This window comes from Castanea sativa, chromosome 1 (assembly GCF_040712315.1).
Source record: "Castanea sativa cultivar Marrone di Chiusa Pesio chromosome 1, ASM4071231v1".
NCBI classification, from domain to species: Eukaryota; Viridiplantae; Streptophyta; class Magnoliopsida; order Fagales; family Fagaceae; genus Castanea; species Castanea sativa.
The window spans coordinates 79,312,233-79,456,411 of record NC_134013.1 but is presented as its reverse complement, the minus strand read 5'-3'; the positions used below and the strand labels follow the sequence as shown (position 1 = coordinate 79,456,411).

The window sequence follows — 144,179 nt, the reverse complement described above, 5'->3', positions numbered from 1 at the left end:
TGGCCGTGCGCGCCCCTTTATGGCTCCCCGATATGTCTATGGATGACGAGGCCATTACCGTGGATGCATCCATTAGAAATTCCGATGAAGGGATACCGCATGCGTCGCGGATGCTTTGGAGCGTGCGCCGTTACTCCCCGAGGATATCGAGCCGAGAAAGAAAAGGGACCATACCGTCTTCATGACTTTGAAGAAGGAGCTTGCAATGGTAAGTTTTCTTCTCTAAAATCTTGGCCTTTGTTTTTATTTCCTATATATATATGTCTGATTTTTATATGTTTTTGTTCGTAGGCCGTTCAATCCGCCCATAGGCGAGAGATTGCCATCAACTCCTATAAATCTTCGAGGGCCGAGGAACTGTGCGTGAAACCGCACAAAAGATCTCGGACCTTCATAAGAAGAAACTGCAGGAGGTCACAGCAAAGTTGGCCAAGGCAGAGTGATAAGGCGTGCTTGGAGGCTGATCTCGAAGACCACGACTAATCAAGCCGAGGATCGCCGCCTAAAGCTCCGTGAAGCCGACAACAACCTCCTGCGCACGCAAGCTCCGCAGGATCTCGAAGAGAGATCCGGACGAGTGTGCGAAGGCCAAAGAGGAAGCCATTAAGGGGCAAAGAGGAAGCCATTGAGGAGAAGAAAAAGGCCGAGAAAGCAAAAGAAGAGGCCGAGATCTCAAGGGACCAAGCCGAACAAGACTGCTATGACATAGGCGTGAAGGAGGTCACCGAAACCTTCAAGGCTCGTGTTCCCGAGGTATGTAGGCATTATCGCCTCCAAGTGTGGAATGAGGCACCTCCCAAGCCGGGGTTGATGCCTCTTCCACTCTTTGGAAAGCAGAGTGTCTACTATCCTCCCGCAATCGCGCTTCTTCCATTCCCGAAGCTGCCCAAGAAGCCGCCGTGATCATCCGAGGATAAGGGGGCTGATTTGGCCGAGGATTCAACTTTTCCCGAAGATGCTTCTAAGCAAGTCGATCCAGTACAAGAAAAGGCGCTTGAAGACATACAACCCTCAAGTGACCTTCAGGTATCTTCGAAGGATGAGTTGGGTGATCAAGCTAATCCAATACCCTTGATAGATGATCCCAAAGGCAAAGGAATTGCCATTGAGTCCTTGGTCCAACTTCCATCTCCTAAAGACCCCAAAGGCCCTCTGAAGATCAAGCTGAAACAATAAATGCCTGCTGTCTTCCTTCCTCCTTTTTTTTTTTTTTATTTTGTTTTATCTCTAAGTGTAATTTCTAAAATGTGATTGAAAAAAAGTACTTACTTTGAATTTAATATAAGCACGAATGTTTGTTTTACTTGTTTGGATGATTCTTACTTTTTACTCTGTTCTGAGCATATCATTCCATAAATATCATCTCTTTATCTTCTACCAAAGTTATTAACAACAGCTTGAATTGAAATTGATACTCCTAGGAAGGCTTAATTATGCCGAGAACTGCATTAAGTGATGCAATTTGAGCATTTGTTTCTTCGTTTTGGATCTCTAGTTTGAACTATGTAAAGATAAGGCATAGGGTCTATGCAAATATCTAATGTATTGATTTTTCTCAAGTAAATGATTCGAGGATCCAACAATACCAAGCTTCTGCTTGATACTTAGACGAATAAATTTAAAAATGTTAATTTTCCCAAAGTAGGTGATCCGAGGACCAGACGTAACTTAGGTTCTGTTTAACACTTTGTAAAGAATATCAATTTAGACGAGGTAATGTGGTCCGAGGATCCAGGCATACCAAGTTTCAAACCTTGATACTTAGGCGAATAAATTTAAAATGTTAATTTTCCCAAAGTAGGTGATCCGAGGACCAGACGTAACTTAGGTCTCCGTTTTAACACTTTGTAAAGAATATCAATTTAGACGAGGCATGTGGTCCGAGGATCCGTGCATACCAAGTTTCACTTGATACTTAGGTGAATAAATTTAAAATGTTAATTTTCCCAAAGTAGGTGATCCGAGGACCGACGTAACTTAGGTTCTCCGTTTTAACAATTTGTAAAGAATATCAATTTAGACGAGGTACGTGGTCCGAGGATCCGTGCATACCAAGTTTCACTTGATACTTAGGCGAATAAATTTAAAATGTTAATTTTCCCAAAGTAGGTGATCCGAGGACCGTACGTAACTTAGGTTCTCGTTTAACACTTTGTAAAGAATATCAATTTAGACGAGGTACGTGGTCCGAGGATCCGTGCATACCAAGTTTCAGCCTTGATAATTAGTTGAATAAATTTAAAATGTTAATTTTCCCAAAGTAGGTGATCCGAGGACCGACGTAACTTAGGTTATGTTTAACACTTTGTAAAGAATATCAATTTAAACGAGGTACGTGGTCCGAGGGTCCTGCATACCAAGTTTCAAATTGATACTTAGGTGAATAAATTTAAAATGTTAATTTTCCCAAAGTAGGTGATCCGAGGACCGACGTAACTTAGGTTCCCGTTTAACACTTTGTAAAGAATATCAATTTAGACGAGGTATGTGGTCCGAGGATCCGTGCATACCAAGTTTCAAACTTGATACTTAGGTGAATAAATTTAAAATGTTAATTTTCCCAAAGTAGGTGATCCGAGGACCGTACGTAACTTAGGTTCCGTTTAACACTTTGTAAAGAATATCAATTTAGACGAGGTACGTGGTCCGAGGATCCAGCATACCAAGTTTCAGCCTTGATATTTCGACGAATGAAGATAACGAATATAATGTAGTTTACAACAAAGAACGACCGAAGTGCCTTTTATTTAGTAATAGTACCTTCATAGATTATTTACATTCCAGGGACGTTGTACAACATTTTCGTCCAAATCCTCCGCATTGTAGGCCCCTATTCCCGCTACCGAAGTAATACGATAAGGTCCTTCCCGCTGGGTCCCAATTTTCCCCACGTTGTGGTTCTTCATCGTGCCCAAAACTTTCCTTAGTACTAAGTCACTCGGTCCAAGAGGTCGAAGTTTCATACGAGAATCATACCCCGGCTTGAGCTTATGTTGATAATAAGCTAGTTGAACCATGGCGCTTTCTCGCCGTTCCTCAACTAAGTCTAAGTTTCTCATTAACATCATCATTGCTATCCGGAATAAAGGAGTTTTTCTTCGGTGGTCGGGAACCCGCTCTAAGTGGATTACCGCCTCGGCCCCATAAGTCATGGCGAAGGGTGTTTCTCCCCGTGGATCTTCGTGGTGTAGTTCTATACGTCCACAAGACATGTGCGCTTCTTCCACCCACCTCCCCTTGGCGTCACCCAACCTCTTTTGAGTCCGCTTACTATTACTTTGTTCACAAACTCGGCTTGCCCATTTCCTCGGGGATAAGCCGGAGTGGAATATCTATTCGTAATGCCAAGATCACAGCCAGATTTCCGAAAGGCTTTGCTATCAAATTGTAAACCGTTATCCGAAATGAGAGTACGAGGAATGCCGAACCCGGTAACGATATTCTTCCATACAAACTTTTTGCTTCCGTGTCTCCGATGTTTGATAATGGCTCGCCTTCAACCCATTTGGTGAAGTAATCCGTTCCCACGAGAAGCCACCGTCTCGTTTCCTTTGCTTTGGGGAAGGGTCCAACAATGTCCAAGCCCCATCGGGCAAAAGGCCATGGGCTAGATGAGGATTCAGACTCCACCCGGTTGATGTATATTTGGAGCGAACCTTTGACATTGGTCACATTTCTTTGCATAATTTTGCGCTTCTCTCGCATATTTGGCCACCAATAGCCCCGAGTAAGGGCCCCGTGAGCTAAAGACCTTCCTCCCGTGTGACTTCCACAAATCCCTTCGTGTAACTCTTCCAAAAGTAGCTCCGTTGCCTCCTGGGTGTATGCATAGCAAGTATGGTCCCGAAAAGGAACGTTTGTACAATTTTCGGTCCTCTGATAACTGCAAACGAAAGTGGCTTTCCCGCGAACTTTATCCGCTTCCGGCCTTTTCTCCAGCAGATGTCATTCCCGAGAAATGTTACTATTTGATCCATCCAACTAGGCCCCGTCCTAATTTGAAGAATTCCGAGTGGAGTTACTATCCGTCCTGGGTTTCAACGCATCTTCAACGAGGATAACTCGTGGTAGACTTTGTGCCGAGGACGTCGCGAGCGTGGCTAATGAGCTCCGCATGGGTGTTGCCACATCCGGATACATGCAATAGTAGAAATGACTCAAATTTAGATTGCATATACCTAACTCCGGGTTAGGTATTCTCGCATTCCGGAATCCCTTGCTTCTAGCTTGCCTTCTACTTGGCCTACCACCAATAGTGAATCCGAGAACATCCGCACCGTCTTTCCTCCCATTTTATGAACCATGTTCATCCCCGCGAGGATCGGCTTCATACTCGCTTCGTTGTCAGGCCGAGAATCCCAATCTCAAAGATTTCTCAAAAGTAATTCCCTCCGGGGATATCAAAACTAGTCCGATACCCGATCCCCTTCCGATTTGCCGCTCCATCAACATGGACTTTCCATAATGGAGGCCCTTCACACGAAATCATGCCTACCGATTTTTTACCCATGCCTTCTTGATAGTCTTCCAACGAAGGCTCAAAGAATTCCGCCACAAGGTCCGCGATGACCGTCCCCTTTATAGAGGTGCGGGGCATATACTTGATATCGAAAGCTCCTAGGACAGCTTCCCCATTTGGCAATTCTTCCAATATAATCTGCACTACGCAGAATGGATTTAAGAGGGAGCTGTGTAAGAATAACAACCGTATGAGACTGGAAGTAATGGGGAAGTCTTCGTGTAGCATGTACCACCGCCAAGATAGCTATCTCCAAAGGGCAAATAACTCGCCCGGCCTCATGCAGAGATTTGCTTACATAATAAACCGGTCTCTCGGATGTTATTGTCATCTCGGATAAGAACCAAACTAACAAGGCATGGCTAGCCACCGCAATATATGCAAACGTAAAATCTCATCAACCTCCGGTCGAGACATAACGGTGGTCGCGAGAGATATTCTTTTAGCCGTTGGAAAGCTATCCGCGCACTCCTCGGTCCATTCAAAACCCTTCCATTTATTTAATAATTGAAAGAAAGGCTCGCATCCGTCCGCGGACCGAGATATAAATCTATTGAGAGCAAGATATACTCGTTAGCCTTTGCACTTCTTTAGGATTCCGAGGTGGGTGTAAGCCGTTTATCGCCTTAACCCGAGCAGATTCACTTCAATTCCCCGAGTCACCATATATCCTAGAAACTTGCCCGACCCCACACCGAAAGAGCATTTAGAGGCATCGAGCCGCAATTTATACTCTCTTAGCTTCGAAAAGTGTTGCTCGATCTTCCGCATGTGCGTAAACTTCTTTACTCTTTACCACCATATCGTCCACGTATACCTCAATATTTTTTCCTAGCCGTGCCTCAAACATCCTCGTCATCATCCTTTGGTAGGTAGCCCCCGCGTTTTTCAAACCAAAAGGCATTACCTTATAGTGATAATTTCCCGCAGGAAAGTGACAAATGCGCCTTCTCCCCGGTCCTCAACGGCTAAAGGTATCCGGTGATAACCTTGGAAAGCATCAAGAAAACTCATCCGAGGATGTCCAACAAGAGCGTCAACCAATTGATCAATTCGAGGCATCGGAATGAGTCCTTTGGGCAAGCTTTGTTTAAATCCGTGAAGTCTACACAAACTCTCCACTTCCCATTCTTCTTTTTCACCACCACCGTACGGGCTAACCATTCAAAGATAGAACACTTCTTTGATAGCCCCCGCCGCTTCGAGTTCGAGCACTTCCTCCTTTACGGCTTCGGAATGTTCTTTTCGAGGACCTCCGAGGAGGTTGCCTCTGCACTACAGTTGGATTGACCCCTTAAATGATGGCATATGAAGTTCGGATCAACCCCCGGGGCCTCATACGCGTTCCAAGCGAACACATCCATATTTTTCTTTAAAAATAAAATCGGCTCGCCTTCTCTTCCCCGTGGCAATTGAACTCCAACCCGGAAGAACTTTTCAGGATCATTGTCTATGATAATTTTCTCCAATTCTTCACATATCGCCTCATCTACCTCGGCCATGGGAAGAGACTTTGATTGCTATGCTTCATCGATAGTCGAGGACGGGGAGTCCGGTTCTCGGTCGACGCAATTGCGCCCGTGACACACCGTCGAGCCACGACCGACTCCCAAGTAACTCCACCACCCGGTCTCCCGAAATGAAATTTGATTTTGACATGCAAGGTCGAGGAAACAAACCCTAACGCATGCAGCCAAGGTCTTGCCACAATAGCCGTATAGGGAGAATAAGCATCGACCACGATGAAATCTACGTCTACCACCTCCGACTCCGATTGCACAGCCTAATCCGTCCTTTGGAACGACAGCCTCTCCCTTCGAAGCTTATCAAGGGTGAGTCATATGGCATAAGATCTTCAACTCTTAACTTCAAGCCTCTAAATAGGTCGTGTACATGATATCTCGCACCACTACCTTGATCAACCATTACCCTCTTTACATCATAGTTCCCTATTCCGAGGGTTACCACTAAGGCATCATCATGAGGTCGGATGGTCCCCATCTTGTCCTCTTCGCAGAAACTTAGGATCCGTGTGATACTTGCCTTAATCCTCTTCGGCCGATCCCGTGACTCCTCGCAAATGTTCGAGCAACCGACATTACCCCGAAAGGAGCCGAGCCCCCTACTGTGTGCTGCAAAAATGACATTGATAGTACCTAGAGGAGGTCCGGATGAAGGACCATCGTGGTTTGCCACTCCCGATTGGTTTCCTCGCCCGTTGGGTTGGTACAGAACCGCCGCCTTTCCCTCTTTAACCAATTGTTCCAGATGATTCCACAAAGTGCGACAAGCCTCGGTGGTATGACTCTCTCCCCGGTGATAATGGCGTGGAGATTTTGGTTGCGTCTCAAAGTGGTCTCCCGCCATTTTATTCGGACATTTGAAAAAAGGCTCATGCCTTATTTTCTCCAACAAAATGACCGGCCCGAAGATCGTGTTGACCACTGGTGCATGTGACCGCCCGCCCGGAAAAATCCCGCGTAGGCCTCCGTTGTTGTTGTATCGGTCCGACCCGAAATCCCTCATTTCTTGTGGATAACCTTTGCCTTGCCTTTTCCCCGCTCGCCGATCTTCCTCAACCCTTTTGTACTCGTCGATGCGATCCATCGCCGACGTACGCTTCTTACAGCTTCTTCGTCAAGGATTTCCTCAAGTCATGCTCCGTTGGTAGGCCGACCTTGAAGGTCCTTATGGCTACATCGTCAAAGTCTTCGTCGATTTCTTTGAACATTTCCCAATATCGGTCCGAATACGTTTTCGTGGTTTCCCCTTCCCTCATGGCCATGGATAGTAAGGAATCCAATGGACGAGGAACTCTCATCGCACGTGATGAAGCGAGAACCGAATGCTCTAGTAAGCTCTTTGAAAGAATCAATGGAGCTCGCCCTTAAGCCGTCAAACCATCTCATGGCTACGGGCCCTAGGCTAGAAGGAAAAATCTTGCATAACAAAGTTTCATTCCCGGAATGCACCGCCATTCTCTCGGCGTCGAAATGACTTACGTGCTCCACAGATCCGTCCGACCATTGTAAAGAGTGAAGGCCGGTTCGTGTGAAGCGCCGAGGTAACCTCCCTTCCTCCACCGCGCGCGAAGGGTGATCTCGGAGATTTGGTGTAACGCTCTTCCCATCGTGTCATTTCCCAAGCCCCTGAGGGGTAGTCTCCGCCACGCCTTCCATGCAGGTTGTCTTCCTCGGAAGAGACATATTCACCGGGGGAGTTCTCGGATCTCCGCTCGTAATTGTCATCCTCGGATCCCTCCAAAGAGGGCTCGAGGAGACCTGAGGAGTTCTCCTTCTCCTCTCGTGACGCAGCCTTCCTCTTAGGCCGTCAATCTCTTCTCGCATGGCCCCGGCATTCCTCTCATAAGGAACTCTACTTCCTCCTTGCGAATGACTAGCACTTCCGATGGTGTGTGTAGTATGTACACTTCCTTCTGCCTTCGCATGATCAGAAGACGTAAGGAGTGATCCTCACGCCGGGAGCCAACGGACTCGCACCGCGTGGTGGTTCCGATCCTACCATGATGCCCAAAACTTCCTTAAAAACTAAATCCCACAGACGGCGCCAATTGTAAGGACACAATTCAAATTCTCAAACCACGACTAGGAGGAAAATGGGCTTGAAAGGCCTTTCTTCACAATGAATTTGTAGAGGATGGGTTTCTAATTTAGATTTTATGGCGCTTTAGACAATCACAAAAAGAACGGGCTTTGGGCCCAATGGAACAAAACAAAGAATCGTTTGCAAAGAGTAATATTGAGAATTCCTCCTCGGACTGTTTTCGAGGACAGTTTCTAATAGTATTTCTCAAGTGTGGATACAAATAATGTTTATCATACACTTTTTCTTTCTCAAAAGGCCTCTTTCTCTTCGTATGCCTTCCCTCCTATTTATACTCCTCCTCCTCTCTTCATCATCTTCCACTTTCTGGCCGCGACCCTTATTTTTTGGATACTTGTCCCATCCATTCTTCCCTAAAGCCCGCTGGGACTTGGGACCAAGTTCCAAGCTCTATGCTCAGGTCCCAACCTACCATCTCTATTGTCGCCGTATCAATTACAAGGGTCTTTAATATATGGGCGGTGGTAGCAGCTTTACTTTAGACATTCCACCGCTCTTTCTGATGTCCTCCACGTATACTGTGTATCCTCGGCTTAACATTCCGAGGACAAATCTACTCCTCGGACGGTATGGGACACTTAAACACTCCACGATCATTTTGATGTTTTCGGATTTGGGTTTCTAGCCCAAAAGACCTTGTTGGGCCGTCCATTATAAATTACTGGGCCCAATACCCCTACACATATAATTTTGAAAATCATTATACTAAATATACAATATCAATTCACAATTATTGTACGTGAAATTCTACTAAATATAACACAAAATAAAAAAGAATAAATTAGTCCAATATTATCTCTTAAATTGACTGGGATAAGTGCATGAGATTATTCAGCTCAATTACAATTTTTTAGGTTCCAAATCTTCACATACAAAATATCTGAATAAAAATAATATAAAAAATATGCTCATTAGTTTAGAGAAAATATAATAGCAAAAATCTAAACAATTTAATTTTTATAGAAAGCTAATAAAAGCAAAATCCAATTTTGATTCTAATTAAATTTTCTTTAACCTTTAGTTTTATATATATATAGACACACACATTATTTAATTAGTAATGGACCGTACATAGTCATGGTATATTACATAAATAACTTATGGTACATTTGGTATACAGTAATAGGCACTATAATATAATAGTGATTCTTATTGTTTAACTATTCAGTAGTTGATTATATTTTTATTCAATAGAATAGTCATTCCTTATGTCATCTCTAAAAGGATTGTAATAACTATTCCTTAATATGTGTATAAATTTTTAAAATTAATATATTTTCAAATAAACAAACTTTTCATATGCACATAACAATTATGAAAATAAAAAACCATAAAAAAATAACTAATCTCTCTTTCAAATTTGAAAAAAAAAATTAGGAAATATAATTATATGAGTAAGATATTTTCTAAAATATATCTTAAGTTTGATTTAAAATACTTTCATTTCATTTTCTTTAAGGTTCTATTATTGTGTTGTCACTAAATAAATGAATAGTAATAAATATTACATTACAACATTTTGTATTCCTTGTAATACCCACTCCTAATCCTATGTAATTACTGTTACAGTCTACCAAACTTACCCTTATAAATTTGAATTACTTTTAGTTACACAAAAAATGGCCCATAAATATAAAAAAATCATCTAAACTCTTTTTTCCTCTAATTTTATATAAAGGGTTAAATATATGATTAAGTTTTTTTATGATTTAGTATTTATATTGGATTCCTCGTTTTCTATATTGAATTAACTCACTTGGTACAAAAATTTAAAAACTTAGATTAGTTGGGACACGTGGAGCAAAATTAAACTCTAATTGAAATCCAATTTTTACATCGAATTAACTTCCTTGGCACAAAAATTTAAAAGCTTAGATTAGATAGGATACATAGCGCAAAATTAGACTCTAATCCAATTTAAAATCTAATTGGATTTTCTCTCAGCTTTACTTATTAACATATACTAGTTTGTAACCTTATGCATATGCATGAATACACTTAAAAAGATATAATAAGATGCATAATATAATTCCTATATATATAATTTAAATAATATTGATAGTCTTTTTTATATTTTGTTAATTCTTTAAAAAAAAATTGTAAGGATATTATTAGGTATAAAAGGTAAATTGTTCAATTTTTTTTTTTTGTTACTTATTGTGAAGCACTTTTTTTTTTTTACGATTTATTTATTCTAGACTCTTTGATATTTGTACTTAATAACTCACTTTAATGAATATTTATGATGTGGTCCTATATTTGATTCTAAAATTAAGAAATAAAACTCTTTAAGAATAAATAATTTAGGACACATAGCACAAAATTGGAACTCTAATTTGGAATTTTAATTTAAGTTTCTCTTAGCTTCACCTATTTTGTAGTTTAAAATTATGCATAAAATATAAGTTTATAGATCACATAGTATATAATATCCGACTAATATAAAATTTGACATGTGTATTAAGAGCGTAAAAAACATGTAATCCAATAGTTAGATTTTTAAAATATGTAGTAATATTAATGTTATTAAGTAAAGTTGTAACCTTAGGTTACAACCAATTTTGTAACTAAATTTTGTCCATTTATATTTTCCTCTTCATACTGTGTACCTTGTTTAGCCTTCTTTACCCTGCAAATTTTTTTTTTACCAAAACCTATATGCAATGATAGCCACTTTGGATGCATTTACCACACAAAATTTTGAATATATAAAATCATGATACATGAAAGTGTACAAGGAAAATTGGCATTAAAAGTGAATCGGAGACCAAAGGAGATGATAACTCCAGAAAGAAGGGGCAAAAGCCTCATTACGGTAGGATGGTAGCAAACAAGATTTCAAATCTCACTCTATGCTTGATACACCAACTCACTACATCAAGAAAAGAGAATATTATTCTTTAATTTTTTTTTTAAATGAGGAAAATTGGTATTTTTGTTAAGGAATGTGTCTCTGTTGTTACTTAACGTTGTTAAATGGAGAACCAAAGGGATATATTATCCTACAAGGGGATTGAGATAAGGTAACTCTCTCTCCTTTACCTTTCTCTTCTTTGTGCAGAGGGGACTACACGCATTTGCATCAAGTGAGGATTGAAAAAAGTTTGCATGCAGTGGTCATTTGCATTAGAGCTCCAAAAATTACTCACACTTTCTTTGTGTATAACAAGTCTTTAGCTGAACATCCATGAATGAGGGCATAAAAATCCAAGATATCATTAGACATTATGAAGACACCTCATGTCAAAAATTAAGCCGTAAGAAAAAAAAAAAAATTTCTTTAGTGAAAATATATTAGTTGAGGGATCGAATTTGGCTACAAACTTGGTTGTAGCCTAATGCTATAATTAACAATATGAAGATGACATGTGTTCACTTACTAAAACACACTGAAGTGATTGTATACAATTATTTTAAGTGAGTCATGTGTATTGTACATGAAAAAGACACAGGTCATTTTCCTATTATTTGGTTGTTGCAGGCTACAACCATATTTGTATCCAAACTTTGTTCTTAATTGAGAGGCAAGAGGAAATCAAAATCTTGCTAGAAGTTCCAACAATGAAGTGGTATGAAAAATACCTTGATTTTTCCTTTAGAATTTGACGATAAAAAAACAAGCATTTATTGAAATAAGAGAAAGGGTATGGTCATCTGAAGAAGCTTCAAAAGTGGAAAAAGAAGCTGCTATCTCAAGTGAAATTCTAATCAATGTAGTGGCCTAAGCCATTTCTACATTCGCTATTAGTTGTTTTAAACTCTAAAAGGGACTAGTCGCGGACTTGCGCGTTTTGCGTGATTATTATTATTATTATTATTATTATTATTATTATTATTATTATTATTATTATTATTATTATTATTATTATTATTATTTCGTAATTTGAACTAATTTAATGAAAAGTAATGCATTTCATAATCATATTTATCACAAAATAAATTTTTATTATTGTAGAATTGTTTTATTTAAAATTTGAAACCTTAATTCTACCATAGCCGGTTGACTAATTTTTACATCTCTAAGTCAATTAAACATGTTTTGCATGCTACATGTAAACCTTCTTTTCCATAAGGGCTGAAATAATGTGGGTAATATTTCTTTCTACAGAAGTTAAAAAAATTAAAATTCACCTTGTCTTGATGTTTTCTAAAAAATAAATTCGGCGATTCTCTTTCAATAATTGTGAAAATTCCAAGCAATAATTCAGAAGGTAATACATGTTCATGCTTTGATTGTGCAATTGTATGATTTTTTTTTTTTAAAAGAAGTTCAACCTATGGCATCCATTCCTAATGATAGTTCTTTATCATCAGACCAAGACACTAATCAATTTTTGGTATAGACGGGAATTGAACCTCAGATCTCTTATACAACTATCAGAGACTTTACCAGTTGAGTTAACTGGTGGTGTATATCCAAAATGGTCTAACTTTATTGTTTAGGATATTGAATATAGTGTTGTGTGTGATTTATAGAGTAGCAAATGGTTGTAATAATTGAAAATTGGTTTTTCATTGTCTTTTGAGTTAATAAAAACCTTACATATACTTTTTTTTTTTTCAAAAAAACCTTTACATATTTTTTTAACATGAATCTTTACATATACCTTAATAAGTAAACTCTCTACATTTCATTTTCTTAGATGCATAAAAAAAGACATCTATTCTGTAATAATAGTGACTATATAGTTTTTTCATGTCCTCATTTATAACGTTTCTTACAATTATCATATTTTACTATCTTTTGATTTTTATAATAGAGGCATTAAATGAGAGTTAAATTCTTAAAACCGTTCATTAGATTTTAAAAGTCATGGTGTGTGAAGAATATAAGCATTTAAGTACTTTTTTATATTTTATTATTTATAAATAATTATTTATAAATAATGTTAAATGAAATGTCAAAAAAAGGATTTTGAAAATTTTCATCTTTATTTCTTATATATTTCTATTATTATTGAAGAACGTCTTCTTTTAGTTTTGATAATAAATATGATTTTCTAGATTAGAGTCTGATTAGTTTCAAGTTTAAATTTTGTATGATTTTATTTTATTGTTGATTATATGATTTAATTAAGTAAATTTTATAGTATGGAATAAGAGAGGGAATGACAATTTTATAGTATGAGGATAAGAATAAGAAGAGTCAAAAATTAAGGAAGATAGTGGGTCCTGATTAGCTCAACTGGTAACGTCTCTGATGGTTGAATAAGAGATCTAGGTTCAATCCCTACCTACACCAAAAACTGATCGGTGTCTTGGTCTAATGATAAAGGGCTACTATAATAGTAAATAGTAATTATCTCAAAAACGATCTCAAAAAAAAAATAAAGGAAGATAAAAAGATAGAATAATAGTAATTAAGATACAGAGTCGTGGGGATATGAAAAGTTAAAATGGAATTGAAAATTTAATAATAAGTAAGAATAGTTAAAAATAAGATAAATTAAATATGATATTTTGATTGTAATATAATAGAGTTTTTAATTCACTTTAAATGTAAAAAAATTGGGTCTCATTGATAGTAGTCATGGTCCTTTAGGTTGTGTTTGGATACTTGAATTTGAATTTTAAAGTGATGGATTTGAAATGCCTTGATTCCATATTTATAAATATTTAAGTATGTCATATGGATTTTTAAAATTCTATTAATTGGTTTAGGACATATTTCAAATTCAAGAATTTTAAGGTTTAAAATCCTTGGTGGATTTTTTCAATCTAAATCCTTGACCCTTTGAAACTATCCAAACAAGGTATTTTGATTTCAATCACCCAAATATAAATCCATGTGCTCAAATCCTGCCATCCAGACACACAATTAGAGCATTCACATCATCTCGTGCAAAATTTATGTTTATTTTAGTATAAGAATCTACTTTTTCTATTTTATATACTCGTTTTTTTTAAAACACCCCACATTAGATTATTTATTTTACATCATTCTAAAAAAAAAAAAAAGATTATCTATTTTACATTACATTTCATTAAAATATCATTTTTTCTTAATTTTTTTAATTATTTCTCTTTTTACACACAACAATCATCCTTCACTCTCTTCCTTCATTCTCGATATACGTAAAGAAAGAATAAACAACTGAATGTAAATAAATAGTATCAATGTAAATTTACACAATTACTGTAGCAAACTTGTAAATTTACACAATTATACACAAATTAAAGTGAGTCATTTTTAGACAAAAATGTGTAATTACACATTCTTCTATTATACACACAAAGTTATGTGAATACTCATTTAAGGAACCACGCATGTAATTGCAAAGAGGACCAAGCTCACCTAGCCCCAATCATTGGTGCTCTTATAAACTTGAAGTCAAGGTCCTATCATTGTCAAATAAAATATTGCGCCTCCTATTTGCTCTCTGTTCCCTTTGCGATATATGAGACGTATCAATCTTCTTCCTTCGTGCTGCCTGCATTCTGGTCTTTCCGACTATTTTGACCATTGAAAAAGTTCAAATTAGGCTCCTAAACTCAATCATGTTTTCTATGGCTACACAAAGTTCGTCATAATAAGACCACCATTTACCACTTACGTAATAGCTCTATCTTTTTCCAATGGCTTCAGCAATTGCTCTTTTTTACTATCATTTGCTTGTCTTTGTCATCACCCTCCTGGTTCCTGCAATAGCTCAAGTTAATAACAACGTAAGTGTGGGTTCAGCTCTCTTTGCCACTGATGATAACTCCATGTGGACTTCACCATCTGGTGATTTTTCATTTGGATTCCGTCGCTTTCCAGGTCAACAAGATCAGTTCCTTCTTGCTATCTGGTTCGCTAAGATACCAGATGAAACTATAGTTTGGTCTGCAAACGGAGATTACCCAGCAGAGAGAGAATCAAAAGTAGAGCTTAACACAGCTGGACAACTTGTACTCAAAGCTCCTGGTGGATGGGAGTTGTGGAGGTCCAGCAACAATGAGAATCCTCGAGTATCAAATGGGGCTATGCTAGACACTGGGAATTTTGTTACAACAAGCACAAACTCAAGCATCTTATGGAATAGCTTTGATGAACCAACCAATACCATGTTACCAACCCAAGTATTGGGTTTTGGGAGCAACCTTTTCTCTAGCATGTCCACAGAAAACTATGGAGTGGGTAAATTTCAGCTCCGTTTCAATGTCCCACAGCAAATTATATCAAATTCCTCATACATTCTGATGCTAAATCAAATAGATGTCTACACCCAAAATCCTTATGGAGCTTATTATGCTAAACAAGATGTTTCAGAGCTAAGCTTGGATAAGTCGGGCTACCTTCAAGTCAAGAACTCACTGGGAGACATATCCAACCTTTCATCAAAGGATGAGGTCTTGAGGGCAGAGTCAGACTCCTACTATAGGGCAACACTTGACTTTGATGGTGTTTTCAGACTCTATACTCATCCAAAGAATTTTATCGGAAACCAAACCTGGTCTGCAACTTGGTATGTTCCTGAAAACATCTGCCTGGATATTTTTGACACTTTTGGAAGTGGTCCTTGTGGTTATAATAGCATATGTTTACTGACAGCTTATGGTAAGCCAGAGTGCCAATGCGCCCCAGGCTTCTCTCTCTTGGATGTAAATAACAAATATAGTGGCTGCAAACAAGATGATGTAAGCTACATGAATGAATGTAATGAGATGGGTACTGTGATTTCGGAAGATCAATTTGAAATCTTGGAGATGGAGAATGCTGATTGGCCTTTAACTGCCTATGAACTACTTCAACCCACAACAGAATTTGAATGCAAGAAATCTTGTCTGCACGATTGTTATTGTGCAGTTGCCATTTTCCAGGATCCGAAATATAATAATGGCACAGGAAGATGTTGGAAGAAGAGATTACCGCTTTCTAATGGGAGGTACAACCGCAATGCCGTTGATAGAAAAGCTCTATTCAAAATATTGAAATTGAATAGCCCTTCACAAAATCCTACAAATCCAGATCCAGGCCAAGGAAAGCAGGATCAAGCAATATCGATCCTTGCAGTCCTCCTAGGTACTTCTGTATTTTTTAACTTCTTTTCTGTTGCTGCAATTTCTCTTCTTGTCTTTTGCTTGTGGCAAAGAAAACTACCAAATTTCTATAGAATCTTACATACAAAAGACCTTGATATGAATCTGCGTTCATTTACATACAAAGACCTTGAAGAAGCTACTAGTGGGTTCAAAGAAGAATTGGGTAGGGGTTCTTTTGGCACTGTTTATAAAGGGGTAATAGTATCAAGTTATAGCAAAGATGTTGCTGTCAAGAAGGTAGACAAACTGATAAAGGAAGGTGAGAGGGCATTCAAAACTGAAGTAACAATGATTGGCCAAACTCACCATAAGAATTTGGTACAGTTACTTGGCTATTGTGATGAAGGTGAACACCGAATTTTGGTGTATGAGTTTATGTACAATGGTTCATTGTCGAATTTCCTCTTTGGAGCAATAAGACCAAGTTGGAAACAGAGAACTCAGATTGCATTAGGAATTGCCAGAGGACTAATGTACTTGCATGAAGAATGCAGCATGCAAATCATTCATTGTGACATAAAGCCTCAAAACATACTCTTGGATGATTTTTTTACAGCCAAAATTTCTGATTTTGGATTGGCAAAGCTTTTGATGAACCACCAAACCCGTACTCTCACTGGCATCAAGGGGACTAAAGGTTATGTTGCACCTGAATGGTTCAAGAACACACCAGTCACAGTAAAGGTGGATGTATATAGTTTTGGTGTCATGTTGTTGGAGATCATTTGCTGCAGGAGATGTGTGGAAGTTGAGATGGAGAGAGCAACAATACTTACAGAATGGGCTTATGATTGCTATAGTAGAGGGAAAGTTGAAAGATTGGTGGAAAATGATGAAGAGGCTATTAGTGATATGAATTGGGTGAAGAAGCTAGTAATGGTGGCAATTTGGTGTGTACAGGCTGTGCCATTATTCAGGCCTTCCATGAGAGAAGTCACTCATATGCTAGAAGGCATTCTTGAGATTTCTGCACCCCCATGTCCTTTTCTCTACAGTTCAACTTTTGAAGTTGAAAAGTCATCCATGGGTTTTTCAAATAATAGTATGAAGAAATGAACCTCCCAATATTGGGAGGCTCATTACTTCAACTAGTCTCTGTGTAGTGTCTAAGTGAAGTGGTGTCATAACAAGCCAAATAAGCTTTTCCATGATATCCTTTGAAAGTTTAGTCATTTGGAAAGATTGTCTTAATCAATAGTTCTTGTCATGAATTTAAGCCTAGTACTACTAGTTAAATGGATTAAAATGCTATGCTAATGTGGCTCTATGGGGTTGTTGGTGTATATAGTCCATATATAGTGTGGAGACGTATGAATTTTTTTTTTTTTTTTTTTTTTTTGAGATAAGGAGATTTATGAATTTAAACTACTATAAGTCTTTCATATTGATTATATTGAATGGTATCAGTGTGTCTGAAAATGAATCCCTTTCATCTATGTCATGGTTGAGCATAGCTTCCACTTTTCAATCTCCTTCTGCTTCAAAACTTAATAATCATGCACTTCCTCCCTAATCTAATTATTATCTGAATAATACTCTACAGTTTCCATAATGATGATTTTTATAATAATTTTAAAGACAGAAAAGAAGCAGTTTCTATCAAATAATGAAGATAAAGAATTGATTATTTTATTACTAATCAATTATATAGGAATTTGACAATCATTTTGGGTGAGCATTTGCTTGCCTTACACATGATTGGGAGCAACGCTTTGTCATCCACAGTTATGATGAAAAAAATGCAATGTAAATCATCAAAAATTATGATCCTATGCTAACTGGTTTTGAAGTTTCGTATTGATAATGTCAGCCTTTAAAGCAGATTTCTTAATTAACCAAGAAACTCTAGTAATATTAGGAATTTCAGTGCTTCATTTTTTTAGATAGATTCTGGGTTTCTTTTCATTTGCAACAAGAAAAAATGACCAAGGAATCCGGGTAAAAAGGACATTCGTATCTCTACAATAAATATTCGTATCTTCACAAAAAGAAAACGTTTGACATAGATCATACTTAACCAAGCATCTAAGGAAATCAATATCAGCAAATAATACCAAAATGCCATAAGAAGAGAGTTTAACACTAATCCGGTAAAAAGAATAAACTAATACAGACTTATGAGCAGTTCAGTCAGAGTGAGCTGTGGCAAAATACATTGCATCTTAAGTTGCTCCGTGAAGGAAGCACAACTGTAATCAAGAAGGCAGGCTATCCAAATCTTGGGAAATCCTCAAATTCTAATCACTTTTTAATTATTGATGAACAAGACAATTGTTAATCAGAAAAAAAAAAAAAAAAAAAAAAAAAAAAAAAAAAAGGTCTTAGGTTGCCGTGAGCAAGTGCAAGCATTTGAAGTCTTTTTTATAATTCAAAAGGTAGAAAAAGAGAAAACACATAATGAATATCAACTCCTAAAGGGAAGAATATCCATGACTGAACAATTCTCTTTCAAATAAAATTCTTACTTTACAAAAACAAATATCCAAGTATTAACCACCGTTTCCAAGAACCCACTTAGATAAGAGACCCGTGCGATGCGTGGAAAAAATTGATATAATTATTTTTTATTGGATAATTATTGAATTAATATATTAGATTGTATATTTTTTTAAATTCAATGTGTTATTTGAAATTATGTTTTAAATTAGAAGTTTTTTGTAGTGTAACAAAATATATTTTGTAGTCAGGTGTTATATAGAGAGAGAATGTATGAAAACACAATGCAACAATGAGAAAATCTAAGTAGTTTCAATATTGCAACAAAGAGATTTGTATAATATTACACCTAAGTTGAGCTTTATAATACTAATATAATCAAGGAACTTTCAGTCCCATTTCATTATAAAATAACAAAAAGTCAAGGAACTTATAGCAAAAAGGTTTTATACAAAATTCTAGTAGATGGGAGACTAATAGGCTCTCCACTTTTTTTAAGACATGGAGAATTATGAAAGATCATGCATCCTTTGTCTACCCTGTTCTCTTTCTCAAATTCACATTACCAAATAAGTATATGAAGCTAAAAACATTGTAAATAAATCTCTATTTAATGGAAGTTCATTGGTAGGCACATTCAAATTTGTAGCCATGTATATTTTGTTTTGATATAAACTCAAATTTCTATTTTAAAAAAAAATTATGTATTAACTCAAACTAAAATTCAACCAAAGCTATAAGACTGATTTGTGATGGGAAAATTTTAAGAATACAACAAAAAATTAAATAAAAAACCATAACCTAAATTAGTTATAAAAAAAGAACAAAAATCAAGAGAGAGAGAGAGAGAGAGAGAGAGAGAGAGAGAGAGAGAGTACTCACAAATTTGTATGGAAAAAATATGAATTGAACGGAATAAATTATATCAAATTTATACAAAATAAGATGGAGAGAAGGAGAGTCAAAATATAACAAAGATGAAATGATTAAGGAAGTTTAATGGTAAAGTAAAGAGTAGTAGGGAGATAAAGAGGCAAAGAGAGGGGAAAGGTTGGAGGAAGAGAAGAAGAGTTTTTTTTTAGAATAAGAAGACGACAAGTTTAAATATTTAATTTTAACTATTACTTGAAATTAGAAAGAAGAAAATGAAAAGTTGAAATTAATTTGGGTAGATGAATATAGTCAAACATTTGTATCTAATAAATAGAAATGTTTGTAATGAAAAGTCAAACATGTGCATATATCCACTAAAAAGATAATGAATTATTCAATTTTAACAATTACTTGAAATTAGAAAGAAGAAAATGAAAAGTTGAAATCAATTTGGGTAACTGAATAGTTAAATATTTGCATTTAAAACAAATGAATAGTAACATGTTGAATAATAATGGAGTGTATTAACAAGTTTGTCCATGAATTATATTTAATTATTTTATATAAAATAAAATAGAAAAATAATAAAGGAATTTTTTTATAATAAAAAAAAGTGTGATGTGGCTGATAAGGTGGCTCAACAAGAGTATAGCAACATTAAATTCTACGTCTCAGTTTTTAGATATATATAAATATAGATATAGATAGGTAGCTTGGCTATAATTTTTGTAGAAATTTAGAAATAAGTATTATTAATAATAATAATAATTCATTTTTACAAAAGTGGCATAATCTACTCAACAAAACCCATATACTCTCTCTCATATCGGACAGCCATGTCCACACCTACAGTAATAGAAAAGGCTGGTAAATGGGCTACTAAACTGATACAAGAAGTTTCTCAAAAGAAAAAGAAAAAAAACTGATACAAGACTTTGATTGAGCAAAAGATTGTAACCAAAGAGAGCACTCCTGTATAAGTCCAGTGGCCAAAAAACAGAATGTCTTTTCTTGTTCATTAAATCCTGTTAAGTGATGAAGATGTCATACCAAGTGCAATTGAGCTAAAACTCATTTCCTTAGCAAATCTTAGAGTTCACACCAAGGCACAAATTATGGTATGCTGCTTAGTTAAAAACCAACCACCCATTTGTGTTGCAGTTGCAGCAATTCTTCATTGTGAATCCAAAATTAGAATTCCAATACCCACATCCTTCCCATTAGCACAAACACCACATCCCATAGTAGCAAAAATTTAAAATTTCCAGGACCTAATGATAGAATGAGGCACCAAAGTCGAATCTTGCATTTTTGCGAACGCCTAATAGGCTAATACACCCACTCAAATCACGTTGTCAGAGTGTAAAAGACTACTAATTTTATGGCCCATGTACCATCAACACAATCAGTTAATCACTTCGAATGAACACAAATCCCAATAATTATAAGAAAAAATGTCTAAAAATCTCATTCAACCATGGCTGGAACTTATATGATAGAAACTCAACAACAAAAATAAGTGAAAACGGCAAAAATGATTTACTTTGAAAATCATTCTGATCCAAAATGTCCATTCAAAACATAAAGGCCATTTAGAAAAAATTTCCCCCTGACATGGTCTGCAAATACCCAATTAGAACAAATCTTGCATGTGCAAGAAAGCTAAACCATTTCATCATACAAGTTTCATAAATAAAGAATCAACACCAAAATAAAGAAAAGAAATACAATCATCTACGTAATCAAACATAATTGCAAGGCAGGAGACTTACCTTTTGAGTACCTGTGGGGAAGTAAAGAATTTCAGGGTTTATAATGTAGACTTACCATTCAAGCGAATATCTAGTTTTGAAATCTGAAGTGTATGGGATAAAGAGAGACCAGATGGCTAGGATCACTGTAAATAATGATTTGGGTTGGTCATGCTTGAAACCTGAAGAAGGCAATCTCGACCTGGTGCCCTTGAAAGAAAATTTTGTGTTTTACCAAATTTATCAAAGTATGCTTATTTTGACAGGATTTGAAGCCAGAATTTGTGACCCACAAATCCCATGATAAATCCCCCCCCCCCCTTCCCCCCCCTTAATTTGCAATATTTTAGCTCATCAAGCCAAACGAAGGAATTTTTAAAATTTCATTCCCCAAAGTCCAGCAACAAATTATCTAGCCAAACACACGTTCAAGGAAGCATTAAATACCCACTTGTAGGGGGAGTAGGAAAAAAGCTGACAATTGCAAGGTATGTCTCAAGATAGCATGGAGGAAAATCAAAACCATTTTGTTATAAGATCAAATTTTCCTTTATGACAAACTGACAATCTTTTTTCACCTTCCCTTTCCACTAATTTCACCTTTTCATCTCTCTCTCAACCTTCCACTTGGATACATTAAACTTGTCTTTCTGCTAGCGATACCTCGTTGCCTTAAATATCCTTACTATTGATAATAGTATCAGGAAGCTTCTTAACTTTATGATTTTCTCCCATATTAGATCAGTCCATACTTCTTATGAAACAATCTGTCCTGCAGCAACCCAATGACAGATTTTTCCTAAAATTGGAAAATTAAGCATGATACTTGCTCTAAACCTTCACACTACCGTCACAGAAGACCAATAAGAATCACACTTTTTAAGCTAAATGGAAAATTTTAAGCTAGCTATTAAGTCACCAAGTTTGTGCAATATCAAAATCTTTTCCCTTTTTTTGTGTCAAATAATGAAGGGCAAGTACTGTATAAGACATCTTCAAATTTGTGTATCCAAGCTCCACGTGTATTAATGCACACAAACATCTTATACGCATGGCATGTGCTTAATATGCTGTTCATTGTTAATGAATGAATTTCAACAATTAAGGTAAACATTAACACCGGCATAATGTGTGTATGCATCATGCATACCCAAAAACCCAGTTCAATTAAAGCAGATCATGTCTAGATTCCATTCAATTTCCAAGTCATCCAATTTCACTCAAAATCCAACATACATTGTTAGTTAGTATTTACAAAAAGGCATAGCAATTACAAGCATAACCAAAGCATTCATCTTCTCAGGCTTACCCGGCTCAAATGAGAGGCAAGCACATCCCTGATCCTTTGTGCACTCTCATCCAACTCTCCCTCAGGAACAGGAAGCTCCCTCTCCCTTAAGCACCTCACATTTTCATCCGGCATTGGCTCACTACACTTGATCAGAAAATTATGCAGCAGACACCCCGTAACAATAACAAACGGCATAAACTCAACACACTCCTCCTTCCATTGCTTCCCTAAAAGCTGCCACCGAGCCCGAAGCCTCCCAAATGCTATGCCAACCAACCCCATAGCGCGACTATGCACAGAATTAAATTCCCGTTCCGATGAACCAAAACTATCCTCCTCATTTGCTCTAATATAAGGAGTCAAAAGCCATGGCAATAAAGGGAAGCAAGATTCACCCAATATGTATTGAGGAACCGAATTTCCATCACTAAGCTCATACCTTGGCCCATTCAACAACTCCCTCGATTCCTCTACTCCCAAATACAGCTTACTCTGTTGCAAAATGGTATCGGCCTTCATCGAGCTTGGCCACCCCGCTGAGACATCCAAGAACCTCCCTTCAGAGTCCACCAATGCCTGAACCAAAACTGACTCATTTTCCCCTAACACTTCACCTTCAACACCAAACCTCCCAAACCCCAAAACCCCACAACAATTCGGCAAAGAAATCCACCCAAACCCTACTATAATTCTATCTATATCAGCTTTAAACACAAACAAATCACCTAGTTTCTCATTCACAGCCTTACACACAGTGTAAAAGGCCCGGCAGGCCTCTGCGGAACCAGAACTGAACCCGAACCGGCGTGCCACCGCCTTGTAAGGCGCAGCGTGAGCCATGCGGTAAAGCGTGGCAGCAAGAGCGTAACTGGGAGAGATGGAAGGAAGAGAGGCGGAGAGAAGAGGGGAGAGAAGGGAAAGGAGGAGAGAGAAAGAGGGTTTGGAGATGTGGAAGAAGTGGGACCAACGAGGGTCGTAGTCGGTGGAGGAAGTAGCGGAGAGGAAGCGGTGGAACCAGCATTGTTGTTGTTGTTGTTGTTGTTGAGGTGGTGGAGGTGGTAATGAAGAAGAAGGAAGAGAGAGAGGCTTGGAGGGTTGGAGGAGAGAGAGGAGGGAAGAGAGGGAAAGGGAAGAAGAGGAAAGGAGAGATTCGAGAGCGAGGGATTGGGAAGGGAGGAGGAGGAGGTCGTGGTGGGAGAGGAAGGAGTGAGTGGCGGAGGTGGCGGTGGAAATGAGAGCTAGGAGGTCCTGTTGGTTGAGGCTCTTGTTTTGGGGTTTCTGGGTTTTACGTTTTGTGGTGGCGGTGGCGATTTTGGTGGTGGACTTTCTAGCTCCGCCCCCTCCACTGCCTCCGGCAGCCATGGGTCTCTGTCTTGATTGGGGATTTGGAGTTCGCTGATGTACGTTGCTGTTGGTTCCTAGTACTTGCTATTCTAGTAGTGTGTGCGTGTGTGTGTTGACTGTTGAGAGTGAAATTTTGTTGTCTTTTTTTTTTTTAATTTGGATAAGTATGGGTTTTTCTTTTTTCCTTCTTCCAAGTAATTAAAGGAAACATAGATAAGGTTATTGAATTTAGTATAATCATGGCAAAGTGTACTCTAAATATGGTTTTTCTTTTCTTCTCAAAAAAATAAATAAATATGGTTTTTTTTTTTTTAGAATCGTGTAAATGACCCTTTTTTTTATCAATTGTGTTTGTGCCATAATTGATCAAGCAATTGTACAATGTGGTATTTTTGCAATGACTACACAAAATAATACAATAATAAATCTAATTTTACATTTTATAGCCCTTACTTGTCTTCTGGAAATTGAACTCTTTTTTTTTTATTAATCGTGATTGTATATTTATCTAATGGTGTGGGGTAAATAGTTTTTTTTTTTTTTTTTGGGGTAAAGATTCTAAAGAAACATTATTTTTTATGTCCAACTAAAATGAAATTAAAGAAAAGTTATTAAAATGAACCAAAAGAAGAATTTGTCACACTTTGTTGTTCAACTAGTTTGCAAGGATCCCCTCAAAAAAAAAAAAAAAACTAGTTCGCAAGGCACTTTTTTTTTTTTTTTTTTGAGAAAAGTTTGCAAGGCACTTGAATGTTATAGTTTGTCACACTTTTTTTTTTTTGAGTTAATTGCACTTCCCTAAATTATTGGGTCTATATTAATAGCCCCTAAACTTCCAAATCAAGCAATGCCCCATAATTGATTGATGATATGCAAATTACCGCATAACCTTAAATTATTACATTAAATTCACATTTACTAACAGCATTTCACAATTTGCATTCAAGACTCACATGCACCATGAAAATATCCAATTTATCAAAGTGTAATCTCCCTGAGGTCTCCCATAAGGCATTGTGACACCGGAGTAAAGTGGCAGCTACAAACATGGTGGCATGTGGAGTATCAATATAAACCTACAACTCAATCCAATCAGTTTCTTAAGCCCAATCATGTTGATTTTCAAGTCCAGCAAATAAATTTATTATTTGCCCAACAATTCATATGATATTTGAAGTCATTTTCTCTAGGAAGTCAAAGAGTATTTGATGTTGATTTCTTAGGAAATATTCAACCATTATGTTTTATTCCTCCTGACAACGGAGTGTCTCAAGTTCCATCCGGAGTATCCCAAGATTCAACAAGTCCAATCTGATGTTAGTCGGGCCTAAAAGTTTTCCTTAAAAATTAGAATAACAACCCATTATTTTGAACATTTTTTGTTATTAATAAAGTCAAATAATTACAAAATTTATTCATTGGGACAATCTATCAAACAATTGGAATGCAAAAGGAACAAATTTAAGTTGTGAACTCAATTGACTATGGAATCCTAAAGACCCAATACAAAAGTCAATTAATCTACATCGATAACCATCAAAATCTAAACATAATCATCATAGAAATCCACATGGGTGTCAAGGATACAAAAATATAAATAAATAAAAAGTGACTCACCCCCATTCATTACTTGAAATGATTTGTGATTATTTGGTTGTTGAAGCAAAACTTGATCATCCTTTGTTGAAGGAACAACATACTTCTTAATATTTGTCTTGGTAGTATCAATGAGAATATGAGGTTGGCTTTCAAAGAACATTGAACCTATTTCCAAATAATTAGAGTTGAATTTCAAGAGCATCAGGAGGTCATACCTCTTGATCTCTCTTTTTATTTGTCTTTATCTCCTCCACCCCCTATTCTATTTAATCTTTCCTCTCTAGTAAAACACACAATTGTTAATGTGTATTTGTATTTTTCCCCTAAAGACTAACTTTAACATTTAGTTTGGCTGACAACAATTTGGATTCCCCCTCAAAAAACAACAACAACAACAATTAGGATTCAATTGTTGGCTTTTAAATGAGGTGGCATATTCCAAGCCCTTAATTTCTTTCATTTAAATCCTAGTCTTTAAATGGACCATCTCCATTTCAAAGTGATATGGAGAAGATATGGATTTTGAGATAAAATGTTAAATAAAGAAAAAAAAATTAAGGAAATGCAATTTTAATCTACAACGGTAAATGATCATGAATATGATGCAAACAAAATGGATTCATTGGTTTATTACCTCATGGCTAGATCCAAAATAAACATGTATATAATCACTTCATGAATTATTCCTAAACTTATTTATCACGTAAGACCATAGTATGACATTCAAAATGACATGCTTCTTATTTAAACACACACACACACACACACACACACACACACACACACACAGAGAGAGAGAGAGAGAGAGAGAGAGAGAGAGAGAGAGAGAGAGAGAGAGAGAGAGAGAGAGAGAGAGAGAGAGAGAGACTTAAGTATCGAATAAGTTTAGACGGGCACCACATTAGTGTCACTTCGTCTTAGAGTTCTTGCATTTGCAAGTCTTCCAAAACTTAGTTTGGAAAAGTAGCCCCTTTTGCATCATCAACCTCTAAGTTAACATTTCATAAAAGCACATTTCATAAAAACAAAACAAAACCTCTAAGTTAATATTGTCAATGTCCCACTCGGGCCTCGGCTCAAGGTTTAATATGTTGCAAGTTTGAAAATTTTAGACTTTAAATTGTTACTTTTAAAATTAAGGTTTAATTTAAATTTTCACTAAAAGGTTAAAACTATAAAGTTAAAAAAAAATGTAATTTTCATAAAAGTAAACAGTTATTCAAAAGAGATTATTATGAAATATTATAATTCAAAAAATAATTAGAATGACCATTTTTGTTACAATAAAATTTATATAAATTAATATAATTAATAAGATTAGTGAAAATATTATTTAAATTATTTTTAATCAATAAAAATTGCCAACACAAAAATAATATGTTGCACAATAAAATTACTTTTTTTGTTTGTAATTCATCTAATTTATAAATATTTGTAGACCTTTGATTATGATATATATGGCTTTTTGTGCCTTTTTTTTTTTTTTTTGGTTGTCTTGGAGGACGGACAAAGCAAAAGGAAAACAGAAGCAAAATTGATTCTTACTTTCTTGGCGGCTAATGACTGGTGCGTTGTGACACATCACAAACACTGTATAAACTAGTAAAAAGCAAAACCATAGTTTTCCAAATGCACAGCTATCAACTTAACTTAATCCCCAAGCAAATTCCTTTTAGCTTTGTTCTCTCAACGACTCACATATAAGGCTAAGGCCTATCCAAACACACACTAAATCCTCGTTAACTGTATGTCTTTCTCGATGGCGAAACTGAAGATTGCAGGCACATGGGCAGGCATTCTAGAGGTTGAATTGGAGGAATGGACTGTACCCATGTTAAGAGAAGAGGTGGCAAAGCGATCAAGCTGTGGGGCTGCGTCGATCAATCTCATATGCGCAGGCAAGGTCTTGAAAGATGGCGATGGGACTGAGAAGTTGACCCAGTTGGGTGTCAAGAACAACTCTAAGATACTTGCCAGTCGGGTCAGTGTTGAGGAGGGAAAGTCGTTGGGGGTGGAGTTGATGGCTGAGGAGGAACGCTCTAACAGACTCAGCCGAGTCAAGTGAGTATTTTCCAAGCTATTGTGATTGCTTTTTTTTGATCATGGGTTTTCTTAATTTTGACGAGAATGTGTGTTGTTTGAGTTTTTGTGGGTGCTTGGCTTGCGTTTGGGTTGCGTTTTGTGATCATGGGTTTTGTTGATTTTGATGAAAAGGGAGATGTTCTTATGCTTTTGTGTTTGTAGGAAATGATTTTGATTTTGACGAGAATGTATGTTGTTTTGATTGTTTTGTGGTTGCTTCGCAATGCGTTTAGATTGTGCTTTGTGATCATGAATTTGTTGATTTTGATGCAAATAGAATGTTTTTCTGCTTTTGTGTTTTTGTAGGTAATGTGTTCTGGTTATTGCATCTGATAGAGAGAGAGTAAATGTTTATAAATATTTTATATTGGTGATTAACTCACACTCTCTATCTTTAATTTGTTTTCTTGGTATAATGGATTTCTGGTTTTTCAATGAGCAAGTGTTCCTTGTTTAGGATTTAGCTGGCAACTTAAGTTCTAATTCGGGTTTTATCTATTTGTTGGGTTTATAGGGGTTGCAGTGTTTCTCTCCACTATTTGTTTTGTTGTCTTTCGGATTGTTAGTTTCAATGGATTAATGAGTTTTAAATTACTCTGTAACTTGGGAATTGAATTGCTTAAAGAAAATTGAGTTATAGTGCATAACTGTTTTATGGTTGTTCTCAATTTAAGGACTAAAATTTCTGAACAAACATTGTAAAATTTCAGTGAACTTGGAGATTTTGTATTGGTATTTTCATAATTGTCGGGTGCTGTAGAATTTGTTGAAAATAAGTATAGTTTTGAATGTTCTTTTTTATGTTGTTTTGGTATAAAAGCATAAGAATCTTTTCATTACTGGGCCTAATTGTTTTATTATGCACAGTTGAGTGAAAGTTGTCATTTATACTGTTTAATTTGTAAAATAATGAAAATCTTATTTTTCCCTCACCTTTGCTTTGGAGCCAAACTCAAAGGTGCTACTTTTATGCTCTAAATTTAACATCATATGCTCCTGTTAATATGGTTTACAAAGCGTTACCTTAGGTGGATAGGTAGGTTGTTATGTATCTTGATATACCTGGTCGTTGGACCTAGTACAATAGTTCAATTTTTTAATTTGCCTTCGATTAAACCTAATGCAATAGTATGTATTCCATGAACCTGTTAATTGCCATCGTAGTAACTGGAAAATATTTTTTAAGACTTGATAATTTGTGCAAATGCTTTGGAAAACATCAGAGAAAGCTGGTTGGTTGACCACTCTAGTGCACTATTACCTTATATATTTCTCCCTGACTTGCCAAGCATGGCCCAATATTTTTAATCAATTGCCACATGTGTAAGTTTCTTCATAGGGTACTCTTCATCTGCAGCATTGCCTCGTGCCTTAAATTAACGACATACTCTTGACTAAAGGACCAAAAATAGGACACATAGACATAATGGGCCTTTCCATTCCTTGCTTTCCCCCCTCCCCCCCTTCCTTGATATGATTTTAATCCTCTTATTTACTGCATTTTCTCTCTATTGAGGAAAACTTTTGCTTCCCTGTCTTAGATTTTAGGGATTAGGAAGTGAACATAAATATAGAGTATGGAGAATGATGAAAAAAGTAGCAAAGATCCTGGACACTGTTGTTTGTCCAATCTTCTTACTTGGGTGCTTTTTACATATGATGCAAATTGGTTGAGGGAGAAGAAAATATTTTAGTATTCTATGTTGTTTTCTCTTTCTAATGGAATTAGGATTTAATAATGATTCAGATTGGTTGAGGGAGAAGAAAATATTTTCTTCTCCCTCAACCAATCTGCATCAGCATATCTCTCAATGAGATAGCAATTCATTTACAGACTTGTATTATCTAAAAGATTGTGTACCGCGCAAAAGTCTCCTGCTTCTGTAAGTGTCTAGGAGAGGTGATCAGTAAACATTCTTTCCTCCAATTTTGGAAAGGCCGATACTTGGCTCAAACCCACAACACATGGCTTGGACAGAGGGCACATTCCATTGCAACAAGGTCCAACTATAATTGGATTGCATTATCTGTAACATGATAGTAACACCTAATCTTTTAGGTTTATATTGGTGGGCATACATAATTTGATTTTTCCTTGTTGATGGCCAAAGGAAATGATGATGCACACTGAACAAGCAAAAATAAGAATTTAAATAAATAACTGTAGACTTCATTTCACTACCTGAGGGTGCTTGGAATCGCCACCAAGCTATAGAGAAACATCTCTGAACAGAAATACTGTTCAAAATTCACTACTCAAACCTATTCCTGGAGCCTCTTTTTAAAAACCTTCAAGAGTTCATTGAGTCAAAATTACATTCCATAAAATCCTCAACAACATGAAGGTCCAATTTCAAATTTTCAAATATGACATCAGGTATCTCAAATAAGTAACATTTGAGACAATAAAATTTGAACTAATTCTGGCTTCTTTCTCTGCATCATTCTCCCCTTATTGAAGAAAACTTTACCTTGAATTTTGATGTGTTTAAGAATTTGAACTTTTGCACTTGAAACTTGCACCAACTATTGAAGAACTTCTAGTTGTGGTAAGAACAAAAAAGCTTTCTGTTCCACCATATTAAATTTAAATGGATTGATAAAATCAATGGATGGAACATATGATACAGCCTTATCTTGATCTATTGAAAGCATCATCATATTAGGCTATTTGACTCCATGCAAGTCAAAAATTTAAATATGAGATCAGGTATCTCAAATAAGTAAAAATCTGAGATAATAAAATTTGAGATAATTTTCGCTGCTCTCCCTGCATCATAGAGATCCATCTGTTGTTTATTTTATTGCTTTGTGTGCAACTTTTCTTCTTTCTAACTTGTTGGCGGCTCCTTTTTATTTACATATTTTTTGGTTGGTGTCTCTATCACAACAGGGCAGCTGCCACAGCACTAGCCAAAAGGCATGCAGATGGTTCATTACCAATTGAAGACTTCAATATAGAACTTGAAGATCAAAGTGGAAAGACAGTACATTTGGGATCTGAAACCGATCAGCGGTATGATAAATAATTAGATTTGGCTTGTAATATTTTGAAAGTGCTGCTAGATCTGATCAAGTAATTCCTTTGTTGAGGTATTTAAAGGGTCTATGATCCCATTCTCGATGCTGAAGATTTGGGCTATTATGTTACAGGGCAGTCATGATGGGCCTGATGCTTCACACAAATGCAAAGCAACTAATTAGGAGGGAGAATTACAAAGACGCATTAGAAGTGCTTAACATGGGAGAGGTCAGTTGCGGTTGTATTTTTGTAAATGGTTAATGCGTTTGAATTAGTTGCATAGTAGATTTTTTAACATGGTAGAATCTTGTAAGGAATAATAAAAAGAATCTGACATGCTTTCCATGATTTTGAATTTACGATTTTTAAAACCTGAAAAGGGTTACCTCTCTCTCTCTCTCTTTCTTAAAGGGACTAAAAAATGCAATGCTGTATATTCTTTGACTACCTAAGACTACCCCCAACAGTTGTCAATTTGATGCATCTCTTTAGATCTATGTCAAAAGGAACTAATCAAATGCAATTTTTTGTAAGTACTTCAGTTTATGACCATGGGGGACATGTATTGGCTCTAAAGTTTAAACCCTTTCTAAGGTTTTCGCCCCTTATCAGTTGTTTGTGATTTTTTTCAGTAATCATATATTATCATGCATACCTATCTTCATCATTGACAATCCCCTCTCTTTCCTTTTTTTTTTTTCCCCTGAATCTTGATTAAATGATAAATTTTAATCTTACACTAACCACTTTTTGTCCTGTTTGCGTGGGAAGTTGGTTATGGCAATGTTCAGTAAAGTATTTTCTTGTGAATAATCCCAGTTGGCTAAATTCTTTCTTGTAGGAGGCTTTCTCTCTGTGCAATTCAAAGGTCATTGAGGCGAGTGAGCTGTTCTTTCTTCTATATTAATAAGGTCTATTAATAGAATTAAAATTATTGATGACAAATGACTTGGTGAGCCATTTGTGGTGCGGTGTCTTTTGTCATTTAGTTATAAGAGCTGAAAGTTGCTCTGAGTTACTGCATTTTAAAGGAAACCATTTGGTTGAGCTGCTTGCAGAACACGCATTTTTGTATATAAATTGCTTGTGACCATCAGAGTCAAAGTTGAGTTTTTGAAAATTCAAGGAAATGTGTTTGCTTGGGTATTTAAGCAAGCAAAAATAAATGTATTTCTTCTTATTTGTCTTTACATTTGATTATGCACCAGTTGTAAATGGCTGAATGCCTAAGCTTTCATGAGCTAATTCTCAAATTTCACTCAACAAGACCTAAGTTACTTTGTGCATCTTAGAATTTGAAAATACTTAAAGCTACCCTAAGTAAATTATGGCATGTTGAATTCTTTGTAGAGTCTGTAAATGTAACATCGTCAATTTCATGTTGTTGACATTCAAAACTGTTGAGAAAATTTCAGTTTCTTTGTTGTTATAGAATATCCTCTGTTTTATGTTGATGTCTTGTTTGCTGTTCAGCTGATTGACAATGTCCCAATACTGCAAATAGACATGGTGTGGTGCTATTTCATGCTTCGAGACATCAGATGGCTCTCGGTGGCAGGAGCACGCCTGGAAAAGGCTAGAGAAGGAATTGAACGTGCTCATGGGAAGGACTCCTCTCGTGTCACACTCCTCCAAGCTGGTCGCCATCCAGAGCTTGCAATGTGAGTATTCATATGTATGCTTTTACTTTTTAGGGTAAATTACAGTGACCTACCCTGAGGTTAGGGGTAATACCAATCACATCCAAAGGTTAAAAAATGACCAATTTGGTCCTTAAACACTAACACTATGTAATGCCGTTTGTTAACTCTCTCCCAAACAATTTTCTAGTTCATTTATATTCTTCATTTCTTCATTTTCTCTCTTCTTTTTCCAGAACATAAACACCTCTCTCTCCCTCACTCTCAAGCTCAAATCAGTATCCCAAAGTTATACATGGCCATGTATTTCAGAAACATTCAAAAAAAAAATCTCACTAAACTTGTACTCATTTTCCAAAACCATACATAGTCTCATTTGGGAAAAAATTTATAGAGCATTCAAAAAAAAAAAAATTCTCACTACAATGATCAAACCAAGATCAACCCAATTAGATCCAGCATCACATAAGCCAATCAAACATAGATCAACTCAACCAATCAATCATCCAACATCCCCAAACAAACCAAAATCAAAAAAATTTCAAAACAAAACCCAGACCCACAATGGCGAGCATCATGTGACCCAACAACCACCGTCCACCATGGCACCACCTATCACTACCCATTTATCCTCCTCAAACCCAACCATCCAATATCACATGATTCATATCTATCAAAAATAAAAATCACATGATTCATAGCTCAAACCCAAATCATATCTTATTAAAAAAATAAAAAATAAAAACCATACCCACGATGGCGAGCTCCAAATTGTGATCCTGCAACCGCCACCCACCACTCATCTCAACCCATCAACCACCACCCACCACTCATCTTGACCTAGAAACCGCCGTCCACCATCCTCCTAGATTGCAACCCAGCCACCATACTCGTAGATCGGAACCCAACTGCCCAACTTTAAATGGCAGTGTATGGCATGAGTTTTTTGGGTAAACTAGATCTGAAACCGTTCCAGTGGCAGAGTTGTTGGTCCTTTACTGAGTCTGAAACCCTTATGGCTTGAGCTTGCGAGAGAGAGAGAGATTTTCTGGAGTGAAGACTGAAGAGAAAGAGAGAAGAAAAGGAAAAACAAAAAATAAATAAAATGGTTTAATAGACGGTGCACAAATGGCGTTAGTGTTTAAAGACCAAATTGGTCATTTTTAAAAACCTTTGGATGTGCTTGGTATTACCCCAAACCTCAGGATAGTTTATTGTAATTTACTTTACTTTTTAATCTGTGAGATTCTTGAATATGCAGTGTGAGCTAATTTATTTTAATTTTCTGTTTATAGACATTTAAGACTGGAGTTGCTGGAAGGGGTGGTGGCATATCACAGTGGTCAGTTTGATAAATCAAGGAAGGCATTGACCTCGGCACAAGCAAAATTCTCCCAGGTTAGTTGAATGCTTAAATAGTGCTTTTGGATTTGTAATAAATCATTTTGAAATGTTCACTGCATTTACAACATCCATATGCATAATACTTATGATTTTTATACAAAAATTTGGTCACTTACCATATTTGTTAAAATTTTGTGTATAACTAACTATAGATATTGCTTTAGCTGTATCTGGATCATTATTAAATTACTTTTTGGTTATTGCCTAAGCTGATCATTTTCCATGCTCCCAATGTTTGATCTCTAGCAGACCACTCAATAAGATTCAAACCTAGATGAAGCAGCCCACTCCCCTCAAATCTAACCTCCTCACCTTTTCAGATTCTGATATTTACCTTCTTTTTATGTTTCTCCCATCTCAATTCCAGTCTTCTGTTGTTGATTTCAGTTACAGGTGCCTGATGAAGCCTTATCACTTGTTATGAGCATGGGGTTTAAAGAACGTGATTCAAAAAGAGCGCTGAGAATGAGCAATCAAGATATTGGAAGTGCTGTTGATTTTCTGGTTGAGGAAAAGGCAAAGAGAGCACGAAAACGAGAGGAGGATTTGAAGCGACAAAACGATTTAAAGTGGGTGTGACTTGTTAAAATCTAACTCTGGTCTTCTTCTTTTTTCCTGTCAGTATTTTTTATTAGAGCTCAAAAGTTTTGCAGGGAGCAAAAAAAGTATGGAATGACACCCTCAAAGAAAGCTGTGGATCTCAAGATATTGAATGAATTGGTTTCCATTGGGTAAGATGCCAGCCAGAATTACTTTTAGAGTTCAGGGTTTAGGTATAGGAATGTTACACTATTTTATTTTTTAATTTTTTTACTATCAAAAAATAATAGTGTAAAATAAGGATAGCTTGTTGCTGTTTGATTTTAAGGGAACTTTATTAAACTGCAGCTTCAGTGTGATGCCTACTGTCCATAACCAAATAGGTGCATAGCAGGAACACCCTTATAGTCACTAGTCAAGCTAACAATCGCTTGATTTGGCAGGTTTGAGAAGGAGCTTGCTGCTGAAGCCCTTCGAAGAAATGAAAATGACTTTCAGCAGGCACTGGATAATTTGACAAATCCAGAAACTAATTCTGCCATGCAGGTCACCTTGCAGTTTCCACGAAATAATTTTGGTTTCAAGTTATCTCATTCGTTTATCAGTGCTAACATTCTTCCCTGCCAGGTGGATATTGAATCAAGGAAAAGGAAAAGGCAGCAACGAGCATCAGAAGCTGCAATTGAACAGCTTGTACTTATGGGCTTTGAAAGATCAAGAGGTAACTTATTGAAGAGCTACGTATTGCAGTACCACTTACAGTAGTATTTTTAACGTTTATTTTCCCTAGGTCATTGATTGTACCCCTGTTTTTAGAAGACCTGTTACTTTTGGAAGTAAAGTCACACTGCCTTCATTAAATTCCCTCTTACTGATTCTTCTAGCCCTATACAAGATAATACCATAAATTTTACTGTTGATTTTAATCCCCCAAAATTTAATATATTTGTGGAATTGAAACAAGTGGAAAACTCCTGCAATTTCCACCAAATTGATTGATTCCTTTAACGCTGGGTGAGAATTAATTCTCTGCATTGAAACAAATGTTATCGAAAGCTTTAGTTAATTTCCTGCATTGAAACCACTCCCACAGGGTTAATGGTTAGCCATTCTTTTGGGCAAGCAGCAAACTGATATTGTTTCTTGTGTGCAGTGGTTGCAGCTGTTCAGGTTGGTGGCACTATGGAGCAAGCAATGCATCTACTTCTCTCACAATCTGAGTCGAACCCCTCAGTTGCTGCAAACAGCAATCTAGAATCTGAGCCAAACCCAACGATTTCTGCTGATAACAATGCGAATTCTTCCATTCCAATAATTCCTGATGCTGGAGGTCCTTCAATTGTCAGTGAAGTAGAAGAGCGGGATGTAGAGATGGAAGATGAACTTGCTGATGAATTAGCAAAAGGAGATGCTTTAACAGACTATGACATTGAAGTCACTAAAGAAGGTGAGGCCATATCTGAGTACTTGGCTATTCTGGAGTCAGCAGGCAATAGTGAGAAGGCACCATGCTGCTAATGAGAAGATAACTCTAGGCAATTCTGCGTACTAGTGTCTACGTGTATAGTGGGATGGTAGATATCGAATCTGCTTAGATGTCTAAAGTTGTAGTCATGGTACATTAGAATTCTACTAACATCAAAGTTCAAATTGTCATGACATGATCATTTTTCTGTCAATGCATTATATTTTTTCCTGATGTGATGGTGCCCTGTTATTTTCTTTTTCCTTTTATTTTTAGGTGTGAGTAGTGGTTTTATATTTTATCTGATAAGCTTATATGGTCCAAGGCATCCTTACTTAAAAGCAATGAGTTCTTCAATAATAAAAATTTGTTATTTTTATTTATTACATCCAATGGAGGCTGCAAGGATTGTAAGTCTTCTGCTTGAACTGAAAAACTACCCTTGTAAAGCTGTATTTACAACTTAAATAGCTCGAAGTCATCAGTTTTCTATCTATTCACATGATACTTGAGGGGAGTGGGCAATCATACTTCGCCCTTTGAACCTTTTAAGTTGTAAAATGAACTAAATGAAAAAAAACAGGACAGGCTTCCATCACAAACAAGAGCACAAGAAGGGGCTTGTTCTGCAAGTATTTTCTCTGTTGAGATTCAATATCCCAGGAATAATCTTTATTTAATGGCACACTGCTCGTGCTCATAAAGCAAGCATCATGAGCTGGGTGATTATAGTTGCTTCTGCTTAAAAATCAAGCTTCAGGAGTCTGGGTTTTGAGGGTGCAATATTGAGACTTAGCTTTCCCTGTAACCGTAATATAGCCTGCAACTGCAGATCACAGATTAGTTTCTTTCAGAATTTTGAGCAGGTCACAAACTAGCTAATACAAAGTTTCTTCCTCTGTAATAACATCAGGCAGATAGCTAAGAACTCAGCCATGCTTGTCTCATAAACAATCTCAGTAAGCACTTTTTTTTTTTTTGGATGAATAAGCAGCTTTATTCAAACCAATAGAACAAACACCCTAAGCAGGAGATACATTCAGTTACAAAACAAGACTCATCCACCTAAACTACTTATCTCAGGATAATTGTAGGAAGTGAAGGTTTAGTTGTAGAGCATTAGTGGTGAAGAGCTTTAAAGCTTTTTTAGCGCATTCCTGATGCAATGCCAGACATGCCTTCAATTGACCTACATTTTGACCTCTTCCTGCTCATGACAGCATAAGCATTTCATACTATACAAAGCTAAGAAACTACTTCGTAGAATCAAACATCAATCGAATCCCATGACCATTTATGCATAAAAATTATGCCCTTTCATATCTTCCTAGGCGTATAACAAATGCTATTTGGCTGCAAAGGAAATACACCGTTCTAAGGTCAGAACACAGAATTGAACCAAAGTATACTTGTTTGAAGAAAATTGTATTGTATTATGCATTATTAGTTCCAGCTGGTTTCCAATTCTTAGAAAATTGAGGGGGGGAGAGAGAGAGAGAGAGAGGAGAATCTTCTTGGAGAGCTATCCACAAGTATGATGAACTTTTTTTTAATTGGAAAGTATGATGAACTTAAACAAAAACCAGGAAGGATCGATTATCTTCTAAAAAAGAAAAAAACCTATCTATCTACTGCATTTATATGCAAAAGAAAGCAGAGAGCCATACAACAGTCATTCTTTTGACTCATTTAATTTGTATCGACAAAGCTCTATGTATCAATGTCTGTCACTCTTTTGAATCATAATTAGAAGGAGCTTCATCATCTGTGACCATAAGAATCTGCTTTTCTTTGGCTTCTTCCCCCACTTTTGTATCCTTGTAGTCTTTAGGGAGCACATTACAGTGAATGGTGTGCCACACTGGTCTCTCTTCTTGGAACAATCTGCCAGGTCAAAGGTGATCATCAGACCATGTAGAACACCGGGCAATTTTTAGCACCATAAAATGATATGCTTCCATCAGAAAAGAAAACACTCCTATTTTTCTCTCATTTAATTTGCACATTATATGGAGAGAGAGAGAGAGAGAGACACTTACGGGTGCTTGCAAAGCGTTGGGCATTGAACCGTAAGCGCATACTTGCAAGTGGACAGCTCTGTAATAGAACTAATCATAGCTCTGGTCTCTGCACATACAAATCTCACCTGCAAATGAAAAGAAGAAAAGATTGAGCAAAAGTGAGATGGGAAGGAAAATTGAAAGTCACTTGATTTTCAATTACTTCATACCTCAGTCTCTCGTGGCTGATTGGTAAGATCACACATGGTTCCATTTGTATACTGATGAGCATGATACCTACATGAACCAATTAATACAATAATCAGTATCATCTCTTCCTCCTCTTTTAGTTTTCTAGGCCAAAGCCCCTTTCTAATTAAAAACAAGCTTTCCCTTGAACCTAACCTATCAATTATCATATTAATAAAATCATACCTTTGGGATGCATCTTTTGAGTGGGGATCTTTCAATTCAGAAATATCAGAGAGATTCTGGTTGAAAGCAGCTGTGGCCTCCGCATCGTACTGACCTAAGACAAACTCCTGAACCTCCTGTAATGAAATAAAAACTTATCTGATTAGCACATGATTCTAAGAATTTTCAGGTCTTCAACACTCAAATAATTTCAATAGATGAATCATGATAACTGAAATTTACAACCAGCTAGTGCCATTGCTACTACAACTGCTGCTGCTAAGAATGATACTGCTACTACAACAATTATCACTACAAGGATGGTGGTTACAAAATGAAATCTTGAACAGATCTGGACAGATACGAATCCAATCTATTTGAAGCTTTAGCAATTAATTCATTAAGTGGGATCCACCAAAACTACAGTCATAGCCCAAAAACCACCAACCAAAAGTTTATTAAGATACAGTTTATTTGATTCATCATATGCATATTACTGTATTAGAGCACTTCCTCCCATAAAACCATCATGCTCTGATTTAATAACATATTACCAAAAACACATCAGTGACAAAAGCAACTAACAAATAATGGCCTAGTATAACAGAAGAGAATCTATTTTTTGGCTAAGTAATTAAGGAGGAGGAGAGAAGTAGATGAACGCCTTATAGGCGTAAGCCCCAAGCCCACCACAGAAGGAGTACTCTAGGAGAAGAGAACCTTAGAGCCACTTTTGGAATACCTTTTCATCCTCCAAATGAACTTGACGTAACTTTTTCTGATAGCAAAATTCATATGACCACCAGCCTTCTTGCTGCATAAAGGATTTGGTAACATTAGAGGATAATTCAGGTAGATGCGGGATTATTAAAGCAGGCATAATTCACAGAAACAAGTATTGCAACTTAATGCGAGCTACATAATTCCCACAAAGAAACAAGTATTTTTAATTTAGGTAACTTTAAAAAGTATCAGTCAACCAAGGCACACAATCAAGATAGTTTTTGGGTTACAGATACTAACTCTGATCAAGCATCGGTCCTTCAGTGCTTCAAGCAGCTCATCTGGTGTCTTTAATTTAATTCGTTTTTCGCTTTCCACTATCATGTTGCTTGTGTTGTGCTGAGTAACTGGCTTTCCACTCTTGGCTTTCTCCACCTTAGGCAAAAAACATAAAAAATTCTCCCCATTTTTATTGGGCATAACGACAGACTCCTGATCATCATCCTGGCAAATAAAACGGGCCCAATTATTAGATCAAACTTTCTCAGTTTGTACTTTCTCTTCTTCAATTAACATAGAAACAATAAATTTTGGGCACAAAGAACTTGGAAGGAAACCAAATATGGATTAAAAAGTAATCAGTGGACCAAAAATGTGATCCCAAGGTCATCTGCTAACACCATCTTTATGAGAAACTGACCAAGGCAATCTCATATAGCAAAACTTGACAAAATCACTGACTAATAAAAAGCCAAGCCAGTAATAACTGCGGAGGGAAAGCACTTTTACCATGTTCAATAAGGTTGAGCACCTTATGGCCTGTTTGGATGTTTAAAAAAGGAGGGGGAGTAGAGTAGAGGGAAGGGGAGTAATTCAATTACCTTGTTTGGGAGTTTTTTAAGGAAGGAGAGGGAGGGGTTTGGAGGGGTTTGAAGGGGTTTCAACTACTTCCAACCCCTCATTTTTAATTCCCCCAAATTGGAGAGATTTGGAGGGAGAGTAGAGCACATAAAATTATTGATAAAGTAAATTACCTAATTTACCCTTATTATATTTATAAAATTACAATGTTAAAAACAAAGGGAAGGGCTAATTACTCCCTTCCCCCTTACTAATTAAAAAAAAACATCCAAACAAGGTGGAGGGTAATCATTCTCCTCTACTCTCCTCCCCACTACTCCCCTCCCCTCTACTCCCCTCTACTCTCCTCCTTCTCTAAACTCCCAAACAGGCCATTAAAGAGTAACAATGGCTCTCTGTTCAAACTTACTATTGCAAGAAAAGAACAAAGCCACCTCACTTTCATGTCTCACAAATATTTCTGCTTTCATGATAAAAATTATTGTCCTAAGGTTTATCGTAGCAGAAAAGAGCACTAATTGGGCTTCTGTTAATAAGATATTTTCTATTGCAATAAATTAGAAGAAAAAACAAGCAGTACACGTCAATTAAATTAAGCATTGTCCAAAATCAACTTTAACTACTCAAAAAGGTGACAAAAATGCCTCGTATTTTCTACTGGAATAAATTCAAAGAAAATACAAGAAGTACATGTCAATTAGATCAAGCATCATGCACAATCAACTTAATTCCTCAAAAAGTGACATCCAAGTAACAAAAAATGCTTCTTAGATTAAGTTTAAACAGTCAAAGAAAAAGGGGAATCTCCAAAGGCAGACCACAAACCCAAAATGGCTTCTTCTTCTTTTTTTTAAAATGTATCTGGAGCATCCATCTAGCTAGGACCAAACAACAAATAAATTTAAAAGGCTTTTAAACTACTTACAGGATGAAAAGGTGAATCTTCTGGATGGAATTCAATCTTATACTTTGGTTCACGGAAGCTGCGACCAAATGTGCCACCTGCTGATCAAAAGTTATGGTTGTAGAGATAAGAACATTAACTTGGAGTGCTAGAAAGAAATTACAAGAAACCAGACTTTCTAATTATAGCCAATAACAGAGACAAGAAAAAGTCGTTGGAGACAAAACTTCCACATGAAGACCTGGCTTGTACACCAAGTAGGAAAGAAACACATATAACAATCTAACTGATACATCCACATGAATCATTAGGCCCTTGAAGCCATTGGGACTGTAACTGCCACTTCAATACATAGTCAGCACCTACCACAGCCTTTCTACGGCTGAAACACTCCATAATGTTCCCAAAAGTCCTTTTTACAGCTCAAAAATATTGATCCTAGATAGTTTATTCCACTCGTTAACACCTTGTCATCATAGTTGCACTATCTATGATTTTACTGGTCTTGGATTAAATAAGCATGCATAAGCAGAAGCAGCTAGCCATGTCTTAACATTTGGGGCTTCTATATGGATCAAAATATGATCCATCATTCTATTCCAGCTCTCAGATTGATGCAAAATTCCTACTGAGCCGATTGGTGTCTTGTGAGGGATCATCAATAAAACTTGGCCCTATTTAGTAGACCATTTAAACACTAAACAAGATTGTAAACCCCTTGGAACTGTAAAACACCATACTTTGAACCACTAGGTCAATATTATAAACAATAAGTGCCAAATATAGTTAAGTTAAAGCCCTAGAATCGATTAAGCCTTCAAACAAGGCCCTCCAAAGCACAAATCATTCTCTAATCAGCACGACACCTATTATAATTAAATTCTGAAACGCTCTAAATACCCATTAGTTACTATGAAAGATTTTCTCTCTAGTCTACATCCCTTGCTCACAAGCCATATGACTCCTTCAGCGAGTCAAATAATAGATGAACTGTCCTACTCTCTTCTTTTTTATTAAGGACAAAACATAAGTACTGTTCCTTAGATGCAGTACATTAGGTTTCCCAATTAAATTCAAACACGCAATTGGATTGAAATTAATTCTCTTCGGGAAAGATAATACTGTTTGTGCTGTATTGATCAATGCAGATAAGTGTGTGAATTTAATTGGGGAACCTAATATAATGTACCTAAGTTTTTCCCTTTGAAGCCAATAGGATTATTTTGAAGCAAAGCAAAGGAACTTGTTTTGCAATCATTAATCACCACAAATATCCCTATCAACCCTCTAAATGAGAAAATAGTATGTGCCTCACTTACTTTAACCCAAATACACAACACCCTATGAGACTTTCCATAGACCCAGAAACGCATTAACCCATAAAAGCCTGAATTAGCATTTACATAATCTTGTTGAACCCAATTCCTCTTAACTTGAATTTCTACCAAAGCAATTAAAAAAAAAAAAAACCACCCATCAAACTAAATTAAATAAAAAGACAGTCTTTGTAGCTAATCGATGAAAAGTGAACCAAAAAATTTAGAATTTTTATAGAACAAGTTAAAACAGAAACGAAATCAAATTCAGGATTTACCAACTTGGGCTGGGAAGATCTGTTCGGCTAACACATGGTGGCACAGAGTGTATGAAAGTAGGATCACCCACAACACCTTCATCTTCTTTTCTCTCTCTCTCTCTCTCTCTCTCTCTCTTTTTTATTTGTGATGTTTTGGATTTTCTTTTTCTGTAATGTTAAAAACCCAGAAGAAGTACTAGGAAGAAGAGGAAGGCCTTTGCACTTGAAGATGATCTGGTTGAAGGTGCAATTTTAACTCCACGCAGACAAACCAATCATAACCCGACACGTCAGAAACTTTTATGAGTCGTACTAAGTACTAAGTCACGTGTTGTCTCTGTTTTAATACAACTCTTCTTCTTGAATACTAGTTTTTTTGAATTCATTGGGCTTGTTGGAGACCCAATGTCATGTAGTACGGTCCATTAATGTAACTGGACTTGGGCTTAATTGAATAAATAACAATAACATGGCCTTTTTTTTGAGTTTTAAATAACAATAACATGTCAAGTAAATAGTGTTGCTCACTACTCACACGTGCTATAAAGGATGCAAAAACACCCCCACCCCACATAATCTGCTCTGCCCCGCTTCTCCCCGCCACAAAATGGTTACGGGGCAAGGACAGGTTTTGTTCACCCTGCCTCGTCTTTGCCACGATCCATATGAAAATTTATATATACATATAATTTATAATATACTTTTCTCTATACATATGTTAGTTATAATTTATCTCTATATATTAAGAGGATTCAAAAATTTAGTTATGATTAAAAAGTCAATAATACCTCCAGTCTAATTAGATATTCCTTATTTTAAAAAAATAAAAATTGGGGTTAAAATTGTAATTCAACAAAAAAAAAAATTTTAAAAACTTCTAGAGAATTTTTTTTCCTAAAAATTAGCACACTTTCTATTTAAATATATCTTATGCACTTTTGATACATTTTTTCCAAAAAAAATAGCACACTAAACCCAGCAGTTTACTTCATTTGAAATCCTAAATTATAGTTTCTAAAAAATTTCTTTCTATGTAACCTCACTAATAATAGATAAATTCAAATTGAAAAATTACATTTAACTTAAAATATAAAATAAAAAAAAGCCTCATTGCACGTGTAAAGTATGTGTGATGAGGCTAGTTTATTTTATACATACTCTACTACTATTTTCAAAATATTTGTCATTCCTTCTCTTTTAGTTTTTTTTTTTTTTTTAAAGAAGGATTTTTAGTATTTTCATGGTTGTATTTTTCCTTATGTTTTATCTTGATTTCATCACTCTCATTAGGTTAGTAAAACATTTCCAACCCACCCTAAAAAGGGGATAGAGCGTGGACGGGGCAATCATGATCCAGCCTTATCTCGCCTTATTGCCATCCTTTTACGTGCATGTTTAGAAGCTCTTATTATTTAAATATAAAAATATATAACATTTTTAGTTGTAACTGTAAGTAGTAGGTATAATTAAATTATACAATGTGTGTTATAATTTTATGGAACTTATGTTTTAAATTTCTAAAATTTGCTTTTATAGCCTTAATTTTTCTTGTCATTAAATCATCTTCACTTAGATATAAAGGTTATTTTTAAATATATAAAAAGTGAAATAAATGTTCTATTCTAATTATATACAAACAAAGGTTCATGCTTATCTTTATCATATATTTGTTGTGCATATTAACCATTTAAATTTTAAAATGGTTTGAGTAACGAAGGGATACCTCCAATTGCAAAATTTTAGATAAATTGTAAATGATGGGCATAAATACAAGATCGTTAGCCTATATTGGGTATGTGTGGATCAGGTTGGGTTTAGGGTGTTTTTGATTCAAAACAGCTACTCCACCGCATTCTTGCTTAATATTATTGTTGGGTTGGATTTTTATTCAAAACAGCCAGTCCACTAAACTCTTGCTTTATATTATTGTTCGTGTTGTTTCGTTATGCTCATTACATTTCACTCCACTTCACGATGCTCAATCAATAAGGTTTTTTGACTAGTGGCCTAATAACAAATAAAAGCCAACTCCAACAAAAATCTTGGGCCATATGTATCCATTTTCATGATTCTATTGAAGTAAACCTGTTGCAATTGAATAAGCTATGCATATAGTTGCTAAGGAAAACTACCGCTCATCACAGGGATGACCCATTATATTTTGAGGCCTAAGGTAAAAAAAATTTAATGGTTTTTTTAATATTTAAATTTAAATTAAATATTAGTAGTTATTCAACTTTATATATATATATGTGTGTGTGTGTGTGTTCTACAACCATTCTTGTTTTCTTGAGATGTAAAATTGTTAATTAAGTTATTATATTTAGGATTTATTAGCATCTCTTTTACAAGCTGTCAAGATAATTAATGGTCATTCATTATGCACACTCATTACATTTTTCTTGTCTAGAGAAATAATTTATAGTTTTAATTATGTTGGACTTCAATTGACTCAATATTAAGGGGGCCCTCTTGGAGGTGGAGGAAAAATGCAAAACTCATCTATAATTTTTTTTTTTTTTTTAAAAAAACTTCAATTATCAATTCACAATTTTAAGGGCCTTTTGTTTATGCAATGGGAGACTTGAGACTTTGTTTTGAAAAATTGGGACAAGTGGGGCCTTAGACACCCTTGAGCCAACCATGACTCGTCCTTGTGGAGGGAGATGCCAAATTATGGTTTGTTGCGACTTGAATAGAGCCAAAATACTTGTTGTTTGAATAATTCAACTTTGCTTAGAACTTAAATATTTTATATTTGTTTGTTAGTTGTTTTTGTTGGGTTAAGAGAGAGTTAAACTCTGCAGCGATGTAGCCCATGTCATGGCTAAGAGTACAGAATTTGTAATAAAGGTTCCCTTCCTTCTTCAATTTGAGATGCTTGGAAGTTGATGTTGCATCCTTCTTCTTTTCTTTTTCTTTTTTTCTTTTTTAAAAATTAAAGAAAGTCATGTTCTTTTTTTTGCTGAATAGAAAGTCATGTTCTTTTTTTTTTGCCTCCAAGACTTTTCATCTTTTCACATTCCACATAAACTTATGACCGTCCGATTGAGCTGAATGGAAAAGCCCACGATTTGGTCAGATAAAATCTGGCTACTGTATTAGCTTACCAAGTAGGTTGTTTATGCAATACTTTTAGCTTAACCATCTGTTAATAAAATCTAAAAAAAAACACTTTTTAGGTGTTCGTTTGAGATCCGCTTATTTTGCTGAAATTAAAATTTTTTTACTTAAAGTACTATAGATAAAGGATAAAATTAACTGAAATAGTACAGTGGGATCTATGAATAGTACTAAAAAGTATAGTGAGGCCCAAAATAATAGCAAAAATAAGCTAAATAATAAAATAAGTTGGCAAAAATAATCCATACTAAACACACAATATATAGAAAATGGCAATATTTAAGTTATATTTCTTAGGTTTTTCTCTTAAGATTTAGCATATGACATTTTTGTTATATGATGAAAGTACATTTTTAGTTAAGTACGTACTTAGCTAAGTTTTAGAAGTAGAATTTAAGAAATGGAATCTAAGTACTGTATTAAGTTTTGATCATAAAAAAAAAAAATCATGCTAACGAGTGTCTTTAGGGCAATGGCTAACAATCAATTTTAAGAAAGTTTTGATAGCACTTTTATGATAAATGAAAAAAATTGTCAAAAAATTAATTATTTTTTTCTCCTTCCATACAAATTTTCTTTCAATGGACCGTTGATCATTTCTTAAATACATCTCTCAGCATTTCCTTAAAAAATACATGAAACAAGAGATTCAACTTAAAACGTAAGCAAGAGGGCAACTATTTGATGGCCTTGAAGGCTTTTCATCTTTCCAAACCCAGAACCGTAGATTGAGCTGAACAAAAAGTCAAAGATTTGACAGATAAAAATCTAGCTGTTGTTTTTGCTTGTCTACTTGTCTATAAAATGCAAATACAATTCAAGGGCTGTGGCCGGCGTCTGCGGTTAACTTGTGAAGTATGCAATTAAGCTGCTTGTAAATTTGTGATTTGCAGTTGAAGTGAAGAGGGCCCCACCATAGGAGTTCGTTACTATACTTTAACCTTTTCTTCACATGGCTTGTGGACATGTCAGTGGCAGACAAATGAGAGTGGGTCCCATGATCTTCCAATGTATTTTACTTGTACCGCTAAATTGGTCATAGAAAGAAAACAGAAACAATGGCTGTCCACATAAAATAATAAGTAATTTTAAAAATAAATAAATAAAAGAAAAGAAAAAAGGATGACATGTAATTAACGAGGCACGTGGATACTGTAAAAGCAACTTGGTAAGAATTATTATTTTATTCTATTCGTGATCACCACTCCCACTTGTACTTCTTTAATGATTTTTTTGTATTAACGAAAGTGGCTGGCTGTGTGACCAAGACTCTTTCCAACCTGTGTTCCCATCTTGGACTACTTCTCCACGGAATAGTTAAGGCAAGATTCTTACGTTGTTTCCTTCTTCTTGAACTTAATACAATAATAAATAAAACATGAATTAGTAAAATAATATTTTTTTTCTTAAAATTTAAGGGTCTCATGGGTTTTATCCCACGTTATTAAGAATAATAAAATGATCGTTTTATAAATGTTTAAGCAATGTTTAAGTTAGTTTGAGAAAGTACATTTGAGGTAAATTTGAAACTTACAGTTAAAAGACACTTGTTTACTTCTCTCATTATGCTTACTTATTACTAAGAAAATTACTATATTCTTCATTGTTATTTGCTTTTAGACTAATTATCTCAATTTACTTTATTTACTTTTGTAATGATTGTGTTTTCCATTAACTTACTTGAAGAACATATATCCCAAAACCCAAATTCCATTATTTCAATTGAAGAAAATTTAGCATATATGTGATGTGTGAATGTTAAAAGTTAATGCTATAATTGGTAACTAGATATGGTTAAGGAAGCATCAAATAGATATGATGAGCAATAAAAATGGTTAAAGAATCTAACATGACTAGGTTAATAAATAATTGTTGACCACTTGATTGATCTACTTACTCATATTATGCTAATCTTAATCATTACTATGGGAAAACTGATTCTTATTTATAATGACAATTATATGTCTCATGATCATGATCAATGATATTTAATATTTTTGTTTGTATGATTTTTTTTTCAATACTTCAACGTTGGGAAGTTTTTAATTTGTTATGATTTGATTTTTTTGGGGACAAAGTTTCTTAATTCTTTATTATCAAACTAAAACACCAACCGATTTTTGGTGTAGACAAGAATTGAACCTAAAATCTTTTATTCAATTATAAAAAAATTTTACCAATTAAGCTAATTGTAACTCATAAAAAAATTTTGAATGTTAAAAACTAGAATTTAAGTAATAGTTAAGTGATAATGATATTACAAATCCCATATCTATGGTTCAACTCTCACCTCTCTCTCCTCACCATCTATCTATCTTAAAAAAAAATTATAAAAACTTATTTCATTGTATGATACCACGGGCAGGAAAAAAAATTTGATAATAGATATTGTAACCATAAATTTTTTTTTTTTTTTGGGGATGAATTGTGCCCATAAATTAGTACATGTAAGAAAAGTGCAATGACACAATTAATGTACATTAACTCTTATATAAACTAGTCACATGTTTGGTGTGATATTTTTCACAAAGATCATTTGGATATCATTAATATTCATTAATAAACAGTTTAAGTGCATTAATAAACAGTTTAAGTTGAATTGAATCTAGCTGAAGACAAATAAATTCAAGTAAACAATCCAATGAAAAAAACAAAAGAAAAAGTGGTAACATAATAATTAGATATAAGCAGACAAATGGCTGTGGCAATAGTAATTTGATAAAATGTCTTTTGCTTTTCATCAAAACCTCCCCCAGGAACTTGGAATCAACGGAAACGTGGGGCCCACACAATATTATTTCCTTGTCCAAAAATTATACCATAGTAATATTAAAACTAGAAAACCATAATATTATCAAACTAAAAAAAGTCAGAAAATTTTAGAGTAATCAGATATTTCAGTGCTTTTTGTGGCGTTTACGTCAAGCTGTGAAAATCTTACACATTTGTACATTACAGAACACCAAGCCAACGAACATTGGTCGGTCTTTCCTTCCATTCCTCACATCCCATTTTCCCACAAACTTTCTCTGCAGTTTCTTGCCTCTGAGTTTTTTTTTTTCCCGGAAAGTTTCAAGCTTCAGAAGAATTTTCATTTTCCCAGATAAGTTTCCTCTCCATATTCTCTGATTCTTTCTGAACAGATAAGAAAAGAACATCAAGAATTTCTGTTTTGGAAAAAAAGGGGTATCTGTTAGCTGTGTTGAAGTGGTGCTTTTTTTTTTTTTTTTTTTTTTTTTAAATCTTTATCTGAATTGGGGTTTGTTAATTCATAAATAAGTAGTAGCAAATCCTGGTTTGGAGTGGAATGCTGGCTTTGTTTGTGTTTTGAGCTTACGGTGTATTACATTCATTTCTGAGATTAAACAAAAGGAAAAACCAAAAAAAAAAAAAAAAAAACATTTGAGTTTGAAGAGAAGAACTTAGGATTTTGAAGTTCTTTTGTAGCAATTGACACCCAATTGAAGGTTTTGTGTGGAATTGGTTTCTGGGATTTGGTGGGTACTTTTGAATAAGAGCTTGGTTTTTGACATTCTTATGTGTTTAGGATTTGTAATGTGTATTTTATTATAGAATTATACTCTAAGGATCTGATTTTGGAGTAAAATTGGAAGTTCTTCCCAAAATACTTTGTTACTTTGTTGGAAGTTCCATTTACAATTGGTGGTTGGGTTTGGATTGGTTATTGATTTCTGTGAACTTAAGCTTGTTGGATTCAAATGGGGAGGCAAAGTGGAAAGAAAAAGAAACAGGCAGGAGAAACATCATCTGATGCTAGTCCAAAGCAAAGCAAAATTGGGGATAAAAGCCCAAAGGGGTATGATAAAGATACAGCAGTTTTCATTTCTATGTCTCAAGCATTGAAGGAGGAGGGGAACAAATTGTTTCAAAAGAGAGACCATGAAGGAGCTATGTTGAAATATGAGAAAGCCCTCAAATTGCTTCCTAGAAATCATATAGATGTGTCCTATCTTCGGAGTAACATGGCTGCTTGCTATATGCAGATGGGGCTCAGTGAGTACCCCAGGGCAGTCCATGAGTGCAATTTGGCTCTTGAAGTCACACCGAGGTACAGTAAAGCACTGTTGAAGAGGGCAAGGTGTTATGAAGCTTTGAACAGGCTGGATCTGGCTCTGAGAGATGTCAGTACAGTATTGGACATAGAGCCAAATAATCTCATGGCATTAGAGATTGCAGAAAGGGTGAAGCAGGCACTTGAGAAGAAAGGTTTAAAGGTGAATGATGCAGTAATTGAATTACCTCTGAATTATGTTGAACAACAATATTCTTTACCTCCACCAAAGGTAATGAAAGTGAAGGCACGAAAGAAGAAGATCAACAAAATAGAGGAGAAGAAGGCTGTGGAAGTAACTGAGGAGAAGGCTGTGGAAGTAACTGAGGAGAAGGCTGAGGAAGTAACTGAGGAGAAGGTGGCTGAGGAAAACATTGAGGACAAGAAGGCTGACGTTAAGGTGGTTGTGGAGGAGAAAATTAGTAGCAAAGAGGAAGAAGTGCCTAAGAAAACTGTGAAATTGGTTTTAGGGGAGGACATAAGGTGGGCTCAGTTGCCAGTTGATTGCAGCCTCTTGCAACTAAGGGAGGTTGTCCAAGACCGGTTTCCAAGCTCGAGAGCAGTTCTTATCAAATACAGGGACCAAGAAGATGATTTGGTCACAATCACTACTGATGAAGAACTGAGGTGGGCTGAAGCATCAGCAGAATCACAGGGTTCTGTAAGGCTGTACATAGTAGAAGTTAGTCCTGAGAAGGATCCATTCTTTGAGAGGCTGAATGGGAAGGCGGTGCAGAATCATAGTATAAAATGTAATAATATAGCTACAAATGGTGATGTGGTAAAGTGCAAGAAATTAGAAGTGACATCTTGCATTGAGGACTGGATAATCCAATTTGCTCAGCTGTTCAAGAACCATGCTGGATTTGAATCTGACACATGCTTGGATCTTCATGAACTTGGGATGAAGCTCTATTCTGAGGTCATGGAGGAAGCAGTTACAAGTGAGGAAGCACAAGACCTTTTCGACATAGCAGGGGATAAGTTCCAAGAGATGGCAGCTTTAGCATTGTTCAACTGGGGAAATGTTCACATGTCAAGGGCAAGGAAGAGGGTGTATTTTACAGAAGATGCTTCAAAAGAATCTATACTTACACAGATCAAAACTGCCTATGATTGGGCACAAAAAGAATATATAACGGCAGGAAAGAGATATGAAGAAGCACTGAAAATTAAACCAGATTTCTATGAAGGCTTTCTTGCTCTAGGGCAGCAGCAGTTTGAGCTTGCAAAACTTTCTTGGTATTATGCAATTGGAAACAATGATGATTTGCAAACATGGCCTTCGACAGATGTTCTACAACTATTTAACAATGCCGAGGACAACATGGAGAAAGGTATGCAAATTTGGGAGGAATTAGAAGAGCAACGCCGAAGTGAACTTTCTAAACCTAAGAATATTGAAACGCTGTTGCAGAAGATGGGATTGGATGGGCTATTTAAAGATATATCACTGCATGAAGCTATGGAGCAGGCTACAAACATGAGGTCTCAGATAAACATCTTATGGGGCACCATGCTTTATGAGCGATCAATTGTGGAATTCAAATTAGATATACCAGTATGGAATGAGTGTTTGGAAGTTGCAGTTGAGAAGTTTGAACTTGCTGGAGCTTCTCCAACAGATATAGCCGTTATGGTGAAGAACCACTGTTCAAATGATAATGCATCGGAAGGTAGCATATATATACTAATTCAAATTTTTGCGTTAGAAATTGTTATTATTTTTTAAATTGGTTTTAAGTTTCTTAGAAATAATCTGCTCTTTACAGGTCTAGGGTTCAAAATTGATGAGATAGTACAGGCATGGAATGAGATGTGTGAAGCTAAAAAGTGGCAGAGTGAAATTCCATCATTTCGGCTGGAACCATTGTTTCGGCGGCGAGTTTCAAAAATATATCATGCCTTGGAGCATGCATGAGTTCCATTTGTTACATAGGTTGTTGAGTATTAACAGTGAAATGACTCACTTTTACTGCTCCATTGCCTGGAAGATATAGTCTAGCATACTGAGGTATGTGATGCTCATACTTACAACATTGTTTTAACTTAAATCTCAATGTGGAATATTATGAGATCCCTGCCCACTGTATGATGCAACAATTTGCATAATTTGATATCTTGCTTGCTACCTACAATTATGTAAAAGTAGAACCCCTGAATTATGTCATGCGCAAAATTCTAATAGCATGGTAAAACTGATAGAAAAAATTTCCTCCTAGTATTTTCTTTGCCACATGCAGCCTCATGCAGATGTCTCACCAGTAAATTATAACTAATCGTAGCATTTACTTGGTCAATATTGATCATTCAATTCCTGTGTGAGTCCAAATGAAATATGTGAGAGTCTGAAAGCACCAGAAGTTTTCTTGCTATCCTTTCATCTTCATATATGAAGTTCTATATTATTTGTTTATCTACCTCCCTTAAATAATACCAGAGCATCCATTGTAGCTCTAACCTTTGCAGTGAATGCTTTCAGATTAATGAACCACTAGAAACTGCTCATTTCCTGAGTCCTTGGATGTGGTTGCTTAAATCCACAACTTTGCCTTCCACCTTGTTATTGAAGGGCTAGGAGGTATATTTTGAGACGCCTAAACACTTGCCCCCTTGCTATTTATTCGAGTACTAGTATTGGCTGTTCAACTAAATATCATAGTCTGCTGAACTGATAGAGGATATCTTATTTGTCCACATTAAAGAAAAAAAAATGAGTGTATAAATATATATCTTATATTTGTTGATTTTTTTTCCCAACTTCCTTTTGTCATGTCACGATATGAAATTCAATATGATGTCTTTATAGCATCAATTGCTTGGCTGTAACCTTTTGGTTGATTTATTCTGCAGGTTCCAGCTACTTATTTAAGGTTCAGCATCAGCCTTGTTCTTTTTTTTAGAAACAAAAAAGGAGAGTTCCAAGTATAGAAGAATTGTATTGCATGTAGTTTTTCTAAGAAGACGAGTTCCAACATCTTTACACATTGGGGATGAGATGGAGTTGCAGGAAGTTGCATTTTAGTTAGTTTCTGCATTCAACGTCATTGCTCCCCATTTACAGTAGTTTCTGACAGTGAGTAAAATATTTGTATTTGTAATTTAAACAGCTGCAATTCTTATTATTTGTATGCCCCACAAGTCTGAAATTTATGGTTTTTGCAATTTTTGAGTCTGTTTCTCATTTGTAGTTGTTAGTTATGTTTTCTTAGAATTTTCAGGTTTCTTATCCTTGTATTGATTTAATGGACCTGTTGGTTATTATTAAGACCATCATTGGAAAGAAACTTTTTAAGTTTAATTGCAAACTCATATAGCTAGTTACTTCATAATTTTAGCCTGGTTTTATTAAGTGCAGACTTGTTTAATGGTACTGACATTCTGATAAAACACCGTTTAATGCTTTGCCCTGCAAGTCCTCATGGTTTATAAAAGTTTAACTAGAAGAGGAAGAAAGACCATATGCTTACATGGACGAGTACAGTTAAAGGATGGCTGCACTACCAAGTTGTCGATGTTGGTGAGCACTGATATATATGCATTAAGCCTCCGGATTATACAGTGCTCATTGTAAGCTTGGTACTCTCTTTATTATTCATCAGGCAAAAGGCCAGTGGCATTTGGGTCCAGCAAGGGATGAAGTATCAAATGATTCGAATGGATGCAACATCAAACTCACAGCATGTTGATCTATGAAACCCATGTGTTGTGAGCGTGATGCTACATGCATCCGAAACACAAGATAGTGAAGATACCACCTCCTCACAAGGGGGTCTCAAGTAAGACCACAACTTCCAGGAAGTTAAATGAGAAGAAATAAATTTTTAACATGAGGAAATGATATTGGTTATGATAAATGGGGTAAGGTGTGTATGAAGCATGAATACCATAAATTGTAAAGTGCAACAAGGACAGATATCGCCAATGTCAACAACTTACAAGAAAAATCAATCCAAACCAATCGGTTTAAGTCCTAATGGAAGGAAACAAATAATTACTTAGTTGTAGCATGAGGAAATGATATTGGTTAGGGGTGTATGAAGCATATATACCATAAGATGCAAAGAACAACAAGGACATTTCACAAATGTCTACAACTTATGAGAAAAATCAATCCATCACAAATGTTTACAACTTATGAGAAAAATCAATCCAAGAATAGTCTTCTTTAATCCATTTAAAAATATTTTCAATACAGATACTTCTAATATTGCAAATGTTAAGCCAAGTAAGTGCACGGAGTTGCTATGGAACATCTGATTGAGAACTTATTGTTTTGAAATTGTTTGAATCCATGTGACAACAAGCTCCTACCAACTCATTATCATATTTGAGAATGACTTCATTCTCAGCATAAATAAATAAATAATAACCTGCTGAAATTGTAAACGCGTTGCTAATATAGTCAAGAAATTGCACCATAAGTTAAAGACTGTTAATCGTATCTTAAAGTATAGACATACTATTATGTTCATGATTTTATAATCACAAGAATCACAAATTAACTATGTGATATTTAATTGGTTGAATATTGTAATTTGTGATGCTGGTGTTAGGCACTCTTATACCCCTATACTTGGAAGCTTTTTGCATTAATAAAGATTATTACCAATAAAAAAAAACTATGTGATATTTAAACAGGTTGGAAAAGTAGTAATAATAAGTAACCTAAATAACCCCTTGTAATAACAAGTTGTTGCACTCTTATACCCCTATACTTGGAAGTTTTTGCATTAATAAAGATTATTACCAATAAAAAAAAACTATGTGATATTTAAACAGGTTGGAAAAGTAGTAATAATAAGTAACCTAAATAACCCCTAGTAATAACAAGTTGTTGCACTCTTTTATACCCCTATACTTGGAAGTTTTTGCATTAATAAAGATTATTACCAATAAAAAAAAACTATGTGATATTTAAACAGGTTGGAAAAGTAGTAATAATAAGTAACCTAATAGATATCTAGAGTACAAATAGTACCTTGGAGCGTTGCCATGTTTGCTTGTTGCAAAAATTAAATAAAAGAAAATTAATAAATTATAAAAATGTAAATAAAAACAGTAGGCTTACAAGTTTATTTTTTGTTGGGAATAAAAACTTTGAGACTATTTATTAAGATAACTTAGCTAAATCAGACATTCTAGCATAATTATAGAATGTCTGACCAAATTATGAGCTAACCTATTCCCACCCCTTTTAGTATGAGAAAAATTCAACCATCTAAAATAATTAGAGAACGAAATTGCATCCCTAATATAGTTTCCAACGCCAGCCAAGCATAAGGTTTCATCATCAAGAGCCTGAATAACAAGCATAGAGTTCCCTTTTAGAACAACTTGATTAATTCCAACTTCTAGGGCAAACTCCAAAGCTCTGGCAGCAGCTACAGCTTCAATTTCGACAGCAGTGAGGAGTTGAGGAATTTGTTGAGACATTGAAGCGATGACTTAACCATGAGAATCCTGAATTACTACATCAATCCCAATTTACAAGTAGGTCATATAAATTTCAGCCCTTTGTCTACCCATGAAAGCTTTATAGCCAATAAGTGCAAGAGAATTCAAAATCTAACGAAGTTTGATTAATAAGAAAGGAGTCCTACTCTATTAATTTTGCAAATCAAGGGAAAAAAGACTGCCTCACAACCAAATATACTTAAGATTGCAATGACAACTTATAGGGTCCTAGAGTAATAGATGGCGTGAGGCCAAATATTTGGAAGCCTGCAGCCATTGTCAAAAGAAGATTGATGAACAATAAATATGTGTGTGTGTATATATATATATATATATATATATATATATATATATATATATATATATATATATAAGAATAAAAGACAACCAAGTATACTAGAAATATACCACAGTGGCAAAAATGAGCAAAACATTTCTTCTTATAAGAAGCATACAAGGAACATAACAAAATGCATACTTATACCAACATAATGCATAATATTATAGGTAACCCTATTTTAAGAGGATCTCTACTCTTTATTTGATGTGAAAAAAATTCTTCAGATCATTTCCATGTGGCTGGTGAAACTCTAATTGGATCTCAACAAATGAAATTTCATTAGTAGATGTACAGACCATATTACATCAAAGATTATATGTTTGGATCAGAGATGGATTTTTTTTTTTTATCACCATCCTTAATAAAAAAGTGAAACAATTCTTGAGGAGGGGGCGTGTTAATGAATCATCTGAGGTTTACACCAAATCATTTCCAAAAATACAGAACATTCTATAAATATCTCATGTGTAGCAATCTAATTAGAAAATCGTATAAAAACATGTTTCATGCACTTTCTCAAGATTGCAAATTCTAAATGTATAAACGCCGTAAGATTCTTGTTAACAGCTAGCTTTTTGTCATTTTTTTAGTAGCCGTATAAGCTATGGGGGCAGTTTCATAGGGAGAAAGAAATATTAACATAGGTTGGGGGCTAGTTTTATGTATTTTTCTTCCATTTATCCAATTTTTTTTATTAAGTGAGACCCACATTAGTCTAACTTTAACAAGTATCGCATGGTGCTTGTTAACATTTGCTTATAAAAATAAAGCGGTAAGAAAGTTAATTCTAGTTTTAGAAAGAATTATTTTTAAAAAATCCGAAAAGAAGAGTATTGACACTTATTGCCCGTTTGGATCCAGATTATTAGAGCTGCCTTTTTGCATTTTGCATTTTGTGTTTTCTCTTTTTTTTTTTTTTTTTTTCATTTCTGCTGCGGGGACAAAATGCGCAGTGCACGCACTATGCGCATACTGTGCTTGTACTGTTCACGTACTTTTTCAGTAATTTTTTTATTAAAAATGAGTTTCGTAATACTATTCACACATTTAAAAATTATTTTGTTACAATATTGTTAGTTTTCAGTTGTCAGCAATAAGTTCTATCTAAACAGACCCTTAGTATAATTTTTGTTTCCTCAGATCACCAATTTCAAATTTTCAAAACTAAAAATTAAAGTAAGTAAATTTCAATCTTGAAACTTTTCAATCAGGCGTAAGAGGCCATGCTCATGAACATCTCTATGTCTCGCTCATTTCTCTTTCTCTTCTCTCTTTGTTCTTTCTCACTCTCTGCGGTTGTCTCGTCTTTTTTCTCTTGAGAGTAAAAAAGATGAGTTTTGATGATAAAGAAACTAATACCAGACGGTGCGTATTGCTCACCACCTAACTAAAATCAAAGTACTATTTTAGGAAGTTAATTATGACTTCAAAAAATGTCAAAAATACTTCTAATTTAATTAGATAATTCTTATTCTTAAAAAATAAAAATTGGATTAAAATTGTAATTCAACAAAATTCAAAAAGAAAAAACTACTTGAGAAATCTTTTTCTTAAAAATTAGCACACTCTCTATTTATCTCACACACCTTTAATACATTTTTTCCTAAAAATTAGCACACATAAAACCCAATAGTTTACTCATTTTCAAAATTCAAAATTTTAGTTTCTTAAAAATCTCTTCGTGTGTAATGTCATTAACAATAGACTTAGTACCCGTTTAGGTACTGATGAAATGGGATGCATCTGCGTTTTTTTTTTTTTTTTTTTTTTTTAGCGTTTTGTGGCTGTGGTGGCATTTCCAATGGATTCCGTGCACTGTTCACGAGACCTACAAACTTCTTTTTTCAACAAAACATTCATTAAAAATGGGTCACACGGCACTATTCACACAATTTAAATTTATTTTACTACGGTGTTTTCAGTTTAGATATACATGAGTTCTAAGAGAATTGTACGAACTGGGGTTCAACAAGGAAAACCGGACTAACCGTAGGCCGGTTCAACCGATCATGGAATAAGGGAAAATTAAAGAAAAATGCAACTGCCAAGATCAAAGTACTACTTTAGGAAGTTAATTATGACTTCAAAAAATGTCAAAAATACTTCTAATCTAATTAAATCATTCTTATTCTTAAAAAATAAAAATTGAGTTAAAATTGTAATTCAACAAAAATAAAAAACAAAAAACTACTTGAGAAATTTTTTCCTAAAAATTAGCACACTCTCTATTTATCTCACACACCTTTAATACATTTTTTTTCTAAAAGTTAGCACACATAAAACCCAACGGTTTACTCCTTTTCAAAATTCTAAAATTTCGCTTCTTAAAAATCTCTTTGTGTGTAATGTCATTAACAATAGACTTAGTTTACTTTTTTTTTTAAGCGTTTTGTGGCTATGGTATCCTTTTCTCTCACACCTTGTAAGTAAGGTTGAAGCCATGACCAACGGACCAAGTGCTTTTCTTAGGAGCTAATATGCAATATTATTAAATTTATATTAAATTTACGTGATTTATAGTTTCTAAACTTCTATATCATCTTTCTCAACATATTAAATATTACTAAATTAAATTTTTATTTAAGAATAATACCTATGCAATTTATGAATTTATTTTAAAAGTCGTTTTTAGTTAATTGAAAATTTGAAATGATTTTTCTTTTTATGAATATTTATGTTTGTACTATTTTTTTTAACCTTATAATGTACTGTAAGGACCAAAAGCTCGTATAACCAACTTCAAAACGTTACCGCTGCTTTATTCACTTAAGAGTCCTTATACAATACATTTGGTAGAGAGGGTTCAACAACAAAAAGCCCCCTCTTCGTAGTTTCTTCATTCCTATTTATATTATTCTCTGTTTTCATCGTAGCCTTACACCTTGCAATCTGCGGTCTTTTCCCCGTGACACTTGTCCGTCGGCAATGGAACAAGATTCCCCTTTGCATCCCGCACTGTTCAGGTCATGTCCACATTAATGCGACGGATAGAGGAAATGCTTGCTAATTAATGCGGCCAGAATGGTTGTTGCCAAGCATTTAATGCAACCTTCCAAACCAGCCTATTATAACCAGATATTTGTAACATGCCCTTTATGTAATTATCGTCCACGCCACCTCATCTTCGGGCATACCCGGAGAGATCTCATCTTTCACTTTAAATGTTGGCCTTCCTTTCTTCGGGTCCTCGGGTTCTTAGGTCCTCGGGCCCTCACAACAGCCCCTTTAATACTTGAGTTATGAATCATGTATTAATAACTAAGTTTTAACTTCTTATACACGCTTCTTACCCTTTTTATGCTTTCACACGTACAGACGTCTCTTCACTGCCCCATGATCCGCACCTGGCGCCTCGTATCCCACGATGAGGCATTTATGGCGCCTGACGCTTCCTTTCCCGCGCACGTTCTACGGTTGGATGAGAAATATACGGTTCAGATTTTGCTCTTAATTATGAGCGGGAAAGTTACCGCTCTTATTCTTTTACCCCATTACTTCCACTTCCCCCACCCCTATAAAAGCAACTTTTTACGCTGGATAAAGCTCATTTTGCCATTTCGAAGGATTGAAAGAAAAGTGAGCTCCCGAGGACCATCCTTAAGCGATCTTCAGAGGTGTGTTCATTTTCCTTTCATTTTTTCTCTTCTTGCTTGCTTTTCTCCTCTTGCAGCGGGGGTTAATGGGTAGATACGCTAAGTTAGTGAATACAGATGAGGCGAAGGCCGCTTTTAAGGACCGATATCGGATCCCCAATGACGTAGATATTACGTATTGTGAGGAAGAAGATATTCCACTGGTGTCTCGGCCACCTGAATCCATTTTGATTCCTATGATTGCATTTATTGAGGGGGGTATGGAAATTCCTATGGGTAGAGTAACTAGAGATTTTCTAATAAATTATAGGCTTACCCCTTCGCAATGCTCCCCAAATGTCCTTAGAATTTTAGGATGCGCGGATGCCCTTAATCGAAAACTGGGAACCAACTTGACCTGGCAGGATGTAAATTGGGTATATAATTGCCAAAAAGGGGACAGGACTAAATACTACATGAAGTGTAGAATCCCTTCTGTTAGGCTGATTTCCTGTTTACCCGATTCAAGCAAAGGGATGGATGAAGATTATCTCGTCATCTCGGGCAATTGGCATGACGGATTGCATTGCCCTACCCGAGAAGGGGTACCAGGTAGGGTTCCCGAGGACTAACCTAGCACTTAGGACTAACCATATTCTTTTCTGTGCTATACCCCACACCACGTATTTGTTTAAATGCCTTCACTTTTTATTGCAGACGACTACCATACTGCCCCGAATTTGTCTGCTGTGAACCGTGCTGATTTGAACAGGATTCTTCAATCGGAGATATTCGTACATAGGGACGGACAGCTCCGAGCAGCCCACCTCATCCTCGGATACACCCCTTCTACTAAACGCTTCCAAAGCCCGAAGAACGTGATAAGAGCAAGAGATTTAAGGCTAGCTCAAATTGACGTTGCCGCCCCGGGATTCTTATTAGCCGCACCTCCCCCTGCAGGAATTCAGGACGCACAACTCCCTGCCCCACTCGCCGCCCAACTGATCTATCCTCCTTTGGAACAAGCTGCTAATCCTGCCGTTGAGGAAAGAGCTGCCACGCCCGAGCTCCCTTCTCTCGAGGCGACAGAGAAAGACTTTGAGGTGTTCTACCGCTCAGACGCTCCCTCCAGTTCCCAACCGTCCAGCAGTCAAATGGGTTTCCAAGAAAAAGAGCCCGACCTGTTGGCCCTACTACAGGCACATGCAGGCAGTTCTTCACCAGCCGTGTCGATTCCTCCTCGTCCCGTTACTCCAGCTGTTACTCAGGCACCCCCCTCGGAGGCGACAGATAAAAAGCGCAAAAGGGGTCAGAGTAGCAAACAAGTTATAGACATCGAAGAAGGGGAAAACCTTGACCCCTCTGTTAAAGATACCAGGGCTGCAAAGGCCCTTTCCAAGAAAGTTGCTCCCACTGGTTCTTCGAAAGACCCCAGTGGTGAATCTACAAGGAAAGCATCGACCTGGCGGCCCAACTTCACTCTCAGCTCGGGCAGCCCTGTTTTGGATGACGCCAACCTGCGGGATCCGAAGAAGGGAAGCTCGAGCCTGGTGGCCGAGTGTCTAGAGAAGGCTCTATGCCTTCCCGAAGATATGGCAGAATTGCGGTCCTTCCGCAAGAGTGAGGTTTTCTTATCTTTGAAGCAGGACTTAGCCAAGGTACTTTCGAAGTTTTTGTGCATTCTAAGTATGAGTTTAATTATTTATTATGACTAACCTTATTAACTCAAATATGTCATAGGCGGTCCAGGCTTCATTCATGGCTGAGGAGTGGGTAGATCATTCCCTAGATCTTGCCCGAAAAGCTGATCAAAATGCCGAGGCGGCAACGAATGCATAAAAAGAAGCTGAGCTGAACTTAAAAGAGACCCTCACTCGCCTGTCTGAGGTAGAAAAAGCTCACAAGAATGCTGAGTCGGCCCTGAAAAGCTATGAGTCGCAAGCCAATCTTGCTCTTGAGGCCCAGAAGCAGGCTCAAAGCAGGCTCGCCCTCACTGTTGTCGAGCTCAAACAAACGAAAGAACTGCTGGCCAAGAAGGAGCAAGAGCAGGCTGTTGCCGAGCAAGCGGCGTATGACGCTGGGATGAAAAAAGCTTCTGACAGCTTAACTGCCCAACTTAGAGGAGTTGCCAGAGCGTTCTGCTCGGAAGTGTGGGGCCGCGCTTTGGACGCTGCGGGAGTGGATGCTGACGCAGTACTTCGTATTCCCGACAACATCTATTATCCCCCTGCGTTACGCTTAGCCCCTACTTCCCCAGCGCCGACAACTGATCTTGTAGTGCCTACCCCTGCCTCTGCTCCTTCTGATGCCCCAATCTCAAAGGACCCTTCTCCCCCGGCTCAGCCCGTGGACGAAGTAGCTGAGGGTGAATTGGCTGAAGAGCCAAAAAAGAAGAAAAAAGAAAAAGACCCAGAGAAAAGAAAAGACAAGCAACCTGTTGCGTAGTCCTTTCGTAGTTTTTGCCTTATTTTTGCTTTATTGTTTTTTGTTTTTACGGATGTAAGGGGCCATATGATTGCCCCGGTTTTGTAACAGACATTTGCTGAGAAATGAATACTTAGCTCTTTTCTTCTATTTCATATACACGTCTTACTATAATATGCTGTCATTTATTTGTCATTTTGTATGTGTCCAGATAAAAGCTTACTTGAAATAACAATCATGATTCCACTACGAAGTAATTCATTATACTTGTGATTTTAAGAAACACAAAAAGTTTGACCTGAGCACCATAATTTCACCACTTGACCTTCTTTGACGTTTGAAACGGCAAGTTTGAGGTTCAATATGCTATTGAACAACAAGGCTTAATGATTTGTTTTATGTTAGCGCTTTACATATTTGAGATTTCTTTAGCCGTGATCTTGTTGGACTTACAATTCCTGTGTGATGGTTTGCAAGTGATTAATTTTTCTTAGACTTGTGGCCCGAGAAGCCGAACAAGCACTAAGGTCAGTTTAACACTTATGCTTTTGCAAGTGATTAATTTCTCTTAGACTTGTGGCCCGAGGAGCCGAACAAGCACTAAGGTCAGTTTAACACTTATGCTTTTGCAAGTGATTAATTTCTCTTAGACTTGTGGCCCGAGGAGCCGAACAAGCACTAAGGTCAGTTTAACACTTATGCTTTTGCAAGCGATTAATTTCTCTTAGACTTGTGGCCCGAGGAGCCGAACAAGCACTAAGGTCAGTTTAACACTTATGCTTTTTTGCCGATACAGGATTGAAACGAACAGAAGCCTCACACAAAAGAAGATTCTTTTCTTAATAATAATATCGTCGTAAGTTATTTACATTCCACGGGCGAGGAATCACCCTTCCATCCAGATCCTCTAGACGATAAGCCCCTACTCCTGCCATTGAGGTAATTCTATATGGCCCCTCCCAGTTAGGACCCAATTTTCCCCAGGCGGGATTCTTTGCAACCCCCACTACCTTTCTTAGTACCAAATCTCCTAGTACCAAGGGCCTGGCCCTAACTCCCTTGTCATATGTCTGCTTGAGCTTCTGCTGATAGTTGCCCATCTTCACATTGGCTATTTCTCTACTTTCCTCAATAGTATTCAAACAATCATTCATCAGATCATGATTGCTCGCTTCGTCATACTGGTCGGACTTCAGGGTGGGAAAACCTGACTCTAGTGGTATTATAGCTTCCATCCCATACGTCATTGAAAAGGGAGTCTCGCCTGTTGATCTTCGGGGTGTAGTGCGATAAGCCCATAATACATGAGGTAATTCTTCTACCCAGCCTCCTTTAGCGTCATCCAATCGTCTCTTCAAACCTGCCAAGATGACTTTATTTGTTGCTTCGGCCTGTCCATTCCCTTGGGGATAGTACGGTGTGGAATATCCATTTCTTATTCCCATTTCTGCGCAGTACCGCCGGAAAACCTTGCTATCAAATTGAAGACCATTATCAGATATCAAGGTGTGTGGGACCCCGAAGCGAGTTATGATATTTTTCCAGATGAATCTTTTTGCATCCACATCTCTAATGTTGGCTAATGGCTCGGCCTCCACCCATTTCGTGAAGTAATCCGTGCCGACGATGAGCCATCTCCTATTACCCGTTGCCCGAGGAAACGGCCCGACGATATCTAAACCCCACTTAGCAAAGGGCCATGGGCTGGACAACGGATTTAAGTTACCTCCTGGTTGATGCAAATTGGGCGCAAACCTTTGACATTGATCACACTTCTTGGCATACTCTTGAGAGGTTCTCTGCATGCTTGGCCACCAATACCCTTGGGTCATGGCTCTATGAGCTAATGATCTTCCTCCAGTGTGGCTCCCACACACACCCTCATGCAATTCTTCCAGCAAAGGTTCCACGGCTTCAGGATGTACGCAAAGGAGGTAAGGACCTGCATAGGAACGCCTATAGAGTTTTTTCTCCTCCGATAGCCAGTAACGGGGTGCGCTTCTTCGTATCGTCTCGGCCATTTTCCTATCTTCAGGTAATATTCCGTGCTGCAAGAAAGCTATAATCGGGTCCATCCAGCTTGGGCCTACATGAATGCTGTGAACCCGTACTGCCGGGATGCTAGTCAAGCTCGAGGACAACAAATCTTCCACAATAACCATACGCGGTAACTTCGATCCTAGCGATGTGGCTAACATTGCTAATGAATCAGCATGAGAGTTATGTCCCCTTGGGACTTGCTGTACCTTGAAACTGTCAAACAAACCCAACACCCCTTGGACTCGTTTCAGATAGCTTTTCATACGCTCATCTTTTGCCTCAAACTCCCCATTAACTTGCCCAACCACCAATCGGGAATCACAGAACACCCTCACTACTTTTCCTCCCAAATGTTTAACCATCTGGGAGCCCACTAAGAGAGCCTCGTACTCCGCCTCATTATTAGTTGCTGGGAATCCCAATCTCAAAGACTTTTCAATGACTAGTTTCTCGGGGGATATTAACACAACTCCAACCCCGGCTCCCTTTCGATTTGATGCCCCATCCGTGTAGACTTCCCATGGAGTAAAGTTTTCCGTTCCAATGGACATTACTGTCATCACGGCATCTTCGGGGTAAGCCTGACCGTCCGTGAACTCGGCCACGAAGTCGGCAAGGATTTGCCCTTTGATAGCCGTCCGAGGCATGTACTTGATATCATAAGCTCCCAGCTTAGTTCCCCACTTTGCTACACGACCCGTATAATCCGATTTCCGCGTGATAGCTTGTAGAGGCAACTGAGTGAGTATTACCACGGTGTGAGCTTGGAAATAATGAGGCAATTTCCTTGTTGCATGCACCACGGCTAGAAGCGCTTTTTCCAGCAGTAGGTATCGCTGTTCGACTTCTTGCAAGGACTTGCTGACATAGTATATTGGTTTCTGGACCCCGTCATCATTCCGTATTAAGACAAGACTTACGGAGTGATTTGTGACCGCTAGATAAGCATATAGCACTTCTTCCTTCTCGGGCGTTGATAGAATCGGCGGTCTAGATAGGTATTGCTTTAAATCCTCAAAAGCCAAACTGCATTCATTAGACCACTTGAAATCTTTCCACCTGTGCAAAAGGCGATAAAATGGGCGGCACCTGTCTGCGGACCGCGAAATGAACCTGTTCAAGGCTGCAATCATGCCAGCTAACCTCTGCACCTCTTTCGGGTTCCGAGGAGGATGCAATCCTAAGACAGCCTTAATTTGGTCAGGATTAACTTCAATGCCCCGATGGGTAATCATGTACCCCAAAAATTTTCCCGAGCCCACTCCGAAAGAACACTTTGATGCATTCAAGCGTAACTTATACTTTCTTAACACCGTGAAGGTCTCCTGCAAATCTGTCAAATGGTCTTCTGTCTTCTTACTTTTGATTACCATATCATCGATATAAGCTTCCATGTTACGTCCCAACTGCGCATCGAACATTCTGGTCACCATTCGTTGATAAGTGGACCCTGCATTCTTTAGACCAAAGGGCATTACTCGGTAATGGTAATTACCATTCGGGGCACGAAAAGCCGTCTTCTCCTGATCATTCAGTGACAACGGGATTTGGTGATACCCTTGGAACGCATCCAAGAAGCTCATTCGGGGGTGCCCCACAGTTGCATCCACCAATTGGTCAATTCTAGGAATAGGGAAAGGATCCTTGGGACATGCCCTATTCAGATCTGTAAAGTCAATACAGACTCTCCATTTCCCATTCTTCTTTTTTACTACGACAGTATTGGCCAGCCACTCAGGATAGAAGATCTCCTTGATCGCACCGGCTTGCTTTAGCTTCCCAACTTCCTCTTTAACTGCCTCGGCGTGCTCTTGAGATGCTCGCCGAGGAGGCTGCTGTCTAGGCGTCGCATGAGGGTTAACATTCAAATGGTGACAGATAACCTCTGGATTAATTCCTGGCACATCATAAGTCGTCCATGCAAAAACATCAATGTTATCTCGCAGGAATTGAATCAACTCTTCTCTTTCCTGTGTCGGCAGCTTGGATCCGACTTGAAAAAACTTCTCTTTATCTTCCCCAATAATTACCTTGGTTAACTTCTCGGCAGACCCTTCATCTTCAACTGGGCAGACTTCCTGAGCAGCCCTCTTTAATTGCTATGATGTCTCAGGAACTTCCCCTTCGAACGAACCTCGGCCTGTACGAATAGTGGCAGACATTAGACATTGCCTAACCACCGTTTGACTGCCATGTAAAACTCCCACGCTTCCCCCTGTGGGGTACTTCACCATCACATGTAAAGTTGATGAAACTGCCTCCATTGCATGCAACCACGGTCTGGCCAAAATGGCCGTGTATGGAGAATATGCCATAACAACTATGAAGTTTACCTGTACCTCGGAACCCTCCACCTGCATGGGCAGCCTAATCATTCCTCGTGGGATCACCTGGTTTCCATCAAAACCGACCAAGGGATGGTCGTATTTTTCTAAGTCCTCCTCTTTCAACTTTAATCCATTGAATAGGTCCGGATACATAATCTCGGCACCACTTCCATCATCCACCAAGACTCGTCTTACATCATATCCCCCGATACGGACTGTGACGACCAAGGCATCGTCGTGGGGTTGAAACGTTCCCTCTTTATCCTTATCAGAAAAACCCAAAGTAAGCGTCACCGAGGATCTGAGTCTTTTATTTGTTTGGTGATTCTCTTCCACGTCCTCAGTCCCACACTTGTTTTGAATGGACATGACCCGAGAAGGGTTCCCAAATTCTCCTCTCGGCTGGGTCAAGATGACGTTAATAGTGCCTAAAGATGGTTGAGGGGCCTGACCCCAAAATTTCCGAGTATCCAGTTGTTCCTGATTCCCATTTGGCTTGGCCAATAAGTGGTTGATCTACCCGGCCCTAATCAATTGATTTAAATGGTCGCGCAACGTCCTACACTTCTCCGTGGTATGCCCCTTATCCTGGTGGTAATGACAGTGGAGGTTTTGGTTCCTCAGGGATGCATCTCCACTCATTTTGTTTGGTGGCCTAAAGTATGGCTCATGCCGAATTTTCTCCAGGATGTGATGCACAGGCTCCTTAAACAGTGAGTTAACTAGAGGAGACTCGGCGGTCCTCGGATGGCTTGTAAAGTCTCGTTTGGGCCGAATACCTTGAAACCCCCCTTCCCGAAGATCCTTCCTCTCTAGATACCCTTTCATTTTGCCTTTGCTGTGCATCTGATCCTCCTCTACCCGTTTATATTTATCTATTCGGTCCATAAGCTGACGCATATCTATCGCGGCCTTCATTGCCAAAGACTTCCTTAACCCATGCTCCGTGGGAAGACCCACCTTGAAAGTTCTCACGGCTACATTCTCCACATCCCCATCAATTTCATTATACGTTTCCCAGTATCGGTCAGAATAGGTTTTGAGTGTTTCACCTTCCCTCATGGACATAGACAGTAGAGCATCCAAAGGTTTTGGAATCCTTGTACAAGTTATGAACCTTGCTCCAAATGCCCTAGTCAATTCCTCAAAAGACCTCAGGGAACCTTCGGCCAAAGCATCAAACCACCTCATAGCCACGGGCCCCAAACTGGAGGGAAAAACTCTACACATCAATGCCTCATTATTCGAATAAACAGCCATCTTCTGACTAAAATGACTAACATGCTCTACAGGGTCAGTCCTCCCATTATACACAGTAAAGATGGGTTGAGAAAACCTACGAGGTAGCTTTGCCCTGTTTATCCTTGCCACAAAAGGGGATTTGGCAATTTGTCTCAGGGCTTTACCCATTGCATCACTCCCGTCCTCGCGATATATTCCATCAGTATCGGGCATCTTCGTCACTTTCAGCTGCTTTGCCCTAACGCCCGAAGACACACTAGCACGGGTCATACTTCGAGTAGGCTCAAACACTGGGGGATGAATTCCTCCTGGGTTCGCTTCCGAACTATCACTGGAAGAGCTAGCATTATCCTTACGTCTCCGCTTCTTACTATCCACGCGCTTGCGTAAGTACGCTATCTCAAATTGCATCTGTCGCAACAAATCGTCGCGAGACATATGCCCCTCAGTTAATGATCGTTGTTCAGCCCTATGATCGCCATCATATGCCTTCACCACCCCCGAAGCATGCCCTTTCCCCTTATCACGCTGGAGACTTACAGCTACGTCCCTGCTTCGTGAGCTTACTGATTCTTCCCCTTCCAAATACACCTCCGCCATACACTTCTAAATGGAATATGCTACGCTGTTGTTGTTCCCACAGACGGCGCCAATTGTAAGGACCAAAAGCTCGTATAACCAACTTCAAAACGTTACCGCTGCTTTATTCACTTAAGAGTCCTTATACAATACATTTGGTAGAGAGGGTTCAACAACAAAAAGCCCCCTCTTCGTAGTTTCTTCATTCCTATTTATACTATTCTCTGTTTTCATCGTAGCCTTACACCTTGCAATCTGCGGTCTTTTCCCCGTGACACTTGTCCGTCGGCAATGGAACAAGATTCCCCTTTGCATCCCGCACTGTTCAGGTCATGTCCACATTAATGCGACGGATAGAGGAAATGCTTGCTAATTAATGCGGCCAGAATGGTTGTTGCCAAGCATTTAATGCAACCTTCCAAACCAGCCTATTATAACCAGATATTTGTAACATGCCCTTTATGTAATTATTGTCCACGCCACCTCATCTTCGGGCATACCCGGAGAGATCTCATCTTTCACTTTAAATGTTGGCCTTCCTTTCTTCGGGTCCTCGGGTTCTTAGGTCCTCGGGCCCTCACATGTACTATTTTATGTATTTTTGTTTCAATTTTTAAGATATTTTTAGTAAATTTTGCTAATATTTACAAATTTAATATATTTATTTATATATAAATAATTATTAAATTAATTATGACGTCATTACAGTTTGATTCTGATTCAACTTCAGTTCGACCTAAAAAAATCTTGAACCTTTTCCCTTTTACAGTTCAATGAATAATCCAAACACACCCTTCATCAAATTTAAAATTATGACATTATACTCAAAATAAAAAGGGCGATTCATCCCATGTGTATAGCGGTGTAATGAGTTTCGGCACGTGCAATGAAGCAAGAATGTAGTCGGTAGAAATTAACATATACTCCACTCCGTATATAAATTTGAAAACTTATAGAAGCCCAAATATTTCCCCCCCTCGCCTGCAGCTGCTTCCAAGTTCCAACTTTTCCACACTTCCCTCCCCACTCCCCAGCTTCAACCTCTTAAAAATAAGAATTCCTTTTTGGGGTTTCAGTTTTCAATTCAACCCAGGAGTTTCAACAGGTTCAGATCTCTCTCTCTCTCACACATTTTGGATTTATCAGATTGGTTGTGTTTGGGTAGGCGAGGGTTTACTTTGTATCGAACTCTGATCTGAGCAAATCTGGTTGGGTTTCTTTTGTAGAAAAACCTTTGTTCGGTTAGAATGAAAATCGATTTATTTTTCTAGGGTTTCTTTTGGTTTCTTTCAACTTTTTTCCTTACTAGGGTGCTCTAATTTGATCCTTTGTTTGCCTAAAACCCCAGATTCTTGTTGAGTGAAAAAAGAAGAAGAAGAAGTTTGTGAGTTGAGTTATTCTTATTGTTTATTAAATAAAATTAATGTAGGGCTAGTGATATAAGCAAAAAAAAAAAAAAATGGTTTGAATTTTTCTTTTTTGATAAGTAAAAATTGCTTTGAACTTAATGAAACTAAGCAAATAGTTTTTGTAGAATTGGATTGTGATTTGCTTTATCTTTCACCTTTCTTATCGCCCCCTCTAACCTTGTCTCTGCCTCTTAATTTATATGTATGTGTTGCTGTTAAAGAATGGATCAAAGCACATGTCCAGAAAAATCAACTGCTGTGTCTCCTGCTCCTGTGCAAAAGCTAGGAATTATTCCAAACCAGAATTTGGAACTTAAGCCAGCATGTCAGACGCCAGAGAAGACTAATGAGCTTTCACACAAAATCAAGGAGGGAGAAGTAAAACTTCCAGACAAGTGGGCACCTCAAATTCAATGGATGCATGTCTTTATTTTCTTCTATTATTGTTTTAATGATTTTTTTTTTTTTTTGGGTTCTAATATTAGGCATCTTTCCTCTATTTTCAGATATAAGAACATATCGGAGTTCTTTGATCGAATGGTTTGTTCATTTAGGTTGCTCACTCTGTGTAAAAAATTGCCTACTTTTCAAAATATCTCTGCCCAGGTGGAAGTTCTTACTAAAAGGTAATTAATTTACAACCTTATCACGTTGATATGTAAGTTTTGGGCCCCAGAGGATGGGGATGGGGATTTGAACTAGTGACTTCTGCTTCATGAGGTGTGGTAATCTAAACCACAATGGATTGATGACGTCTTACATGGGTGAGATAGAGTAAAGCTATAAATGAGATGATTGGTCTTGTGTGTGGAGTCTTACAGGAGTTTTATTAGTAGCATTTCAATTTTAGATTTCACTGAATCGCTTCATTCTTGTGCGTAATTATTTTGTAATTCTTTTAGGTTACGTTGTGTTCATCATTGTGAACATAAAGTAGTATTTTCTCCTAATAAAACATATTTACTTATATATCAAGAAAAAAAAAATTCACATGCATTTTTGTTGTGTCATATTGAAGATAGATAATCAACATTTTTCTCAATTTATTCTTCTAGAATTAGTTATATGTTGGATCTGAATGTGGTTAGAGCTATTTAAGTCATATATATGCGTACATGGTCCCCCTTATGATAGTGTAATGAGATTAGGCCCTGAAGGGTGGAATGTATTTTGGATTTTCTTTAAGTAAAATGATTCACATTTATGTTCCTGTAGTATCTGATTCCTTATTTTTATTACAGAAAATTAGAGGGAAGATTCATTACTTAACGGATCATTTAACTTATTGGGCCAGATCATTTTCTGTTGTCTGCCAACTTTAGTGTAAAGAGTGAGTCCCTAATGGGCCAAGAGGGTTTATTATACATTTTACCTACATTAAAGTAGTTAATATTTCTGGTTTCTAGCTTAAAGGAACATTTTATGGTTACCTATATTTTTATGTAAAAAAGGAGTACTTGAAAGGATCATGGTGGCATGGCCACTTGTTCCTATGTCTCAAGATGATGAGGGAAAATTCTTAAAAATTGTGAATGTTTAAGATTATTTAACAGAAAATATCCTAACTGTAGTAGAGTCAAATTCATTATTTGATTCATTTGTCCATGTTTATGTATTTGCATTTATTGCCTAATGCAAACAGATGAAGGCAGAAGGCACTGCAATCTCATGTCCATTGAGCACTAAAAATGAGGTTTATATTAAATGGATAAAAGACAAAATGAAGCTCCCTCACTTATTAGAAGAAAATGCTTTTTAATTATAAAGTGTGAAATATAAGTTTTTTTATTATGAAATATTAAATATATCATTTATCCATCCACATGTTTGGAACCCCATTTAAGGGCTATTTTCACAAAGGAGGATGTTATGCTTGCCTAGTAAACAGTTTCGTCATCTTGACTAGCCAATAAAGATGTATTATTCCAAGCTTATAAGAATATATCAGGTCACTCTGAAAGTTTCTTGTATGTCACCGGAACCAATAATATGTTATTGCTGTATTTTTTTTGTCATTTAGAATAGGCATGTGGTTTTAAACTTGGGAGTGTAGTTTATGCTGTTCCTAAGCACAGATAACCCTCAGAGTTTCACTTTTTACAAGGAAATCTGTGTAGCACTTAGTTTCCTGATCTCATTTAGATGAATAAAACTTTTACTGTTTCCTTTTCAGAAAATTCACATACAGCCATCTTGCTCAGATAAAATATATACTTCCTGAAGCCATTCAGATAGAAAAGATTCTTGTGCATGACAAGAAAACCTTATGCATGAAGCCTGACATGAAGATCTCTTTGCTATTTGATGTTATAGAAGGTCACTGTGAACAATCTGATTTTTTTGCCCTGCATCAACTCTTTGCTTCTAGGCTTATTAGTTTCTTTACCAAGCAACCTAAGGTATTGCTCTGACTCTATATTCTAGATTAGTATTGATGTTTGTCATGCTGATAATACTAGAGGTTTGAAATGAGAATCTAAGAACAAGTTGACAAATTGCTGCTACTTCTTTTTTGGGACTAATATAATTTCTGGAGAATTAAGTTAGTTGATATGACTTTTATGGCGGATGGTAATTGGATTGTACAAAATGGAAGATGTGGAAGTGCACTAATATATAGGCGACAGGCAGGCTGAAAAATTAAGTTCACTACATATAAACGTATCTTTTATGGTTGAGTAATTATTAAATGACTGTGCTGTTGTATCTAGTTTTTGAAATCAACCCTATTGTGGATTTGTTTAAGGGTTTCAGGATCAACTTGTCCAAGATATATGATTTTGTAGAGTGTGTAGTAATTTAAGTGATATATACACTACATATGAGCATATCTTTCATGGCTGAGTAATGATTAAATGATTGTGTTATATAACAAATGTTTGAAATTGGTTTAATTAAGTTGTCCTTAGTATTGTGGTTCTGTTCAATGCGTCAAGATTAACTCTCTGCATGTTTGTTTTTGCTAGCTTATCAATACACGTTTGAGACTTTGAGTTCCATGTTTGTTTTTGATTATTTTATCCAATTTATATTAAAATATACATAATAGAGTGTGTAGCAGTTCATATCGCATTTAAACGTTCAAAGAAATGAGCTGACTTTTTTTTTGGTGGGGGGAGGGGGGGAAGGCTTGTGATGTTCCAGAGGCCATGTTGCCAGAACCTTTTAGCGAAAGAAAACAGACCTTAAGTCCAGAGCAATTGATTGCAGATTCTGTAATAGAATCTCTATCAACTTCCATTGAATGTGAGCCGTTGTCAGAAAACTTTGATGCATATCCATCTTTAAGCAGACACTTCTCTCAGAAGGCTGTTTGTGCTGAAACCGAAAAAACTCAGCTCTTAGAATCTCCAATAGCTCTGTTGCCTGCCAGATCTGATAATTTGATTAACCAAGATAGTACAAGTGTGCAGCAGATGGAAAATTCTGGATTATGTTCCAAATCTGATGGTGTAACTAACCCAAATATCAAAGGTGGGCAGCATGAGGAATCTCCTAGTACCAGCTCCATATCAACCATTTTCAACTCCCCTGCACAACAGACGAACCCTTTAAGTACTCCTCTTGTCAAACTTGCCTCATCTGATGATCCCTTGATTCTAGAAACACCTGCACAGTTGACACCAAAGATATCAATGCCTAGTTGTGAGGACAATCTTAAGACCAGTACCAGCCAAAAGTTGACATCATGTAATAAGCCTGCAAAAAGGGTTCTAGACTTCTCGCACTCGGAAGGTGAAAGGACTGCATTTGATTCCATTGTGGATGAGTCAGGCTGCAACAATGTTGTAATTGATAACATTCATCATACTACAGAAGTAACATTCAAGGGTGCGAATGCCACTGGTTCTCCGCCACTACTGCAAGAGGTATGCTTCTCTCCAACCCTGAAACTTGTTCTTTATGATCTGCTTGAATCTTCTATTTCATAATCTGTGAGCCATATTGTTTGTCTCATATCTCAATGGTGGAATGTGGTATCTTTGACTCATTCAATCTGTTATCTCTTGATAGAAAATAACTGGTTCTAGGTTAATAATAAATGGACTGAGATATAGTGTGACAAAACTAAGTGTGGGGATATGGTGAGTGACAAAACTAAGTGAGTGACAAAACTAAGTGTTTTGGTTGGGATAGTTAATGGTATGCTTCCCCAATGTAATGGCTACTTCTGGACATGGCAAATCATGATTTTTGTACGGTATATAATTTTGTAGAATAATCACTAGTTTACTTGAAAAAAACTTATCAATTGGGTGCAACTTAAAATATTCTGGGCAGTTAGGGTTTAATGTGGTCATAGTCTTAGTAATAACTATAAATATCTAATCAATTTTATTTAATTAGATGGTCTAAAGCTAAGAGGCACTGCAGATCTGTGTGGAGTTGATTTTGAACTTCTATAACCTAATTTTATGATTTTAGAAAAAGATGGGTTTATCTAAATAATATATATAATCCTTTTTGTATAAGCCTAAAGCCTCTGGATAGACTTAAGAATTTTTGGTAAGAATAACTTCTTGTCTTATGCTGTCAATTAAACTTAAGGTCCTAAAAAACACATGAATTAGGAACAAAGGTGATAGAACAATGTAAGGCTTCAGTCAATTAGTTAACAGAAAACAAACTAAAGGGAAAATCAGGGACATAAAGAGTACTATTGTCAATTTTGATCCCACTATTTTGTTAAGAGTACTGTAGTAATCAGGCAATTATTTCCAAACTGTTTGTCCATCTGGCAAGTTTGCTTTTTGTCTCACATTTTTCCAAATAAACAACAAAACTAGCTTTTTTATTTGATAATAAGCTAACTTTTATCTTTTTGTCTCACTTTTAGCAAGTAAGCTACCTAAAGCTACAAGATGCCGTACTCACCTTAGCTGTGAAACTTTTCTCGTAAATCTCATAAACTTGTGAAACATTACTCTGTTGCAAAAATGATTCTACAACAGACTTCCAAATCTTCTTATCAGTCATAAAATTCAACTGTAGTGGTGATGTGGGGTTTTATACTATGCTATAACCATCTTATATTTCAATTACATGTCCGTTTGAGAACAACTTATGTAGCGAAATTGAAAATTTTTTGCTGAAAATATTATAGATAAAGGTAAAAGTTAACTGAATAGTACAGTAGGATCTATGAATAGTACTATAAAATGCAATGGGACTCATGAATAGTAGCAAAAATAAGCTGAAATTTTCAGCTTGTCCCAAATGCACACTAATTTTTCCCATGCAGAAGAAGTGAAGAACTTTCATAGCATGTGCCCAAGCTAAATAATTTAAACCGTTCAAGTTCTTCAAGGTAATCGATTTAGGCATATTATTTAATCAAAGATTTTTTGTCCTCAGCCAGGACACATATTTCTCTTCAGTCATATGGAACTCAAACAACTAAAAATATGACAGTAACCCAAGTCACGTTTAGTAATACACGCGATCAAACCAAAACAATAATCAGATTCAACCAATGAACCACCGACAGCATACTTCTATCATCTTACAGTGATCTCTAGATTGTGTTAGTGCGTTTTATGGTTGGATTGGGGTGCTCTAATACTAAGGTGGTGTAAAATATGAAAGATTAAGGTTAAGAGAGAAGAATGATACAGAGAGAGACATAAAGAGTAGAAAAAAAGGTGTAGGGTTTGATCAATTAGTCCCTCACCTTTGCACGTATCTATATTGGAGTTATAAGACAAGATTACCAGAATGCCTAGATGCTAATATAAGATAACAAGTTAATATAAACTTGAACAAGAGTAACTCTTATAATAATGAATAATCCTCTCTCTTCTACTATTTTTTTTATCCTGTACTTTCAACTAAAGCGTTTTCCTATTATAGGTCAAGAGCCTTGGATTTCTTGATGAGGTTTGCGAGAAGAGTATGGCAGGTGTAACAGCGGTCCAGCAGTTGTCTTCTTCCTTGCCTGACCTAGTTGCTCTGATTTACCAAATATTCAAGTCAGTCAACTGCTGTGCAATAACAAAAGAGGAGCTTGTGCATAAGATAATAATGAATAGTTTTGATATTGTTGAGAGAGGTATGAACAATGGTGCTCCATTAGTAGAGGATTTTATTTCAAAAATTGATTATTGATGAAATTTCTTGTCTTCTTTTCAGGAGAAGTTGAAGAACAGATTGCGCTTCTTGAAAATCTGGTTCCAGATTGGATCTGCAGGAAGTTAACACCTGGTGGAGATATCATGTACAAGTGGGTTAGCATATTTATCTTTTATGACATGTTTTTGTGATGAGAACGTAGTACCTGAATATTGGTGTGACATAGGTCTTAGGACATGAAAGATAAATGAGTATTTTTCATTGGATTGACATAGCCAACTTAAGAGATCCATAACTTAATGTAGGGCTGTAACTGGTGTAAAGAAGTTCCAATTCTTATTAGTAAATTACAATTTGATTGTTCTATAAACTAGGCTCTCCAATGTAATTTCCTTCCCATTAAGTTTGATTATAATCAGATCAAACTTGAACTTAAGCAGATTCATTTGCAAAAGATGAGTCTAATTACAATGATCACTCATATATAAAATATGTGTTTTACTTTATATATCTTTTGTTAATTTAACAGGCCATATATCTTAAATTATAAACCTGACATAATGCCTTATTGGTGTTCTTGATTGAACTTGGATTGACTCTGGGACTTATACTTGATTTTGTAATTTAATTTGTTCATTTGGATTTGGGAGACTTGGATCAAAAACTAAAATCTTCTCACAAAAGGTATAATGATTGGTTGGTAATTCTCTACAAAAGTATTAAGGGCAAGTACATGAGGAAAAACCTTTTTCTGGCTTTGTGGAAAAGTCATTCAGGTAGTGTTGGTGGAAGCCTTTTTCTTGCAGCAAATGTGGTGCAAGGAGCCTTTGGCAAGCCTTTTTCCAGATTTGTTTTCTATACATGAGATAAGAGCACATTGTTAGTGAGTAATATGGTTTTATTTGGGAGGCATGAAGCATTGGAACCTGATATACATGAAATTTATTTAAGATTGGAAGTTGGAACTCTAGATGCTATCTTTTGTTTTTAATATTATGTGTTTGAGTGCGACTTTGTGGATGATGTGATTTGTTAGACACAAAGTAGGATTTTGCAGTCTAGGATGAACTCAAAGTACAAGGTGTTTTGGGTTCTGGAGAGGGTGGATTTCCTTGTAAGAGCATATATGGTGTTGCTATTACTATGGAGGTCTGTTTGAGGCAAAAGTTGAGGGTATGTGGTCAAAAGAGTGCTAAAAGGATACCATTTGTTTTGGAAAAAGAAGATAATTTCTTTGGAGTCTCGTATTAATTGTAGAAGGATTTGTCTTTTGGAAGGTTATATGGATAATAACCTTTTCCATTGTAATGGCAAAGTTCTGTAGGAGCGAATTTTGTTGGAAGTCTGATGATTAATTCAACTATGGAAGGGAGGGATTGTTTTGTTAATAAGAAGTTATAGTTAAAAGAAGTTGTCAGATCTTATGTGAAGATATCGTCCGTAGATGTGGAGATTATGGGTGGTTAGGCTGTTCTAGGAAGAAGTTTTTTGGGCTCTTAGAGATATGGATGGGGATAAAAGTTCATGTGTGAATAGAATTACTAAGTTTTTCTTTTAATGTTGCTGAAGAGGCCAAAGGAAGATGTTATTAGGATTTTGCGTGAATTTCATGAAGGTGGTTGCTGTGTACAACAGTACAAGTTATTGGTATATTGGCTAAGGTGTTGGCTAAGTAGGTAGTAAGGCTGGTAGGTTAAAGGTGGTCTCTGGCCAAGAGTCTTTTAGCTCAATTGGTGGGCATCTCCTGGTGTTTCCAAAGGAGACATCTACGTTCAAATCACCTCACTCTTAACTATTGAATTATATATTTAAAAAAAAGGTCAAAGGTGGTCTCCCTCAAAGGTAGACTAAGACATCTTACCTGTCAAAAAAAAAAAAAAAGTAGACTTAGACATCTTGAGTTTAGTAACATAGCTAGCGAGCATTTGATAGTAGGTCAAAATTCACCTTTTCAAGTTACACATAGTGGACAGAGGAGGCTGTGATTCAGGATAGAAACCAAAAGGATGCTGGATTACTTCTTCAATTCAGGAAGACTAAGAGATTAAAAATACCTTAGGTTTATTTGCTTTGTGTCTAAGTTAAAATTTTATTTCCTTGATTGCTAGTCTATGTTGGAGTTCTGTGGATTCTTTATTCTTTATCTTCTATTCTACCACAACGAGGCTTTGGCACATAAGTCATTTGGAATCCTTTACATTGTGACATGTTTCCTAACACTATGTTTGGAAGGAGTGGAGAGTACAAGGAAAGGAGGGGATGGAGAGGAGAGTAAATGAGACTAGAGGGGAATGGTTACTCCTTCACCTTGTTTGGATGTTCTAAAAATTAAGTAGGGAGAGAGAGTAAATGAGATTGGAGAGGAATGGTTACCCCTTTCACCTTGTTTAGATGTTTAAAAATTCAGTAGGGGGAATGGGGATAGATATCCCTCACTTTTGTTTAGATTTTTTAAAAATTAAGTAGGGAGAGGAGAGGGGAGGGGAATTTCATATAAATTGACAATTATGATTTTATCTTATTAATTTTAAAGGAATAAATATAATTTGATAAATTAAGGGCAAAATTAACATTTTAAATTTTTTAATCCCCTCCACTCCTCCTTTCTTCCCCTCTACTACTCCATCCAAGCAAACTGTAAAACTGGCACTTGTGCTGGATGTTAAAATTTTTTAACTTGTTTTGCACTAGCAATGTGAATTGTTCTCCTCTTATTCCTTGTAATTGAATAGAAGGCTCTTTAATATTTTCATGAAAGGAAAAGATGACCCTTCTCCTTTCTTCCCCCTCTACTACTCTCAGGGCTCCCTCCATCCAAGCAAACTGTAAAACTGGCACTTGTGCTGCATGTTAAAAATTTTTAACTTGTTTTGCACTAGCAATGTGAATTGTTCTTCTCTTATTCCTTGTAATTGAATAGAAGGCTCTTTAATATTTTCATGAATGGAGAAGATGACCTTTGATTTTGCTGTTTTAACATCATTGTGTTCTTACAGCATCAAGAAAGTGCCAGATTTGGATTCAGTTCGGGCAAGGATTATTAGCATATGAAATGTCAGAGGTACACATTCCAATACACATTCCTTACTTTTCTTTATTCCAGTGGTAATAGGATTTATTTATTTATTTATATATATATATTAATTGATAGCTAAGTAGATGGTTGTAACATTATGAAATTTCAATGAACTTTGACAGCTAATGAGATTATTCCCTGAAGGGTGGAATTTATTTTAGATTTTCTATTAAGTAAAATGATTCACATTTCTGTTCCTATAGTATCTGATTCCTTATTTTTATTGCAGAAAATTAGAGGGAAGATTCATTGCTTAACGGATCATTTAACTTATTGGGCCAGACCATTTTCTGTTGTCTGCCAACTTTAGTGTAAAGAGTGAGACCCTAATGGGCCAAGAGGGTCTATTATACATTTCCCCTACATTATAATAGTTAATATTTCTGGCTTCTAGCATCTTGAAGGATCATTTTTTGGTTTCCTATATTTTTATGTTAAAAAGGAGTACTTTAAAGGATCATGGCCAGTATAGACTATAGAGGACCACCCACCTGGACCTGGGCATGTATCAAAGGAAAATTAAACTAGTGAGACCCACATGCTTGGATAATGTTGCCCACGAATGACTGTCATGTCGTCCTAAAAGATAAACTAGTTCTGATATATATTAAAAAAAAAAAAAAAAAACCAAGCTCACAGGATTGCTATACGTCTTTCAATTCATAAACATAACAATTCGTCTGCCTAAATTTGTATCTACATTCTAGCTAATATTTTGTTTGGAGGGGGCGTAAAAAAATTTATTGATATTGTTTGTTATAATTTAAATTCTACAATACAAACCAGCACTCTTCAAATCCGTCGTTTATAAAAAAATAATAATATTAATGAGAGAGAGAGAGAGAGAGAGTTCTATTTTAAGTACTCTACCTTCTTTTTCAAATTTAAAATATAATTTCTGCTATTTAACTAAAAAAAGTTAAAAGATAATAATCAATAGAAGTAGACTTGGATAAAAATAAAAATGTAATGAATTGAAAAGATAGTGATCAAAATATATCCATAAAATAATACTAATGAATCGGAAAAAAAAAAAAAAACCTTATTGACAAACCGCATCTACATTTTTTTAAAAATAAATTATAAAAAATTTGTTTCACTGTTAAAAACTTTTTTTAGTACACGAATAAAGGCTTATTATAAGATATTCTAATTTTATGAATGAAAAATTAAATTGATTTAGAAATTGTGTTAAACACAAATTTGTGTCCGTTTGGTTGGAAAGATAGAAAAGTGTAAAGATAGAAAATAGAGAGAGAGCATGGAAAATAGAGAAGATATAAAAAATTTTAGTTTATCTCATTTGTGTTTAGTTGGGAGATGAAAAAGTGGAAAAATGAAAAATATAGTTTATATAAATTTACTTACAAGCTCCTATTAGATAAAGAAAGTAATAAACTACAGACTATATTTTTATTAAAAAGTTGTATATAGAGTTATGGATGGATATTCCAGTAATATATATAAAAAGAACCCAAAACAGATAAAGTAAAAAAAAAAAAACATTAAAAAAATTGAGGGAAACAGGGAAAAAAAAAAAAATCGGAAGTCAAGTTGGTTGGGAAAGAACCTTGCGCAGTTCCTAACAAAAATAGAACTTTGCACAGTAATAAAAAACAAAGAAGAAAAAAACAAAAATAAAAAGTAAGAAGAAGAAGTGAAGAAGGTTGTAGGGACATTTTTGTCCAAATAACTGGTCCATTTTTTTATTTAGTTTTTTATTTATTTTGAGGAGAAAACTTTGTATTAGGCTGAGGTGAAAACACCTGACCCTATCATCTTTTTTTTCTCTCCCCTCTCAACCAATCACTCTCCAAAAAGTTTTCTCTTCTTATAATCTCTAATTTTTTCTATCCTTCTTAAAATTCACTCTACCAAACACATTCAGGAGAGTAAAGGAAAGAATAGGATATGAATTACAAAATTGAGTTTTAGTTATATTAAAAGTCTCATTAAGGTGTAAGACTTGTAGTGCAATTGAATTTGTGTTCTATACTCTTATATAAAGAGCCATATATATATATATATATATATATATATAATTCACTGATTTTCATGTTCACTCCTCATCAAAATAGAAAAGTAGACTCTTTATTGAAGGTTTAGTTTAGAGAATGATGAACAAATGATTAATTGTTACCACCACACACCTTCGATGGTGTGGTCACTACACAAGTATAAATGTTTATGGGGTGTGGGGGCAAGGGTTGAGGTTCAAGTCTCCAGGAGGGAGCTCACACACATACACACTTAGATTATGGTAGAATAAAAATTTTATCTTATATAATAAAAAATGAGAATTAGTTGTTGCTTTATTATTTCTTGTTTGCTTTATTATTATTATCATTATTATTATATGTACCGGCTTGGTTCTCTAGTTCAAATGTGCTTCTAACATTGCAACTGGATCCCAAATTCAAAGATTTCAGATCTATTATTCAACCAACAGAGACTTTACCAATTCAGCTAACTGGAACCCACTTCTCCTAGTCACCTAATTTTAATTCTTTTTAAGCTATCTTTTCATTGTGTTCAATCTTTTTCAGTTAAATTTTTCATGAGAGAGAGAGAGAGAGGAGTATAACTTAAAAAAAATATCTTGCCAAAAGTAAGATTATAAAAATACTTTATGATTTTAAACTTGGAACTGTATTGCTAATTCTCAAATTGGGTACCTCTATGATTTTCTTTTCCCCTTTCATTAGGATTTTTGGGTAGTGCATTTTTCTTGGAGAATTGATAGTGAGAGTGATTTCTGAGAAGGTATTTATGGAGCTTGATTTGTTCACACAAGGCTCACAGACCCTAGCCCGTGAAGAAGGGGTGAGAAAGAAACAAAGGATCAGACCCAGCCTAGATACTGACAATGTGGGCTGACCAAACATTGTAAGGGAAGAACGTCAAGTTCACTCAAGGTCAAGTCCAATCCAACCATGCCCATGGCAGCATACTAGTATCTAGTTAATGGGACACCAACCTTCGTATACTCAAAGAAGAGTCACCTCCGTATTAAATAGATGTTACACCTACATTAAATAGATGCCCTACCTAATGAAGATTACATTTATTATTGAATGACTGATAATGACAAAATACAAAACCGCATGGTAGGAAATAGAGTTGGGTAGTACTAGTCAGCACCCATCAGGCATGTATCAATGGAAGATTAACAGTGAGACCAACAGGCTTGAATAATGTTGCCCACAAATGACTGTCATCCTAAAAGATAAACTAGTTCTCATATAATTTTTTTTTCTTTTTTAAATAACCCAGCTCTCTGGTTTTGCTATGCGTGTGTTTCAATCCAAAAACATAACAATTCGTTTTCCTAAATTTGTATCCACATCCTAGATAATATTTTGTTTGGAAAGGGCGTAAAAAAAATTATATATATTGTTTGTTATAATTAGAAGTCTGATAAGGATAATTAATACAATACAATCCAACATTCTTTCTAATCTGTCGTGTAAAAAAACAAGAGAGAAACAATTCTATTTCAAGCACTCTACCTTCTTTTTCAAATTTAAAAGATAATTTCTGCTATTCAACTAAAAAAAAGTTAAAAGATAATAATCAATAGAAGATATGGATAAAAATAATAATGAATTGAAAAGAAACAAAAACTTATTGACAAACCGAATCATGGTTAAACACTGAAACAGTCTACTATATAATTTTTTTTTATAAAAAAATTTCTTTTCACGGTTAAAGACTTTTTATTTATTTTAGTACACAGTTAAAGACTTATAACCCATTATCATTATCAATACAATACCTACTTTCATCATCGTCTTTAGAACCATTGTCATCACCACTATCAGCACCAGAACAATCTTTGAGAGAATTATAATGTCATAGTAGTAGTTATTACTTATTAGTGGAGTAGAATATCTTAGTTGTTATATGTGTTCATATTTCAATTGTTTCTTATAGCTATATTTCTCTTGGTCACCTAATTTCAATGTATTTAATATCTTTTCATTGTGTTCAATCTTTTTTCAATTAAATTTCTTCATATTATATATATATATATATATATATATATATGTGTGTGTGTGTGTGTGTGTGTATGTACGGGTTTACCCTCCTTTAAGCCCTTTTGTCTATAAAGGCCCGTTGCACCGACGCCATGTGTAGAACCTTACACTGATCAGACGCACTGGCTCATTCCAGGCAAATTTTGATGCTCATCTAAAGCTTGAAGCCTAGGGGTGGAATCATTCACGGCATGACTAACAAAGGTGAAGTCTCACCACCTCCGATGAATGTCCCCCGAGCAAGTAGAACTCGGAGTGCACGGCATCATCTAAGGAATACCTTTGTCGGGCATCAAATCTATTGGTAGAGCTAGTTTCAATGCCACCGTTACCTTCTCCTACTCACCACCAAAAATCCACTTAAGAGTAATGATATTAGACCTCCCTTTCGTTGCATAGGGAATGCCTCTGCCGGGCAGCAGATCTAACGGTGGAGCTAGTTCTAATGCCATTGTCACCTTCTCCCACTCACAATTAAGCACCCACTTAGAAGAAACAACATTGGACCTTTCCTTCCACTGACCAGGAAAATGATCATGTTAATCCCACTAACTTTGACTATAAATAAGAATGGGAGATTCAGTTATGGGGGTTGGCAATTCTGAAGAGTAGATACTAAGGAAAGGAAGTGATCATCTTGGGAGAAAAGGGGGAGAGTGATCTTGAGAACATAGGGGACTTGGGTATATAGGCTGCCGAGTATAGAACCATCCTTTGTAGGAAATCCGAAAGCTCACAATACAAGTAGACTGTGAGCCTAAATAGATTTTAGGCCCAATAGCCACATTTGAGTGTGCACAATATATATATATATATATATATATATATATATATATATAGAGAGAGAGAGAGAGAGAGAGAGAGAGAGAGAGAGAGAGAGAGAGAGAGAGAGAGAGAGATGTAATGTAATGTAATGTAATGTTGATTCGTCTTAACTTATGAGATAATATTGCCCTTTTCATTGTTGTAACTTAAAAAAAAAATGCCAAAGAGTGAGATTATAAAAATTGGTAATTATCAAATTTTGAGTTTATATTGTTCAATTGTTAAACTATTTTTTTTTGAGAAATAATTACAATATGTTGCTAATTCTGCAGCTCGAACTTTTCCCCCCTAGACCCCCAAACACTTTGTACATGTGGATATGCCAATTCAGCTACATGGCCTTTGGCAATTGTTAAACTATTAGAATATGGTAAATTTAATTATTTAACCACAAAATTCTAACACTTACTCTCACACGTAAAAATTTAAATGGAAAAATTTAAGTCCTTTAGTTTAAGAAAGATTGGTTCTATTTCTTTTTGTTACTATTTCTTAAAAAAAAAAACTTGGGAACAGTATATTCTCAAAGTGTGTACCTCTATGATTTTTATTTTTTTCCCCTTTCATTAGGATTTTTGGATAGTGTGAATTTCTTGGAGAATTGGTAGTTGGAGTGGGATTTCTGAGAAGGTCTTTGTAGAGCCTTGATTTGTTCACACAAGGCTCACAGACCCTTAGCCCATGAAGTAGGGGTGAAAGAAACAAAGGATCAGGCCCCGCCAAGATAATGACAATGTGGGCTGACCAAACATTGTAAAGGAAGAAGGTCAAGTCCACTCAGGGACCTTGGCCTCCAAGGCTCCAACCCAACCATGCCCTTCACTGTCCACTCAGGGACCATGGACTCCAACCCGACCATGCCCTTTGCTGCATACTAGTATCTAGCTGATGGGACACCAATCTCGGCATACCAAGATCTAAAACAAACAAAGGAATCAAAGAAGAACGATGAACCACAGAGGATAGCGCCTAAATCCAACAACTCGCCTATATTTAGCAACATTCACCTTTGCATTATATAGTATCCCGATCTAATAGGGGTTACATTTATTATTGAATGTTGAATGACCGGCCTTAATAAATGACATGGTGCAAAAATGAAGGTGGGTATATAGTCGGCACCCACCTGGGCATGTATCAATGGGAGATTAAACCAGTGAGATCCACATGCTTGGATAATGTTGCCCACGAATGACTGTCATGCATCCTAAAAGATAAACCAGTTCTCATATAAAATTTAAAAAAAAAAAAAAAAAAAAAAAACCAGCTCACAGGTTTATTATGCGTGTTTCAATCCAAAAACATAGCAATTCGTTTTCCTAAATTTGTATCCACATTCTAGCTATTATTTTTTTTATGGAAAGGGTGTAAAAACAATTATTGATATTGTTTGTTATAATTAGAACTCTGATAAGGATAATTAATACAATACAAACTAACACTCATTCTAATCTGTGATTTAAAAAAAAAAAAAAAATTCTACTCTCTACCTTATTTTTCAAATTAATTTAAAAGATAATTTCTGTTATTTAACTAAAAAAAGTTAAAAGATACTGTAATAATCAATAGAAGATATATATGGATAAAAATAATAATGGATTGAAAAAAATAAAAAACTTATTGACAGACCGCATCATGGTTAAACACTAAAACGGGCTACTATACATTTTTTTTAATAAAAAAAATTTTGTTTCACGGTTAATGACTTATAAATTACTATAAAATACTCTATTTTTATGAATGAAAAAATAAATTGATTTCGAAATTGTGTTAAACACAAATTAGTGAATCTTAAAGTCGGGGGAGTAAAGGAGAATCGGATACGAATTAAAAAATTGAGTTTTAGTTATATTAAAAGTCTCATTAAGGTGTACTACTTGTAGTGCAATTGGATTTGGATTTGGATTTGTCTTCTATACTCTATATAAATAGCCATATATATATATATATATATATATATATATATATATATATATATATACATCATTACAATTCACCGATTTTCATATTCACTCATCATCAGAAGAGAAAAAGTAGACTCTCCTTTTTTTTTTTTATAGGGAAAAAGTAGAGTCTTGATTGAAAGTTTATACCTTTGTTTAGACCTAAACCATGATGAACAACAAAGGATTAGTTGTTGCTTTATTTCTTGTTTGCTTAGCCACATGTTTCACATACACACACAGCAAGGCAAGGTGTGTTAAAAGTAGTGATGATCATGAAGACCAACAACAATGGACACCACAACGATCTTACCCATGTTTACATCCTCGGTTCCCTCGATCTCATGTGCACCCTATGGCATTGCAACCATTGGAACCCAAAGTGAAGAAATGCTTTCCAGCTTTTGATGGTGAAGGAAGAACATGCATGCATGAGATATACCATGCTTTTTGGACCCGAAAACATTCTTTCATTTCTTTGAAGCCAGATTATTGTCAAGCTATTCAAGAGTTCGATAAATGTTATGCCTCAACTATGTTTGCGCGCTTCGAAGACCCGTACATCATATGTTGAAGAAATATTGTGCTCGAATACCTCGGCCAAAATGGGCAAATAAAAAAAAAACAGCATTATACCCTATTTCCCAAACTAATTAAGGAAATGCCCCTCTTTTGAAACTCGATTTTCTCAAAATAGAGTTAAGTCCTATAGTGATGTTTTAAGGAGCCTATAGTGATGTTTTTAAGGACCTATAGCGGCGTTTTGTAAGAAACTTGTAAATGGAGCTCGAGTTACAAAACGTTGCTATAGGTCCTTAAAACGTCACTATAGATTCTTTAAAACGTCGCTATAGGGCTTTAGAATTTTTTTTTTTGAAACTCGATTTTGAGAAAATCGAATTTTAAAAGAGGGGTATTTCCCTAATTAGTTTAGGAAATGGGGTATTTGCCCTTTTTTTTTGCGCAAAATAGGCATTTGCCCATTTTCGCCCAAATACCTCGATCTCACACTTGCTTTCATCATCAGCTTTAGAGTCATCACCATTATCACCACCAGAATCATGTTTAGGAGAATTCTAATGTCCCCCTTATTCAGATAGTGGTAGTGGTAGTTATTAGCGGAGTAGAATATCTTTAGTTGCTATATATTTTGTCCCTTGTCTTTCTCCTGCTTACCTAATTGCATTATATTTAAGTTTTTTTTTTTTTTCATTGTGTTCAATCTTTTTCAATTATTTTTTTCATTATATATATATATATAGAGAGAGAGAGAGAGAGAGAGAGAGAGAGAGAGAGAGAGAGAGAGAACATTACACTTTAATTGTAATCCAAGTGTGTTGTAAATAAGATGAAACAAAAACATTGGTATTATTTCTTTAAAAAAAAAAAATTTGGAAACGTATTTCTAATTCTCAAATTGAGTCCCTTTATGTTTTTTCCCCTTTTATTAGGATTTATGGGCATCCAAGATTGAACTCTTGCATTAATTATAACTTCCTTGTTCATAAACAAAACAAATTTGGAATTGTCTTTCATTCCAAGGCAAAACTTGTATTCATGTGTTTCAGATTCGCTTAGAGTTTGTTCTCAGAAATATTGTCATAGTGAATTTTGTGGTTTTAATTTCTTGGAGAATTGATAGATAGAGTGCAATTTCTAGGAAGGTCTCTCATGATCTCATAAAATAGCTCTCTCACTACGTATGGATCTACATGTGTAAGACCCACACATATTGGGAGAAAAATGTCTTACATGACTATCTCACAAGATAAATTTTTTTAAATTATGAGTTGTTAAAAGATGAAGAGAGAGAGAGAGAGAGAGTTATTATGGTGAGTTCCACCCTTCTTAGAATTTTTAAAGAGTTTTTGGGACATGAGAACCTCAATTTTCATGTGGTAAATGATGTGTTTGTATTTTAAAAAATTAGTAAATAATAACCATTTTTGTTAGATTTAAAAAAGAAAAATAAATGGACCCTAGCCTAAAATCAAGGGTCTTGTTTAACAAGTAGGGATGGTAATTTTTCCCTGCCATGTAGTTCTGGTGTGGCGGGGATGGAGCAAGATTTTTTTCCCACATCCTGGGGCTGGGCGGGGATAGGTTTAGGCTTTTTAGCCTTGCCCCACCCCGCTTCATCTAGAATGGGTTTCCCCCACCCTGCCCCGAGCAGGTTTTCCAAGCTTTGCATTAGAAGTGGAGTAGGGAAGGGGCAAGATTTTTTTCCCACTAAAATAGGCCGGGGATAGGCTGAGGCTTTTTAGCCCTACCACACCTCGCTCTATTAGTGTTAAAAACTTAGTTTGTATTACTGTATATTTAAATGCATAAATATTAAGACTTAAAAAAAAAAATTATGTGATATTTTCTTTGTTAAATAATTTGGATAATTAATTGCTAAAAATTAGTTTGATTTGATATAATAAATTTAATTGTAATTTTAAGTATATTTATATTAATGAAACATGTTTTTTTTAATAAAAAAATTGTAATAGGTGCTGGGAGGGTGTGACAAATTAGTGTGAAGTAGCCCCGCGAAATTCTAAGGGGCGAGGATGGGGCACTGGTGGCTCTACGTTCAGTTCAGGGTGGTCACAGGACCACCCTGATCTGAATTTTTTTTTTATATATAAATTTTAAAAATTTATGATTTTTTAATCCTTACAAAATATTTGTGACCATCCAAAATTTTTTAGGCCCAACATAATTAAATTTTGGACAAAATTTGGTAATAAACTTGGTTGTAAACTAAGGTTATAACTCTACTCAATATTTTTTTTAATTGTACATGAATTTTGACAAATCCACAAATAGATACATTTTATTCTTATACCCTCCATATTTGCAAAATTTCAAGAAGATCAAAGATTAATAGCTACGTCATCAATCAAATCTTTAAATTTCAAGTTTTTGTAGTCTAAAATTATACATAAAAAAATAAATTTATGGATCAAAAGTAAAAAACATACGATTGACATGAAATTTGACATGCGTTTCAAGAATATAAAAATTAAAGAACATGCAATTTAACAATTAGATTTTTAAAATTGACCATGTTAATTTATTTAATGAGAGTTGTAGCCTTAGGGTATAATTAAGTTTGTAACCAAACTATATAAAAACTTTAGTTCTCTTAACAATATATTAGGTCCTTGTAAACATATATATATATCCCAAGAAAATTGTTATGTAACTAAAATTTTGATAAAGATGTAACTTGCAATATTGGTAATGAGGATATCATGCAAAGATTTCAAAATGAAAAACATTTGTAGAAAGAAATTGTAAGACTTTATGTATTTGTGTGAGTGTGTGTGTGTATTTTTTTGGAGTCAATATATGAAGTTTTCTTTCAATTAATTTTTGTGTAATATAAGTTTCTTAATTACCACCCTGAAAAATATTATTGGAGTTGCCACTGGGATGGGGCGAGGCAGTTTGCCCCATCATTTGGGGCAAGGCGGTGATGGGATAAAACTATGTGGGGTAAGGGTGAAAACCCCATCCTTTGACCGCGCCTTGCCCCATTGCTATCCCTACCAACAAGTGCCATAAGGGTACAAGTTTTTGATCAATAAATGTTCAATTATGAGTTCTAATGCATATTGTCAAACAATAAAACACACTTAGTAATAATTCATTGGCATGTAAGCACAAATTCATTATTGTTATATGTATTTTTTTCCTGGAAAATGCTAAAACAACAAACTATTTAACGAAAAATTTTACAAATCGCTGATGTGACGAATGATTATTGGTGAGTGAAAAAATAATATTAGTATAACTAGTAAGAATTTGCCACGATAATAATTTATAAAAATATTATTAAATAGGTTGTTGGTGCAACATTATTATTTTTTCAGTATGACTTTATTTATTAAAAATAAAATAAAAATATACTAAGCATCGGCAGTGCGGTTATTTTGTAAATATATAATATATGCATACAGTATGACTTTATTTATTAAAAAGTAAGTAAAAAAAATATTTTTTATAAAAATAAAAAATAATCTAATAAAACATTTAATGCACCTTAACTACGGCATGTTTATGGCATTAGCTTACCTTAAAATAATGAGTTATGCTAGAGATACAAGTTTTTATACCCAAAAAAAATTTGCAAACCAGTGACGTGAAGCGTGATTATTGGTAAATAAAAAAAAAAAGTTAATGATGAGTTTTTTTTTTTTTTGAGAATTATGTTAATGATGAGTCTAGATGAAAATTAATATTTTTTTTTTGAGAAATGATATGTCCACAATATTTTTATAACATTTTTACAACAAATTTTAAGTGGCAAGATGTTACTGGTTGTTATTGTTGGGGCAAAAAAGTAATCTTAGTGTTAGGTTCAAATTTGAACCAATAACAACTAACCACCTATGATTTGTTGTAAAAATGTTGTAAAAATGTTGTGGACGTAACGCTTTTTTTTTTTTTGAGAGAGTTTCATCGTATAACGTCCGAAATGATAGAGCTTTTTAAGACACCAATCAGTTTTTGATGTAGGCGAGAATTGAATCTTAAAAAAACTAATAAGAAGTTAAACACGTCAATAACTTGTAAAAATATTGTAAAATAATTTTTAGCCGCAGCATTATTATTCAATATAATAAAATCAAATATATCATTTAAAAAAAGAAAAAAAAGAAATGTAGCCATGTTATGTAGCCAGTGCTGTATTGTGGTGCCATACTCATCATTCTTGATATTGTCATTTTACGAAGGTTCATAGGTAATTGATCTGCCTTCTCCTCTTATCTCTCTCCCTCTCTCTCTCTCTCTCTCTCTCTCTATCAGTCAAACAGGGAGGCGACGAAGACCCAAATCTCTCTTTCTCTGTAGCATTGCCCAATAGAGAATTCCAAAGTCAACAAAAGCCAATTCCTATATTAATTTGTATCAAATTATTTTTGGGGTTTTGAAGAGAAATGTCGTCGGAGATCGAGGTCGTCGAAGAGGTCGAGTCTCGTGACCAAGCATCATCTTCGGCTTTGGCTTTGTCCGCCGATTCGGGCGGCGGCGGAGGTGTAGCCAATGGAGTTGGAGAAGATAGCTTGCGAAACGATGTGTACACGGCGGCGGCGTACGGGGATTTGGAGAAGCTGCAGAGATTGGTGGAGGAAGAGGGTTGCTCTGTTTCGGACCCCGATTCACTCGGCTACTTCGCTCTTCAGTGGGCTGCCCTCAACAACCGCACTGCCGCTGCTCAGTATATTATCGAGGTTCTCTCTTCTTTTTTTTTTTTTTTTCTTTGCTTAATTTATTTTGTTTCAATGGGTTTGAGCTTTGTTTTGTTAAGCTGTTATCTTTTATGCATGTTCTTTTGGGTGTTTGATGAATTTTCTGAATTGGGTTCTTTTTGTTTCAATGGGTTTGAGCTTTTCTTTATTAATTTTTTTTAAAAATCTTTTATGTATGTTCTTTTGGATGTTTTGATGAATTTTCTGGATTGGGTTCTGTTTGCTTCACTTACTATGACTCGATGCAATGCTATTTTTGGAAAAGTTTATTAGATTGCTGCTGTAAGACCAGCTATGCTATATGGTACGGAATGTTGGGCTGTTAAGAAAAAAAATATATTCATGAAATGAGCGTAGCTGAAATGAAGAAGTTAATATACAAGGAAAGATAGGATTTTGAAGTATGAAATTTGTTTAAAGATAGGGGTGGGCCCTGTTGATGAAAAAGACAAGGGAGTACTGCTTGAGATGGTTTGGTTATGTTTAGAGGGAAGTGACTAATGTACTGATAAGAAAGCTTGAGTTGATTCTAGCTGAGGGAATGAAAAATGGTAGAGGGAGACTAAAAATAAACGTTAGTTGAAGTAGTAAAAAATGACATGTCAATTAAGAAGTAATAATGAATATGACTTTAGATAGAATAGAATGGAGGAAAAGAATACCTGTGGCCAACCTTGATTAATCTGTTGAGGATCCATAGCCAACCTCAAAAAAAAAAAAATCTGAGACTAAGGTTTTGTTGCTATTGTTTTAATTTTTGTTTAGTGCGATTACTGAGGTCTTGTGTTGTGTGTTCTTTTGGTTATTTGATGGGTTTTACGAATTGGGTTTGCTTCACTTGCTATGTTGTTAAGCTTTGTGTATGTGGGTCTTTGTTGAATGGGGTTGTAGTTGATTAGTTTTGGTGTGTAATTGAGCTTGCTTGGTGTATAATAGAAGTAACGTGTTCATTGTTTTTGGTTCTTTGATGGGTTATTGGATTGGTTTTTGGTTATTTTGGATGTTTAATTTTCAGCTGATGAGAAATTGAGGAAATCAAGCAAAGAAATGGAAGCAGATTTGGGGTTAATGTTTTGTGTCTATTGGTGGACAGAAAGTATACTTAGCTCAGCATTATATATTTAATTAAGTCTTGGAAAAAGAAAGCATTTGACTCTTCTAATTTAGATTTTCTTAATTGGCAGCACGGCGGAGATGTAAATGCAACAGATCAAACTGGGCAAACTGCGCTACATTGGAGTGCGGTTCGGGGTGCAATCCAAGCTTCAGAGGTGTTACTCCAAGAGGGTGCACGGGTCGATGTTGCAGATATGAATGGCTATCAGGTTGGTCTTATCTTCTTTCTTTAGATATTAACTATTCTTGTTCTTTCCAAAATATTAATTTTTTTTTATAAATATTTTATCTGGAATTCTGAAGTTAGAATTCATTGTTTATTCCCAAAAAAAAAAAAGAAAGTCCTGGACCTCCTGCTAGAGGATATTATAGATGTAATGATGCATTGACATGGATCCATCAGGGTCCAGTGCATGATAATTTATTGTTGCATGCATGTGTTCCATGAATATATGGGTATGGAAATAATTCAAGGCTTATATGTAAGCCCATCACTCATCAAATGGGCATGCTATTCTGTTTTCTAATAGTCTTTTCTTATTTCTGGTACTGTCGTTTCGGCAGAGGAATCTGATTTAACCCATAGACTTGAGCATTAGAATGCTGCTCTTGATTTTCAAACTTGTATCCTTTGGTAGATGCCTTGTTATCATTGGTAGGGATAATGTCTTGCATAGCATAGGTAAGAGGTAGATCCTGCTTATTTTTTAATTTCTTAAAAAATTTATCATGTGAACTTCCTTAGGACTGTGCTTAATTGTTGTGCTAAAAATAACATGTAGTTTATGATCCAATGTAGCACTTGTCTTACAATAACTTTAAGTGAGTGACATAGTTCCTCATGTATTAGAGTCTTCAATAGAAAGCTTCAGAAATTGCCTTTAGTAACTTCTCAGTATGAGAATTGGTGTTCTACTTATCTTTTCTCTGGAACCAAAAGGAGGAAGCTGTTTTTTCTTGTCTTGGCAGTAGAAAATACATTCTTTATTGGGTTATTTATGCCACTGTGCTGGAAACGTCTATATTTGTTGAAAGCGGAGACCTTACTGAAAAGCACTCTTTCGAGCCTTCCTACCTATTATCTATCTTTGTTCAATATCCCTCAAGCTGTGGCAGATAGATTAGAGCAAATTCAGAGGAATTTTCTATGGGGGTTGTCGGAGGATGTTTTTAAATATCTTTTGATTGCTTGGGACAAGGTATGTTGGCTGGTGGAGGTAGGTGGATTGGGGATCAGGAAGATTGGGTTATTTAACCAAGCTTTGTTTGGTAAGTTTTTATGGCATTTCAGGAGGGAAGTGAATCGTCTATGGCGTTAGGTTATAGCATCCAAATATTGAGAGGCTAGAGGGGGCTGGTGTACTTGAGTTGATAGAGGAACTCATGGATGCAGGATGTTGAAGAACATGTGCTGAAAGCTTTTTAAGAAATGTGGTGTATGAGGTGCGAGAGGGCCATCGTATTCGGTTCTGGCATGATCCTTGGTGAAGGGCCTATTCCCCTAAAGGATCTCTATCTGGATCTGTTTGTGTGTTCTGTATCTAGAGAAGCTAGGATTTCTGATTTGATTTCTCTTGCATCAGATGGGAGAACTAGGAGTTGGAATATATAGTTTCCGTGCTTTTCAGGATTGGAAATTGGAGGGAGTTTTTACTTTTTTTGAGCTCATTTATTCCTAACTATCTAGGGGTGAGGGTGATGATACCTTGAATTGGCAGTTGTCTTGGAAGGGTGTTTTTGAAGTGAGGTTGATGCAGGATGGTTTAAGAAATTCAGCACTATACTAGGTTTCTTGATGAATTCTTGAATAAGGATTATTGTTTAAGAGTTTAGGTTAAAAAAAGAATGAATGTTGACAGCTGCTTGGGGCTTAAACAGGGGATATCAGAAAATAACATAAATAAAACACTAGGCAATCACACCTAGGTCTTCCTAAACATCACACCTAGGGTTCCTTGGCATCACACCTCGGAGAAGTTTGCATCACACAAACAAAGCGTAAATAAGCTGCTGAATTTTATCAATCAAAATATTCTTCCATAACATGACTACAAAAGAGTCTTTATATAGAGACTATAGTTATCCTTTTCCTAGTAGGACTTGAACTCTAAATAACCTATTCCTTGAATGAATAGAAATACTAATAATAATTAAATAAAAGACTTAATAATGTGTAAACATAAAATAAGACTCATGGGCCTTTGGTACGGCCAAGGATAGCCCTTTTCCAGATTTCTGGAGATTACCAAATTTCCTTGAGCTCTTCCTTGTCCTCATCAGAGGTCTTATTAAATTTTTTTACTAAAGCTTCCTTCTGTTTCTTTCCCTTGGAGAGCATATAGTGCATAAAGGTACCCAAAAGGGTGTTTTTCTTTTTATGGACAGCGGTATGAGGAAATATCCTTACTATTGACAATCTTATTAAGAGGGGGCAGACCCTTGTTGATTGGTGTTGTCTGTATCGATGTGATGGAGAAATTGTGGACCATCTTTTGCTCCACTGGAAGTTTGCTCTTGCTTTATGGAGTGAGATTTTGTGTTTGTTTGGGGTTCAGTGGGTAATGCCAAAGAATGTAGCCTCTCTTCTATTTGCTTGGAGGAACTGGTTGGGGAAACATTGTTCAAGTATTTGGAATATGGTACTGGCATGTCTAATGTAGTTAATTTGGCGGGAACATAATACTTGTATTTTTTAAGATGTGGAGAGACCTTTGGATCTAGTGAAGTCTCTATTAGTTGGGACTTTGTTTGATTGGTCTCATATTTTGGGGTTTTGCGCATTGTAACTCTATTTCTGTTTTCCTTCAATCTGTTGGCTTTTCTTTCTGATTTGGCTCTATTTGTTTCACGTATAGTGCGTTCATCATTGTGAACATGTTGTACTTCTTTTTACTCAATCAAGTTTCTATTACCCATAAAAAAAAGATACTGGAAGAATATTTTTTGTAGGAGAAATTCAGATCTATGGGTAAAATATGTGAAATATGGAATGAGCATAAAGTTTATTGTGTTGCAAATATAAGAAAAAGTAAAGAATATCATGTGCATTTAAAATGAATGTCCAAATCGTATGCAATTAAGCACTGAAAGATAAAGATCAGGTGACAAAATTGCATTACAGGAGCATGTTTGAGTCCCCCACTTTCCTCCCATTTCCTAAATTTTAGATTTTAATCATTGCACCGCTGAAAATGGGTGTCTACACCATGGTTCACCTGATTCAATCCATCTATTACAACATCATTTGATGTGGCTTCTCAAAAGCTAGATCCTTTATGTGGTTCCTGAGCACTGGGGTTCGATCCTTTATGTGATTGAGATGCATAATTCTTTAGAATGTGGAGATGGTCCCAGTTTTTGTGTGGTGGAAGGATGGATTAACATGGTCATCTGTTTAAGTTTCTTATACTTTGAATTTCATTTTTTCGATTATTATTATTGTTGTTATTATTATTATCAGTTTGATATGTAACAAATCTTGGACAACTCCATTTACTCTTTATGTAATTTCTGTGTTATTAGTTTGGATTATATTCTAGGTTCACAATTTAAATACATTTTTCGTACAGAGGGGGTGGGGTTTGAACCTGGGAATCTCCCTATGGCATTGAGCCTCTAGGGTCTTGGGCACAGTTTATATACTTTCAACTGGTATATACTTTGGCCCTCAACATTTCTGGACAGGTTTAAATTAAAAAAAAGATCTCTTTTTACTTATCAAAAAATAAACTCTGGACTGTGCATATTAATAGTTATCTTTATCTTTGACTTGAGTGCAGTCAACACATGTTGCAGCTCAATATGGTCAGACAGCTTTCCTCTATCACATTGTTTCCAAATGGAATGCTGACCCTGATGTTCCGGATAATGATGGAAGAAGTCCTTTACACTGGTACTTGAGAATTTTAACTGCATCATCTATTGATGTTGAAATGAAAATTTATTGAATGTCATGCTCTGCTTTTTATTTATTTATTTTATCACACTGATGTAACAGTTCACTTAGTTTGCGAATGTCATATCTAAATGTTAAAATGTCTGTCTATTTTGGTTTTTAACCATATTTAGAGGAGTAAAATTATACTTTTTCTCCTGTTTTTGACTTCTTTCAGTATGTGTTTTCAAATTAATTTTCTTCCTTTTTTTTTCTTCCATGCATGAGTTTGCGCATGACAATTGATCATTGTCAATGGAAAGCTGCTTTATATTATCATAAGTGATTTTACATGATATATCACACATGTTCTACCTTCCATGTATCCTATTAAATTATTTTTTGTTTTTCTACTCTGTATGAAATATTTTTTCTAATATTGTTAAATTGTTCACTGGTGATGTACTGTGATGCTACTAAACATTGCGTGGCAGTACAGTGGATAAGTTTGTTTTATGGTACTTTCACCTTAATTTGTAGTCCTTGCTCAATCATATTATATATTTCCCATGGCAGAAGTTTTTTGTATGTTCTTGCTCAGTTTGAGATTGGAGGAATTTATTATATATTTTCTGGCTGAATTTTAGGGCTGCTTATAAAGGTTTTGCAGACTCTATTCGTCTTCTTTTGTTCCTGGATGCATATAGGGGTCGCCAGGATAGAGAGGGTAAGTTCTCATGCTAAGTTCTAAAGTTCAACACTGGACAGTTTTACTTTTCCAAATAGATAAAGGAGCAATATATACTTTTACAAATCAATCATTATACCTATTACCTTGTTTTCTTGTGGTAATTCTAGGTTGCACTCCTCTCCATTGGGCTGCTATCAGAGGTAACTTAGAGGCATGCACAGTGTTAGTACAGGCTGGCAAGAAGGAAGACTTGATGGTGACTGATAACACTGGACTTACGCCAGCACAGCTCGCTTCTGATAAGAATCACAGACAAGTTGCCTTTTTCCTTGTAGGTGATTCATAACCAAAACACTTTAAGTTTGGTTAGTAATGTTACTTTGACAGATGGTTTTTTTCTCTATACCTTTCTTACATGACTCCGGGTGTTCGTTGTCAACTCATTTTAATGATGAGAATACTTTGTGGCGGAATAAAGGTTGTTTTGGGACCTGAACTTGCATTCAAGTTTCCCTGACAGCTAAACTTCCTTGAGAATTTTCAGCAAGAATTCTACGCGCCAGTGCATGAACAAGTGTTTTTTGAGCAATCAAATTCTGTATGCTCCTTGTTTCTACTGTCTGTCTATCCCAGCGTTTTCAAATGTGTATGGTTGTCTGTCTGTATCACATTGATCCTGTAAACAGTTTAGAACTTGGCTTTAATGTGATACACTCCCTGGCCTGGGTATCTTGGGGAAGTTTTTCATCTCCTGGAAACTTGGCCTGAATGCTTCTATTGACAATTGAACATCCAGGGTATTTCTATATGTATATCAATATTAGATATTCAGATTCTATGCGAAGACATTTTATTATTTTTCTTTGTTACTGTTGCAGACCATGGATTTCTGGCTTTTCTTACTTTGGAATTATTCAAAGAGCTTTAGATATGGAATTGTGAAACACTTAAAACAAACATTTTTATGAACCTTTGTGTATTCAAAGATCTGATTTCCTTGTCAGACACTACTGCCTTCTTTCTTTTTTGATAATGACACCACCGCCTTCTTTCTGCCCTTGATGGGTTGATGTAGGTAATTCTGAATGCATATCTTTGAAGTCTCTAACTTGACACTGACAATTACTGACAGAGAGTTTTACTTGATTCACAATACTAACTTTTGAGGTAGCTTGACTTGGTCTTTTATCTTTTTACCTGTATAATTGTCCTCTTACACAGGCTTTCCTTGCCAAGTTGGGGATTTTTGAAAATGAATGTTTGATTATGCTTATGAGATTTGCTGAAATATACTACATGTTTTATGCTCTGATTTTAAAAGAAAGAAAGAAAAAGAAACAGCAGCTTTATGGTTGATGTATCTTATTTTGCAGGGAAATGCTAGAAGGCTCCTTGACAAACGTTTTGATGGGAATAGCCGCCTTGGAAAAATTTCAAAATTAGGACTTGCCCCTATACTTTGGTGTTTAATATTTCTGCTACTCATGACTTATACTCAATCTATCATCATTGGTATTTACCCTGAGCTTGTGTGAAACAAATTAGAACTATTTGTTTCATGTTATGATTATGCGAACCGTGCTTTGTTTTTTCACGTTGGCTGCAGCATCAAATCTTCCAAAGTTGACTGCTGGCTCGGGTCTCTTTGCATGGTTAGGTGTTTTCTTGGCATCTGCAGGACTAGTTATGCTTTATAGGTGTAGCAGGTATGTTAGTGCTAGAAACTGAATGAGTTGAATCTGTACTGGCTATGTCAAGTTATATCAGTGATTGATGCTGGTCTCCTTTTATTCCCCCCATTTTCACTTGAAATCTTTTAAGTTTCTAATTTTAGTCATGCTTAGTTTTCAAACATGGTGGCTCTCTCTCTCCCTCTCAATTTCTTTGGCGTCAGTTATCTTTCTTTCTTCTAGTCAATTGTTTTTTTTTTGGCCCACCAAACTTTGCATTTAATTGTCCATTGTCCTTCACTTTTCCGAGTGTATTAATTGAAGTGAGATTGGTGTGGTCAACTGTCTGACATCATAATCTTTCTTTTCAGTAATGATTTGATGTTAATAATTGACCCAAGATAATGAATTTGCTCAGCATTAACTCTAGAGTCTGGCTATCCTTTCATTAATAATCACCCAATTTTCATTTTAATAAGAATAATCACACTGAATGTTCATGTCTATGCATGTTATGAAAATTGACCATGTACTAACATGCACCTGCACATCTGCATATAACCCATGGTGATGTGCTGCTAGAATGAGTACTTCACATATCTGCAAGTAGTTTAGACATGGGAAAGGAGCATGGTTTATGTTATATAATTTTTGGTTGATCTCTCTATTTCCTTTGCAGAAAGGATCCTGGTTTCATTAGAATGAATGTGCATGATCCACAAAACATGAAAGATGATGTGAGTATTATTCTATTTTCATTTAGCCTCTTTTAGTTCTTATATCTCTTACTGATTAGACTGCATATTGTTCTTTTTTTCACTCCCCATCTTTCTGTTGTAAATCTCACTGATTGAGTGACATTTATATCATTGTTTTCAGAATCTCTTTATATTCTTTCAGCATTATTTATTTATTTTTTTAAACTGTGTTTAGAATTTTGAGTTTGGATATGGTTTCCAATTTCAACTGATTGTGGATACTTTTATTTTCTTACTTTTGTTAGGAACCATTGTTGAAGATAGAGATAAATAATCCTGCTTTGCTATCAGGGAATTGGTCTCAGCTCTGCGCAACATGCAAGGTGCAATCTCCTGCTGACATTCATAGCCACCGTGTACTTATTGTTTACTTTGAATATTTCCTAACAAGATGTCCCTTTTCACTGTTATTAGATTGTCAGGCCTCTCCGTGCAAAGCATTGTTCCACTTGTGATCGTTGTGTTGAACAATTTGATCATCATTGCCCTTGGGTATCCAATTGTATTGGCAAGGTGGTTCGACATTGATGAGTTATTTAATTTCATGTCTGTCCTTCCTTTTTCCAGTTAAAATTATAATTTATTATGGACACACTAGTATTTTTGGTGTTAATGTTAGCAGAGTTATCATTAACAGCCTTTTCTCCTTTCCTAGGCTGTTCTGAAATATGTTTAATCACAGATAATATCATAATTAATGATTTTGACATGATCTTAATATTGTGCTTTTGGTTGTAACAATTCTTTTCCACTTTGTGTACATGTAGTTCTCCGTATTGATCAATTTTAGTCTGATTTAGCATATATCAATTTCTGTTTCCAGAAAAACAAGTGGGATTTCTTTGCATTCCTTGTTCTAGAAGTTTTGGCAATGTTGATCACTGGTGCAGTTACTCTTACAAGTATGTGTATAAGTTAGTTTTGTCTTCAACTTATTGATCAAGTTACTTTTTCTGGGTTCTTTGGTGGCCTAGTCTGCTGAAAGAAAATAATTTGATGCTTGCAGGACTTTTAACCGATCCACTTGCACCACCTTCTTTTTGGAAGTGGATCAACCATGCTGGTAATCAACATGTTGGTGCTCTATCATTTCTGATTGTGGATATTTTTCTCTTCTTTGGCGTGGCAGTTTTAACACTAGTACAAGCTTCTCAGGTACGTCTATGGGATCTGCTTTACTTTCAATACATTTGCAATGCTGGGACTCTGGTGCTGTTTTACTATTGATTTTAGCTCATTGCCAACCAAAAAAACTATTGGCTTGTATAATAATTGAATTCATAATCCTATGCTGCATCTCTATTCTGCTCAAGGTGTGATGCACTTTTATGTCACATTTTCATTAGGTCTAAGACAATTGGCATTAGCTGTGCAACTTTCAGCCTTTATTTAATGATTAGTCTAGTTTTTTTGGAGTGTCTGGCCTATCTAGGATGACTTTTCTGATCTTGCCATCAGGGATCTTTCTGCTGCTGCAGGATGATTGACTGGATATTGTCCTGCATTTAACCTTTGTATTAGTGACTTTTTCATTGTTCCTTAATTTAAAAAAAAAAAAATAGAAAAGGGGCTATTATTAATATATAGGGCTGATTGCTGTAAACTCACTTGTGGTTTGACCTGAATTCACATTGCCTACCTGTGATTTGAAAAGTGTCACTTTGCCCACCTGAGGTTCAGTCCGTTTGTTCTTGTAACCCATTTCTGTTAAAAACAAGGGGTGAATATGTAATTTTGCTCACCTTTTATGTCTTTCTCCTCCAAAAAACAAAAAAACAAAAACAAGATTAAAAAAAAAAAGTGAAAAAAGAGCTCAATTGCTCATCATTATTATCATTAGCCTGGATGGGTAGAATAATTAATGCATCATGTCATACTCATACTTCTCCTAAAGAAAAATAGAATAACATAAAGTCAATATTATATAAAAAGAAGGGGTGGGAAGGATTCCTTTAACTTGAGTAGCAGCAGTTTCATGGAAACTAAATTTGTGAAAAATATTTTTAAATTCTTCATATATTCAATCATCAAACTCAGCAGGCTTTGGGACATACTCCACTTCAACTTGCAGAAAAGTCTACGAATTTCCAAAATATAAGAGAAATAAACATGGTCAGAACCATGTACCAGAACTTCTTGATTTAAAATTCATCAAACAACGAGAATATGGGTATTACAAGATCTTAATACTCTCTTTTTAAGCTAATGCAAAACCAGCTTAAATTGAAGATGAAATTCATCTATCTTATTCAGTTAGTCTTCTTCTTTGGTAATGTGAAAACATAACTTTCTTCTCTGTTTCCTCTTTTTTCTTCTTTGTACTTTGTGTCTCCTCTGTGTTTTATTGGACTCACAGTGCCTTTAACAATGCAGACTTTTCTTTTTTATCCAAAAAAAGAAAAGAAAAGGGATGGGCAACTATTATATTCCACACTGCATGTTTGCTCTCCTTCCCCCTCTTTGCTAAGCTGTCAGCACATCCGTTGGCCTCACGGTGCCAATACACCATGGGTTGTTAGCCAATTAATAACAAGTTTTGAATCTACTTCTAATATGAGATGCTTATACACTAGTTGCCCTGCTAAGTTTAAACCATATCTAACAGCCCATAATTCAGCAATATTATTTGTAGTAGTGCCAATATGCAACTAAAACCCGTTAACACAATGGCCATACCTAACTCTAATGACACCCCCTCCCACTGCCTTACCTTGATTGCCTACCGTGCTGCCATCTTTATTTAAGGTAATAAAAGTGTCAGTCCATGGTGTCCAAGCAACTATTTGTGTTTTCCTGGGGAAGGATTTGCTTCACGGGGTGGGCAAGGTATTAGTACTCTAATGCTAGGTGTAGGGTTCTATATTTTATTTGATGAATTAAACAATTAATGGATCTAAAAATTGTAGCATTCCTAGATAACCATAACTGCCATAGTCCAAATGCAAACATAACGTTCCAAGGTATATGATGGTCGGGAACCAGAGTATTGTTATCTAAATTTTGATGCAACCAACACGGCAAAGGAAGTTGGAAGAAATCCAATCGTAAGTTGCCTAGGAATGCTATCCAAAACTCTCTTGCCCAGTGGCAGTCTCGAAGAACATGTATGGTGGATTCAGGTTGAATACAATGGGGACAGTCTTGGGAAATTCCATTCTGTATATGGGCTAGATATTTCATTTAGGTTGTCGATTATGGGTGCATTTCCAGATAAAGAAGTGGATTTTATTAAAACATGGGGCTTTCCAGATCCAATCCACTGACCTTTGTCAAAGGTAATAGCCTCACAGTGGTGTAAGTGTTTGGATGCCTCTTTGACTGAACACTGCCTGGTATCACTAGGCTGTGCTAGATGGTCTGGCATTATCTGATATTGAGCTATGGGTGTGCTTCTGAGTCTCCTGAATCGGAGTAGGAAGTTGTCGAGTAAGTAAATCTAAATTCCAGTCTGTATCAGATTGAACTGATGCTACCCTTCTTTGTTCTTGGTTCTTCTTCCAAGGAGATTGTGCCTTTTATCCTTGCCCCAAAAGGGGATCACCAGACAACTAATTTTCCCACCAGAAGCTGATCTGGTTCCCATTACCTAGTTTCCATTGCATACCCTTAATCAGATGGGTGACACCAAAATGTATGCCTTCCAGATATGAAGTGAACATTTTGGAAGTGGTGTGTGGGAAATATTTTGAATAAAAAATAAAAAAAATTTCTTTCAAGTCATTCATGGTTTTTTAGTTTGGGAAAGGTTTTGTTGCATACTTGTATGCAGGAATTCCTGTAAACAGGGGTATGTGGCAGCAAAAAGAAAGAGATGTGTTCAAGGGTCATGTGCTGTGCACATGACCAGGTGGACCTTATACACTTGTCCCTTTCTTTTTGCTGCCACATACACCCTTTTAATATAAGTATGCAGTAAACCTTTCCCTTTTAGTTTCCCTACTAGTGTCTATATTACCAATTTTTTTATTATCTCTTTTATTTAGGATTTGTCTTTGATGGTTTTCTTTTACGTGGCATGTAGTTTTTTCTAGTTTTGTTTGTGGTTTAAAATATAAATTTACGATCTCCTAATAGCTTAAGCTTAAGCTTTTGAGAGAAATGGTAATTTAACATGAAATCAAAGCTGGAAGTTCTAAGGTCGATCATTTTCTCCTTCACACTACCTCCCATTAAAAATCCCACATGTTGGGCCTCACCTATTAAAAGTGAGTTTGATCCCACACTCGAGAGAGAGTGTTATAATTTTGTGGTTAAATGATTAAACCATCTACTAATAGCTTAAGCTTTTGGAAGAATCGATAATTTAACAAGTTTTGTATGGGAGATTTGAGGGTTCTGGGGAATGCTTTGTGGGTCCACCCGCTGGATTCTCAGGGTGGAGAAGTCAATTTTTATGATTTTTGTTTAAAGAAATTTTTAACAGGCTTATCCCCCAAAAACAAAGCTCCTAAAGAATCTTATAAATAAAAAAAAAGCTATGGACAGAAGCACAAGGGAGATTAAGGGTTCTAGGGAATGGTGGTGGGTTTACACTCTGGATTTTCAGGGTGGATAAGTCATTGTTTGTAATCTTCTGCCTAAAAAAGCTTCTAAAAGAAGCGAAAAGAGAGAGAGAAGAGAGAGAGGGAGGGATGGAGAAATTCAGCGACACTCTTTGTCGTTGCTAATTGTGTGGTTTCTTTTGTGGGTTGAAGCAGTGATAAAATTTTGTGTCATGATATACCAAAAAGAAGTGCACACACGAGAGAGATCTTAACGTCTGATAACAGATATAAATTTGGAAGTAGAACATGGTGTAATGATATAAATTTAGTATTGAGTTGGATGCTCCTTTCTCATTCATCCATTTTGCAATCTTTCAGTTCTAATATTTAGCTTTCATCTATATGATATTTTCAACAATTTCTCTATCCTGTTACTAGTATTGAATCCTTTCTTATCTTGCCACAGATATCACGCAACATCACAACAAATGAAATGGCAAATGCAATGCGCTACAGCTACCTAAGGGGTCCGGGTGGTCGGTTCAGAAACCCCTATGATCATGGGATGAAGAAGAACTGTTCTGATTTCTTGATTAATGGCTACAACGAAGATGTGGAGTATATTGAAGAATCAGCTCAATCTGAGGAGATTGGAATGGTGCATATGACAAGGAATTCAAACTTACAAAATGGGGATGCCCAATCTCATCAAACAAATGGCAATAATGGCCATGTTGTCATCAATGTAAATTCTAATAGCACCAATACCCATCACGGGCATGTTCATTCTTCCCATTGCAGCCATAATAACCATGGAAAATCTAAGACTGACAGCATCCCGTTGGGCTTGGGTCTTGGTCTTGGAAGGAACACCGCACGCTCAGTTGTAGCCTCCTGATGTTAATATGTTGTCTGGTTGTAGCTGAAGTTGTGTTTGTATCATAAGGATGTACCTGATTTTTGATCCAACATATTCATTTAAAAAAATATATATATATATATTGCTCTTTTCTCCCCTTGCAAAAAGCTCATTCTTGTAGGTTTGTTTTAATGACTTAACCATAAAAGATTTTAAAAGCTGTATGTCAATGTAGCTCACTGGCCTTGTGTTGTGAAGGCACGTGGGTATGATGGGTTCCAATACCCGATGATTTTTGGTGCTTGAAGAAATATTGGTTGTTAAGCGATGGAAATCTCTCTGTCCCTAGTTGTTGTCTTCTGTAGTTACAACTTACAATATCATTTTTGTGATGATGAAATACATATAATTTTTTCTGATCGCTCTCTGGCTGTGTGAGCCTAAGGAGAATGTCAATATCTTCTATTGCACCTAAAGAGGGAGGTAGGAGTTGGAATGTACTATTCCATTGGGCTTTTCATGACTCAGAATTGGAGAGTGTGTATACCTTTCGAGCATATTGACATCAACATGCTCAGGGTGATGATATTCTGAGTTGGCAATTGACTCGGAAGGGTGTTTTTGATGTGTTCTCTTTTTATATTTCTCTTTTGGATGCTCCTTCTGTTTCTTTCCCTTGGAAGAGTGTTTGGTGTGTAAAGGTATCTAAACAGTGTATTTATTTTTATGAATAAGCAACTAGGGGTGAGATCCTCACAATTGATAACTTTGTTAAGAGGAACTTGTGAATTGGTGTTGTTTGTGTCATTGTGATGAAGAAACTATGGATCATCTTATACTTCATTGTAAGTTTGCTCATGCGCCATAGAGTGAATTATTTGTTTGTACTCATCTTAAGTGCAGTAGGTTTATTGTCGTGAACACATTGTACTTTTTTATTCAATAAATGTTCTATTACCTATATATATATATATATATATATATAAAATCTTGTACTATTTATAGCCAATCGTTTTGTGGATTAAGTCCACAAGACAGTTTTGCTGCTGGTATTGATCTTAAAATCACAAATTGAGAGGACGAATGGACAAAATTTCAAGCATTCGGCGTAAAAATAGAAAATTTTATAATACCTACTTTATGTAGAGTTGTGAAGTTATACTCTTTTGTGATTGTCTTTTATGTCTTCGATAAATTATAACCTACTTGGTGCGTTAAATGCTTTATCAACTTCAACAAATAATGCTTATAATTTCAACATGACAACGATGGCATGCACTACACCATTGGTAAAGAAATTCCACTTACAAAACAAAATTATATCTCTCACTACTCACAAGATATCTGTATCTGAGGGGCGCTCTTAATTCTTGACTTGCATCATGATTCTTTTCATGTTTCAATAACAAAGCCACATGGGTGCTTTATCTTATTGCCTCTATATATTATTTCTTTCATTTTTGGCGGTGGCCTAGCCCATAGTTTGAAAAGGACTTCCTAATTTCCTATAGATTCCTGTGAGCTACAAGTCTCTGGTTATAACTTTTTCCTTGCAAGTATCACTTTACTCACTATACCACTTGCTATTAAATTTTAAGGCAAATATGTAACACTATGTTTGACCAAAATTTATTTAAGTTTTTTAACTTTATTTTCATTCAAAAAATGAGTCCTCAAGTTTTAAGTTTAGTTAATTAAAGTTTTTCCATCAAATTTAGTTAAATGTTATGGTTAAGAGTCCAAATTTTTATTTTTTTTCTTCAATTTTTTTTAAATTAAAAAAATCCAATAAATTATTGAAAAATATCTTCCATATTTAAAAATAATAATAATAACGGAAGTTTGACAGAGAGACTTTAATTGAATAAACTTAAAACTTAGATCTTGACTCAATTGAACAGAAGTTAAAAGACTAAAATAGATTTTGATCAAAATTAGGGGTGTAATTTACATTTTTGTAAAAAAAAAAAAGTTTTATCATTTATGATTAAGTTACGTACATTGTCATTTCTTGTAAGTTAGTGGTTTCTTAATCTTTCTACTTACTAGTTTCTGAACTAATTAACACATTTTCTTGTAAATAAAATGTTCAATATCCGAGCCAGACGTGCACGTCTGAGACTCTGTGTTCGTTTTTTCTTCTTTGTGCTTACTTTTGTTCAGTTAAATTAAAGTTTCAGCCAAACATCAACTCCAAGTTGAAAGTTGAAACATGCACGTCTCTATATTATTTAATTATACAACTTTCTTTTCTTGCTTTTTAGCTTTTCTCATATACACTGATACACTGAATGCGTTTCTCTTTTATTTATTTATTTTTATTATTGTAAGTAAATGCCATATTGAATGTAATAATACGAAAACAATCTAAATCCCAAAGTGAAGCATGCATTGGATGAACATTTACTGTCTTACTAAGACTAATGTGTTTCAAATTTAAAACGTAATGTAATAGAGCCTATAATAAATTAGTTATTTCTTAAGAATAGTTATTCAATTGTTTGATTGTGTTTTTCCTTGGAATGACCATTCTTTAAAATGAAGAGTAATTATTACTGATAGAAGGAGTGAAATTGCTATTGCTTAACTTTCAAATTTAAAATGGAGAAAGGCTCCTACTCTTCCCTACTAAGTACTCCCTCTCTCCTATGCAAATAAGAACATTTCTTTGTAACCATTTATTCTCTACGCACTAGATAGTCTTTCTTGGCTTTGTTCTTAATTGATAAGATTTCTTGTCTTAATTTTTCTGTTCCTCCTTCCAGTACCATAAGAAAGAGACCCAACTTTATTTTTTGGCTGTCAAGAGAGACACCCAATTCTATATCGATAGGTTTCATTTTTATTTATTTATTAATTATTATTTTAAACTAATAAAAAAAGAGTCAATTATTCCCAGCATTGATATTTTTGAATTGTGAAACTCTCAGTTGTCTTATTGTTTATATCTACTTTGATGTCATAGCAAATTGAAAATTAATTCATAACATAATCTAATATGTGTAAAGTTTTGGAAAATTTGACTAAATATGATATTATTCCACTATCTTATTCATGTGTTATCACCGTATGGATGAATATTGATGAAGCAGTATCTCGTCGGTTTCTTTGGGATTCATCCAGATGGTTCCTGGCAGTACTCTGACGAACCTGCGGGAGCAAGAACTTATTCAAGTGGTCACCGGTGTGGTGCCTGCCACAACGTCTCCGATGGCAAAGTCAGTATGAAAGAAGGCAATAATCGAGGTATCAAGAATAGAATTGGTTCAGGTTGTGATGCTGTCTTTGTACCTTGTATTGGTGTTGCGAGGGTTTTATATACCCTTGGAGATTATAGCCGTTGGGGTGTTAATGACTCCCCTGATAACGTCTCTGGTGGAGTTATGGACTTTAATGCGTTTCCACCGGTTCGTCCAGTTGGTCTCGTAACAGTTGGGGCTTTATTGGCAGCATTGAATGGCATTAACTCCTTCTGATGACGCGGATACTGGTCATGTTCGTCCATGAAGACAGCTTCGTCTATGCTTAACTTCGTCAGTCCCATCAGATGCCCCCCGGGCTTCATGGTCGTCGGTGACGATCGTGGAAGCCGAACAGTTTTTTTTTTTTTGTCCTTTGGGATTTCGTGCCGCATTGAATGCGTGGTGGCGGTGTTACGTGGGTCGTGGCCACGTGGCTTGATGTGGTTGGAGAGGGACTGGCCCTTGGGTTTCCCGCCGATTTTCGGTTTTTACCTTCATTTGGTTTTTAAACTCCTTTCTTTGTACTTTACCTTTCATTTTCTTTCAAACTTTAGTTCACCTCCTCTGAGCACCCTCTTCGTATATTTCTTCGCTTCATTCCGAGTTTGGTGTTTGCTTAGCTGTTGGGCTTCTCGCTTCTCTTCTTTGAGGTAAGTTTTTTCTTCTTCTTCCTTCTTCTTTTTTCCTTCTTCGCAAGTATCTGATTTCTTTTTGGTTTTTTTTTTTGTTTTTTTTTGTTTCTTGGTTCTTTCTGTGTTCTTGTTTGTTTCTCCCCCTCTTTTTTGTTGGAATTTTAGTATTTTCCTATTAGCCTGGGAGTTCATGGTCAGTAATTTAGAAGTTAGGGAAGCTTGTCCTTCAATTTCTTTTCTCTTTGCTCGCTTAGGGGGGTCTTTAGGCGCTTTTCCCAATTTGAGGGGTCTTGTTTTTGAGGGTAGCAGCTTAGGCGTTGTTTTAGGTGACCTGTTTTCATTGCTCCGAGAGTCGATCGATTGGTTCGAAGGCTTGGTGAGGGAGCCGCAGTCGATGTCTGAAGTTAGGTCTAGTGACCTCGACACTGGGTTGTCGTCTAGCGACGGCCCTATGGAGGGAGATACAGCCGTTTCGACCTTTAGAGAGGTTAGGGCTTTTCATGCCCTCGTGGAGCCGTGCGGGTTAGATTCTGACGCCGTCAGTCGGTTTAGGGATAGGTTTCAGTTTCCAGAGCGGGTTCATGTTCGTCATCCTATTGACGATGATAGGGCTTGCCAGTTTTTCCTAGGTGAAGTGTGCTTCTATGAGGCCGCTTTTACTTGTGGACTTAGGCTTCCTGTCCACCCGTTTGTGATGGAGCTCCTGGCATATCTGGGGATTGCCCCTGGGCAGCTTATGCCCAATTCGTGGAGAATAGTGGTCAACTGTATGGAAATATGGTTGGCTGCTAACGGGGATATGATGAAGGTAAACGAGCTTGTTTATTTATACCGTCTAAAAGAGTCCAAAGAGTACGGGTATTATGAGCTAGTACCTTGGGAGAGAAGAACCAGGATCGTCAAGGGCTTACCTTCGTCCTTCAGGTACTGGAAGTCCAGATTTGTGTTTGTGTCTGGGGACGATTTTGAGACTCCCTCTAGCCAGGACTGGGGTGAGATCCCCAGGTTGCTTCGTCGGTGGGGAACCCCGACCTTAGGTGCGTCAGTCTCCTTTCTCGTTTTTTTTTTTTTGAGGTGCCTGATATGTTTTTAAGGCTCAATTTCCAGGACATCTAAAAATTTTCATGTGTATTTTTAGCCCAGTGTTTATGGGTTTTTTTTTGTATAAACAATGGCCTTTGGTTTTTAGGCTTTTATAATATCGTATCTACTTACACATGTTCTTCTATATGTCAATTTTTGTATCCGTCAGTAATGTACGTTCATTTGGTGGGAACGTTATTACTTAAGCCTTCTTCTGTACTTAGGCGTTCTTCTTTGTTTTTGCCGTTGTTAGTAATGTACATCCGTCCATGCGGAATCTTATTACTTAGGCATTTTTTTTGCTTTTGCCTTCGTCAGTAATGTACATCCGTCCATGCGGAATCTTATTACTTAGACATTTTTTTGCTTTTGCCTTCGTCAGTAATGTACATCCGTCCATGCGAAATCTTATTACTTAGGCATTTTTTTGCTTTTGCCTTCGTCAGTAATGTTCATCCGTCCATGCGGAATCTTATTACTTAGGCTTTTTTTTTTTTTTTTTGGTAGTGGGTCTCCGGGACTTGGTACCTGTATGAACACATTATTTGAACCATCATTTCATTAATTTTGAGGAATCGGTACATTCTTGATTTACATCTGTTGGTGGTACTTCTTCAAGTGTTCTATGTTCCAAGGTCGCGGGAGTTTTTTGTCCGTCTAGGGTCTCCAAATGATAGCTACCTTGCCGGGAGTAGTGCACGACTTTGTAAGGTCCTTCCCATGTGGGACCGAGTTTCCCGTGGGCGGAGTTTCTAGTTGCAATCGTCACCTTGCGTAGGACGAGGTCGCCAATTTCTAGTCTTCTGAGCTTGACCCTTTTGTTATAGTATTCAGTCATCTTCTGTTGGTACTTCATCGTCATGCTTGAGGCCTTGTCCCTTACCTCGTCTAAGCAATCCAGATTGATTCGAAGCTGGTCGTCGTTGTTCTCCTCGCGGAATACCTCTCGCCTGGTGCTGGCCATACCCACCTTGACTGGGATTACTGCTTCAGTGCCATAAGTGAGCCTGAAAGGCGACTCTCCCGTTGGGGTTCTTGCTGTTGTTCTGTAGGCCCACAAGACGTTGGGCAATTCTTCCGGCCATGCACCCTTAGCCTCGTCCAGCCGTGCTTTGATGATTCTGAGCAGTGTTCGATTAGTTACTTCCGTCTGCCCGTTTGACTGTGGGTGTCCAGGTGACGAGAACTTATTCCTGATACCTAGCCCTGAGCAAAAGTCTCTAAATCCCTGGCTGTCAAACTGTCGACCATTATCTGAAATGATTGTTCGCGGAATCCCAAACCTGCAAATTATATTTCTCCACACGAAGCTACGGATTCTCGCCTCGGTGATCGTTGCTATTGCTTCCACTTCGACCCATTTAGTGAAATAGTCGATAGCGACGAGCAAGAACCGTACCTGTCCTTTTCCAAGGAGTAATGGGCCGACGATATCAATCCCCCATTGTGCGAATGGCCATGGGGAGGTAATCGTTGTCATCTTTTCTGCTGGTAGCCTCTGGACGTTCCCGAACCTCTGGCACTTATCGCACTTCTTGACGAGCTCCGTAGCGTCTGCCTACATAGTTGGCCAGAAATATCCTGCTCTAATAACTTTGCTTGCCAGGGATCTGGGACCGGCGTGGTCTCCGCAAATCCCTTCGTGGATTTCGTGGAGGACGTACTTAGCTTCTTTCTCGTCGATACACTTCAAATAAGGCTGGGAGAACCCTCTTTTGTATAAGGTATCATTCAAAATTGTAAATCTGGTCGCCCTTGCTTTAATCTTCCTGGCCTCTATTAAGTCATGAGGGAGATGCCCGTCTTGAAGGTATGAGACGATTGGTGCCATCCAACCACCTATGTTCTGGATGGAGAATACTGGGACTTCCTCGATGCTAGGGTATTTCTGAATCTCCATGAGAATTTCATTGTTCGTTGGTTCTTCTTCAGACGAGGCCATTTTAGCGACCTCATCCACCGCTGCATTCTGGTTTCTTGGGATCCAGACGAAATTCAACTTATCAAACCCACGAGCTAAATGTTTAATCAGCTTGAGGTACTTCTGCATCCTCTCTTCCTTCGCCTCATAATCTTCCCTGATCTGCCCTATTGCCAGTTTCGAGTCACTCTGAATAAGCAGGTTCTTAATCCCAAGGGCTTTGCCAAGTCTTAGTCCCGTCAGTATGCCTTCGTACTCAGCCTCGTTGTTGGTTGCCAGGAATTTTAATTGGACACCATATTGGAGTTTTTCTCCATTGGGGGTGTTTATAATGACCCCTACTCCTCCCCTCCTTTGGGCTGACGATCCGTCAGTCTGAATCGTCCACTGTTCCGCCTCGTCTTTGCCGTCATCATCTTCTGGAAGGGTGAACTCTGCTATGAAGTCTGCTAGAGCTTGCGCCTTGATGGCCGTTCTGGGATGGTATTCGATGTCGAACTGGCTGAGTTCGATTGCCCATTGGACCATTCTCCCAGCTGCTTCAGGCTTGTTCATGGATTTCCTGATAGGTTGATCCGTCATTACAAGGATAGGGTGTGCTTCGAAGTATGGTCGTAGCTTTCGTGAAGCCACTATTAGGGCGAAAACGATCTTCTCGATCCTGGGATACTTGGCCTCTGCTCCTTGGAAGGCTTGACTGACATAGTAAACTGGGAGCTGCTTCTTATCTTCCTCTCTAATTAAGGCCGCACTGACGGCCGTGGCTGATGCTGCCAGGTATAAATAAAGGCTTTCCCCTGCTTTCGAGGGACTCAAGATGGGCGGGCTACCGAGGTAACGCTTGAGCTCTTGAAAGGCTGCCTCACATTCGTCAGTCCAGGCGAAAGCTTGCTTCAACGTTTTGAAAAATGGGAGACACTTGTCTGTCGCTTTAGAGACGAACCTATTGAGTGCAGCTATCCTTCCCGTGAGCTTTTGGACTTCCTTGACGGTCTTGGGTGATGCCATGCTGAGTATTGCTTGCACCTTCTCTGGATTTGCTTCTATTCCCCTTTGGGATACCATGAACCCTAAGAATTTTCCTGAAGCTACCCCAAACACACACTTACTAGGATTGAGCTTCATCTGGTATTTTCAGAGGGTATTAAATGTCTCTCCCAGGTCGTCCAGGTGAGTCAACTCTTCTTTGCTCTTGACGAGCATATCGTCCACATATACCTCCATATTTCTCCCAATTTGCTTGCTGAACATCTTGTTTACCAGTCTTTGGTACATTGCTCCTGCGTTCTTCAGTCCAAAGGGCATTACCTTATAGCAGTAGAGCCCTTGGCTTGTGATGAAAACAGTTTTTTCCTGATCTTCCTTAGCCATCTTTATCTGGTTGTAACCTGAAAATGCATCCATGAATGTTAGTAACTTATGTCCACCGGTAGAGTCTACCAACTGATCTATCCTCGGCAGGGGAAAACTATCCTTCGGGCAAGCCTTGTTCAGGCCCGTGAAGTCCACGCACATTCTCCACTTTCCATTTGCTTTCTTCACCAGCACGACGTTGGCCAGCCATTCGGGATAGTAAACTTCTCGGATGAAGTCTGCCTGCAACAACCTGTTAACTTCTTCCGTGATTGCTTGGTTTCGTTCGGGGGCAAAGACCCGTCGTTTCTGTTGGACGGGTTTTTTCTCGGGGTCTGTCTTCAACTCGTGCTGGATTACCTGGCATGGTATACCCGGCATATCTTCGTGACTCCATGCAAATACGTCCAAATTTCCTTTAAGGAAACGGACGAGTTCATTCCTCATCTTGGGGCTCATGGTCGTACCTATCCTCGTCACCTTTGAGTTTTCCCCCTCGACGAGTTCCATCGTTTCCAGGGCTTCCATGTTGTCTTCTTTTTCTCCTTCGATCGTCCATGTGTGGTTTTCTCCTGCAGCCAACACGGCCTGGTAGCATTCTCTGGCCAAAACTTGGTCTTATTTTACCTCGCCGATTCCGTCTTCGGTTGGGAATTTTATCTTTAGGCAGAAGGTGGACGTTGCTGCTTTCCACCGGTTGAGCGTGGGTCTTCCAATGATCACATTGTACGAAGAGGGGCAATCTACCACTAAGAAGTCCAGATGACGGGTCTGCTGCTTCGGGTAGGTGCCGATTGTGACTTTTAGCGTCGCAATGCCCTTGGGATATACTCTGTCACCGCTAAAGCTGACGAGGGGGGACTTAAACGGGCGCAATCTACCAGGACCTAGTTTCAACTGTTGGAAGGCCGATAAGTACCTGATGTCTGCGGAGCTACCGTTGTCGACTAGGATCCTCTTAGTGGTGAACCCTTCAATTGTGAGCGCTATCACCAGAGGGTCGTTATGGGGCTGCCTTACTCCCCTTGCGTCCTCTTCGCTGAAAAATATATCCTGGTTCGTCCGTTTTTGCTTCAATAGGGGTTCCATATGGACACTGTTTACTTGCCTCTGGCACGCTTTCTTGAGGGACTTGTATGATCCCCCCATGAAAGGTCCTCCTGCTATTGTGCTTATCTCTCCGATCACATCTTGTGGTTGAGATGGGCGAATCTCGTTCTTGGACGAGGTCTCGCGTTGGCTCGTGTCGCCCTTCCTGAACCTGCTGGAGTCCCCCTTTTTTACGTACTTCTGAAGCTTTCCTTTTCGTATCAATTCTTCTATTTGTCCTTTCAGGTCTCGACAATCCTCCATGTAATGGCCGTGATCCTTATGGAATCGGCAGTATTTGCTTTTGTCACGCACGCTTGGTGACGAGTGCAAGGGTCTCGGCCATTCTAGGTGGTGTTGGTCCTGGATCTGCGTCAAAATCTTATCAACAGGCATAATTAGAGGTGTGAATTTTACCGGTCGTAGAGCTTTCTCATCTTTTCGTCTGTCAATGTCACCTCCTCAGTGGCTTGGGCGCTTCCTTTTTTGTCCCCTGCGTTCGTCTTCCTTCCTTCCATCCTTCTTTGGCTTTTCCTCATCTACGATGGGCGCCAGTGCATCCTTAGCATTCATGTACTTTTGAGCTTTCAATAGCATCTCCGCCATTGTCCAGGGTGGATTTTTTGCTAACGAGACAAAAAATTCCCTGGACTTAAGCCCTGCTTTAAATGTCGTCAGCTGGACCTTATCGTCCACGTCGTCCACCTCTAGGGTCTCTCGAGTGAAGCGTTTTACGTATGACCGCAAGGTCTCCCTCTCTCCTTGCTTAATAGTGAGTAGGTGATCCGCTGGTCTCTTGGGGCGTTGCCCCCCGACAAAATGGCGCAGGAAAGCATTACTTAACTGCTCAAAGTTGTCGATGGACGAAGTGGGCAATCTCATGAACCACTCTCGTCCAGCTCCCTTCAGCGTAGTGGGGAAAGAACGACACATGATCTCATCAGGGGGCTGTTGAAGGCCTAAGGTCGTCTTGAAGGTGTTAAGGTGATCTTGGGGATCCTTGAGCCCGTCAAAAGGCTCGAGCTGAGGCAGCTAAAATTTCGCTGGTACCAGTCGTTCTAGGACTGCCATGGTAAAAGGGGAGTCTGTCGCTCTGACCATTTTATCCAGGCTTCGATCGGTCTTTTCTTTGATGGCATTTCTTAATTCATCCATCTCCTTCCTCATCTCTTGGAGGATGTTGGAATGCTGTTCCTCTGGGGTTACCGTTCTTCGTGGGTCACTTCTTCCATGGCTATCCCCTTCGTCCTCTTGGACAGCTCTTGACCGGTTCTCTTCTTGCTGTAACCTCTATCTCATCTCTTGATTCTGTCTGGTAAGTTCTTCGACAGTGGCCGCGAGATTTTGGACTTGCTGTGCCAAGGCCGCTGAGTCCTGGTTGGATTCCATCTGGAGCTGGTAGGAACCACGTTCTTGTTGTATGAGAAAGTCGTTCCCACAAACGGCGCCAAACTGATGAAGCAGTATCTCGTCGGTTTCTCTGGGATTCGTCCAGATGGTTCCTGGCAGTACTCTGACGAACCTGCGAGAGCAAGAACTTATTCAAGTGGTCACCGGTGTGGTGCCTGCCACAACGTCTCCGATGAAAAAGTCAGTATGAAAGAAGGCAATAATCGAGGTATCAAGAATAGAATTGGTTCAGGTTGTGATGCTGTCTCTGTACCTTGTATTGGTGTTGCGAGGGTTTTATATACCCTTGGGGATTATAGCCGTTGGGGTGTTAATGACTTCCCTGATAACGTCTCTGGTGGAGTTATGGACTTTAATGCGTTTCTACCGGTTCGTCCAGCTGGTCTCGTAACGGTTGGAGCTTTATTGGCAGCATTGAATGGCATTAACTCCTTCTGATGACGCAGATACTGGTCATGTTCGTCCATAAAGACAGCTTCGTCTATGCTTAACTTCGTCAGTCCCATCAAATATAAATTATTATTTCATTTCAGCTTATTGTAATACTTATTCTCATTACATTGTAATCATTGTTACAGTGTATCAAAGATGCCCAATATCTATGTTTTTTTTTTAATTTTATTTTTTATGTTGAGTTTTGGGTCTTTGTGTCAAGCATTAACAAAACAAGGTTAAAAATTAAAAGGGTAAAATACAATTAACACTTATAAAGTTTGAGTCAATGCTAAGTAAGTTCAAAATTTTTCAAAATTGACTAACTTGATTCTTAATCACCGTAAGAAAGATGAGAAAAATTAGTAATGATTTAGGGTCCAATTTGGATTTGAAAACCAAATTTGTTAGTTTTTGAAGAATATTGAACTTGGTTGGCAATAGCCCAACTTTAATCTTGTTAATGTTCACTGTATTTTACCCCAACCAAAATCCCAAATAAAACATGTACTAGATGGTAGAGGGACATTATGGAAAACAATATCAATATATGTTCAAAATGTCTTTCTTTTAATAAAGTATAGCATGCATTCGATACATGTATCGTTACTCTCGGATGGAAGCGTACTCCACTAAAATATTATCCTTTTTTTCCTATCTAAACAGTGTGTTAAACTTATCCAAAAAAAAGAAAAAAGAAAAAAACAAAACATTGTGCTATAAAAGAAAGTGTCAACTGTCAAAGCAGAGACTGAGAGCACCTAAGATGGGGCCCATATTTTAGTCCCTTCGGCCCACTGTCTTCTCCCATTCTCATCAAGTCATGCCTAACCGCGCCAAATTGCCACGTGGCAAAGATCAGGTGGCACAGACTCAGCTCCTCTCTCTCTCTCTCTCCTCTTCATTCTTTGCCTAACTCCCCTGCATTTTCTCACTTTCACTTTCTCTCTCTTTCTCATAACCGAGTTGATTGGCCAAGAACTCAGCTCTGAGTTAAGGTAAACCTTTTCATTCTTTTTCGGTCTGCGTGTAGAATTTGAGTTTTTTTTTTTTCGCTCATCATGACTGATCATTTTCATAGTCTCACTCACACGTGATTCTTCACTCTCTGTTTGGTTCCCGAGAAAACTGTCGAAGAAAAACAAAAAAGAAAGGAAGATTTCGCTTGTCGACTTAATGGGGTCCTTTATTTTTGTGAAAGGTTGTCAAAACACAAAGAAAACATGTACTAAAATTGTTTTATATGTAGTGAGTGAGAGTGACTATTGCAAGTGAGAAACAGAGTGATCAGAAAGTTTATATTCCAAAACTGAGTTTTTGATAGTTGCTGGTCAGAGATTCTATGACAAAACTTTGAATATGAGCTATGTATGTGATGGGTGTTTTTTTTTTTTTTTGGTTTGTCTTAAAGGCTATGTAGTATACTTTTTATCCTAAGCCTTTCGTATATTCTATTTTTTTTTTTCTTTACAGAAAATTAACTGGGTTTATTTTTGTTTATGCCCAAATACACTGACAAAGTGATAATTTTTATTCTTTATGAGATAAAATCCTCTGATAATTATCGTTTCTGCTTTTGTAACAGTTATGCCATGGTTTGATTTGTTTTTTATTAGTGATTATGACCCATATGATTGTTTGTTGTTTTATTTATTTATTTTAATTGATCCCCGAATATGAGTTTGAAACTTGAAATAAATGTACTTATTTTGATTGCGTTATTAATATGAGTTATCAATAATATAAAAAGGTAAGAAAACTTATGTAAGAAAAAAATTGAGTAAGAGATAATTAAAAAAAGATAAATGGTAGACCAAAAAAGTTTAATTTTATTTGAACTATAACCCAATTGAAAATTTTATTTAAAAACTTTGGTGATCAATTTATTTGGTTGTTTTGAAATTCTGCTATTTAAAAGAAGTGGCTAGTAAATATTTTGATTCTTGAAGAAGATTGCCATGGCAAACGAATTGCAAGTGGTTTTAAAGGTTTTGCCATTTTTTAGAGATGATGTGCATGGATAAATATTTGCTAGCATTACATGCTCTCAATTCCATTTAAATCTTTCAATGCATGAGCAACAATGTGGTAAAGTTTTGCATTTTACTTAGGCATTCGTGCTGGGTTTACAACATGTGCTATATAGCTTATCATGAAAATTTTCGTCCTACAGGTTGAAGTGGAGTTCATGCCCATAAAATTTTGTTCTGAAATGGGGCATTCCATCATGTTTTGGGGCATTATATGAGATTGGTTTGTTGCTAGATCATTATATCATGGGGGGAATTTGTTCAAGGAAGAGAGAGCAACTGGTCATGGAAGATGGTGGGTGTAGAGGGGTCTCTGAACGATTTTGTAAAATTGCCAGCTCAAAATGGCTGGGAAATTCATTTTCTCGGCCCATTATAGATTGTCAGCCAGGACGGGGCAAATGCCCTTCCCTCATGGACTTATGCATATACAAAATACGTGAGGTACATATACTTGCTTTGTTTGGCATGTGGCATTGAGTGTGTGAGTTTGTGTGCATGGATCACTGTTACCTGATCGTTTTATGCTAATTTAAACAGGACATTGACAAACATAGTTCATTTTCAATTCTTCCGAGGGATATAAGTCAGCAGATCTTCAACGAATTAATACATTCCAGATGTCTTACTGATGTTTCTCTCAAAGCTTTTCGAGATTGTGCTCTCCAGGTAATGCCCAAGTTGATGGCTTAAATTAATTATAATATAATTTTGTTAGTGGCTAAGCAAACTTAAAGTATGAATGGAGCTTATTTATTTAAGTTTTTTCACTTGTACAGCTTGTTGTTTATTAGATCATTATCTTGTATTGGCAGGATGTATTCTTGGGTGAATATCCTGGAGTGAAGGATAGTTGGATGGATTTCATCTCTTCACAAGGGTCATCTTTACTTTCTGTTGATATTTCTAGTTCTGATGTGACAGATTCTGGATTGGCTCTACTGAAAGAATGCCCAAACCTACAAACCTTTACTTTTAATTACACTGACCAATTATCAGAACATGGGCTTAAACACATTAGTGGTAATATTCTCTGTTTCTTTTGTGCAACTACTTAGATGCTGTTTATTGCAGAGGTTGATGAACGTTCATGTGTTTTTGTACGTGCCTTATGGATATGGTACCCTCTGACGTGGTTTCTTGTTTTTAACATTACTTGATCAAAAGCAAAATCAGTTTTATACTTAATGTGCAGTTTTGTACCTGGAGAAAATGGTTCTTTTATGTTCAAAATAGTACCTAGTGCACCCAAACGTAGAACAAACCTTTAGAAATATCCCACCAACTGAGATTTTTTTTATTTAAATTTTTTGGTGGGCCCAGCCTTTTAAGATTCAGAATTGATGGTTTAATTTCTGGATTAGAACATGAGTATAAAGTAAAATTCAAGAAATTTACCTCTCTTTTTTTCACCTTGAGAACTGATTACTTTGTTTCAGTTATTGCCATGTTACTGTACTCAAATATTTCGAGAAATGTAATTTGAGAAATCACTTTCTGACAACTGTAAATAAGTTTGTATCTTCTCAGTAATATGAGTTTTATGTAATCAAAGAAAAACTTTCTATTTCGGTTATTGACATGTTACTGTATTGCCAATGGAAAAATACAATTATGAACTGCAATTGATACTTGCCGTATTGGTGTATAGGTGGCCATCTCCATGGCAATATATTTTGCTAATAGTAAATTGTGCTGTTGGTAGCATTCAAGTAGCTGATGAAAGCTGGCTTCAGTTGGTTCTATTTTAAGAAGTTTTAATGTCTTTGAGGCACTGGCTTACAATTCAATACATGTTATGTTTTGGTCACCCTTGTAATGGTGTTATCTGGATGGCTGTCGCACATTGTTTGATGTGGTGTATTTGGCGGGAGAGAAACAGCCAATGTTTTGAAGATTCTGAAAGGACAATAGCTGACTTAAAACTTTTCTTCTTTATAACACTATCGGATTGGATGTCTATCATAGGAAGTCATTCTATTTTTTCGGTTTGTGATTTGATGGATGCTTGTAATTTGTGTATTCGATTGTTTTGGTCACCTGTTGTATACTTAGTTGACTCCTTGTTATAAATTTGCATAAAAGTTTATTTACTTATTAAAAAAAAAAAAAAACCAGAATCACACAACCTTGTCTTTGTCACTTGTCGCTTCAGTTTCAACTATCATCATTTGAATGATCTTTTGGACCAGTTTAACATTTCTAAAGATTGGGTTCTTTGTTGGTTAACGAGGATAATAATTGTAACCTTGTTCTGTAGGTCTTTCAAACTTGACATCATTGAGTTTTAAAAAGTGTGATGCAATTACTGCTGAAGGAATGCGTGCCTTCTCCAACTTAATTAACTTGGAAAAGTTGGACTTGGAAAGGTGTTCAGGGATTCATGGTGGATTTTTTCATCTCAAAGGTATTTTTTTCCTGCTTGATGAAAATAAACTTCTCGTCTTGTTCTCATAAGTAGACACCATCTTTTCTTCTTCTTCTTCTCTTTTGTCCATGCTGAATGAAATTATTCTTTTTTTGATGGCTATCTTATTATCAACAATAGAAACAAAAATTTTACATATCCACAAAAAAGGGGATAGTAACAAGATTTTTATTATTATACAAGGGATTAAACTGATTTACATCTCAATACTGTTGTCATGTCCTTCTGTTGCTTAACTCCTCCACTTTTAGTAGGTTTACATGTAAGATTAGATACCTTTACATTGTATTTCTTTTAAATAACTTGGGAAATTTGGAGCCCTTTTTATGAATTTTATATATGGGAGCGGGAAAGCTGATTCAGTTATGCTGCATCTTTCTTGCAGTGTGATAAGAATCAATTTTAGCACTAAGTGGCAGAAAGCTATATAAACATGATTTCTCACTCACGGGGCTGCTATGTGAACTAGTAGATTTTGCAATTTTAGACTAATATTTCACCTAACAGGGATGATAACTTCAGATAGAATAGAATGGAGGAAAAGAATACATGTGGTTGACCCTAACTAATTTGTTGGAGATCCTTAGCCAACCCCATATATATATAGATGGTTATTTTGTGTTTTACTTGTTTATTTTTTATTTTAAATCTTCTCTTGCAGGTTTATTGAAGCTTAAGTCTCTGAATATTGGATGTTGTAAATGCGTTACAGATTTGGACCTGAAGGCTATATCTGGTAATTGCAGCCACAAATTACTGTGTTTTTTATGTACAATTATACCACTACTTTAAAATGACAGAAACAGTAGTTCTCCACCAAATTTCCAATGTGTGTTTATTGGATGTCTAAAACATGAGTTTCTTTGATGTTTATAGTGCTAAAATTATATGTCCAAGGAGATTTTGAGAAAAGTGGTTGTCTTTTGTTGATTCAAACTTTTGTAGACAATAATTGAAGAAAAAAAAAGGTAAATTGAATTTCCAACTTTTTATTAATGGAGTGCTAATCTTTGAGTCTTAATTTCTGTTTGAGATAATTTTACTTATCCTTATTAACTAATCCGTAGGGTCTGTTACTTCAAAATATGATCTAAATTAATTTAATTGTATCGTAGATTCATTGTTGACTGGTTCACATTCATATTTTAGTACTTTCCATGTTACGAGGGCTTTTGGTTTTATTATGATATATTTGGATTATATTGTTGTTATATTTTCCCTCCCTCCTGTTGATGTGAGGAGTATTAACCATGTACTTTCTCTCGAGTGCACACATGCTTGGTGCATGAATTTTTTCACTGGAGTATCACTGATTCCTTAATTTTAGTTTTCACATAATTAGAATGCATCAACTTAACAGGACATGCTAGATTCAAGCAATCAAAATATTCACTTCTTTACAAAATAGTTGGGTTTGAGTCAACTTATCTAGACTCTTGTTCTCCTCGTGTCAGGGATCACTAGCCTTAAGGAGTTACAGGCTTTCAGCAGTAATATTACTGATGTTGGAGTTTCTTATTTAAAAGGTACTTTCCAGTTTGTTGTTTCTGTACTTTGTAAAAAAAAAAATACAATTACTGCATTATCCCTTCCCATATAATATTTTCTTTATCATTTATCATATGAACTTGTATGAGAAAAGGGTATCCTATCTACACTGGAGCTACTGCAGTGTTTGTGTGTGTGTGTGTGTGTGTGTGTGTGAGGAAAACCAACTCTGAAGAACCTGTAATATTGTAGTGCAACCTTCAATAACCGCCTCTCCTGTTTTATTTAATTTTGAACTAAAGAGAGAATGGGTAAACCTTAGAGATAAGGGAAGCATGCAATGAGAGAGTATGAAAACCAGCAAATGGAAAACACTATGGACAACTAGCTTAACAAATGCAATAGATTATTTTAAAATCACCATGACATAGACAACCCAGCAACAAAGGATTTCAAGATATTTTGCAAACTAGCTTAACAAATGCAATAGGATATTTTAAAATTACCATGACATAGACAACCCAGCAACAAAGGATTTCAAGATATTTTCAAAGCCGAGGAGAGTTCATTGGCTTGGAAGATGTTATAATTCCTAGCTTTCCAGAATGGATTTAGATCCTCTAGATTTCCTAAGGTACTCTACCAAATAAATTTCCTTAAATCTGAACTATTCTTTAATGATTTAATGGTCTAAATTTTTCCATGTCAGCATTCAACTAACAATAATCTTAATTGTTTTGTTTATAATATTATTTTATTATTTTAAGAGTATTGTTAGTGGAATGCTAACATGACAAAATGTAGACCCTTAAATCATAAAAGAGTGATTAGGATTTAAGGAAATCTATTGGTAGAGTACCTTAGGAAATCTAGAAGATTTGAATCCTTTCCAGAATACACCAAAAGGACTACGAGTGATTCAACCTGCACACTAAGACAACATTAAGCGTAAGATATTAATCTACTAATTAATCCTTAAACTCATGAGGAAAACTCAAACAACAATATTTTATTTCTGAAGAATAAACTAATCTTCTTTTCTTGTCTTAAAAGTGGGACTATCTGATAATGTCATATCTATGAGGGGTTTTATGTACTTCCATTGTACTTTAGAATACTTTTTATTCCTATGCTCTTCATCTATGGTCCTTTCCATTTATGACATATAATTTCTTTGCAACTATATCTTGAGTAATTTATTAGAATACTTTACTGCTTAGTTTTGAGCTAAATTGGTCTTGCATATCTTGGTCACAAGTAATTAAAATACTCTCTTAGGCCCCTTCATTCTGGAATGTTTGACAGTTTTTTGTTTGTTTTGTTTTTATCATTTTAGTTGATTAGAAGTTTTGTTTATGGCATCTATTTGTTGGATTATTTCTGTCTTGTTTGGTTCTCTTTCAGACACTTGATGCAGCAATTGCTGAATCTTCATTTGTGTATGGCAGGTTTGCACAACCTTACAATGTTGAACTTGGAGGGATGCAATATTACTAATGCATGTTTGGAATCTATTTCAGGTTTGTTTTCTCTTTGGTCTTGTGCTTGGTAATGATCCTTACAATAGCATTCATTATTATTATTATTATGAAAAAGCCTCTGGCTATTACTTGGAAAGTAATATGATGTTTTTTGGAACTCAGTTTGTGTTATTTATTGTATATCTGGAGATCGATATTAATCAGAGTCTGTATCAAAATCATGCAGAGAAATGAAATTCCTGAAACTCCAAGCTTTAGGATATTTTCCCATTGAAGCAGCAAATATAGCATGCGTGCCTGTCATTTAGTGGCTGTCAGAGACTGCCTTTTAAAAACTTGTTGCATGGGTTATTAATGCAAAATTGCAAATATTTGCAGCTACTAGTACCAAAATTATGTCTGCTAAAGTATTGGGTATATGTTGATGCAATGGCCCAAGAGGCCTTGTTATGTTGTAAGCCCATATTGAGCTAAACCTAGCTTCTAGTTTCTATTATTACACTGTTAGGGTTCACTCTAATAGTAGACTTGAGTATATAGTAAAGATGTAGCCGCTAGGGCTTTATTGTGAGGATGTAGACTGTTGGTTGAACCATGTAATCCCTTGTGTTTCTTCTCTCTGTCTTGCTTCTGCTTCTCTATATTATTATATTCTCATCTTTAACAATGTCTATAATATTTTTAGACAATAAATGATAAAAATGTTATCCATGCTTGTGGGTTTATTGTGGGTAATATTTATGATATGTAAGACACTCCTATTTGTAATTGTCGTCAGAATGACTCTATGTTGGAGACTTATATGAGATTCAATCTCTTTCACATAAGAAATGTGTAGCATTATAGGTGTGCTTATGCATATTTGTCAACAAAACTACACAAAGTCGTTATTTTTATAATTGCTTTACTATTCATAGAACTTTTCATGCAAACAGGTATTCATATGTATGCATCTATGCTTGTATACATGAATTCATGCATCTATATATGTATTTGTATATCTGTATGTACATGATATGTATATCAAATATACAGCCATTTCCCTAACCCTAGATTTTTAATAGCTTCTATATTCGGCACAATTCATGACACTTAGGTCCATGTCCACAAATTATATGATATGTTGGGAAATCACTTTTCTTTTTTTAACAGGCCATACTTTTTGAGTTCTTTGAACGTGTGTATTTATTATTATTATTAATTTTATTTTGTTTTGTTTTGTTTTTTTGGGGTGCAGCTCTGGTTGCCCTGGCTGTCTTAAACCTTAACAGATGTAGTCTAAATGATGATGGATGGGGGAAATTTTCTGGTGAGTGACCTTAGGTTATTGATGCCATATTGGATGTGGCCTTGTGGATGATGTAATGCATCATAATAAGAAAATTCTTTTTCTTATCTTTACAACTGTTGCATGGCTGTTAATCTTGAGTCTACTGCATTGCTGCAGGGAATAAAAACTTGAAGGTATTGAGCTTGGGATTCAGCAATATTACTGATGCCTGTTTGGTGCATCTTAAAGGTTCTCTCTGTTTCTCTCCACCCACTCCTTTCTTTTTCCTTTCAGAATGCTTGACCTTTTCCTTTCTATTTTCCAATGTAAGATATCCAAAGAGCAGGTGAGCTCAGTCTGAGCAATTTTTTGTGTTAACTTGTTACTTAGTTTTGACCCTTTTCATTCTTTTCCTCGCTCAGTAATGAAAGGACATGGGAGCTCTTTGCAACCTTGACTAATATGACCCAGAACACTACATTTTCATATATAATGAAGTATTGTGGATGAAGAACTCTTGATCTGTTGGTGATGGTTGTTTGAAAAAGAAATACTTAAAACCTTTTTGGAGTAATGGACTAGCTTCTAGTAGTTTAATTTTCTTTTACAATGGGACGTCCAAACGATAAAGGCAGTTTTGAAATGAATTGTTCGAAGCTTGGATAAAACAATAATAGCTGCTTTCTTGGTCAAACACCACATATGATGAGATAACTGTTACTTAATTTTTCTAATTTGCAAGTATTCAGTTTTGTCATTTTAGATATTTCTTCCCTATAAATTTTCTTGTCTGACTGGCCTATTTTTATGCTCCCTTTGATATTTCTTCCTGGATTTTGAGGGAGTGGCTTTAAACTAGTTCTTTTTGTGTGTTATTGCTTTGCAGGTTTAACGAATTTGGAAAGTTTGAACTTGGATTCCTGCGGGATAGGTGATGAAGGGCTTGCTAATCTGACAGGTTTATTATTATGTTTCACTAATTCATTTTATATGACAGTTATGATTGTTATGTGAGATGGTGTGCAATTTGATATCTTCTCTCTTTTGTTTCATTTTATTTTCTGCAAAAAGTAGGTTAGTGAGAAATAGCATTCATGAATTGTGTGGTTAAATGCATTTGGCCTATCTGATCACATGTTTCATGAGGATCAGCCTCAATTTTGGTTGATTGTCAACTTATCATAAGGAGCTTATGAATGTGTCACACAGATAGTCTTTTTTTCTTCTATCTTTATACTATCTTATAATGGTTTCTCCTCTATCTTAATATTGATATCCTTGTTTGGATTAACAAGTGAGCTGTTTAAAATATTAAGTTTTGAATTTGGGATTTTAAACATTCAAATACCAAATTTAAATTCCATTATGTAGGGTGTCATTGTACAAATTTTACCAACATCACCATTCCCAACGGTTATTCTTTCACATTGTGATCACCAATGTTGTTGCCACCATCACTACCACCACCATTTGTTGCTGTTGCTAGCACCACCACAAGTGCAAATGCCACAGCCACAGCCACAGCCATGACTGCCACCAACTGCTGCTATTGCCACCCGTTGCTGCCACCACCATGAATTACTAGACATAATGCCAAGTTATTGCTATCATCTTTGTAACTACTATAGTACTCTTTCCTAACTTAAATATTCTCATTCAAACAATTGGAGTATAAATTGATGCACTTGAAATTCTCATTAATTTAAATTTTGTCATTTTGAACGAATTTCAAATTTTCATCCAAACACCGGGGGGGGGTTAGCCATGATTGATTTGTGATGGAAATATACAGGAGAACTTGTTGATGACCGTCCAGTTTTTCCTCATTTCTAAAAACTTTCATTTTGTCAAAAAAAGGAGAAGTCACTGGGGTAGCTATGGTTTTATTCTGAGTTAAATTGCAGAATATTTACTTAATGGACTTTTACACTCTAATTAAAATCTAGAAGACAATTGCCTCACAGGACCCAGAAGGGGAACAAAGGGCATATTGTTGATAGTTCTTCTAAGATATGTAAACCTCCATTTATATTCTGATGTTTAGTGAGAACTGGGAGTCCTAGGACAACTGTGGAAGAAAAATTGGTTATATAACATTCCAGGTCTTTATCTTTATTATGCATGCATTGGTCAACTCAATAGGAGGTTCATTCTATACCTGGAATTAATTTGAACTCGGCCTACTATCTTGGTAATCTGCGGACGTTAATTTTCCATCTCTTATGTTAGAAATCTATTATGGTTGACACATGATTCAGGTATTGTGAAAAAGACTTTTGATGTTGCACATTATGAATTATCTTTAGGTTTAAATTGTGTAATGTAGTATGTTGCTCCATGGTTTTTTAACTATTGATCCTTCTAGCAATCTAACATGATTCTCAATGCATCTGGATTTGAACATAAGACCTTAGTTAATGGATATATCAATGTAATTTCAATTCATAAGGATATGAAGTACCAATTTTCTATGAAATTTGAGTATGGATTTATATTGTGATTTATCTATTCAGGCCTTACACTCTTGAAGACTTTGGAATTGTCAGATACTGAAGTAGCAAGCAATGGGCTTCGTCATCTCTCAGGTCAGGATTCTACCCTACTTCAATCTTGCTTTTCCATCATATGACTGGTTTCAAACTGATTTACTAGCTTATGAATAACTGATTTACTAGCTTATGAATATGCTGCATCTTCAGTTCAAGCTATGTATCCATCAATTCCATCTATGAATTGAGTTCCTTATAACTGTTTCATTACATAAGGTTCCCACGAACTATCAAAGTACATAAATTTCAACAATAAAAATATGCAGTTCTTTTAACCATGTATATTTTTTTATTTCATGCCTGTTTTCATATCTCCTCTCATATGTTAGATGATATCATTCTATAAATATGATATGCATGTTGACTGTTTGAAAGAAAGGGATTTACTTTTGGTGTGTCCTAACGTAATTGTTCAAGTCCTTCACTTAAAATCATATTTTCTGAAAATGCATAGCATTATTATATATGGAAAGTACAATTTGCATGTGTTGTTGATTTCTTTTGACAAGGGATAAATGAAATCAAAATAGTAAGTTGAAACTGTTGTGGTTATTTTTGTTATTACCTAAATATTTTGTTATTGCAACATGGATTTCAATTTTGATGACAAATAAAAAAAGAGAGAAGAAATGTAAACAATTTGTGTTACTCCAATGACTGATAGCAGTTGTCTTACCCTTGGTAATTTAGAATTCTCATCTTTTCTTGGTGAAACTTTTTTTTTGATAAATAACGTAAGAATATTATTAATAACAATGAAAAAAGAAGTCGCCAAGCCGAGTACATTGGGGATGTACTATGGGTACAAAAATCAAGAAACAAAAGAACAACGGTCAAGAAAAATAGAAAAGGAAGAACAAGAAAAATGAGAAAAAACCACACTCCATTCAAAGAGAGTGTGTAAGAAGAAAGACTTAATCTCCATCAAAGAGCGTTCGCAGCCCTCAAAACTTCTAGCATTCCTTTCTCGCCAAATGCACCAAATCAAGCAGTGAGGAACTAATTTCCAAACATCAATGTGACGATGTCGCGCAAACTTTCCTTGCCAAGCCTCAAACACCTCAAGAACAGTACGAGGCATAACCCACTGAATGCCAAACAAACAAAAAACTAAAGACCACAATTCCCAAGCTATGGTACAATGAAGTAGAAGATGATCCACCGACTCCCCACACCTCTTACACATAAAGCACCAATCAATCACAATCACTCGTCTTTTACGAAGGTTGTCTGTTGTTAAAATCTTACTTAAGGAAGCAGACCAAGAAAAGAAGGCTACCCTTGGAGGAGCCTTCGATTGCCATATCATTTTTCAGGGAAAGGAAACAAGATTATGAGGGTAGAAAGAACTGTAATAACCTCTAACCTCAAAACCTGTATTCCTTTCAGGCTTCCAACATACCCTATCTGGTCCAAACCCTCTTGCTGACGAGGAGTAAAGTAGCCCCATAAACCGATCAAAGGCTTCTTCTTCCCAGTCTTGTGGAGGACGACGAAATTGCACATTCCAATGATACCTCCCAGCAAACCAACCCATAACTTCAGCCACTGAGGAGTCCTTGGACCTACTAAGACAATAAAGCTCCGAAAAGGCCTCTTGGAGAGTACAATCCCCACACCACACATGTTTCCAAAATTTCACTCTAGTACCATCCCCCACATCATAAACAAGTAATTTAGAGAAGTTCAACCAACCACTTCTAATATATCTCCACAAGCTGACCCCGTAAGGACTTGTCACCTTCTTCGTACACCAACCACCCCAAATATTCTCATATTTTGCCTCTATAACCCTTCTCCATAAAGCATCAATCTCGGTGCCATACCTCCACAACCATTTACCCAAAGAAGTGCACTAAAATTACCCAACCGTCTTATACCCAACCCCCATCCTTCAGTGGCCTACAAACCTTGGCCCAATTAACTAAATGAATTTTAGGTTCACCACCAATCCCATCCCACAAAAAATCTCTCTGTAATTTCTCCATACGCTTAGCCACCTTACCTGGTAAAGGAAGAAGGGAAAGAAAATATGTAGGTAAGGACGATAGTGAGCTTTTAATGAGGGTCACCTTACCCCCTTTAGATAAATACATTCTCTTCCAACCTACTAATCTCCTCTCCATTCTCTCAAGAATAGGGTTCCAAACAGATAAGTCCTTAAATTTAGCACCTAAAGGAAGGCCCAAATATTTCAAGGGCAGAGAAGACTGCCCACACCCCAACAGACCCACCAAAGCCTCCAAATTGGGTACGCCACCAACAGGTACCAACTCAGATTTCCCTAAATTAATATGAAGCCCGGACACCTCCTCAAATCTAGTAAGAACCGCTCTCAAATTAGCAATCTGAGACGGTTCAGCATCACAAAAAATCAAAGTGTCATCTGCAAATAGGAGATGAGACACCATCACTGATGGACCAACCACACCGCCCACAGAAAAACCTGAAAATTGCCCAGCAGAGGCAGCCACATCCAACATACGACTTAATGCCTCCATCACAATATCAAACAACAATGGAGATAAAGGATCCCTTGTCGAAGCCCCTAGAACTTCCAAAAAAAATCAGTTGGGCTGCCATTGATCAAAATAGAGAACTTTACAAGCTGAAATGCAATATCTTATCCGCTTCTCCATTTGTCCGAGAAACCACAACGTTAAAAGATATACAATAAAAAATCCCAACTCACATGATCATACGCCTTCTCCACATCCAACTTACAAAGCACACCCGGGACTCCTGACTTCAATCTACTATCAATACATTCAGCAGCGATCAAGACGGAATCCAAAATCTGTCTGCCCTTCACAAAAGCATTTTGTGAATCCGAAATAAGACCATGTGCCACCCTACGAAGCCGATTAGCCAACACCTTAGAAATAATTTTATACATCCCACCAACTAAGCTGATAGGCCGATAATCCTTTACCTCCACAGCATCCACTTTCTTAGGAATAAGGGCTAGGAATGAAGCATTAAGACTCTTCTCAAACACTGCCTGAGAATGGAAATTATGGAATACATACCCATAATATATCGGTTTCAAAACACCCCAACAAGACCGGAAGAAGGCCATGGAAAAGCCATCCGTGACAGGTGCCTTATCACCATTAAAATCATGGATCACCTCAAACACTTCTCCTTCCTCAAAAGGCCTATCTAGCCAACTTGCATCTTCCACCGAGATGCTAGAAAATTCCACATCATCTAATACAGGTCTGTGAGCTACCTCCTCAAGGTAAAGCTGTCTATAAAATTGAGAAATACGGTTTGCTATAGCAGCAGGGTCCGAAGACAACACCCCATCCACCATAAGCCTATCAATAGAATTAGCCCTCCTATGAGAATTAGCTATACGATGGAAAAACTTAGTATTCCTGTCTCCTTCCCTAACACAAAGAATTCTAGATTTCTGTCTCCAACTAATTTCTTCCAACAGAGTAACTTTCTCTAACTCATCACGAATTCTTCCCATTTCCACCCTTTCCTCCACTGATAATCTCGGACTCTCCTCCCTATTCTCTAGAACACTAAGGTCCTTCCACAATTTTTTTATTCGAACATCAACATGACCAAACACCTCCACATTCCATCTTTTCAAATCATTTTTAAGGAGCTTTAATTTATTAGCCAGAATAAAGCTCGGTGCACCATGAACCTGGTAGGAATCCCACCATGACCGAACCCTATCCATAAAACCTTCATCCTTTAGCCACATATTCTCAAATCTAAATGGCATACTCCCTCTCTGAAAAGAACCACCCTCCAGGACAATTGGAAAATGATCTGAGCACAATTTAGACAGCCGTCTTTGAGAAACTGTTGGGAACTTGTCCTCCCAATCTGCAGAAAACAAAAATCTGTCTAGCCTAGCCTTCGAAACAACTTCTCTAGAATTTGACCAAGTGAAAGTACCTCCTCGCAAAGGCAGATCAATAAGACACTATCTTTATGACACTATCTTATCTTCTCTATGTTACATGTTGAAAAACTTACTTTGTTAATCTCAATTGTACTCTGTTATTCAAAATTGTCACTAGAAGGAGATGCACCTTGTTTTTCTTTTCCTTCCAGCTGCTAACTATAACTTTTCAATTTAAGAAGGGTAAATTATAGGTTACTTTCCTGTGGTTAAACCTCTTTTTCAATTTACTTCCCTGGCATCAACTAAAACTCTCGAACTTTAGACTAAATTGAAATCATTAGGTTTCTGTACAACTCAACAGATTTTGCACACATTAAAGGCACTTGTGATACTACGTATTCACCATCAATCATCATATTCCAAGTTTCTAACTCATCAGAGCTTGCTCAGGCTCTGCATCAAACCCCACCCATGCATCCCCAATCCACCGTCAAATTGAGTACATGTGAATCAATGTTCCACACAAACAAATCTAACTCAATCTCGAATTGCTCCACCCAGGCAGGAGTCTTTCCTCCTTCTCTCAATGACCCGATTTCTGTGCTCACCTTCACCAAAGGTGGAAACATATAATGATTTGGCATAACCCATTTTCCAACCATATTAAAATCCTAAATCACTACATGGTTTGTTGAAATTTGCATAGCTTCTTATAATAGTATTTCACATAAAAAGCATCAGGTTCATTAAGGCAATCACATACGTAAACTGCATGTGACACCCTAAGCAAATAAAAGCAAAGCTTCTTTACAGCTTGGCTTGTGGCAAGAGGATGTTGGAAGAGGCCAGAGGCTATGTGCTAGGTCTGGACACAGTTGAACTGGCTAATGCTTGAAATATGGAGATTGAGTGCTCCACTATGAGCATTTTCGTCAAACCGCTTTAGGAGGGGGGAAAGATTTCCCAACTATTTTGACACTCAAAAATTTAACACATGCCTCTCACGTGTGCAAAATCTATTAAGCTGGTTAGAACCCTCACAATTTCAATTTGTTCCAAATCTCAGGGAGGTTTAGTTCACTTTCGAAAAGTCATGGAGGGGTTAACTACAGGGGGTAATTGGTTATATATAATTTACCCGTTTAAGAAAGATGAAATATCTTGCCGTTTATTGTTGTGAATTTTGTATTGTTTGAAATGAGGCAATGAGTTGTTATTCTAATGAATTTGAGATTTATTTTTTGAGTATGTTAATATTTTTAGTTGACAATAATTTTTATATTATGGTAATTGCCAAGTATTTTATGTAATTGTTAGCTGCTTGCTTTAATTTATATTCTTATCTTTCATCCAGGTTTAACTAATCTGGAGAATTTGAATCTGTCATTTACCTTGGTAAATGACAGTAGTTTGAAAAAGTTATCCGGATTGACGTCTCTTAAATCTCTTAATTTGGATGCTCGCCAAATTACTGATGCTGGACTTGCAGCTCTTACAAGTAAGTCTTGAGTTTTCAGGTGTACTGTTTCTCTAAGTACAGTATTTCAATAGCTAACTACATTGTGGATTCATTCTGGGAATCTAGTGCATTAAGTTCTGTTAATTGAAACATGTGTAGTTATGCTTTTGGCAAGGTGTATGTTACTATGTTCATATCTATGCAGATTTTAGAAAATTGGGTGAATATTTAAGCTGGCTGTGAAGTGCTAACTGGATTTTTTTCCTTATCTGGGATTGGGACTGTTTCAAAAAAAAAAAAAAAAGGATGGGTGGACCCATGGGTTTTTGAAATTTGTAGTTTGTATTTTGTAGAATATGCTTCCGCGACTCATGTCATTAAAATTATTATATTTTCATGTGGGATACTCATGGATTCTTTTAGACAGGTTAACTTAAGCCCCCGATCGTTAGTGTTTTTGACTTTTTGGGCCATGAAGTATGCAATATTCAGGTGGCCATGTGCTTGGTTTTATTGGTCGACTCTGATGGCCTTGTGGTTTATTTGTATCAGTTAAGCAATAAGCAGGGCCATGCTACTTTTTAAATTAAAAGGTCCGTATCTGGAAAAAAAAAAAAAAAAGAGAGATTTTTTTGAACTGGCGAAACAGCTATTTTTTCAGTGTAAAGTTGACAAACTTCTAACACTATTCTTTCTTTGTTTTTCCCCCATCCTTAATATATGTTTCTGTGTGCTTCTATTGTGTATAACCACGTTATATAACTGTGGGGTATACTGTGTACTGCATTATATAAAATTGACAAAGTGCAACTCGTAAAAACAACTTCGCTAATTTTAAAGAGAATAATAGTTATTCTATTCCCGATTTGTGAGTTATTATGGCTTCACCTAAATAGCATATTGCATTGTATTATGCTCTTACAGATATAGCAAAGTCAATGAATTTTGCTGTTTTTGCCTTGCAGGTCTTACTGGCTTGACTCATCTGGACCTTTTTGGTGCTCACATCTCTGACTCTGGAACAAAATGTTTGCAATGTATGTTGAAATTTCTAGAATTCTGACGTGTGTGTGTGTGTGCGCATTTTCATGCTTGGATACCTAAGCTGCCTTATACTGTTCGTGTGAGAAATACGTGCTTTCCTTTTTCTATGGACTTTTTGTAGGATTGTCTCTGCACGAGATTTTTAGTTTCTTTTATGTTTTGCACTGTTAAAGATTTTAATCCTAGTAATTTCTTTGTGAACCCTCGTCTTTGTGTATTTTGTATGCTAATTTTAGAACTACTTCAATGACATGATTCCAAACCACCAGTGCTTTTAATGAGAGGAAGATATTAATTAGTTTAGACTGTTTCAAGAATGCCTTAGTCTGTTAGCATTGGTAAATATGACAATTAACTCAAAATTCTTATAAGATGAAAATGTAAACTAAAATAGTTCTGGTTTTCTTACGGGTGAAATTTAGGTTCTAGGTTCAAATCTCCATGCTCACAAAATAAAATTCTCTTTCAAAAGCTTGGCAAAATGGATGAATCTGCTTCTGCCTGATCAAATCTACTAATTTAGCAGGATTCTGTATATGAATCCACTGATCAAAGGTAGTTTCCAATATTTAGGGTTGTGGATCCTAGTTCACCATCCTTTGCTTCTTTTACGAGCTTGTATTGCTTTTTATTCTCTCCGACAATTTCAAATGTTTTACCTTGGGCATTTCCAAATGTTGGTTCTAATCCTTCGGGAGCATGAGGAGCGCTTCTGGTTTATAATTTGCTTTAACTTATTTGGTGATGAATTTAGTTTATGTTTATTTAAGTGTGATTAGAAAACCCTGAGAAAATGAACTCAAATTCTTGGTCTCTAATATAATCCATGCAAATGAAGACAAACCCCAATGGTATGACTCATATACATATCAGTGCCTACCAAGGGTTCACAACTTCAGCTTAGATTTAAAGTGTTCTAATTTCATTTATTATGTACTATTAAAAAATGTAAGGGATGATCAAATGCAGGTGAAATTTAATTCTCTGTGTAAACCTCATATTTGTATATATTTGACTTGTTGATGCAAATGATCTTGTCACACTATATTGTCTTACTCCTATGTGTTTTTATACCAAGCAGACTTTAAGAATCTCCAATCCCTTGAAATATGTGGTGGAGGATTAACTGATGCTGGTGTGAAGAGTATCAAAGATCTTGCCTCCCTGAAACTGCTAAATCTGTCACAAAACTGCAACCTGACAGATAAAACATTGGAATTGGCTTCTGGTATCTTCTGTTTCTCTTCATTAATTTGTTTTTCTGCAGTAGCTCTCTTGAATATAATTATCTTGTTATACTTGTGGTATAAATGGAGCCAGGTGTGATTAAGGCTGCTGATTGTGTGGTCTAACCTATCTTTGTTGGCTGGTCCTGGCATTTGTATAACTGAGTTTGCGTGTGTAAAAAAACAGGCAAAAGTTAGATTTGGAATTTAGGTCTACTAGAAATGTTGTTGGGATTGTGAGTGACATAAATTGTAGAATGAACAAAAAGAAAGAGAATTAATGTGGTTCAGCCCAACCTATGTTCATAGCAAAAGGCCCTAAACTGTAACATCTTTACTATTCTGAAATATTTATCACATTGTACCCAAATGTAGGGCATATATATTAATACATTTGACTTAGTATGGTAACTCGAAAACCATGGTCATTGGACCAGTGAGAGGTGAGGTCATGGGTTCAAGACCTATTTGGTGCTTGTGTAACTTAACAATCAAAAACATAATTTCAGTTAGGATTAAATATAGATTTTTATTTTAACTGTCATGTCGATACTTTTTTAAATGTAGGGCTGACTGCATTGGTGTCTTTAAATGTTTCAAATTCTCGCATAACCCGTGAGGGTTTGCAGTATTTGAAGCCTTTGAAGAATTTACGCTCACTTTCCTTGGAGTCTTGTAAGGTCACTGCATCTGATATCAAGAATCTTCAGTCAGAAGCACTTCCTAATCTGATAAGCTTTCGGCCGGAATAGAATGGGATTCTGCCAGTACAACCTTCTCAAAGGAGCTGCAAATGACACTTCTTCATGTCATATGGCTCCGTCCCAGGATACATGTAGAAAAATTCTTTATTATGATTGTTTATCAGTTTGAAATGGCTCTTTGTACAGTAATAAATTTGTATGGAAACCATGAATGGGCCAAAAATGTGGAGATAAAAAGTGAAAATGTACAGATGGCCCATATAAAGTATATGTGGACGGGTATATTGTATATATGGATAGCTGCAATTGTAAATAAATATCTTGCTTACCGGTTGGACTGCTTTTATGCAATTTCTGGTTTGTTCTGTTCCATTTTCACCATATCATAGTCTAACTAAGCAACCTAGTATAAGGAAAGTGAACAAAGATTTGAAGAATAGTTAGAAATGAACATTCAAGAAATCATTAGACTATTTGGCTTTGGCCTTAATGCAAGGACAATTGTCTTTCATTGAAATTGATGGCATTGGTTCAGAATTATCTTCTATTAAAAAGCAAAAGTTAAAAAAAAAAAAAAACAAAACAAAACAAAAAACAAAATTGAGATAAAGGTTGCTTACTCTTCTCTCAGGTCCAATAAAAATAAGAGTTTTGTGCATTAGGTATGACATTTTAAAACCAAGTGAGTCTCAAACTAATTTTTTCAATAAAGAACTTAATTTCAGTCAATCTCAAACTAAAACCACCAACAAATAAACGCGGACGCATGGCACAGATTGTTAGGAGAACAATGGCCAGTGTTCATAAATAACTAATAAAAAGAAGGGAAAATAAGTCTCTTAATGCACATTTTCTTGTAAAAAACAATGAAAATGAATCCATATCCTATAAAGAGATCAATGATAAAATTACTGCGTAATATATTATTGTTTTTGTTTTTTGAGCTTATATTTTTGTTGTGAGCCATGACTGGTTTGCTTATATCACCCCCTCCCCCACCCTCTTTTTTTTATTTTATTTATTTAAATTTTAATAGTTAGCACACGTGATGAGGGAGGATTTGAACCCTCATTCTCCTTAGTAAGATTTGATAATTCGATAGTTATGTCATCATTGACAACTTTGTTTTTGTTATAGTTGGAAAATTGTTAAAGAGTATGTAATGCTGTTGATGATAATACTATAATAGCATAATTTCACACAAATAAAACTTCAATTAACATAAGAAAATGTAAGAAACCCAGTAATCTCATAGGAAAACAATCAAGGAAATACTGGAATGCCAAAGCATACATCTTTTACTAAAAGAAACAAAGATAAATAACAACGAAAAACTAAAACCTCCATGAAAACATCTTATTCTTTTTTTCTTCTTCTAAAAACATCTTATTCCGAGGGATAGAGACCAAGCCAGTCTCATACTAACAACACCATGCACATTACCCTCATTAAGAATAATAGGGAGTAACCTCAATACACTTATTATGGGATCCATCATTAAACTGCATACAACACCTTTCGTTAATGTTGTCGTACTCTCTTCCAGTCGAACAATCCTTGCCTCTAAATCGTACGAGATTGCAACAAACACCGGAAATATTGTTTTCTTTGCTTCCCCAACAACGATAATTATTTCCAGAACCTTGCCAACAGCCTTCGTCACCACCATAAACTAAAGGCAATTGCACTGGCTTCAGCTCAAAAGGCAAAGATGTTTGATTCCCTGAGGATGGAGTATTTGGTGGACTTGCACTTTGCACAGGTGATGAAGTACTTGGATTTGAAGGTGGGTCTTGTTTTAGAGCAAGGTTTTTTGAACTTGGTTGAGTACTTGTTGATGATGATGATGAACTAGGTGATGAATATGGGATTGACTTTTGTGTCAAGCGAGTACTACAGTGTTGTTTCAACAAAGGGTAGAAAAATGGTACAGTTTCAAAAGCATTTGAGACACATTCCTCATCAAGTTCTAGAATGGCTTTGCAACAACCAGGGCTCACAGAGATTTTGCGGCTACTTATGGATTGAAATATCTCAGGCACACATGAGCTATCCACAAAACCTGAAAAGCATTTCAAAATGGTGTTAGTGTCAGGAACTTGTGGAGCAGTGGTTCTTGTCAATTTGCTGGATAGTTGGGAAACCTCATCAGCATTTAAATTACGAGCTTGGCTTTGTGTGAAGCATGTGGTTAAGCAAATGAGAAGGAATGTAGCTACGAAAATACGAATATCTTTCTTCATCATGTACGTACTCTTCCTAGTGAACAATGAATATTGATAATGGAGTCAATTTGGTGGGTTTATAGCTTTATATAGAACACAGGAGATTGAATTTGTTGGCGTTGGCGCTCTTTCGTTGGTTTTTTTTTTCAAAATATTTGTGTTTATCACAGTGTGATAATTAAGGCTTTCAAATTAATTCTGTAAAGGATGAGTTTTAAGATCACTATGTATTGGGGTTTTTATCGGACTCCATTTTTGAACTAATAATTAGAACTTAGAATCCACTGATGTCCAATCAATCATGCAAATTATGGAAGCCACATTAATTTACTAGTTATCTTCTTTTGGTCCATGTTTATTGATTTATCTTTTATATATATATATATATATATATATATATATATATATATATATATATATATATAAGATATTGATTTATCTCTTAAATTTTGAAAAAAAGAAAAAGGCACTAGTAATTTCGATAAAATTCTATCTTTATAGTTTTTGAACAAATGCTTTAATTTATATTATCTATAAGAAGATTATCCTCTTTGGACAGGACTTTTATTTGGTTAAAAAATATCCCAAAACTTTATGTTTAATAAAGAAAAAACTTGAGGATAACCTAGTAAAAATATTTCTAAAATTCTATTTAAAATACTTATAAATTTGGGCACTCTCCTATTATTTCATGTTTTCAAAACAAACTTATTCAAAATTAAAAAAAAAGAAAAAGAAAAAGGAAAATTATGACATTAAACAAAAACAAAACCTCATCGTATGTGCAAAGCTTATGTAACGAGGCTAGCATCCTTCTAAAATAGTTTTTTTTATCAGTAAATAACTTAACATCATTAGTTTTGGAGTGTCAATCCGGGTTAACGTATTAGATTTGTGCCGTGTCGAGATAGGGGTATTCAACTAAATGGCTCAACTCGAATCCGACTCATTTAATAATTGTTTCATAATCCTTCAACTCTAATCCAACCTGTTAATAAGGCGGGTTGACCTGACCCAACCCACTTGGCACGTTTAATAAACAGGGCGTGTTAGGTTGACACAAATGTAACACAACCCATTTAAACCTGCACAATATTAAATATAACATCCATTTAGTTTTATTTTATTTTATTTTTACATCCCAAAAGCAGTGCATATGCTTCAAGTCTCCAATCCACATTCAAAATAATATAGTTCAACAAAAATATAACATCTATCTAAAAATAAGTTCTTTACACTTCAACCTAGATTCAAACTACCATAGTTCAACAAAAATATAATATCCTTAGGGTTTGTAAGTTTTAATTTCCAATTATATCCCTTATAAGTTTTTGTAATTACTTTTTTTTAAAAATTTAAAATATAGGTTGGATATAAAAGGTATTTGACAAATTTAAAATAAAATAAATATTTATTTGTTATACAAGTTAAATGAGTTGTGTTAAATGGGTCATTTCGGGTTGACACAAATAAATTAGTGTGTTAAGCGTGTCGATTGCGTGTTACGCGGGTTGACCTACTTATGACACATTTCTTAACAGGTCATTTTCGGGTTGACCCGTTTATGACCCAAACCCGCTAAAGCCCAACCCTAATCTGCAAAAACCTGTGTCGGGTTCGTATTGTGTTCGCAAGTTGGGTCAAACACTGACTCGTTTATGACCCAAACCTGCTAAGGCTCAATCCTAACCCTCAAAAACCCGTGTCGGGTTCATATTGTGTTCGTGGGTTGGGTCGAACATTGACACCCCTAAGTTTTCCTTAATAATTTCTATATTTTTCTTTTCTTTGATAGGTGTCCAACTGTCCATAATAATTTCTATCAATCGCAAAATAAGTTGCCTAAAAAAGAAACCATAATGATATTTTCTCCCATAAAAAAGGAAAAATACCTAATGGAAATCAAACACATTAGCATACTTTCCTAGCATTTTTATTAAGGAACTAGTTCATTCTCTCCCTTCAAAATTAAAAAACTAAAACAAGGGCATAATAGATATTTCAGAAATAAGTGTAAAATAATTGGGTTGTTTTATTTTTTTGGCTAAAAATGTAACTGCAAAGAAGTTGGTGAGCATATTATCATATAAACATCAATGTTATATCTTTTGGAAATTCCATACTTTCCTTTTGGATATAAAGAATCAAAATGTTTAAGACTATTATAATTGGTGTCTTGATTTGATGACAAAACACACAATCTTTGAAAGCAAACGACATAGATTGAAATTTTCTTTTAAAAAAATTATGATTAATGTCATTAAATCACAACCTCTTGATATTAAATATACCAAATGGAAAATTTTGGGTATAATTCCTTAATATAGTCTCATATTTAGCTTTTAAAAAAACTTAATATAATATCATCGTTTAGGAAGATAGTAACTGACTTTTATTTATTTTTTGGTTGGTTACGTATATTAAGGGGTGTTTAAATAGCTGTATATACCTCCAAAGTTTATGTGGTCAACCAAAAGTCAAATATAATTGAAGATTTTGACTTTTGATTAGTCTCATAATATTTTGTACATTAGCTTTTATGATCTTGTAAGTTTACACATCATTATTCTACTATATATATATATATATATATATATATATATTCTAATTAATTTTAAATTCTGCTCTATTTTTTTTACCCTCTATTAAATATAAAAATAAAACCTTACCAAATCATATTTTCTTTAAGGCTCCGTTTGGGAGTTCATAAAGGAATAAAATGGAATGGAATGGAATGATTATAAGAGAATGGAAAGGAATGGAATGAAATGAAATGTATTTAAGTAAGGGAAAGGAATGGAAAAGAATGAAATGAAATGGAATTAGGTAACCTTGATTAGATGTTTTAAAATAAAGGAATGGAAAAAAATGGAATGTAAGTAATCTTGTTTAGGAGTAACATGAAGGGAATGAAATGAAAACATTTTATGACAATATTACTATTAGACCCCTATTTAAAAATAAAGGGTTGAATATATAAGGGTATTTTGGGAGTTTTAATAAAAAATTCATTAAATCTAATTCAATTTCCTCCAATTCCTCCTAATTTCGGGGGGAATGAAAATTTGAGGTTTTAAGAAAATAGAGAGGAATGAGTGTTCCCTCCTACCCATTCTATTCCCTCCCACTTAAACTCCCAAACAAGGGAATGAACTTTCTATTCCCTCCATTAAAACTTCCAAATATGGGAAGGGAAGAATATTCTAAAATTATTCTTTTCATTCTTTTCTATTTCATTCCATTCCATTCCATTTCCTCCTCCAAAAAGAGACCTAAATGGTAGAATATAAACTACAAAGTTCCATATCAAACACAATCATAATAAATGCCTATTAATAATTACTATAAATTTTTTTTGAAAGAATTGCCATATTATTATATTTCACATTTAGAAAAATAAATAAAAGAGAAAAAAAATTCATATTTTATTAATGGGTTACCGACTACATAACATATATGCAACACCAAGTGACAAATTAATTGTGAGTTTCAATTAGCTTAAATGGGAAAGTCTTTGATGGTTGAATAAGAGATCTAGAGTTCAATCCTCGCTTACACCAAAAACTGATTGATGCCTTGGTTTGATGATAATGAGCTATCATTAAGAGCGGACGTCATAGGTTGAAACGCTCTAAAAAATGACAAATTAATTGAATCAAATATTAATCATAATACTAATTACATGTTTAAGTTATTTAGTGCACTCGGAGGACCACATCAACTATGTATAGAAATACTCTCACTCAATAATATAACCTCAAGTGTTGTCAAGAGTTTTGTAACTCAACTAGAATTTTATAGTGTTTTCGATGGAAGAGACATTCAAGATTCAAATCCTTCCTCCCCCAACTATTGAATTATAAAAAATATAAAATAAAATTGTGCAGTGTCCAAATTATAATAGCAATTTAAATGCTTATTTTTTTTTTTTTTGGAGATACAAAAATGCCAAATCTAAAAGATCCTATTTTGAAACCTCCCCCCTCCCCCAAATTTTTTTTTTATTATTTTTTTATTTTTTATAGAGAGTTTTAACTTATGACGTCTGTTTCTGATAATGGTTCATTTTATCAGACCAAGACACTAATCAGTTTTTGGTGTAGGTGGGAATTAAACCTCAGATCTCTTATACAATTATCAGAGACTTTACCAGTTGAGTTAACTGGAATTCACCCCCAAAATTTAATTTAGTGATTCCAAATAGAGTAACACAAACATATACTTTTATACCACAAATATAATGCCAAATCTAAAGGCAATAAAAGACACAAATTTGGTAACAAAGTGAAAAATCAACGAAGAACCTCTACAATGAAAAAACCACTATGGGAATCCGTTCCCATTAGAGAATACATTGTCAATGGAAATTAACGATAGTCTATACTTACATGCAATCTTATAAATGTAGCACTTACCTTCCTACAATAGTAATCCCAAAATCTATTGGTACATCATAGGCTCGAGATGACACCATAGGCCTTGTAGGTCATGATAGAAAGGAGGAGTCACCACTTGGTTTGGTGTGGGTTGAGGACCACCTTGGCCTCACGTGTGAAGGATTAATTGGCACAAACTGAGTCTGGAGTTAAGGTATGAGCTTAAGAAGATGTTATGCACCCTACTTAGGTTCACCCAACCACATGGCTAACCTTCACTTGTATTATCGATATACACTTAAAGAAATCTTTTATTAAAGAAGCCATAACCCAATCACTCACTTGTATTATTAGGATATATTTAAGGGGTGTTTGGTTCGCTGTGATGTGCCTTTTGATGTGATGCATATTACGATGATATGACATTAAGGTTTTTGATTTATTTTATTTTTTCTAACATTACCATAATTTAAAATTACAAAATAGATCATATTACCTTAATCTTATCACCTTCCTAAACAATGTAATGTTATATCTTTGAATTGCGATTACATTAATGTAAGATTACAATAATGTAATATTACGGTGTAATGTAACAATACGGTAAACCAAACACGCTCTTAAAGAAATCTTTTATTGAAGAATCCCCAACCAAATTTATGAACGTTTGCAATAATCTATAATCACTTGTATTGTTGAGATTCACTTAAGAAAATCTTTTATTAAAGACACCCTAACCTAATAACTTGTTGCAGGGACGCATCTTAAAGCAAATGTTATCTACAGTACACATATGAGACGTTAACGCCCAAACTCTATTGAATGATCATGCATATGCCTTCTTGAGGCGAAAAACATCTCTTTGTCCAGAAAACTCTAACTTAGAAACTACCAAAACTGTTTATGCCTAAATTTGAAGTAGGGGTGGAACTAAAGACAAGGGCAATTTTTTTATAAAAAAAAAATCCTTTATATTACTTATAATTATCAAACATTTTTAAAGATATAGCCTATAAAAATAGGGTTTGGCCCCCCTATTATAGCCATATTGTCACATACATCAACATTGAAACACACAACTTCATCAATCAAAATTCAAATGCATAAAGAATGAAATAAAATGAAACTAAAATCAAATATAAAAAAAAGGAAAGAAAGATGAGCAAAGATGGAAAGCATAGCCGGCTCTACCATATAAGCAAGAGAGGTAGTCGCCTAAGGCCTGAAGTAAAAAAAAGGTCCATAATTTTAACTAATAAGGCTATTTCTTTCATTGTAACAGTATTAATTAAGTTCAAATATTAGCCAGTATATAAAATAATATTTTTTTTATCAAAAGAGAAATTCTACTTTTACAATATTTTTCACAATACTTTTACAATAAATTCGAAGTGGCAGGTTGCTACTGGTGATTAAAAAAGTAATTTTAGTGGTGAGCTCAAATTAGAACTAGTAATAACTTAACACCTTAAATTTATTGTGAAAATATTGTGCATTTAGCACTTCTAAAAAAAGAGCAATACACATAAAATTTCACATAGTTGAATTAGCAAATTTTTACTAGTTCTCATCTAGGTCCACAATTAACGTCACTTTTTTTACTTACCGCTATTAATCTGCCATTATAGACTTTCTCAAAAAAAAAAAAAAAAAGTCTAGGTGGTTCATGTTAATTAGTAGTTTTGCATCTAAAACAAGAAAATAGAGTTTAAGCAATATTTAAATTATTATTTTTAAAAGTCATTTTCAAAAATATATAAAAGATGTTGAGGTCTAAAAAGTCACAATGTTGCGCCAAGGCCCAAAAAAGGGCATAGAGAATTGAACTCCATAAAAAAAAAAAAATTCTTGAGCTCGCAATAAAGAAAAAAAGATGGTAAACCCAAATTCATTAAAGGTTTTAAGGAGGAACCCAAACTTATGAATTGGTAAGCCTTAGAACTTATGAAACGAAGGGAAGAAGAAAAGCCCAGCCTGCCAAGGTCAGAAAATCGTTAAGGAGCCTAGTGGTAAGAATTGGGCAGGGATACTTGGGGACTGCCAGGAGCTTGGGATCCTTGGGACGTGTAGCAAAGCCAGGGTTGGATTAAGACAGTTCAAAGGGGCCCCAAGAAACACAAGGAACGAAAATAGATATGTCCCTATCAGCCATCCAATGATGTAGAAAGAAATCAGAAGGCTTGGGAACCAACAATTCATGAACAAGTGGCTGGTATCTCGGGGAACCCAAAAAGAAGAACCGTGAAGGGAAGTGGCTGGGAAACTTTCAACCTAATAGGAAGGAATCAGCTCACTTGGGAAAAAATGATAAAGGGAAAGACAGCCAAGAGCTGAACCTGAAAAGGTGAGGTTTAGAAGCCTTGAAAGGAGGACCAAAAGTCAGCTCTTAAGGACACCCCAGAATGGAAAGACAGCAAGAAACTTTTGGGAAAGAAACACCAAAAGAAGAAAATTTATGAGAAATGACGAAGGGACTAGCCACCAATGTTGCTGGCACAACATTAGTTCTGGTACCCAGGGGAGCAAATGGGGGAAATCAATGGTACTTTAGAAGCCTTAGGATGACACTATAAAAAGGGGGAGCAACTAACAGTTAAGGGCATTCAGCAACAATAAATTAGGGGAGAATCATTAAGAAAACTCTGTTAAAATTCAAAAAAAGAAAAAAAAAAAGAGAGGGAAATACCGCTTGGTATCTTCAAATAGCCACTAGAGAACATACCTGGATTCAAAGGAATTCAAACTTTGCAAGTCTTAGAGGCCTAAAGAGCCATCTAAGTCTGTGATTTTTGAACTTATTTGGACCTTGTAACACGTCCTAGTGAGCATAATGTATTACACAATTAAGAAAGTAATGGAATATTTCACATTGTCTTAAGGACCCCTAACGTCTTTATTCTGTGTCTTTCTTTACCACTTTGCCCCTTTACTATTTCTTGCTGTTCAATGCATATATTTCTCATTTGTTAGCATTCATGTGTTGTAAGATTCATGTTCTGTACACCATCTAGTTCGTAATCAGCCTATTCACCTACGGTGAACCAAACCTAGTCTCTCAAAACAACAAGTAAAGGGCCCAGGGTCCTTGTTTCTACTTGGGCCTAGGTACTGTCCAAAAAGGACCCACACAGGCCTCAATTCATTTTTCGCCTTAAGCCCCTAAATGCATCAAACTGCCCTTGATGGAAATTGATCATTGAAAGAGATTGTTACATCTTTTGCTACCAAACTCGTTGGCAACAAGTGACCAACCTCTTAGTAAGTTATTCACCACAAACTTTGGATGGTGCCAAGTCAAGGGACTAATTAAACGTTAGAAAAAGGTGCAATAACGGACATATGTATTCTTATGGAATTAAATATAGTGCGCACAAACAGACTTTACATTATTTCCAACATAAACTTCCTAGGCAGTTTTATTTATTTATTTTAAACATGTGAGACATTAGCCCTAGACTCTTTGGATGATTAGGCCTACATTGTTTCAGGGTGACGAATGTCTCTTCCCCCAGGAAACCCTAACCCTAGAAACTACTAAAATTATTC

At 36.1% G+C, this 144,179-nt stretch overlaps 8 protein-coding genes across 16 annotated transcripts; 6 read left to right on the top strand and 2 right to left on the bottom strand.

Annotated features, from left to right (window-relative positions):
* The first annotated feature begins 14,497 nt into the window (after positions 1-14,497).
* LOC142621687 (G-type lectin S-receptor-like serine/threonine-protein kinase LECRK3) lies at positions 14,498-17,348 on the top strand. Its single transcript, XM_075795022.1, has one exon. The coding sequence runs from the start codon at positions 14,720-14,722 to the stop codon at positions 17,222-17,224; it is 2,505 nt and encodes an 834-aa protein (XP_075651137.1). The 5' UTR covers positions 14,498-14,719; the 3' UTR covers positions 17,225-17,348.
* A 2,937-nt stretch (positions 17,349-20,285) lies between these two features.
* Positions 20,286-23,997, bottom strand: LOC142642719 (protein ALP1-like). Its single transcript, XM_075817137.1, has 2 exons — positions 22,538-23,997; positions 20,286-20,779 (listed from the first exon to the last, which is right to left on the bottom strand). The coding sequence occupies exons 1-2, from the start codon at positions 23,879-23,881 to the stop codon at positions 20,669-20,671; spliced, it is 1,455 nt and encodes a 484-aa protein (XP_075673252.1). The 5' UTR covers positions 23,882-23,997; the 3' UTR covers positions 20,286-20,668.
* Positions 23,998-27,090: 3,093 nt separating this feature from the next.
* On the top strand, positions 27,091-35,849 carry LOC142614193 (uncharacterized). 2 transcript variants are annotated; one of them, XM_075786746.1, is made up of 11 exons: positions 27,092-27,523; positions 30,438-30,560; positions 30,698-30,794; positions 31,408-31,443; positions 32,040-32,227; positions 33,502-33,604; positions 33,998-34,179; positions 34,264-34,341; positions 34,594-34,696; positions 34,778-34,871; positions 35,304-35,849. In XM_075786746.1, the coding sequence occupies exons 1-11, from the start codon at positions 27,210-27,212 to the stop codon at positions 35,666-35,668; spliced, it is 1,683 nt and encodes a 560-aa protein (XP_075642861.1). In that variant the 5' UTR covers positions 27,092-27,209; the 3' UTR covers positions 35,669-35,849. The 2 variants fall into 2 exon arrangements, with proteins under 2 accessions (XP_075642870.1, XP_075642861.1); XM_075786755.1 differs by lacking the exon at positions 31,408-31,443 and having other exon boundaries at positions 27,091-27,523.
* A 1,289-nt stretch (positions 35,850-37,138) lies between these two features.
* Positions 37,139-42,363, bottom strand: LOC142614202 (protein OS-9 homolog). Of its 2 annotated transcripts, none has more exons than XM_075786776.1 (8): positions 42,112-42,363; positions 40,539-40,615; positions 39,053-39,256; positions 38,772-38,843; positions 38,051-38,166; positions 37,846-37,912; positions 37,655-37,761; positions 37,139-37,499 (listed from the first exon to the last, which is right to left on the bottom strand). In XM_075786776.1, the coding sequence occupies exons 1-8, from the start codon at positions 42,191-42,193 to the stop codon at positions 37,343-37,345; spliced, it is 882 nt and encodes a 293-aa protein (XP_075642891.1). In that variant the 5' UTR covers positions 42,194-42,363; the 3' UTR covers positions 37,139-37,342. The 2 variants fall into 2 exon arrangements, with proteins under 2 accessions (XP_075642891.1, XP_075642884.1); XM_075786769.1 differs by having other exon boundaries at positions 40,539-40,618; positions 42,112-42,313.
* A 5,955-nt stretch (positions 42,364-48,318) lies between these two features.
* LOC142621883 (protein PHOX1) lies at positions 48,319-52,596 on the top strand. 2 transcript variants are annotated; one of them, XM_075795256.1, is made up of 4 exons: positions 48,319-50,964; positions 51,061-51,302; positions 51,771-51,869; positions 52,142-52,457. In XM_075795256.1, exons 1-2 carry the CDS (start codon positions 48,936-48,938, stop codon positions 51,207-51,209), a joined length of 2,178 nt encoding a protein of 725 aa, XP_075651371.1. In that variant the 5' UTR covers positions 48,319-48,935; the 3' UTR covers positions 51,210-51,302; positions 51,771-51,869; positions 52,142-52,457. The 2 variants fall into 2 exon arrangements, with proteins under 2 accessions (XP_075651371.1, XP_075651370.1); XM_075795255.1 differs by lacking the exon at positions 51,771-51,869 and having other exon boundaries at positions 52,142-52,596.
* A 15,619-nt stretch (positions 52,597-68,215) lies between these two features.
* Positions 68,216-78,219, top strand: LOC142639330 (CDT1-like protein a, chloroplastic). 4 transcript variants are annotated; one of them, XM_075813543.1, is made up of 9 exons: positions 68,216-68,374; positions 68,900-69,073; positions 69,185-69,304; positions 70,852-71,077; positions 71,807-72,547; positions 74,529-74,727; positions 74,808-74,898; positions 77,744-77,808; positions 78,053-78,219. In XM_075813543.1, exons 2-8 carry the CDS (start codon positions 68,901-68,903, stop codon positions 77,796-77,798), a joined length of 1,605 nt encoding a protein of 534 aa, XP_075669658.1. In that variant the 5' UTR covers positions 68,216-68,374; position 68,900; the 3' UTR covers positions 77,799-77,808; positions 78,053-78,219. The 4 variants fall into 4 exon arrangements, with proteins under 4 accessions (XP_075669658.1, XP_075669654.1, XP_075669648.1 ...); XM_075813539.1 differs by having other exon boundaries at positions 71,798-72,547; XM_075813533.1 differs by having other exon boundaries at positions 68,900-69,097.
* An 11,101-nt stretch (positions 78,220-89,320) lies between these two features.
* On the top strand, positions 89,321-103,650 carry LOC142614184 (protein S-acyltransferase 24). Its single transcript, XM_075786736.1, has 13 exons — positions 89,321-89,853; positions 91,056-91,196; positions 94,767-94,879; positions 95,509-95,588; positions 95,720-95,883; positions 96,926-97,064; positions 97,159-97,258; positions 97,902-97,959; positions 98,226-98,303; positions 98,395-98,493; positions 98,804-98,882; positions 98,987-99,135; positions 102,931-103,650. Exons 1-13 carry the CDS (start codon positions 89,560-89,562, stop codon positions 103,360-103,362), a joined length of 1,926 nt encoding a protein of 641 aa, XP_075642851.1. The 5' UTR covers positions 89,321-89,559; the 3' UTR covers positions 103,363-103,650.
* An 11,697-nt stretch (positions 103,651-115,347) lies between these two features.
* LOC142614163 (uncharacterized) lies at positions 115,348-134,383 on the top strand. 3 transcript variants are annotated; one of them, XM_075786710.1, is made up of 16 exons: positions 115,348-115,483; positions 116,659-116,959; positions 117,056-117,184; positions 117,331-117,538; positions 118,776-118,922; positions 119,605-119,679; positions 120,398-120,469; positions 121,880-121,951; positions 123,150-123,221; positions 123,360-123,431; positions 124,069-124,140; positions 125,696-125,767; positions 130,954-131,097; positions 132,024-132,095; positions 133,184-133,330; positions 133,896-134,383. In XM_075786710.1, exons 2-16 carry the CDS (start codon positions 116,762-116,764, stop codon positions 134,078-134,080), a joined length of 1,737 nt encoding a protein of 578 aa, XP_075642825.1. In that variant the 5' UTR covers positions 115,348-115,483; positions 116,659-116,761; the 3' UTR covers positions 134,081-134,383. The 3 variants fall into 3 exon arrangements, with proteins under 3 accessions (XP_075642825.1, XP_075642840.1, XP_075642832.1); XM_075786725.1 differs by lacking the exon at positions 115,348-115,483 and adding an exon at positions 115,527-115,853; XM_075786717.1 differs by lacking the exon at positions 115,348-115,483 and adding an exon at positions 115,566-115,686.
* The last annotated feature ends 9,796 nt before the right edge of the window (positions 134,384-144,179 follow it).

Excerpts from the sequence above, each read along its gene's own strand:
- LOC142614193 (XM_075786746.1), top strand. The coding sequence starts at position 27,210 with ATGTCTTTCTCGATGGCGAAACTGAAGATTGCAGGCACATGGGCAGGC. Across the intron at positions 33,605-33,997 it reads CACAAGCAAAATTCTCCCAG|TTACAGGTGCCTGATGAAGC; the intron begins GTTAGTTGAATG and ends TGTTGATTTCAG. Across the intron at positions 34,697-34,777 it reads AAACTAATTCTGCCATGCAG|GTGGATATTGAATCAAGGAA; the intron begins GTCACCTTGCAG and ends CTTCCCTGCCAG.
- LOC142621687 (XM_075795022.1), top strand. The coding sequence starts at position 14,720 with ATGGCTTCAGCAATTGCTCTTTTTTACTATCATTTGCTTGTCTTTGTC.
- LOC142614163 (XM_075786710.1), top strand. The coding sequence starts at position 116,762 with ATGGGGGGAATTTGTTCAAGGAAGAGAGAGCAACTGGTCATGGAAGAT. Across the intron at positions 117,185-117,330 it reads TTCGAGATTGTGCTCTCCAG|GATGTATTCTTGGGTGAATA; the intron begins GTAATGCCCAAG and ends TTGTATTGGCAG. Across the intron at positions 118,923-119,604 it reads TGGATTTTTTCATCTCAAAG|GTTTATTGAAGCTTAAGTCT; the intron begins GTATTTTTTTCC and ends CTTCTCTTGCAG.
- LOC142639330 (XM_075813531.1), top strand. The coding sequence starts at position 68,901 with ATGGATCAAAGCACATGTCCAGAAAAATCAACTGCTGTGTCTCCTGCT. Across the intron at positions 69,098-69,184 it reads GCACCTCAAATTCAATGGAT|ATATAAGAACATATCGGAGT; the intron begins GCATGTCTTTAT and ends CTCTATTTTCAG. Across the intron at positions 69,305-70,851 it reads GTGGAAGTTCTTACTAAAAG|AAAATTCACATACAGCCATC; the intron begins GTAATTAATTTA and ends TTTCCTTTTCAG.
- LOC142642719 (XM_075817137.1), bottom strand. The coding sequence starts at position 23,881 with ATGGCTGCCGGAGGCAGTGGAGGGGGCGGAGCTAGAAAGTCCACCACC. Across the intron at positions 20,780-22,537 it reads TTGCCTCTCATTTGAGCCGG|ATTCGACTTTGGTGCCTCAT; the intron begins GTAAGCCTGAGA and ends CAAAAATGCAAG.
- LOC142621883 (XM_075795255.1), top strand. The coding sequence starts at position 48,936 with ATGGGGAGGCAAAGTGGAAAGAAAAAGAAACAGGCAGGAGAAACATCA. Across the intron at positions 50,965-51,060 it reads AAATGATAATGCATCGGAAG|GTCTAGGGTTCAAAATTGAT; the intron begins GTAGCATATATA and ends TGCTCTTTACAG.
- LOC142614184 (XM_075786736.1), top strand. The coding sequence starts at position 89,560 with ATGTCGTCGGAGATCGAGGTCGTCGAAGAGGTCGAGTCTCGTGACCAA. Across the intron at positions 95,589-95,719 it reads GGGTCGCCAGGATAGAGAGG|GTTGCACTCCTCTCCATTGG; the intron begins GTAAGTTCTCAT and ends TGGTAATTCTAG. Across the intron at positions 95,884-96,925 it reads GACAAGTTGCCTTTTTCCTT|GGAAATGCTAGAAGGCTCCT; the intron begins GTAGGTGATTCA and ends CTTATTTTGCAG.
- LOC142614202 (XM_075786769.1), bottom strand. The coding sequence starts at position 42,193 with ATGAAGGTGTTGTGGGTGATCCTACTTTCATACACTCTGTGCCACCAT. Across the intron at positions 38,844-39,052 it reads AGGACCGATGCTTGATCAGA|CAAGAAGGCTGGTGGTCATA; the intron begins GTTAGTATCTGT and ends TCCTTTATGCAG. Across the intron at positions 37,913-38,050 it reads TCAAAAGATGCATCCCAAAG|GTATCATGCTCATCAGTATA; the intron begins GTATGATTTTAT and ends TGGTTCATGTAG.